General features: G+C 38.7%; 3 protein-coding genes across 3 annotated transcripts; 2 read left to right on the top strand and 1 right to left on the bottom strand.

Annotated features, from left to right (window-relative positions):
- Positions 1 to 35,254: 35,254 nt before the first annotated feature.
- Positions 35,255 to 37,122, top strand: PTF1A (pancreas associated transcription factor 1a). The gene is made up of 2 exons (XM_034402337.1): positions 35,255 to 35,924; positions 36,920 to 37,122. The coding sequence occupies exons 1-2, from the start codon at positions 35,255 to 35,257 to the stop codon at positions 37,120 to 37,122; spliced, it is 873 nt and encodes a 290-aa protein (XP_034258228.1).
- A 12,558-nt stretch (positions 37,123 to 49,680) lies between these two features.
- Positions 49,681 to 119,138, bottom strand: C4H10orf67 (chromosome 4 C10orf67 homolog). The gene is made up of 16 exons (XM_034402210.3): positions 118,897 to 119,138; positions 103,427 to 103,547; positions 102,831 to 102,974; positions 100,727 to 100,801; positions 98,301 to 98,447; positions 86,700 to 86,841; positions 85,425 to 85,483; positions 82,682 to 82,753; positions 81,369 to 81,434; positions 73,252 to 73,455; positions 67,763 to 67,848; positions 67,616 to 67,681; positions 63,695 to 63,779; positions 62,973 to 63,068; positions 60,871 to 60,970; positions 49,681 to 50,008 (listed from the first exon to the last, which is right to left on the bottom strand). The coding sequence occupies exons 1-16, from the start codon at positions 119,070 to 119,072 to the stop codon at positions 49,947 to 49,949; spliced, it is 1,701 nt and encodes a 566-aa protein (XP_034258101.1). The 5' UTR covers positions 119,073 to 119,138; the 3' UTR covers positions 49,681 to 49,946.
- A 13,339-nt stretch (positions 119,139 to 132,477) lies between these two features.
- Positions 132,478 to 135,487, top strand: OTUD1 (OTU deubiquitinase 1). The gene has a single exon (XM_034402674.3). It carries the CDS (start codon positions 133,340 to 133,342, stop codon positions 134,597 to 134,599), a length of 1,260 nt encoding a protein of 419 aa, XP_034258565.1. The 5' UTR covers positions 132,478 to 133,339; the 3' UTR covers positions 134,600 to 135,487.
- Positions 135,488 to 144,179: the final 8,692 nt, after the last annotated feature.

Raw genomic sequence — 144,179 nt, 5'->3', positions numbered from 1 at the left:
ATGAGTGATGATACCCCTGATGAGGATATAGAGATAGATGATGTAGATTCTTCTATTAAGGTTGAAGAAGAGGAGGTAGTTTTAGGGGAGGATGAAATTGAATCATCTGCAATGAGTCCTGTATTGCCTAGGAGATCCAGTAGGGAAAGACATCCACCTGATAGGTATAAAGCAACGGTAGTTTGTCAGGTTAACATAGAACCTTCAAGTTATGAGGATATTAGGATGTATCCTGAAAAAGAGCAAAATGCATGGAAGGAGGCAATGAGTAGGGAAATCAACTCATTAACTAAATTAGATGTTTATGAGGTTGTGAAATTACCCCCTGGAGAGAAATTGATTGGGTGTAGATGGGTGTATAAAGTAAAGAAAAGTATAGATGGGGCAATAACCCATAAAGCTCGCCTTGTAGCTCAAGGTTTCGCTCAAACGGAGAAAGATTTCGATGAGGTGTTTGCTCAGAGTTTAAGAGCTAGCACGTTAAGAACTATGCTAATGTGGGCGGCAAAGAATAAGTATATTATTAATCATACAGATGTGGAGACAGCATACTTGCATGCTCCATTAAGACATACCATTTATATGAGGAAGCTGTTAGGAGTTAAAACAAACGATCACACTGATTGTTGGAAATTAAATAAAAGCCTTTACGGTTTAAAACAATCAGGTTTTGAATGGAACCAGTGTATAGTGAAAGAACTGAATAATATTGGTTTTCAGGAAGATGTAGCAGACAAATGTCTCTTTAAAAGAGAGGATAATGGTGTAGTATCATTTTTGCTATTGTTCACGGACGATATAGCAATTGCAACTAAAACTGACAAGCAATGGATATTGTTAGACAGTTACAAGATAAATTCAAAATTAGAAATTTAGGACATATTAGACACTATTTAGGTCTTGATATTGTTCAAACAGCTAGAGGGTATAAACTGTCACAGGCTAGCAAAGTAAGTCAGATGTTGAAACGCTATAGCATGGAGCTATGTAAGCCAGCTAAAACGCCTATGGCACAGGATTTTCAACATGAAGAAATCCAAAGTCCTGGACTTAGTAAGGAGATCTATCAATCGCTGATAGGGAGTCTATCGTATTTTAGCAATTGGTCGAGACCTGATATTTCATATAGCATAAACCAATTAGCAAGGTATAATGCAGAGCCAACAGATAGGCATTGGCAGGCCGCAAAGCGGATATTGAGATATTTAAAGATGACAATGCATTATGCATTATATTTAGAACCTAACCGTTCTTACACTGAGTGCATATGCTGATGCTAGTTTCGCTACTGATTTGACTCCCAGAAAGCCTACATCAGGTATTGCGATAATGTTAGGTAATTGTTTAATAGGATGGAAGTCAATAAGACAGAAGCATATTAGTTTATCCACTATGGAAGCAGAATTCTTCTGCTTGTCACTAGTATGTACTGATTTAATTTATTATAAACAATTAAAGGTAGATTCTCCTATCGTAATTTATGAGGATAACCAAGCTGCTATAAAAATGGCAACAAATTTAGCAGTTAAGACAAGGTCAAAATATACTAATATTCGTTATTTGAACGTTCGTCAGAGTATTCAAAGTAATATGGTTAAATTGGAATATTGTATGTCTGAAAACAATATTGCTGATAATTTCACCAAAGCTCAGGGTGCAATTAAACATAAAATGTGTTGCGAAAGCTATGGCTTGAGAATTTGAACAGGGATATATTAGCCTGCCCAAAGGGGAAAATGTTAGGACATGGTATAAGTCTAACAAGTTGTCCAGGCAATATATGTGTTCTATAACTTTAAATGTATTCTGTAACTCTAAAATGTAATGCTGAGTAATTGTACTGCTGAGTCATTGTAATGACTAATGACTGCTGACTGACTGCAATTATCATAATTGTACTGTTGAGTCATTGCACTGCTGACTTCACTTATCTTAAGTGGATAATTATTAGTGTAAACTGTATATAAGAAGGAAGCCGAGCTATAGTCATTGTTGGACCTGCTCTCATCATTGCTTGACTTGCTGCTTGACTTGTTGGTTGCAACTGTTACTGTCGTGTGTGAAGACATGGATGGATATGCTACCATCATGATTTGTTACCAGCGTTGAATTGCTGTTTGTATGGTAAGAAGATATCTGTAACTTCAGACTGATGTGAATGGCTAAAGACTTGGATTGACTAAACGACTATGCAATTGTTTTTTCACTACAACGTAAAAGCTTTGTTAAACCAGTTTGTATGTATTGTATTCATTGCACTCAGTACTGTTTCTCTGTGCACTTACTCTGCTGGTTGCTAACACAACAATATCCTTAACACTCTGATCTCAATATTCGCTTTGTAGATATGAGTAACCATGACCAGAAACATGTTTATTATGAATATGCAAAAATTCAAAAGAAGTGCTTTATAACCTGTAAGAGTGCAAAGGAAACACCTTTTTTCACCCTGTTAAAGCAACAAGAGTCAAAACTTGCAGAGGCAATTAGAAGCAGTTTCTGAAACAGCTACATGAGCCTGCATAAGACAACAGTTGCTTTAATAGCACTATCAATAGCACTTAGAGACGGCTGTAAAGCACTGTAAGTGGTTTATAAGTCTAAATGCTAGTGCTATTACTAGACTTATATACCACTTCACAGTGATTTACTGCCCTCTCTAAGTGGTTTATAGAGTCAGCATATTGCCCCCAACAACCTGGGCCCTTGTTTTACCAACCTCGGAAGGATGGAAAGCTGAGTCAACCCTGAGCCTGGTGAGATTCGATCTGCCAAATTGCAGGCAGCTGGCAATCAGCAGAAGTAGCCTGCAGTACTGCATTCTAACCACTGCGCCACTACGACTCCTAAAATGATTCAAATAGGATGCTTCACTCACCTATCTTTCCATTGCAATGTAGTTCTTTTGAATGCTTTGTTCTGATGGGACTCTCTAACTAGAGTTTTCACAAACCATTCCATCAGTCCCTGAAGCTCTATATGCAATACAGATAGTCGACTTACAACAATTCATTTAGTGACCATTCAAAATTACGACACTGAAAGAAATGACTTATGACCATTTTGCACACTTTTGACCATTGCCACATCCCCATAGACACATGATTTACATTCAAATTCTTGACAACTGACTCACATTTATGATGGTTGCAGTGTCCCGGAGACATGTGATCACCTTTTGTGACCTTCTGACAACCAAAATCAATGAGGAAACCAGATTCACTTAACAACCATGTTACTAATTTAACAACTGCAGTGATTCACTTAACAAATGTGGCAAAAAAAGTTGTAAAAAAATAACTCAATTCAACCAATTTCTGACTTAGCAACATAAATTTTGGGCTCAATTGTGGTCATAAGTTGAGAACTACCTGTATTCTAAAGCATGTTCAAAATTAAATTGCAAAGACTTGTTCTTTGTAGTCTCTGTGCACTTTCTAAAGTATTTATCATTTTAATATTGAGGGTAATTAAACATTTTTCTCTTTTCCTGCTTAAGATGGTAGGAAAAGAGTTTTTTTCTAAAAGTAGAGTTTTGATTATCATCAATTCTACAGGCTTAAAGCTCTGGGAAGAAAGAGCAAAAAATAATTTAATCACTACTCCATCTTGAGCTCTTATCTCTCAAAATAAGAAAACATAGTACAGTAGAACCTCTGGTCATGACCATAATTTGTTCCGTAACTTTGGTCACAATCCATTTGGTCATGGCCCAACCAACAAACAAATAACAGGAAATTTGGCGCTTACAAAAAAAATGACATGGAAAGGAAAATCAACTGTGGCCATGTTTGATTGCCACCCGTGTACGTGTTTGTGACCAGATTCAAAAAAATTGCGAATTTATTGGTTGGAACCTGATTTGGTCATGGTCAGAAGCGTTCATGACCAGAGGTTCTACTATATGAGATCACATATACAAAGTGAATTCTGGAGTGGGGTGAAAACTTCAGGTAGATGTTCTCTAAGGGTATAGATAATTTATCAGTTAAAATTCCTGCAAGAATTCATCATCTGTACACTATTTTGATTTCCTCAAACTTGTTTCTATACCAATGGGCCATTAGTTGAAATCCAAAATCAACAGAAAAGTGGGACATAAATACACATACTCATATGTTGTGGTCCAGTCTTCCCTTATGTTTGATCGTCCAAAGCCATTTAAAATGAAATAGACTTAATTGAAAATCATTTAGATTTATACTACAGAAATTTTCTAGAAAGGAATTGCCAAATCTAATCTTAAAAGAGGTTAGAGGGATTCCTGTAGGAGATAACCAGGCTGAGCCGAGGGCAGGATCAAACGCATCATCTGGCCTACATCCCCAGAAAAGACTTACCTAAATCCTACCCTCCCCTCCCCCCCTTGAAGTCCATTAACTCTTATCTGGTGCAATTTGTTAGTTGATCAGATTATTGTATATAGGTTGCATGGAATTAACTCACAGTGCTTTGAATTCTATCCCGGCTCCTAATTTCATGTGTGTGACAATGCCCTGATTTCCATTAAACTGGGACATCTGTGTAATGATCTTCAATTTCTATCATTTTTCATCAATTAACCATGATGTCGGGACAATTCTATTGGAAACTTGCCAGATATACTTTATCTATTAATACTTACACTCCCAAGTACTGGAGTTTCCTTTGGAAACTGCCTTATTTGGTTCTGACTGATTAGTATTTAATATACATTCTTTGATAATGCACACAGAAATGCAAAAGAAGCAATGTATATGATAGGAAGATCTAACATATTTGAATATAGCATGAAATCAATGTATGCTCTCTAAAACTGTACTCTTTAGATTCATCAATGTTTCAAATAAAGAATTTTGGGAGAAAGAAGAGCAATGGGATTATGAATATATGAACCTGAATCAAGTCATGCTTAACAGCTATTACTGAATACCAGGAATTTATTTAATCAAATAATGTTACTTCAAAAAATTTGAAAGGCTTAACCCACTAATATTGCCCTTCCCTTTGTAGATAGTTTAAAAAAAAACACGCCCAAAGGAAAAAAAGCATTGCTCCAAGATTTGGACCTTTACTAATAAATTAGGAATAACATTAGAAAATATGCAGGACTTCAGACTACAATTACCATGTATGACATGAAAGCAGAGTATGGGAAAAATTCCAGGTCAATTTGTTGTCTGCAAGAAACTGGATCTTTTAACAAGGAAGTCAAGCTGTCATAGAAGTGAGTCATTTAGCTCTGATTAGTACATGAAACATGGCATAAGCCTGCCCTTAAATCATTTATATTTTACTCTTTTATGATGCTGTTGTGAATTACCTCTTTCTGCATCTGTAATTAGAGGACGTAACAGATGGCCTGGGCTTAGTTCAGGGTGATAAATCTATTCAAATAATCTACAAGAGAAGCTCCTGTGGACAAATAGTTCTCTGTTCATTGCGTGGTTTAAGGTTTGAGCTCAATTTTTTTGGAAAGGATAATTCCACAATAGCCTGGGGAAGTGTTTTTGGAACTCAAAAGAGGCTTAGTAGATTGTTTTTAAGAAAGTGAGGTTCTTTCCAGAATTAGTAAAACATCTTGAGGAAAACTGTTCTCTTATTGGAAATGTGCTGTTAACTATGTTTGTTTTCATCTTTTGTGGAATTGGCAATTTACTTATTTGTTTTAGGAGCAATTAAGCATCTAATCAACTTTCTAATGTGAAAAAAACAAAGTAGGAGTACTTGGATGAGAAGTCTAAAAAATTCCAGAGCTATGGGTTATATTGGGAAGGAATTAATAAAATTAATAAAATCCCAAGAACAAAGCTGTGGTATACTACTTCTTACTATTGCCAAGATAACTAGATGAACATATCCATGAAGTCATGAAGACTGAACTTGATACAAAGCAGATGTTTACCTTTTTAATATATACAGTATATTGGACCAAATCAAGGATTTCCAAACTTTTTCCACACAGCATCTTGAGGGTATTAGAGACCATTTTCCCATTGGCTACTTTTGAGATTTTTGAAATTTTAGGGATATTTCTTTTGAAAAATAAAAAAGGCATGGTTCTCAGGACACTCAGTTCTTTTTTTTTTTTTGAACAAGTTTTATTAGGTTTTTCTTTTACATGTCTATTTTATGAACAGCATATTGACCGGTCACATTTTATACAACATATAACACAGTTATATATTAATTTTTATAATCCATTCCAATCTTCTTTTTTTGTTTTTTCCAAATACAATTTACATATTTCAATTTCTGCCATTATATTCTTTTTCCCTACTTTTTTATCTTATCTTAATCTCTTCTTAATACATAATATATAAACAATATCACCATCCACCCTTCAAATCCTAATTTCTTAGTTTTACTTCAATTATCTTATTTCTCCATTTATAAAATATATTTCTCAAAATCCCCATCACATTTTTAACTATAAACAATGTACTTCATCTTATTCAATTTTTACATTGAAATCCTTTAACTTAATTGACCTCCCATATCTTATGTTAATCTCTTCTAAGTACATAATAAGCAATATCACTATCCGCCCTTAATTCCTAATTTATTATATCATCAATTATTTTATTTCATCATTTTCAACATATTATTTCAAATTCCCCATCACACTTTTTTACATTTCAATTTTATCTCTTAATTTCAGTTATTTTCATAATTCTAATGCACAATATCCTTTACGAACAGTTTTGTGATAAAAGTGATTATATTATTACTTTAATTAACAGTACATAACAGAATTTGGATAATAAATATTTTTTAAAAATTTGTATAAATTCTAATTCAAAAAGATTTTTAAAAATGAAGAGGGTGGAAATAAATGAATGTAACTATAGTCATTATTTTACCCCTTCCATGCTCTTAAAAATGAAAAGAAACATTAGTCTAATTGTGTCCACAATAGTAGGAAATTTGAGAAGCAGTACATTAAACTCCTACTTTCCCCTGACATCTTTTTTTATTAGTAAGATCCTAAAGTACAGTACTTGATGAGTTTTCAATAAAATAATTGCTGTATGTAGGTCCCTTTGTTAATCTGTTTATATTTTTAAGTAATTATATTGATCTAGATTATGACAATACCACTTTATCACAGTTAACACACTGATTTGAAAGATGCCTAAAAATGACTATCCATACATTCTTTGACTTTACATCTAATAATTCATACACATTTCCTGTTGTTTCATGTATTGCTAAACCAGTGTCTTTCTCCAGTAACTGTTGGAAACAATATCAGTTCACCTTTCTGCTATACTATATACTATTAAAATCAGTGCACTATCCATAAGTAACAGCATGTTTCCTCTGAATCCTGAAGCTAACGTATTTAATCATTAATCAAATTTAGTACAGAGCCTTTTCCGCTACATAGTTTCCATGAACTTTGACTCAAGAATAGACAGCAATTAATGACTCTTATAATTTGATCTCCAGAATGCCCTCAGCATCCCCTGAACTTAGCACCTATTCTCAGCACACAAATAATTTATGTCAAGTGCTAACTGACGTAGTTACACTAAATTTCCTTTTTTTAAAGATAGGTTAAAACATTAAATGTGGAAATGTCTGGATAGAAGCTATGCTCATAATTCACTTCTCATACAATGTACTTCTATGGTATAAGATATCGTTACTCATGCTTTTATTTTTTAAATATATTAGCACTGGTTCTCAATATACTTAATAATATTGAGCAATGTGAAATGTAGCTGAAAAGAAGGTAACTGATATGCAAATAGGATGTTACGATGCACTTACCTGCTGCAGAATCCTGTCTGAAATGATGGATCTGCCACGTGATTGGCCTACAAAATCACGAATTCCTCATTTGGGACAAAGCCTAGTTCTGAATATTTTCAAGAAAAAAAGCTTTAAAATGTCAATTCTGGTGATCTAGTTTATTTCAAAATACAAAGTGTTTGTGAATAAATAATACTGTATGGTTAAGTCAAAATATTTGTGGGTAATAGAAACATACAAACTGGCTCAATATTCGAAGAAATGCTTTGTGTGCCAAACGATTCAGATTGAACCCTGGCCTCCTGACACTAAGATTTTTAGGATCAAATTACCTAAAGCATCAGATCCTTATGACCAGCGGATTCTCAAATGAGTATTTCCCCCTCAAATGAGCATTCTCATTCCTCAAATGAGTATTTTTAGAGGTTATTTTAACAAAGGAAAGAATATTTACTCATTTTCCCTTGTAAGAGGTTGCAATCTTCTCCCAACTGCTACTTCAAACCAGGGAGCCCAGGGAACCCCTAATCATTATTTTCCTTCCTCTGCACAATAAGATTAGTAGTGTAATAAATTCCAGAGAGGGGCAGATTGCACTGGATAAAATAAATCCGTTTTGTTTTCAGAAGGCAGATAACCTGAAAAATCCAATGCAATTCCTGCAGAAAACACCAGCATGCGTTCTTTTCCACTAAAAAGAACAAAAAAAAAAAAAACCTCGGATAAAAACAGGCCTTTCCATTCTGCAGTTCTCCAAAGTGTAAATAAATTAATAACCTATCTATTCAGTCTAAAGTAAAGGATCAGGATTAACAGGGGAAGCAAGAGTGGGGTTCTGATTATCTATTTATAGGCTCGTGAACGTCTGAGAAGAAGGTCCACCCAACACGTGGCGGTCGGCGAGGGCTAGCGGTTGAACCATAAAGCATTTCTAAACTGGAAGTGGATGGCGGGGAGAAGCAGAGACCTTCTCGCCAATCACTCAAAATTTAGGAAGCCTTGGCGCCCAAGCGGTTGTTCGGCTGCTTGACCCCTGGATCCGCTCTTATCTCTCTTCCTGGGCACAAGAGATTAAGGAAAGCGAAGCGAAAGAGACCATGCAGGGCGCAGCCCGAGGGCGAGGGAGAGAATCTCCGGCGCCTCAGCTGCCTTTTGCTTGGGGATCTCAGAGACCTCGGCATCCGCGCAAGACTCCGCAGGCTTTCCTCTTCACCTTGACACCTGTCTGCCGGCGCTGAGGAATCTAGAATGGCTCATACCGACGCCCAGTGGAATTGACTGTGTTCGGCTACGTCCAGCCAAATGGGGCGGAACGACGGGACAAGTAAAACGACTTAGCAGCCGTGGCGCCTTGCTTGGCCTGAGATCAAGCAGACACGTCGGATTCCCCCCCCCCGCACGTTCTTGCCTGCTTCCGCGGCCAAGTTTTACGAAGACCGCAATAAACGCGACGGACTCTGACTTTTTGACTGGGCGTTCGCCTGTCGGAACTCGATTTCTTCAGCCCGAAAATTTGCTGGCAAATTGATCTCGTGGCAGATGCGCTGCAGCGTGATAAATAAGCACAGTAGAATGTATTGGCCTCTAGGTGGTAGCACAACCTTTAAGCAAAGTCAAAGATGGTCGCAGATAGTTTAATCCCAGGCGGATAGAGTAGTTTTTCCCCCTATCTCAGCAATTTAAAGATGCGTGGACTTCAATTCCCATAATTCCCTAGTCAGCCTAAAAATTCAACTCCAGTTCTAGAAGTAGAAGTACACACATTTTTAAGTTGCTAACAATAGAGAAAGACTACACAGGTAGACCTTGATTTATACCTCAGTTGGGACCAAAGCTTCCATCACTAAGTAAGGGATCATTAAATGAGCTGTGCCCAATTTTACAATCTTTTTTGTGTGACTGTTTAGCAAATCCAACTTCACCCATGACTTCGCTTGTTAGAAGCCAGCTGGAAGAATCACAAATGGCAATTGACAAAGATTGACTCAGTTTTCCAGCCTTCTGAGATAGGTATTGTTGGGGACAATATGATGATGTTATAAATCGCCCAGAGAGTCCTGCAACACACTATAGGGCAGGATGTAAGTCTAAGTGCTGTTGCTACTGTTGGAAGAAACATCCTTCTAGGTTCTGCTCCAAGTGGGGAAACAGACACTGGAAACATGGAGACTGCTTGGAAAGATGGTTTAATGGTGGACAGGCTCACATGGCTTGAGTTCCTGAACAGAAAAGGGGCAGATACAGCGAGTTTTTCAGGTTTTATGCTCTCTCTGGCTTTGAACTTCCTGGGGCCCAGAAAGAGTACTCTGATTGGTTGTCAGACTCCCAGGGGGTGGGGGCCTTGCTGGCTGATGGTCACATGTGCTTCCCAGGTCACATGTGGTGAGTTTCTGCTGCTATTGTGTAGAGGGCTAATCCTATCTTTGGCAATTCCTGCTATGGCTCTGCCTGAAGGAGGTAGATCTTTGTTATGTAGAATAGACTGGCCCAAGCCTTAATGGCCCATTGACAAAGGGTGGGGGGCAGGAAGGTGGGAGCTGCTTTGTCTGTAAAATATGCTTCTCATATTGGCAAGTATGGACAATCTTACAAATGTAAGAAGCTGCCTTCTTCTTCTGTGTTAATCTATAGTCAGATCCTACACTCAACACTAACACTGCAATCATAGCTAGACATACCAAGATTGAGCCCAAGACCTTTGGGTGCCACGTTGTTAAATTATGGCCTGGGACTTTCTGAGGTCAGTAAACCAATGCTGGTTTATACATTTATAAAACTGCTTCATACATTCATAGTTAGTTCTTCTTTAACTTCCACAGTTGGGACCAGCAAAGTTGAGGGATTTTTATGCCCTTTTATTCAGCCTTCTCCCCATCCAAAGCTTAAGGATAAGAGTGAAAATGGCAGAAACTCATGTTAGCTGCATCTTCTTTCAATTAGCCATGGATGTTCTCACATGTGAACTTGATGGGCATTTGGCTTTGCAAAATGTTTGCTAACATTCATGTTTGCAGCTTTTTAATGGAATCTTAACAAACATATTGGGATGTACCGCCATGTATGATACAATACGGTGCCCTTCAAATAGGAATCTAATTGTCACTTCAAATTTATGTATTACTTTGGCACTTCTATATTGGGATTTCACATCACCAGGTTGGATTCCCAAGACACATTCAATCAGATCAGATAAAAGCCAAACAATTACATTCACCCAGCACAGTAAGCTTATCTGTCTTTTATCCTGGCTAAATTTTATTTGATTTAACATGTTACACAATGTAACACAAATTGGGATCATGTGGTTAATTTATTATTCGTTTCATTATGCAAACATAGCAAATGGATTATTTTTGTGCAGGCAGTGTTTTTGACCTGTGAAATATGTTAGATTGAAAGATAGCATCAGAGCCACGAAAAGATGGATCGGTGCCCTTAGATATGGGGAAAGCTTTTTAAAATTTGATTTTAAAAATGCAGAAAGAGCCTGCATTAAAATGGAACTACATCAGTTTGCAAAGGTGATTTAACTTTTCTTTGTCTGGATTAATGAATTCATACTATGGTTGGTGCATAAAGATGGACAATCAATGTATACTATTTTTCTAGTACAGGGACTTTAATATTTGAAGGGAAAAACTAATATTATTTTCTTGTTTTGTCACTGATAGCCAATCTCTCTACAATCTCTCTAGACCTGATAGCATCCAAATAAGTTATTATACCTTGCTGTCTATAGTATAGACTTTAAAACAGATAAGTGTTTCTCAGCCTTGGCAACTGTGAACTTCAGCTTCCAGAATTTCCCAGTCAGCAAGATATCTGGCAAATTCTGAAGTCCACACCTTATAGTTGTCTAGGATGAGAAGCATTAAAGTACAGTACTCTTCCTCTTATCGCCACAACTGGGACCAGAGTTTCTATTGCTAAGCAAGTCAGTTATTAAATGAGTTATGCCTGATTTTACAACCTTTTTTGCCACAGTTGTTAAGTGAATCACAAGTTAAGTGAATTGTGCAATCTTTAAGGAATCAAACTTCACTAATTAACTTTGTCAAAACCCACTGGAAAAGATGCAAGTGGGGATCACATGACACCCCCCCCACTGCAACAGTTATAAAAACATGCTGGTTGCCAAGCACCCAAATTTTGACTATGTGACATTGTGGGTGTTGTCATAAGTGCAAGGACCAGTCATGAGTCAATTTTTCAGTGTCATTGTAACTGAATGGTTGTACATTGAGGAATATGATGGATTTAGGCTAGTCCTCCCGTGCATGGTATACACCCCAATCTATTGTGCTACAATTTCTGTTACTTCCAGCTGATACATATCATACTAGGTATAAGTGATTAAAATGATTGTCTAATATGTCTGGAAGAAGGAAAGCTGATTTAGACTTTAGGCAAATCCAAATTCTATCAAGATTAACTTACTAATGTGCTTCTAGACTGGAATCAAGTCCCTGACTCATAATAAGGACCCACATTCTTTTCGTCGCAATAAAGTTGATATACATCAGTGAACAATGGTTTTATTGCTAAACTAAATCAATGAAACACTTACTGAAATAACTGAAGTGGTCCCTATATCTGTAGTTTATTGCACATTACTGCAGTCATAACCGAGGATTATAGATGTATGAAATATGACCCTTATTTTTTACTGATAGCAAATCATATGTTTTTAATGGAATGTTCGTACTAAAACCATTTTTTTTTCAAATTGTCCCTGCTGTGTGTAAGATAACATACAAAAAGAGATCAAAGCAAATAACATATTGGAATGATGATAGGTATTAAAGCATTAACTAATGCAAATGCCAAACACTGTGAATATTCTGGTAAACTGTTTCAAAGAAAATAGAAATATGAACGATGCCATTTTGGTGGCAGTGAAGGTTTTCTTGTGAGAAAATCTAAACATTTTAACATAAATAATACAGACACTTTTGGTGTAGAATCAGGCAAAAATTGTCAAGGGATTTTAATTGTAAGTATAAAGGGGACACCATAAATTTGCAGATAATACCAAGCTGGGGAAATTTTTAACACATTGGAAGAGACTGAAGATTCAGAAAGATCTTGACAGACTTGAGTACTGGGCCATAGCTAACAAGGGTTATCTTGTGGTAAAATTGGCAGTTAATTGTTTAACAAATAAATAATCTAGATGTAGTTCAGAGAAAAGTAAGAACCTGTATTTAGGCAGGGAAATCCAAATGCATAGGTACAGCATAGATGGTACCTGGCTCAGCAGTAGCTGAGAGGCATCATGTCAGAGGCATCTAGGTACGCTAATGGGCCACCATTTAAATATGTGTCAGCAGGGTGCTGCAGCTGCCAAAAAGCAATGCACTTGTAGGCTGTATCATCTGAGAAATACCATTAAGATTATGAGAAATACCACCTTATACTGCACTCATGGGACTACTTTGGAATATTGCATCCAATTCTGATTACCAAGATAAAAAAAAGAATCCTGAGACAGTAGAAAGAGTGCAGAAAAAAGCAAAAAATTATAAAGGTCCTGAGGTAAATCGTATGATAAATGGTTAAGAGAACTAGGTATGTCTAGCCTAATGAAGAAATATAACAGCTGTTTACTGGTACCCAAGGGGCTGTCATAGAGAAGAGGTAATTGACTTATTCTCCAAAGCACTTGAGTGTAGGACAAGAAACAATGGGTGGAAGTTCATCAAAGAAATCCTATCTAAAAACTAAAGAGAAATTTCCTGACAAGAGAAAAATTATTACAAAGCTTGCCTTCCAGAGTAATGGGTGCTCCATCGCTGGGGGTTTTCAAAAAAAGATTGGACAACTATTTGTCTGGAATTGATATAAGAACTCCCGCCCAATGTAGTGACTGGACTAGAAAACCTCTGATCTCTTCCAGTTTTATGATTTGATTTGCCTCTATTCCAGGCAAAGTTGAAAACTTAGTGGATAAATGAAGTATTCACTCAAATCCACGGGTAAAATAAATGGAGGAAGAGAAGCTGGTTGTATTGTTTCTAACCCAACAATGCTTTTCACAGCAGCAGCAAGGAGTTTCCACTAACTCTATTTAAAAGATGATAATTTAAAAGATGAGGAAAATGTGTCTGCCCCATTCATAAATAAAAGCAATGAGGGATTTTATCCCTTTATTTACTTTAAATGCCCTTCGAGCTGTATTTCATTGCTCTGAATAGGTTTTTTTTATAATCACTCTCCCAATACTGGAATTGAAGTTGGCTTGGAGAGAATAGCCATGGAACAATATTTTGTTAACTTACACTTACTAAAAAAGAGTATGCTTCTCTTTGTGTTTAAATGAGAAACACATGTATCCGCTGCTGGCGGTGATTGTATTTTTATTTGTAGTTTGTTCTTTGACATAAGGGCACCAATTCAGCATGTAATCCAATCAAAGTTGCCATGGTACTGTGCTTATTCACCAGGACAAATCCAATTGATTTCTGCTGCAGTTTCTTCTGAATAATCAGAGGATTCTCTAAAGTTCTTTGGGCTCAGTGTGATATTGAGGAATAAACTAAATCTCTCCCTGTAAAGTCAATGGGACTTCCCAAAACTTTTTATTTTAAAATTTGGAAATAGAAATGGATTGTTAATTGATTGGAAAACATTTTCACAAATCTGTCTGTTTGGAAGAAAAGCCTTTTCCCCCCCCTTTCAGTGTAAGAATAAATTGGTCAGATTTTAACAGTGTAATCACAATTGTTACTTACCGCTAGATGACACTGTAGAGCAGTGATTCCACAATGCTTCCAAAAGAGCTGGACAAAATTCTTGTCTAAAATACATTAAAAGTATTTGTCCATTACACCACGATAATGATACATGTGAACAATCCAGAAATTTTTTTTTAATTTGCTACTTAACGTTATGAGAAAGGAATATTCTGTTTACTTAAATCTTTCATTTGAAGTAATCAGAAAACTACTGTTTATCTTTTAGTCTACCTGGTACAAGTAATTAAGTAAATATCTATTGATGAGTACCCTAAAGTACAGTCAGCTAAACTAATGTTTCCCAATGCCAGCAACTTTAAGATGTGTGGACTTCAACTCCCAAGAACCCACCATCCAGTTTTTCTTGACGTCTTGCTGAGGTTGAAAAATACTGAGCTAATGTAAGATTTAGAAACAAGTTAAATCCAATATTTATTGATTGGAAATAATATTTGCTGATTCATTGTGTGCTGGGATTGTGTTTATTTAGCCTTTTTATTAAAAAAAAAGTCTCTGAATGTTACCCGGCACAATAAACTGTCATGATGCCAAAGAAGCCCATACAGATCACTTGTTATAGGAGCTTTTATTTTTTTTTATTTATTAAATTTTTACTCTACCCTTATTATTTTTATATATAACTCAGGACAGGCGAACATACCTAATACCCCTTCCTCTTCCTATTTCCCCTACAACAAGAACCCTATCAGATGGATTGGAGAGACTGACTGGACCAAAGTCATCCAGCTAGTTTTTCATGCCTAAAATAGGATTAGAAACCACAATCTCCCGATCTTTGGCTAGCAGCTTAACCAAGCTGGCTCTTTTTTACCTTTTTATTTGTCTGTCTGTCTTGCTATCTATCATTTATCTATCTTACTTCGTGGACTGCAAAAGAAGTGGAAGTGAGTTCAATATCACACAAACCACTATGAGAGAGGAGGTTATGATTCTTTTCTGTGATTCATTTTACAAGCCTAATCAGCTCTTTCTAGCCTATTTTTTTCTAAAATAGGAGAGAATAGATTCAGTAGTCAAGTTCCTCCTTGATCTATAGTTACACCATTAATGTTTAGTTTTCTGTTCTAAATTAACTCAAAAATCAAGCATGATTCCAACACAGAATTGCAGCCCTTTTTTCCAGAAGTCTGGGATGCATGAAATTAAAAAAACAACTTTAGTATCTATTTATTAGGCTCAAGTAACACCAGAGTTATTTGTAAACAGGTACTTTTGCAGGTATTAAAAAAGTTGGAATGTTTAAATATAATTGATGCATTTCACCTAGCAACTATCCTTTTGGCTGCATCTCTTCATTTGCATAATTTTAATTCTTTGAAAGTGCTGTCACCTTATTTTGAAATGAATCCTTGTGTACAAACTTCTGAAATAAATCTTGGACTGCATAATAATAGTGAAAAAAGCCCTGAAGAAACAATGGAGCACCTGGTTCGCTGCTGCAAGAAGATTGCAAAGTCTGACTATAAACAACAGGATGACAAAGTAGCAACAATGGGGCATTGGGAGACCCACAAGAAATACCATTTGCTTGCCATAAAATAGAAAAATTAATAGAAAACTAAAAAGCTAAAATGCTCTGCATACTTAGGTAGCAATACCATAAATTCAGCGGAACTTAATCAAAGTTAATATGCCTATAGATTTAGATTTAGATTTATTGCACTTCTATACCGCCCTTCTCCCAAAGGACTTAGGGCGGTATACAGCCATATTAAAAACACATATAAACCACAAAATTTAAGAACAATTTAAAAAATAAATATATAAAATTGGCCCACGAAATTTAAAAACTAACAAACACCCAATTTAAAAATTCCTATTAGGCCAGCCCGTCTTGTTAAAATAAAAGAGTCTTCAGGGTGCGGCAAAAGGTACGCAGGTCGGGGATCATACAGACCTCTAGGGGCAGCTCATTCCAGAGGGCTAATGCCCCACAGAGAAGGCTCTCACCCCAGGTGTCGCCAGCCGACATTGTTTGGCCGACGGCACCCCGAGGAGCCCCCCTCTGTGGGAGCGTATTGGCCAGTGGGAGGCTATAGTCTAATTACTTAAAATTGGAAAGAGTAATATCATATTATAAAAATGAAAGGCAAATTTAATAATCTTCCCTATGGTTTTACCTAGAATCAGAGGAAGCATATTTCCAAATGTGCTTAATTTAACAATGAAATTCAAAGATGGAACATGATTTTCTTGTGGGCTTCATATTTGGAATTTATTATAAAGTGGTTTCCTTAAGCAAAAAAAATTTTTTTTTGCTAAAGGAAAGCTCCTTTTTTTCAACTAAAAATTGCTCCATAGAAGATAAGGAATATTCCTATTTCATTCCAAATATATTTAGAGGCTGAAAAATATTGAGGTTCTCATGGAGTTGATAGTGTTCATGGGAAATGCTATTAGTTATATGTCAATTGCTTGCTTAATTGGCCCCATTGGCTATGAAATCCGTTTGTATAATTTATGCAGATATGTTTTAGTTCAAGAAGCTAAAGCTGCAGTAAAATCTCTTCTTTTGCACTGTGATGCCCATCTGGGCCATGTGTTCAGCGATGGTCTCAAGCCATCTGGGCAGAAATTCTGCATCAAAAGTGTTTCATTAACATTTAAACCAATCTCCAGCCAGTTAGGATTATATCTTATGAATTGATAGTGCTCTAATGCTCAGTTCTCTTTTACTCCATAGGGCTACCTTGAAAATAAATTGAGAACCTGGTGCCAGCTTTTAATGTGTCTGCTTCTCACGCATATATTGCATCTAAATAATTAGCATGTATACAGCGAATGCCAAGCTATTGATGCAAATTATTGTACTTAATCCATGCTCAAATACAGTCCTTTGATGTAGCTGGTTTCCTGTAGATTGCTGGGAGTCCTCTTTATATGCACACACAGCTCTCCTTCACCTAGGCATGTGTCCATTGAATCCAATGGAAATGCAGGATATTATTTGCAAAAGAGTTCCTTTTGTTGATAATTACCTTCTCACCATTAGGTACAATAGTTCATTGCATGGAAATAAAATGCATAAATCCAAAACTCAAATGCAGGTGTCTTTTGTATGCATCTTAAATATGGTTCAAAAAGATGTAAATAGGATTTTGGAAGAATAACTCCTTGTTAGGAGAAATACCATTTTTTATAGTATAGTATACAAAAAGTGTTATGTTTGAGGTGTGAGGATACAGAATGCTTTCTTTTTAAGAACGACTGAGCCTCACAAACATGTAAATGATGTGAAATTTCACTTCTGAGACTCCAGCTGCTGTCACAAGCAGTGAATCACATTGTCTTTTGCTGCCTGTGATCATAAACCTGGTGCAAAATATTGGAGAATGCCACATAGGCTTTCAGATTTAAGTTCCAGTATATATTCAATTGCCTTTGATTGCTGATGGAAAACTCATTGAAGTTGGAATGGGAAATCTACAGTTCATATCCTTGGCTGGGTTTGTGTATGGACTTAAATTATAATATTGGAATTTGGTTTAGTGTGCTTCATGAATCTGGCAAATGTAGTTTATAATCTATGGGTGATAATTTAGGTTTTTGAATAAACCAGGAACTGCCACATATTTAACGAGCCATGGTTAGCACAGAATGAGCAATTGGCTATGACAGAGCTAGAGGCAAACCCTAAAATCATTTTTTTAATGCCTTGAAACTCTCTCTGGCTGTGCTGCCAAATTGGGTGAGAAAGAACACTTAAAAATGGGATTTGGGGCCTAAAACATGCTTGTTTAAAATATGCAAAAGGCTCTCCTGACTCAAATAAAAAATGTCAGTCACTCAGTGGGCACATTGCATGCTCCTCTACACACTTCTGGCTCAATGGAGTACACGAACCCAACCAATGTGATAAGCAGCAATTGTCAGCCTATCAAGAAAAAAAGATAGTATAAAAACATAAGAGTCTTTGCAGAGAATCACCAAATGTTTGGTTGAATACAATTTTGCAGGTTTGCTTTAATTTTATCTACATATTTGCTGTAATTTTACTTATAAGGTTCCTATAAGGATAAACTATTACAAGATATTTGAAAGAATTGAAAAGATATATATTGGTGTTATCAGGACTCCTTGTGCACGGTCACTCATGCCTTGTCATTTCCCGTCTGGACTACTGTAATACTCTCTACTTGGGGCTCCCCTTGAAGAGCACCCAGAGGCTCCAACTGGTCCAGAATGAGGCCGTGTGGGTGATTATGGGAGCGACACGGCATTCCCATGTAACACCTCTCCTGCGCAAGCTGCACTGGCTCCCAGTGGTCTTCCGGGTGCGATTCAAGGTGTTGGTTACCATCTTTAGAGCGCTCCACAGTTTAGGACCTGGGTACTTACGAGATCGCCTTCTGCTACTGATAGCCTCCCACCAGCCAGTACGCTCCCACAGAGAGGGACTCCTCAGGGTACCATCGATCAAACAATGTCGACTGGCACCCGCCCTCTGGAATGAATTGCCTCCGGAGATACAGATGATCCCTGACCTACGCACCTTTCGCCGTGCCCTCAAGACGTTATTGTTCCAACAAGCTGGGCTAGCCTAAACATTAATTTTAATGGGTTGCTTTTGCTTGTTAATGATGTTGGGGCCAAATTATTTAATATGTTTTTAAATTGTTTTTAAATTTTATATATGTGTTTGTTTTATTTTGGCTGTGCACCGCCCTGAGTCCTTCAGGAGAAGGGCGGTATAAAAATTAGATTAAATAAATAAATAAATAAAATAAAATAAATTGATTATATATATATATAGATGTTTATACCTTAGATATTCTCCAAAGTACAAATCAACCTTCCCAAAATACATCAAATGTAAATTACCAACATGGGAGCTTTACAGACAGGCTGGAACCAAACTAGGACATTTGTTAAAAATTTCTACCAGGTTCTCCAAGTTGTGTAGAAATTTACAGTGTTAACATAGGAAATCTGAAGTACAGCAGGGTAACTGAGGTTTCACATAAAGCTCGACAGGAAGAGTGTTGACACAAGATGGCACCAGAGAATAGGTTTAGCCTTAGACAACATTGTCACCTTTTTTGTAGTACAGTAATGGAGTACCTACAATAGGACTATACAAATAAATCACACTCCAAATTTATTTGGACAAATTTTAAATTACAAATCAATTTGATAAATCAAATCCACAGATAAATTTGATTGAGAAAATTGAATAATCCAGAGCAATTTGGTATGAATGTATGTACTTTAAATATGCAGATTGCCCCAGCTGCAATTGGTTCCTCCCAAAAATTTGATCTGAAGACTTTTTTAAATTGATACATTTAAGTCAAACAGAACTAATTTAAATAGCCTACAGTAAGTTGTTCCTAGCCATTTTGATTTTAGAAACTGGATAAAGATATTGTCTTGTACAAATTGCCCAACAGATAATCTGAGGAGAAAGGAATCAAGCCATCCAAGCTGCTTCAAAGAAGCAAAATAGAATTATATGCTTCTAGTTCTTGTCTCTTAAATCTCTGCATAAATTTCAATCCATGAAGTCAAACTCAGATGATGGTGGAACAGAAATTACAAAATATGTTTGATTTTCTCTGTTAGATTTTTATCTCATCTTTCCTCAACTTAAAAGTACTTTACATGTGACTCCTTCTTTATTTTATTTCTGTAGAGTGGGATGAGAGAGAGAGTGGTCCAAAGTCACTCAGTGAATCTCCATGGTTAAGGGTGAAATGATACCTCCCAGGGCTGAATTTTTTTTAAAAAAATTCCCCTCTGAAGCTGTAGAAATCTGTTGTCAGTCATTGGCTGAGTTGATATGCCAGGTTAAAACATTTTTTAAAAAGAAAGAATCATTATTTGCTCTTAAATAATCTGCTCCATAAATCATAATTTACAAGCCTTAATGACTGTGTCAATACATCATGCTAACCCAGGTCAAGCAAATCACATTTTAGCCTAGCATGTTGTGTGAATCTAGCTAGTATAAACAGTTCTGAGCAAGTAAAGAAAAGCATTCTTACCAGGGATTGCAAACAATAGTAGAACTCTTGTGCCCTAATAATGATAATTAAAATGCTGTAGATGTGTTAGTAAAGTTTCAGTGTATCATGGTAAATTAACAAAGATATAATTTTCTGTGGTGCAAAGGAAATTCGTGCATAATACCAACTGCTTAAAGGACATAAAAAAGAACCACATTTAGCAATGTGAGTAGCCAAATGACCTGTAAAAAATGTAAACATTTAAGAATTATCAAACTGCAAGACTGGCACCATATAAATTTAATAAATAAATAAATAAATACAGAAGTGCAATTGCTGAGTGGGATGCTGTTCTGATCATCAGCTTCAGAAAATTTTATTACCATTATCTTTTCATGGTTATAGGTTTCAGTGACTGATCAGTTCTCGGGAATAATTGCAGGAATAATCAATGACGTCAAACAGATTCTTCACTGCAGTTAAAAAGCTCTTGTATTTCTACTCTAAAATAGAAGACAGTTCTGCTGATTTATAATTTATATTTCACTTTCTACTATGAAATTTGGGGAGTCAAATGGAAAGTTTCTACAGGTACTCCTCATTTAATAAGTGTCTCGGATAGTGACTATTCACTGTTACAATGTGATAAAAAGGTAACTTTGCATCCAGTCTTCATATTTACAATCTTCCCTGGTCTGTAAAACAAAGGAAAGCAGATCACATAGCACAGTTGTAGTTTCATTTAGTGACAGTTTCACATAATGACCAAATTGCTGGATCCAATTGTAGTCACTAAAGGAGGATTACCCATGCTAACTTTTTTATCCTCATGATGTCTGGCATTAAATTGGGCCAAGAAATAGTGGCATATCCAAAGATTCTCTGCAACTGACTGAGAACCAACCTATCATTTAATCACTATAAATCTCACATTTAAAAAATCTTATGATTAGATTATTAGTCTAATGACCAGTCAATGTTCTTTGACTATAAGTACATCATCTGGGCTATAACTCAATTATAAATTTAATTGTCTTACTCTAATTCTTGCTTATAAATTTGTATCCTGGCATCAATTCCAATCTGAATCAAATTGTCTCCCTTGCCCATATCAAATAGTTTAAAAAATAAACCTGTCTGCTATTTCTTTAAATGCATATTCTTAAGCATATTCAATCTCTTAAACATTTCAACTATAAAATACGAAATACCAGTTTGAAAAGTGAAGAAGATTGTACTCTTGACTCAATCTTGGGTGGATGTAGTATACAACTTTTTCCAGTGGGAACCACTTACCCTTAAGATCATTTGATTGCATGATGCCAAACTACCATGGCAGCATTCCAAGAGGGAAGGGAGACTCAGTGTGAGAAATACACAGCAGAGGGATAATAAATTAGGACACAAGCTGTACAGCCCTGCGCAGCATCCACGGTGCACTAGCAGCATACAAAGAGGACTAGATTCACACCCCTTTCCTGCAGCTTCATATGCCAGCTCAGAAGGCTCACTCCAGTATCGGAGGCCTGTTGCTACATGAGCAGGTGCAGCCCCACCCAAACAACAGCATGAGAGGACAAAAGAGAACCAATCAGCATTAAATCCACCATAGTGCTACTCATCCTAGCAATCAGAGACAGGTGGCATTGGGTAATTCCTGCTCTCCTCAAAGCCCTTGGTAAGCATATTGATAGAGCCTGTGAGATGACTGTCAGTATGTTGTAGCAAGATGACGTGTATATCGAAGAGCAAATCACCTACCTGTGGCAAGGGAAATCCACTTCCCCTGGAAAATAGCTTATAAATCCACCCAGCCAAGACATAACCTCCATATCCTGCTCTCATACACTCACCCATATGCTGCGTTGAAGATTAGTTTTGGACTTGGAACAATTCCAGCTTTCAAGGCATTCTAACTAAATATGCTGTTTGTGAAAAGGAAGGGCCATATTATATGCAGTATAGCTGATTTGGAGATACAGTACATTCATTGCATTAATTCAATACCTTCCCTAGGCTACTCTAGGAAGTTAGTAGTGTAATGAACGACAGGCAAACTGTACATTCCTTTGTAGTCTGCCCTAAGTCTCATTGTAGAAAAGATAGCAGCCATTCTTCAGCATCCCTGTGCATGGTGATTCTGAACTATACAGCACTTTTAAATGTTCAAAGTAAGTGACATAATTCGCATAATTTGCATTTGTACTAGAGGCAAATTGCTGCAAAGGAGAGCAGTACGTATTTGGAGTTATTTTCTATATCCAATATTAGAGAGGTATTGTCTTAGAATAAAAACATTTGTGCGCTAACAGATCTCTCTCTCATATCTTTTATATGGCATTTGAATTAATTGCATTTCTCACAGAGCAGGTTTATCAATAATATAGTAGTCAATAACCTATAGCTGTGATGGCGAACCTATGGCATGTGTGCCACAGGTGGCATGCAGAGCCCTTTCTGCGGGCATGCCAGCCATCACCTCCGCCCAGCTTCACCGCACATGCACACATGCCTCCCGCTGGCCAGCTGGTCTTCAGGTCTCTGCCACGCATGCGTGGGGGACAGGGTGCATGTGAGGGGCGTGCATGCATAGGGGTGGGGTGCATGCATGGGGTGCTCCCATTGCGTGTGCACCCCTGGTGCCCCATTTTGGATCTGAAAGGCCTCCTGCACCAATCTAGAAACCAAAATGGGGCCCGGGGTGACGCGCGCGCATGTGCGGGAGGGGTGCATGCACAGGGGGCTCTCACATTGCATGTTGGGGTTTGGGCACATGCGTGTGCATTTGCGTGTGCACACGCGTGCTTTGGGCACTCGGCACCAAAAATGTTAACCATCACTGACCTATAGAGTTGCTACAAATTTTGCTTCATTTCTTATCCTGTTCCAGCAATCAAAAAGGGTAGTTTGATTCACAGCTCTGGCTAATTCATCATGTTATGTACATAATTGCTTAATGCAGTAGCTTACTTTAAAGTTTAGCACCACACACACACACACTGAGGTAAACTCAACCACTGTGGTTGCAAACAGTAATTTCCGGCCTTGCATAATCTATGAACCCTGGCAATTGTGGCTTGTTTAATAAACCATCATTCAGGGGATTGTAACGCAATGTTTCCTCAGCTACTCCGTCCCTTTTGCCAAATTGTATGTTGGTCATCAAAAGCAAGTGATACATTGTGTTTACTGGGAGCCCTCAATTTATATCCATTTCATTTAGCAACCATTCAAAGTGGCACTGAGAAAAAAAGTGACTTATGACTGCTCCTCACATTTATGACCATCAGAGCATCCCTACAGTCACACGATCAAAATTCAGGTGCTTGGCTTGCATTGTCCCAGGGTCCTGTGATTGCCATTTGCAGTCTTCCCAACCAGCTTCCAACAAGCAAAGTCTTGGGGAAAGCTGGGCTTACTTAATAAAACATAATTCACTTAACAACTCAAGTGATTCCCTTGACAACCATGACAGAAAAAGGAAAATCAGGCCAGGCTCACTTAACAACTACCTTGCTTAGCAATGAAAATTCTGATCCCAATTAGGATTGTAAGTCGAGGGCTACCTGCATATAATATACAACCTTTTCCTTGTTTACCAGTCTCCATCCAGTTAGCTCAACTCCACCCCAAATTAAGGGATTACAGAGTCATTAAAGGGAGTTTTTTTTAGTGATTTGATTGATTTTTGTTATCAACCTACATAGGCATTTATTATCTATTTATGTGTTTCTGCACAATGCAAAATGATGCCTTTGACAGTAGATCAGTCCTCTTTCTCCAGCATCTTCCTACTACAGGTAGTCAGTCCTCAACGTGAGAAATTTGTTAAGTGAGTTTTGTCCCATTTTACTACTTTTCTTGCCACATTTTTTTAAGTGAATAACTGCAGTTGTTAAATGAGTGACACAGTTGTTAAGTGAATCTGGTTTCCTCATTTTTGCTTTGCTTGTCAGAAGGCTGCAAAAGGGGATCCCATGACCTTGGGACACAGTAACGGTCCTAAATACCAGTCAGTTGCCAAGCATCTGAATTTTAATCATGTGACCATGGGGATGCTGCAATGGTCATTAGTGTGAAAAACAGTCATGTCACTTTTTTCAGTGTGCTTGTAATTTCAAATGGACACTAAGCGAACTGTTGTAAGTCGAGGACTACCTGAATATCCCTGCTGCCCAAAATAAGGGCTGTTGCTTTAGATGAGAATCTAGAATAACCCCATATACACTCTGGATATACATTCCCAATTCTCTTTTCTCAGTCCTCTCAGGATGGGGCAGCACAGAAAGACTTGGAGTAGTGCAGCTCGTTGGTTTAAAGGCAGTTATTTCTAATTAGGTGTGTAAAAATATAGATAAGGTGGTTCAAAAATAATGAGGCAGATCTTTATAACTGAGCTATTTAGAAGATCCTTGAGTCCCTCTTTTTACAAGTGTGCATATGGCTGCAATATAAACTTTTTATTTAGTCATATATAACATTTGACATCTAAGGATACACTTCTCCTGGCCACCTGTAGCAATGAGTCCCGTGGGTTGGTTTCCTGGGTGATGGTCCGATTTTAGTTTAAGGCCTCTAGCATTGGACTTCAAAGGGCAGCTGTCCTACTGCAGTTCTTGAAATCTGCATGCTTTCTCACCTGTTGGGGGGGGGATCTCCCCTTCTGCCCTACCACTCAAGGTCTCACACACCACCCTTTCTTTTTCTTTCTAATTTCAGAGATTTTTTGCTTTGGAGTTTGGACTTCACACTTCTTGTTCTTTGCTGCTGCTGCTGCTAGTCCTGCAGAATGATGGCGGAAAGAAAAACTTACCAACTAAAATCTGAAGCCGAGGCTGAGAAACAGCCCGCTCAGCTTTCCCACCGCCCGAGCCGCTGGGGTGAGTGTCCCTATGGTCTGTTGTGCCGGGAGCTTTGGCTCGGTTCTCCGAACGCAGGTTGTCTCTCAACCAAGCCTCACTCTCTTTACAAGTCTGCCTCTCCCCCCCCCGCCCCACCCCCAAAATACACTCACACAGGTTTTGTTTGGTTTTGTTGACTCGCCATTGATCTTCGACGCCTTTCTGGGTTCTTTTGAAACTGCCTCCTTTTTTGCAGCTCATTGTGCGCTCAAATTTAGCACCATCCCTCTTTATGGAAATCCAGGCGAGCCCTTTGGTCTTGGGGAGCAGGTGCCTACGGGTTTGCGAAGCCAACTCTTGGTCCAATTTACAAGACGACACTGTAAAAAGTGTCGCCTCTCCCCCCATTGCTCCCCTTTACCTCCCGGGCTCGTGTGAAATCCAGTAGCTAACAAAAGTGGGACTGAGCGGCGGGCGGCGGGGGGAGCGTCTGAATAGCTAAAGACCTGCTTTCAAGCCCTCTTGCCCGTCTGGGGTGACTTTGTCTTCTTTCTTAAAAGCCGGGTTTGGGTGGTGCGAAGCGCGGGGGGGGGGAGCGAGAGAAGATGGCGAAAAGGGCAAAAGTACAAAAAGATACCTGTTTGCCTTGTAAAGCGCCTGGAAATCACCCGTGAGCAACCATATATAATTTGATTTGCTAGGCAATCTGCAGAGCGATTGCCCATCATTTATAATGTTCATTGAGTATTTTGCTTAATTGTGTCTCTTTTTGTAAAGGAAGCGCAGCCCCCCTCCCGGCTGCAAAGCGCGCAAGTGGCCAGATTCCCATGGACAGGCCCGGTCTGCAGCTTTGCAGGCTTTTCCCAAGCGCTCTGGGCGGGAGGGAAGCCTTAATAGCCTTAGGCCGGCTGGAGGAAGCAGGCGGGGCGAGAAGAGGCGGGGCGGAGCAGTACGGGGGACGCAGCAAGCGAGCTAGGCGGAGGGGGAGAAAGAAGGTTCCCAAAGGCACGAGCGTTGCTCTCTCGCCTTTGCCTCTCCTGCCTCGCCACCCGCAGCTTTTGCAGGTGCTGCTTAATACCCTTTGAAGTTACAAGCCGCTTACAGGTCCTCTGAGCAGTGTGGTGGCCACTAGCGTTCCTACTGCACAGAGAAAGCGAGCGGAGGATTCATCTTTGCCGACGGAGAAGCCCCTTTTGGCGGAGGAGAGGCGGAGCTAAAGCGCTCGGGTCAGGGGCGAGCGGAATGTCCGCGTCTCGGCGCGCCCTCTTGTCCTGGCCTAGGTGAGACAGGTGGCGCGTGTGCCGGGATGATCAGTTGGATGAAAAACCCAGTTGCCTTGGCTCCGAATCCACCTGCGCACTCCGTCGCTGCAGGAGACAAATGTCGGTCTCGGAATTCACTCCCCCCCCGCCGCCACCCCCCAACAGAGACCACCTTTCCCCGATCACTCTCCAGGAAAAACTGGTTCTGCTTCTGGGGCAAGGGGAACCGAAGGGTGCTCCTCTGTTCCTCCGCTGTTTAATCTTTGCTGCTGGAGGCAAAGCAGGATCTCTCGGGACGATTGGTTACCTCTATCCGTTTATCGCCCTGCAAGAAGCTGTTATTTTGGGGAACAGAGGAGCTTCCACTCTTCCCCCCCCAACACTAAAAGGAGAAAAAGTACTGCGGTTGGGTTAAGCACCTGAGGGTTCACACCAGTTGTGCCATTGTGCCAGGTGCTAAGCGAGACTCAGCAGGTGGCTAATATCTACCGCCCAGACACAGGCTCGGGAGCTAAATAGATATTGATGCTGATTGGGATCTGGCTAAGAGTCCGAACTGGAAGAAAGGGCGAGCTTCTACTGTATTGCTGTCTTCTGTGGCCGAGCTTCATTGGAAACAGTCTTGACATTTTTATCCCACTCCGTGGGATGGTTACTGGCATAGGTAAAAAAATAAAATAAAGGAACATTCTAATGCAGTATTTTCCAATCTTGGCAATTTTAAGAAGTCTGGACTTCAACTCCCAGAATTCCCCAGGGACACATGCTAGATGGAGAATTCCGAGGGTTGAAATCTACACCTGTTAAAATTGCCAAGGTTTAAAAACAGCCCTTTATTAAACCCCAACTGTGGGGAAAGGAGCACCCGTAGGTTATTGCAAAAGAAAATCAATACGATGGAGGGCAGTGTGGTCTATGTTCCTGTTTTTCTCTGAGCTTCCACCATGCCTTCGTGACCGCCATATTGACTTTTTTGCCCACAACAAGCATCTGGGCGAAACTTGGTTCTCTTTCTCGGGTAATCCTGCTCCATTGGTTTCTCCACCGATTCAAGACCCTCCTTCGCCTTGAGCCTTTCTTACCCACATCCGCGCGCTGGAAGTGCCTCGTGGACCTTTGAGGGTGAGGGACGCCTCGGGCTCCCAACGAGCTCTCCCAGTTTCTTGGGTGTCCTGGAGACAGGCGGGAAGAGTGGCCGCATTGCAGCGCTTCCTCCGGGCAGGAAGAAAGAGTCAAAGGTGCACTGCCATCCTGAATATTCTTACTGAGGATATTTTCCTTGCTAAACCTGCTTCTCACCACGCGTTTACGTTTTCAGCAAAACCTCCCAAGCGCTGTTCGAGGGGCGACCGCAGAGAAGTGCCAGCGCCTCTGTAGCCGGAGGGAGAAGGTGGTCAGCTGAATGGTTGGTTTTGTTAATTATCACCCTAAACCCGTCTACCTCCTCTTCCTCTCTCCCTCCCCTTATTTGATTTGCCTCTGCGTCCTCGCCGGGAAATCGATGGCGATCCATTTGTTATAGTCTAACACCGGTTCTATGACGAGCGGGGGAGGCCCTCTGCCCTCGGGCTGCCTTCGCCTCCAAGCGCACAAGTGGCGGGATTCCCATGGATTCAGCCTGCTCTGCAGCTTGGTATAGGGGCGGGGCGGGAGCGGGGACAGGAGACACCCTGACCTCATCTTGAAAGACCTTGAAAGGAGGTGCGTTATGGCGCATTACCAGCCGAGCTTTGCTCAGGTACCAGCAACTCGCTGCGCCGGCTTGCAGGTGCGCCGTCGCGCTTTCGCATTCGCGACGGGCTTTTTTGTCCCTCAGAGACGAGGCCATTGGATTCGTGATTCTATTAGCGCCGCTTGCCTGGGGCACCGTTCTGCTCTGGAGAGGGAGAGAGGCTGAGGCAGAGGGGAAGCTGTTTAGTCAGGGTCCCTGTCCTCATCCCCCTCCGCTCACAAAGCTTCAGGGTTGTGCGCAAAGGATGCGCTTCCCCAGCTTCCGTCTCCAAACTCTTTCAGAAGGCATACAAGGCCGAGCACTAGGACCGAGAAGTCGTTTATTTGAGGAAGAATTCATCAAAATAAAAGCATGACAAGTTTTGTATTAATTGACTCCAATAAATGTCCCCGTTCATCAACAACATAAGTGTTTCTGTAACAGGAAGACGCAGGGCAGCCTTTCAGATTGTCTCACTCAGAGTCACTTCCAAAATCAGCCAGGATGATTTTACATAGAGAGTCTTTAGAAAAGGGAGGCAGAATGGAAACATCATATCAATGTGCCATTATGTCACATTTGCCCCGTGCCTGATTGCCCAGCACATCTACCCACAATAAAACACCACTTGGGATGATCTGAATGGTTTTTGCTTCTAAAAAATGTTTGTTTCTTTGCTTATAAGAAAAACAAAGAGGACAACATGTCCTCTCCTGTAGAAGGCCTTTGACGGGGACTGATGTTTGTAAGCAATATGCCCCTGAAAAAGTAACAAATGCATTATCACATAGGTTTACACAGATCACACTTCGTTGGATACTATTCCATTTCTTTTCAGCAGCGTAGTTGGGAACATTTTAGTATCATGGACAGGGAAATCCTTTTTAAATGTATATTATTCCATTGATTTTGGAAGGCAGCCTGCTTGTATCCGGAGGCCATTGTGCTCTTTTATATTGATCAGACTTTGTTGTGGATTTGTTGTGGAGCTCTCCCTGATAGCACCACTGCCTCCTCCTCATCTGTAAAAGCTTGGTTGGGATTATATAAAACTGAGATGCTTCTGAGAAGCAGCACTTAGCTGCAAAGCTGGTATTTTTTTTCCCTTGCAAAGGATTGTTCTCAAAGCTTAATGGATTTGACAGACTGACTATGAAGGTCCAACTTAGCTGTTATGGCTAATCACTGATTCTCTATGAATCTGTCCAATCTGCATGAATTTAAAATCCACCTAAAATGTCAATTTTGCAACTTATTTATTATGTTAAAACCTTTTTGCTCTAGCCATCCTAAAGTATACTGAATTGAAGTTTAGATATTTTGTTTTATGCATTTCATTACGGATTTTTTTATGTGTGCCCAAGTCATTGGTCTCAAAACCCATGAGAGCTAGTACAACCACAGAGATCCGTAGGCAACACACAAGCACTCAAAGGCTACTATTAACTTCGCCACTCCAGCTGTCCTACTTCTACTACTTCTCCTCCTACAGTTCCTCCAATTATTACCTTATGAATCCTACTGCTGGAAAACAGTATCTCTTCCTATCTGCTTTAATTTTCTTCACACATTTCCTTCCCTGACTCCCACACACATCAGCAGCACCACACTCTTATCCTCTCAGATGTGATGGCCAATAATTGCTGTGCTGACTAAGGAGAGAGCTTAAAGGGACAAGACAACAGCAGCACAGGTGCTGCCTATTTTTAAGCAGCCTATCCTCTCACAATTTCTTTACAAATACTTATTACTGATCTGCAGAGAGGAAGGAAAAAATAGTCATCTTCTGAATCAAAAGAATGTTTGGAAGTAAGGGATACTATATAAATCCTCTGTGCAGCAACCTAAAAGAAAGGGTCAAGGTATTCTCTTTAAGAGAGGAAGAGTGGAAGGGAGAGAAAAAGAGAAAGAGAAAGCAAGAAAGCCCAGTATTATTATTTTTTTGAGCAGTCAACAGTAAATTTGCAAAGGTCTGGACTGGACTGTACTAAGGATACTTGCAAGATCAGTACTTTTTATAAAGAAGTATTAGCTAGATGTCTCTGATTTGAGAGTATGCTAAGGCAAAATTATATGTTGATTTAATTCAATTTTTGATTATTTTCCTTATAAATTAGTAATAGTGGCCAACTCGATTCTTTGTCTAAGTGGACATTTCCAAATAGAATCCAACAGGTTTTTCCCCTCTAGATATTAAGTATTATGAAGCATTGCAGAAGCTATGCACACTGCAACATTATACCATTTTTACCTGAGAGTAAATCCCTAGAATGGGTAGGGATTTAGGTCTAGCATTTTAAGCAAGGATACCTTTAACTAACTTTAGAGAGAGTTAGTTTCACCACGGAGTTGCATCTTGAATACTTAAGTCACTTGTAGGAGTAGGGATTATTTGATTGCACCTATTATTCTAGATCAAATAAGCCACGAGCAATTCTGTTCTACAATTCTAAAAAAATGAAAGTGTCATTATACTTGGAAAAGAACAAAAGTAAAGAGAACAATTACAGTACTTCTAGCAAAATTTAAGATTAATTCTATGTGATGTAATAGGCAAGAATCAGCTGAAGACAGAAACTCAAATATTGAGATAAATGTGTGGCACTAATAGTTTTCTGTCGCTTAATATTGGCAACATTTATGGCACTTCTAAAATCATTCCAGCACTTCAGCCTATGCATGTTCAATAAACTGGAAATAAATTCTGCTGAGTTGAGCAGAACTTTCAGATTGTATGAATAGGATTCTGTGCAGACCAACTCTACCCATAGGAGTTAGGAGCATTTGGTTTAATATACTTTATTCTTAAGGTTATTTGTACCTTCAAATCAGTGTTCTCCTGGCAATTGCCTGGAGTGGTCCCTGTTATTCTGGGAAGAATCTTTTTAGCAATAACTCTATTTTCTTCCTGGGCTTAGAAAGACTGACTCACCCAGGTGATGGTTGGTTTTGTGCCTAAGGCAAGATTAGAACGCTTGGCCACCTAGGTTCTAGCCTGGTCTTATGAGAATCCCATCCCATGGGATGCATGCAGTCCTTCTCATTACTCTTTGTATGCTGACAGGAAACTGAAGCTGACCTCTAGAGTATACCCAGTGAAGCCACTATACAGTAATACTTACTTTGGTATAAATCACATTTACCTGGTCTTTTCTTTAGATCAGAGGATTTATATTGATGTTTCTACAACAGGCTGAAAGTTTATGAAGTATGTTGAAATCTACTCACATTTACTTCCAAGTCTCAATTAGAAACATCACTTTAATCCGTCTGTTCAGTTATCTAAATGAATAACCCTCACCAAATCTTGAAGTGCTGTAATGAACTATATAATTTAAAGATATATGGGGTTTGTCTTGGTTCATCTTATTGGAATATAATGAGAGTAAAAACCAAAGTATTCCATTCATCAGTGGAATAGAGCTATTTGTTTCATATGCTGTGGCTTACAGAATTTAAGTACAATGTGTGAATTCATTCAATCAACTTGTATTGACTTTAAAATTGTAGTAATGCTTGCAGCAGAGTAAGAAATGAGAAAAGTTTTTCTCCTCCATTTTTATGAAATGTGAATGGGCAACTCCAAGCAAAATCTTCATCAACCAACCTTTCTCCAATACTGATTCCTGCCAGTCCTATTTTCTATAATACCCTTTACTGTCCATTTAGTTTATTGAAAATCCCTAACTAACATCTTGCAGTTACAACTTATTGCTACAACTTACAATAGAAATCTTAATTCTACCAGCTTTATAAATGAAAAAACTGATTCTGAAAATGAGAATGTAGTAAGTCCAAAGTGGCAGTGGTGGTGGGCCATTCAGATCTCATCTGTACTCAAGTTCAAGATTGGTCTAGTAAGGTGATAAGATCGATGATATAAGATAGCCTTTATTGTCATTTTTTACTGAACACACTGGTCCACATTAAAAATGAAATTTCGTGGCCTACTCACAAAAGAAAGTATATATTTTACCCATACCCATACATAATACACATATAAAATTGGTCTAATTGAAAACACCTAGTGTTGTCTGCCTTCAGAAGAGTGAGCACAGTGCTGCTCTATCTTTACGCTAGGAAAAAAAACCGATATCAAAGTATGATGAATGACCAAGCTTCAAAGACCTCCGCAAGCTGAGATAACTGGAAAACAAAATCCAGAAAAGCAGCCTGGTGCTGAACAAAGGTTTAATTCTCAGAATGTCTCAGGGCTGGTCTCATTCCATTCCCAAAAGAGAGGAAATCAAAATCGTGGTGAAATGAAAGTGTTTTTGAATTGGTAGGCGGCAAAGATCCATTGATTGCTCTACAATTATTACCAGTGGACACTCTGAGGCTGCTTCTGGCGTTCAGTGTGCTTAAGGAAGACTTGAAGATCTGTTCATCCTTTGAGAGAGCTGATATGAGCACAATTTACAACATTGCATTACTTTTTGAGCATCTGTTATGTTATATACAATACACTTGCTCAGACTCCTGTTTTGCCTATGTCACCCTGGCTTGTATGAAACAGCTGTAATTAATTATATGTCATTAATTTGTGAAGGAATTGCACAATAGTCAAGCCAGCCTAGAAGCCTTCTATTTGCTCCATCGGTTATTTCAAATGCTACAGCACTCCATCCGTATGCCAAAAATGCTTGCTTGTTTTTGTAGTTAGACTAGGAAGGTGGGTGAAACTCTTCAATGTTTTAAAGCTAAAATCTGCTGGTTCAGGTATGGAATAGTATTATATGTTTCGAGACCGAAAAACTATATTTGCCTAAGTGAATTCCATATTGATGAGGAAGATTATGTTGAAGTAGCTAGTAGTGATGGTAGCCATAAGCTCTTGACATTTTCTAATCTAATTGGTCATCAATACTCTTCAACTCTCCCATCACATGCATATTGCATATGATTTGGTGAAACTGTATTTTTAATTGTAGTGATACAATTCAGAGTGAAGAGTATAGGCATACAGTAGAAAAGAGCCATGCTCCTGAGCAAATACATTTAGAAAGTAAACATATTTTGCCAGTAAAGAAAAGCAGACCCTTCATCCCTCCCTTCCATTTCTTTCATTCTTTGTTATATATATTTTTCTTCAAGAGAGTGGTCTCCTTTCATGAGAAGATCCTTTCATTTTATCCCCACAACAAGAATTTTTTGCCTCAAAGGATTGGGCTGAGAGAAGGTGACTTGCCAAAAGTTTTTGCAGGGAGTTTCTGTGGTGGGAGGATGGATTTGAATTGTGGTCTCCCAGAAGTTATCCCAACATCTGACTACTATAGACCTACCACTGGGCAGGCAAAATGAGGCACCCATCTTTGGCATGCTGGCTTTGCAAGGAAGTCATAACAATTTCAGGAAGTTGTCTTAGGCATCGCAGCAGCTCTTTACCAACACCAGTCTTGATCTTGGCCTCAGGTAGCAATGTCTTTTTGCACCATCATGAGAAGAAGAGAAAGGAAAGGTGAAAGACCTTCAAGTTAGAAAGATGAATTATGATTTGTTGCAAGTGCCATCAGTATGGGACATTTTAGTGGCCAGCAGGGCAGTTCTCTCATTTGAGAATCCCACAACATCCTAAATCAGAGATGTTGAATCATAGCTTGTTGTCAAAGACAAAATGGAAATATGGTGTACAGACAACAATATATTGAAATAATTGACTTTGGTTCATATAGCAAGGGACATTAGCTTAAATATGTTGGCTTAATGAGCTGTACAAACATACAAGGAATATATTTGAGTTTTACAATACTCGTAACTGGAAAACACTGAGTTCAGTTGATGTGTGCAGTGCACCCACTTGATTTTAGTGAGCAGATAATTTGCCTTTTCCACACACTTAGGGCTGAGTCTTCATATTCTGTTGTTGTGGCTCTTCAAGGCTGCTATCTGCTATCACTATCACAACAGGTGGCAAAACTCAAGGATATGGCCCTGACTCTGTTCAATGTGAAGGGAATAGCAAACTTTTGAAGCCAGTGAGATAGCAAGGACAGATGGTGGGAAGGAGACTTAAATGTTTCATCAAGAGAAAGTGATTTTGGAAAAGTATCACCTTCTACAAAACAGTGAAAATCTAGAATAAACTTTCAGATTAATCCTATGTGTTTCTTCCTTTTGACGATCTAATTACTTTTTTAATCAGTCTTAGCCTGACAATGGTTGAGCAGGAAAAAGCAAGATAAATAATACTAAAAACCTCATGAAGACGGGAATTTGGATAGGACATAATGTTAGACTGGAATGATTAAGTCTTCTCCCCTCCCCAGGCCGATTCTAGTTGCACTATCTTCCGCACCTATGGAGCGAGGATGGTGGATGTTTGCACAGGGCAGAACGAGACTGGGATAGTAGAAAAGTCTGAAGACAGGTTAGTTACACCAACTTCGGCGAGAGTTGCTTCGTGGCGCTCCAAGGGGCTTGGGTCCCTCCAGAGCAGGGCTCTCCAACCTTGGCAACTTTAAGCCTGGCAGACTTCAACGCCCAGAAAGCTGGCTGGGGGATTCTGGGAGTTGAAATCCGCCAGGCTTAAAGTTGCCAAGGTTGGAGAGCCCTGCTCCAGAGCACAGTGGAGGTAGCTGTACCAACGCGTTAATATGTCTGCTGACAAGTAGAAGGAAACCAGCGAATGCGGACACCAAAAGAGCGCATACTCGGCTCTCGCTCCCCTTCAGAAACAGCCTAGGTGTACACTCCCTCCTCCCACTGCCCCTTGACCATGGGAGGTCCTCCACTGAGCCCTGATTGGCTGGCGATGTTGGTTAATGGCACGCGCCTGCGGTTGTTCTTATAAGAATCCTCGCGTGCCGGCCCTCAGTTCCTATAAGCCTGCAGCTTCCGTCGGCGAGAGAGAACGCGCGCAAATACGCAGAAGGGAACTCTAGCAAATCGCAGCGCCGCAGGAGCCAAAGAACGGAGGCGGGGGGCAGAGAAAGAAAAAGCAGCGCCTGGCCCACAACTGGCTTCCCCTGACGCCTTTTCCGAGCCACATTCTTGCAGATCCGGCATGGAATCGGTACTTCTGGAACACTTTCCTGCTGGGCTGGACTCCTTCTCCTCAGAATCTTATTTCGACGATGAGGAATTTTTCACCGATCAGTCTTCCCGCGACCCTCTGGAAGGTGAGGAACTCCTGGAAGCCGAGGTGGGCTTCCTGAGCCCGCCGTTCCACGAGTGTTACCGCAATGATGGGGTTGGCGGTGGCACAGGATCCGAAAATGTGCCCGAAGGTTCTCTGTGTTGTGAAGCGGATCCAGGTAACCTCTCGATGTCCTTTTCCTCGCCGTCGCCGTCCAGTTTCACCTATGAATGTTGTGGACTGGCGGCATCGCCCAGAGGCAGCCTCAAGGCTTTGAGTGCAGCGGCGGCGGCGGCGGCGGCAGCGCGGAGACGGCGGCGGGTGCGCTCTGAGGCTGAGCTGCAGCAACTGAGGCAGGCGGCCAATGTGCGCGAGCGGCGGCGGATGCAGTCCATCAACGACGCCTTCGAAGGGCTGCGCTCTCATATCCCCACGCTGCCCTACGAGAAGCGCCTCTCCAAGGTGGACACGCTGCGCCTGGCCATCGGCTACATCAACTTTCTCAGCGAGCTGGTCCAGTCCGATTTACCTTTGCGTAGCGCGGGCAGCCAGAGCCCATGCCAGCCCAAGAAGGTTATCATCTGCCACCGGGGCACAAGTAAGTGCAGGATGAGCTTCCCGTCCCGGTCAGCCGCGCTCCAAATGAAAAAAGAGGGGGAGACTCCTTGGCTACAGTAGCTTCGGTGCAGCTGTAGAAACCTTGCAGATGACCGTCTTCAAGGTCAGGCGCCCCGCTTTCCCTAAATTCACTCCCGTCTCCCGGGCAGTGAGAGATCGTCGCAGCCAGAAACCTTGCTTTGAAACTCCCTAACTTGGCGCACAAAATGGGTATCCAAAAATGGGCACTCGGATTTTCTCACGGAGGTGTCTGTCCGCGGCTGCTACTGCTGCTATCCACAAGTGTGCGCACGAGCAGACACGGAAACTTTATCCTCTCCTTTGTTTGCTAACGATCCCACTATTTTGCATGGGTCTGTAGATTGTTTGCATCCAAATCGCTGCACCACTGATAGGCTACTATTCTTGAAACCCAGCAATACACGTAGTATTCTTAATGTCTGCATGCAGTCAAAAGGAGTCGAGATCCAAACTAGGGTGCTCCCTAGATAGCCTCTGCAGAAGCCCTCGCCCATTGGGAAAGGCTGAATGGTGTGCTACCTCTGTTTATCCACCTTAATGCCCTCCAGGTTTTGGTTTTCCAAATACCCAGCCATCATGGCTGTAATAGAGACTAGTCCAACATATCTGAAGGGCAGCCAGAAACCAACGCTATTCTTTAGCTATGGAGAGAAGCTGCTTTCTGCCAAATATCATGCTGGGTTAATGCAAGTGTTAACTTCCTTTTAAAAAATGGATAGACTATCCAATAGCTAGATTAAGTGATGAGTGAGTTTAAGACTATATTATATACTCAGCAAATGATGCTCCAGTTAGCTGAGTCCCTATCACAGGTGTAACAGAAAGTGAGAAGTTAGTTACTTATTTGGAAATTTTATATTGCCGCCCTACTCGTTCATGGTATGTTTATTTCAGTCTGTGTATGGTAAGAATACTCAGTCTAATGCTCTCCCTCTTCTTTTGTTTATCTTCCAGGATCACCTTCTCCAAGTGACCCAGATTATGGACTTCCTCCTCTTGCTGGGCATTCACTCTCCTGGACTGATGAAAAACAACTCAAGGAACAAAACATTATTAGAACTGCTAAAGTCTGGACTCCAGAAGACCCCAGAAAGTTAAACAGCAAATCATCTGTGAACAACATTGAAAATGAGCCCCCATTTGATTTCACATCATAACATGAGAACATTATTATATTAAAATATCAATATTTTTTTGCCAGCATATAGTTGTTTGAATTCTTGGTTCTGAGCTTGGCTGTTTGCTTGCAGACATTTCATTACCTTATTAGGTAACAATGTGAACGTAATGTTCATCTGCAAGTAAACAATTGCACTTAGCACAAAGAACTCCAATCCTGAGCTATTTATATGGCTACTTTATTGGAACAGTTTTGCTTAACAATACATATTTTCAAAAGTACTTTAAAAAGTATTCTAAGGCAATCACTTTTTTCCTATTTATTATTTACACCTGGGGGAATGGAGCTATCTTTTTTGAATGTATAATTTATATAACTTATCCTAATGTTAAAATATGCAATACTTGTAGATTCATTCACCAGCACCTTTGCAAAAAATTTTCGTTAGAAAGAAAAACGTTTCCCAAGAAATGTGAACATAATATATTACCACATTGAATATCTTAATTATATTAAAATATTAATAAACTTTGATTAAAATGAGTTTATTTGGAGAAGGATCTGTTCTCAGGTAGAACTTTAGATTAAATTGTTTATAAAATATTGGAAGTTTCTGCAGATCCAGGAGATGTCTTGATGCAGGATTCAGCAAATAAACAGTGTGCTAATAAATTTATTCACCTAATAAAATTGTTATTTAAAGACCATCCCTCTTATTGGTTTCTGTGCTTTAAAATCTTAATCCTATATTACTGTATGGAGAAACCCAGTGTCTTCCAGATGCATAAGGATTATAGATCCCAGAATCCCTAGTTAAGTTAACTGGCAACTAAGGAATTTTAAATTACATATCCTGACTTCTTTTCAACACTGTAGCTTTCTTAGGAAATCTTTATATCTGAAAAACTCTCGTGGTTACATTTGGTATTAAGATGTAGGAATGTGAAGTGTTTTAAAAACTGGTTTCTACATTGAAATGTTCCAATAAGCTTTTCACTTCAAAAATAAGTCATGGGTGGTATAAAGTTGGGTAACATCCAATGGATAAAGTTGTAATCCAGGTTTGTTGGTTCACTAAAGGATATTTCTCTGTGTAAGAAAGTTTCCTTATAACAGTAACCCGTCTTATCAATTTTATTAATGTTGCTTAGCTAACACTTCTAATGGGTTTGTAAAGTCACTGGAGGCTTAGGATGAGAAGTATTTCATTGGTTCACTTATCAATATCTAGCACTTGTCTGAGCTCAGAAACTAATCAGGTTCTGCCATGGTTAATAATACCTGAAAACCAGCATATCTGTAGTGTGGTAATGCAACAAGTTTATTAGAAGAGGAGTTTTGCTTCACTGGATGACTTCAAGAAGACTTTGTAAAGCTGTGTTTTGAGGCTCTCCAATTTATAGACTGCTAGAGGATAGCAAAAGGCTGAGCTACATGAGGTTCGTTATCTTTTAAGTTTTTTTGCAATTATCTCTTAGAAGCATGTAATATTGGTGTCTTAATCAAATCTGCAGAGGGGTGCCAGCAGTATTTTTCCTGTGACAAATTTGGTGAGAATGTGTCCTTTTCATTATTTATGTACTCCACTTGATTATTTTAGAGAAAGTGTTTTTAATATACTTCCTTTTAATCTTTACATTCTATGAATTTATTATTTTTAAAAGTTATTTTTGTTATTGTGATAATTCTGCATATCCACATACGTTCATGGGAAGGAAAAAGAAACGTTATGTCTTTCTAAGAATTTCACATGATTTTCTTCAAAGGTTTGTGTTCGTTAAGGTTTTATGAATCAGACAGTTAAAATAAGGCTACTCCTATTGCTAAAAATATAATTGCAAACAGCAGCAGCAACAGCAACACCTTCAACACTTTCAGAAGCAGGTGAAAAACTGGCCACTATACCACTGGGGACTTGAGTCCCTGTGGCCAGATTCAGCCTTATCCGAAAGTAAGTGTACCAGACAGCTGTTTATAGGATTCGCTGTAAGCTTCAGTTTATCAGTGTATAACTTAAGTTATAAAGGCAAACTACCTTACAACATTGTTAGTGAGATCTGCGGATGTCCTAAAGGCACAGGAAAACATAACAAGCAAAATATTTTTCAGCACATGTAACCCTAATTTATCTGCTATATTTCCTACCCCAAATTCCACCACTGTGTGTGTGTGTAGAGTGGTGTATGGGAAATTGTAGAGGGATAGCCCTTCTGAAAAGTAATCCTGGCATGGATTATATACCGTCCGAAAATTACCCACCCCCCACCGCCCCGCAAACAGGACATCCACATTTGAGTCCACGACCCTGCATTGAATGAAAACCTAGTTTGCGAAGTGGATCGATCTAGCGAGGAGGCTAAACTGAGCGCGGCCCAGTGGGGGTTCCCAGGGTCGGAGGTGTGTAGTTTAGAGGAAGTCCCACACCCCACGGCGAGGGCCGCGAAGGCGGCGGAGACTTCTGGCTGCCCTGAGGCTGCTTCAGCCGCTTCTGCTTCCGCGGCTGGCCAAGGCCGCAGGTGCGGATTTTCCCATGTTAGACGCCATGGATCGGCGGGAGAAGCCCAGCTGCCTAGCCCGGGTCTAGTATGACTGATCCAGCGCTGTTCTTGCTGCTCCTACCCGGGGGAGGGGAGAGGCAGGCGGATGGGAACCGTGGTCAGTCTTCGGAGCCCCAAAACAGCTAATGACCCCTCGCTATGCCGGCACTTTCGGAAAGCAACAGGAACGCATCACCCGCTCGGGTAGGCTAATTGCATTAACCTAGATAGGCTGGCAAACTGGCCCATGTCTCCCGTCTGGCACCATCCCTTCAAAGGGCAATTAGCCAGATTTCAGTTCCCTTGCCCTCCATTGGCAATCTCGGGCGGCGGGAAGAGGAGCAGGACCGCCCCCGCTCTCCCCCCCCCGCAGGAAAGGGAGCAGGAGAAATCCACCGGCAACATAATTAAACAGTCGAGAGCCGCGAAGAGAAAGCGGAGGGTTGAATAGCCCAGCTACAATTCGATGGTCCGGTATTAGGCTTTCATTAAACACAGAAAGGCTCCCTGGCACAAACGCTTCCAGGAGGCATGTAATTTCATTACGCTCATTAGAAAGTCAAATGGTCGCTAGATTCGAACGCCTTGAGACTAAAGCGGCGGAAGGGCCCGATGCTCTATGGCCGGGGGTGCGTTGTGCATGTGTGCTTTTTGCTGAGGCCGTGGCTTGTTTGCACCATCCTAACGTGGTTACGGGACGTCCTCTTTTCGAAGGCATCGGGTGCGAGGAGGTGGGCGCGCGTGAAGGCGTGCGTGCGATTTGTCATTCAGGGATGGTCAAACCGCACCCTTAAGTCTAGCGCGGATCAAGCAGAAGAGACGGACTACTCAGGGAAAAAACACAGAGTCCCTGTCACGTGACTCTGCTGGTTTGACTTGGCAAGTCCCTTTAATAAAAGAGCCTTGGTGGCGCACCGGACTAACGTGCTGTTAAAGTAGCACTTAGCTGCCAGCTGCCTGCAATTACTGCGAGTTCAATTCTCACCAGGCTCAAGGTTGACTCAGCCTTCCATCCTTTTGAGGTAGGTAAAATGAGGACCTGGTTTGTGGGGACAATCAGCTGACTTTGTATAAAATAGAACACCGCTTAGGGGGGCCCAAAAAGCCCTACTAAGCAGGTATATACAAAAGTATGAAGGCTATTGCTTAATGCATTGTAAGCCGCTCTGAGTCTCCGGAGAAAGGCGGCATATAAATCGAACTAATAAAATAAATAAATAAATAATAAAATAAACGATCTTCAAATCATCTCCTAAGTCTTTCGCCGCTTTTCCTCAGCCACTCACGATAGTTGCAGCGAATGTTTTAAAGGCCAGAAAAATAATTTAAAAGGTGTGTACCTGTGCTTCCACACACATATACATAAATGAAAGGACACACACGTGTAATCCACATGCTAAGTGAAATCAATCTTTCCCCCAAGATCCGAGTCAAAGTGCTATTTAAGGCAGACGCGGGAATTGCAAAAGAAAATTAAACACACACACACACACACACACACACTTCCCAACCCAATGAAGCAGCAATAGTCGCCCTCGCGCGCCCGCGCGTGTCTGTGCATAATATTGTTTGGCGCTGGAAGTAACCAGCGTGTGGGCTTCCATGACTGACAGCTATTCAAACCTTTGAAACCACCGTTTTCTCTACTCTCCTTCTCTCCCTCTCACCAAAAAAATTAATCAAGAGCGACAATAAAGAGATTCATAGATAAGCTCCTCCCCTTGGGGGGGGGGTTGTGCGTTTGCATTCAAATAAATAATGTTCTCCCACCTTCCCCAACAGTCTGATCGGAAGTCCACAGCATGCATTGTTGTGGTTGGGCTGAAAGATCAAACTAAATCATTTTCCCTACCTATAAAATATCCCAGAATTTGAAGATTTTAAAAGAACTTTACAGTGATCTGATGGAAAAATACGTAGTTCCTGAAGTTTTCTTCAGAACGTTTACTGCTAATATTGGAATTGGCCAATGAGCTTGAAAAGAGCAACATGCAATTTTGGATCCAAAGATCTAAACTATTCTTCAATTTTCAGGTTGAAAAAGATGTCCATCCATTCAGTAGACACTATAAGATGAAAGTTGGCTGCTCTATGCACAATTTCCCAATGGTCTAAGATGCCGCTCCTGAGATTTATGTCTATAAGACAGATCGAGGCTGCTGCTGCAGTACCAGCAGACGATGCAACAGTTACTAAGATTCTGATTTTCTTTCTACTTCTATTAATCAGACTATCCTTGCCTTTGAAATCAATAGCATTTGTGATACCCCTGCCAGCGAAGGAAGATGGACTCTTGGACTGGACAAAGCCAGAACCAGAAATCCCGTTAAAACCTCAAGGCATCAATCTCTTTCAGCTCCAAGTGCAGGAAAAGTATGAGAAAAGAAGCTGCTTTTTCTGAAAAGCAAAGGCAGGGTAGGGTGAAAAAGAAGCTGCCCCTAATGGAGACTGAGAACCTGCCCCTTTGGGATTCCCAGGCTTTCTAATCTGCCAATATTGGGATTAAAGCCTTGTAATATATGGGGTGTGAAACCTCGGCTAGGCATGAACTCATCCCATTTCCATTAAGGTCTCTTTTGCGGTGGCATCGGGGACCAGCTGCCAGGATGAACAAACACCAGTTGAGGGTCCCCGCTAAATCTCCTCTCACCCTCTCTCTCTCTCTTTTTTGTCTCCCTCTCTCTCCCCTCCCATGAAGCCTGTGGGAATGGACCCACACTCATTCCACAACAAATTGCATTTTCTAGATCTGGAAGCCTCGGCAGGCAATGATTCCCACGACGGGATGTGGGGTCTGGCCAACAGGTGCTCGGACTTGGCTGAGGAAGATAGGAGGACTCCGAGATGGGAAAAGGCTTTGCTGCCAGCAGAATAAGGCTTCCCGGGTGCCTCTTGCTTTTTACATGGCGTGGAAGCTGGAGACAATCAAAATGATATCTTTATTGCTAGGTTCATGTCCTGGGCTATAACATATCAATCCCTGTCGAGTTTCTCTCGGATGCACCTGGTATTTCAAACTTGTTCTTTTTGTGTTTCTGGGTGCTGGGCTGCAGCTGCCTAAAGCAAGCAAAGAGATTGAGAGAGGCCCTTACAATGTCTCCAAGACGTGTTGGCATGGTTTGCTTGTCTTTAATGTACCATTAAGCATTGTCTTGACACAATATGGGAACTGTAAAGCATGACATGTGTTATAATAAAACGCATTTTCAATGATACACTTGCAGTAAGAGCTGAGATGCAAGCAAACAAACAGGCCCGAGTCTCGGTTTTTTTGTTTGGGGTTTTGGTTTTTTTTTTGTTTTTTTGTCTCCTTTTGCTAAGCCTTCAACTGGCAATTAAACTTAAGACCACTACTTTCCCCTCTCCTATCAGCCAATTAAATTTTATGTCTTCTAATTTTTCACACAGAAAAAAAAAAGTCTCCATGCTGGCCTCTAAAGACATTGATTTTCTTGCTATCACCTGGCGTTCAGACCTTAGTTCCATTTATCAAGAAGGGGAACGTCAAGCGTTGCATAAAGTGACTCTGTTACCATAAGGCTCTCACAATCCTGGCCCATTGTTTTCCCTTGTTAATAACTCATTACCAGGATTTAACAAATCCACCATTACATATGTTTTGTGTCTCCATATTTTGATCCGTACGATTAAGCAGATGTTACGATTGAAAATTGAAAAGTCCAAGGCTACTCTAGGCTGAAAGAACGAGGGCAGCCTCAAACAACAAGCTAACAATGACATTCAGAAGATCTTCAGAAAAACATTTACGACCAATAAACAGACTCCAACCTGCTCCATTTCAACCATTGTGTGCTTGAGGGAATAATTAAGTTTAATAGGGAATAGGTCTGCGGGGTTTTCAATGCCAAGATCACAGGTGCGGGGTGGCACGCTGAATGATTCGCCTGATTTTGCCAAGCTCAAGGGCCCTTCTCTGGGACTTGCGAGCAGGGAGAAAACATTGTCATTTCTTTTAATTCGCAGCATTACTTTTAAGGCGAACAAAAGAAGCGGAGGGAGGGGGGGGAATGAGGGCTGGAGCGGTGAATGAGGCGCGCGCGGCTGCAGTAGAGAGAGCTGCCTTCTCAGCCGAGCGCGCAGCCAGTCTGGTGCGCAGGGGCCTTTCTGGGTCTCCTAAAAGCTTCGCTCCTCGCCTCCCCCACAGCTGCCCCCGGTCTCAGTTCGTCATTATCAGGAGCAGGACAACCCCCAAAGGCCTCAGTCAGATTGCTTAGTGCTTTGAGTCCAACTCTCGAGTGCTAGGCGCCTTTCTGAGCAGCCTGGCCAAACTTTCCTCACGCTCTGAGGCGAGCGGCTGGGACGGTCCCTGGCTGGAGACGCACATGCGTCCTGCTTCTCTCCCAAAAACTCGGGGTCCGGGGGAGCCAGCAAGAAGCCGCCCGCGAGGCCCCGGGAAGGGGAAGGTCTCCTCTGCCGGAACTTTAAGTCCCCTCTCCTTGCTGCTGAAGGTCTGGTCTGCTGGAAAGGGGCAGCCAAGAAACGGTATCCGCCTACTTGGCATCGTTGCGCATGGAGGTCTCCAAGAAGGGTCCCGTTATCACGGGCCTGCCTGAGGCCTGAACGAACGGGACAGAGGTGTACCGGTGGCTGCGGACAGCCCGAGGGGGCCGCAAAGGGGAGAATGCCACCTTCATGTCGAAACCACTTCTTAGGCGGTTGACACAGAGAGAAGAACTGGAACTTCCTGGCCATAAAAATTTAGGCGCTCGCCAACAATCCCTGGCAAGCTTGTTTCCCCGTAGTTTACGTTAGAGATATCCAGGAACATGGTGGTTCCCCTTTTTGAGATTCAGCCTAGTTTCCGGAGCCCAGGAAAGGTCTCCCAGCCTCGGGGCTTATTCGCCCTTCTGACCTTCCCCCAGATTCCAATTTCCTTCCCTCGTACCTGCTCTAAAGACAACTTGTTGCGCTTAGCGCCTGTCACGATGCCAGAGATCTGTATTCCTGTTCAGAGGCTTCCCAAAACAGGCCGAGCTTGCCACGCCGAGGCAAAGAAACAAATCAACCCACCTCTTCTGGGAAATGGCCTTCGACAGGCTTTCCTGTCTTAAGGCAAACGGGTGACTCTTGATATGTCCGGTCCCCCAGTGTCTGCGGGCCTTGGCCATTTCTTAAGACTTCTGTCCAACCCATTAGCGCGAGGAGCAGAGCATTAGCGGGAGCAGAGAAGCTCCTGTGGTTAGGCCGGGAAGGAGGGCAAGAGGAGCCGAAACTGCACCCCAATCCTGCCGCCCGAACACGCTCCTGCCCTTGCGCAAAGCCACCCACCCACCCTTCTGTCCTGTCCAGTCTTCTGTGCTGGTTAAGGCTGGCGCACACTGTAGGAATCAATCGGGGCTCCGGCAGATTATTAAATATTTCCCAATCGCCCTGATTCAGTCTGGAAGGCTTAGGCCATCCTCCATTTCCGCAGCGTATTTTCAAAGAGGGAAAGGTGAAAAGGGAGAAATGGTGCCCTTTGTCCTTCTCGGCGAGGACAACCACAGGTAAAGCGTTCAGACACCGGCGAAGAAATGGAGGACTAGCTTTCCCTGGGGAGCGAGCGTGTTTCCTTTGTACATCGAACCCTGGCCAAGGGGTACTTCAGTTAGCAACAGCCCGTTTCCACGTTGGTGCAAACTATTTGGGACTTTGTCAAAGTTTGTTTTGTGGAAGGCAGCTCCTTTAGCTAGAGGCTCAATGGGTACCCACTAGAATGCGTAGAAAGGGTCCCCCCCCCTCTTTCATAGTCCTTTTCAGGAAAAACGTGAATAGTTGTTGTCAAAGTGGACGAGGCTGAAAAAAAGGGGTCCAAAAAGAAAAGGGGGAAAAAGCCTTGAAAAGTCTTGGAAATGGGTAGGTTTTGCAGGTGTAGAATGAAGCTAATAACCATGCACAGTGTGCGCTCCCCCAGTGTGGAGAGTGTGACAGGGACAGCTGGCTCCGTTTTCCCTGTGAAAACCCCCCCTTGGTGGACCATACACAACGACAGTGACCTTTCGGCAGGGGAACCAGAGCCGACCCTTTGACTGAATTAGTCACAAAGACGTCTTGCTATGACTTTTGTTCCTCGCCACAGCCAAGAAATATTGCGTTAAATATGAGAAGGATTGTCTCCAGCTTTCTTGTGCTCCTTCAGGAAATATGGCCAGACTGATTTAAGGGGGCTCGTTTCTCTTCGCCACGGCCTTTCATTCCTCTCCCCGCTACCTCCCCCCCCCCCGACCTGGGGATGAGGAGGTGCGCTTTTTACAGCGTGTCTCCTTCCAAAGAAGAACGCTGACTCTGGGTGTAACAGCGGCGAATTTATCAATCTTTTCAGGATCTGACAATACTTGGAAATACATCATTGTCACTGAGGTGGTTTGATAGATTAGCTGGAGGCGCCGAGCCTTTCCAAGGTCAAGTTGAAGATTCTCATTTGGTGTTTAACTGAAGTTTTTTGAAGGGCTAGACAATGGCTGCCTGTTAACTTGCCCCTTATTCTGGAGAGGAATCCCTTTAAATTCACTTTTTTACTGATATCACTTGGGGACAAACAGAAATGTGATTTTCCTATTCTTAGGAGGGGATTTTTTGGGGGGTCTTTTATGCTTTTCCATAAGAGCAGATGATAATTAATTACACAAAATCTATAAAGAGCCGAGAAAGGTCCGTGGGGACGAGAATGCACTTTTGTCGTTCTGCAAGCTGCTCGCTTTATCTTCTTTCGTTTCGCAATGAACATTTAGTGGTTTTCTCTCATTCGTGTTTTAATGCTTTCGCTTTTTCCACGAGTTGGAAACCCCAAAGAGTTTATTTGTGGCAGGCTTCCTTTAAAAAAAAAAAAAAAAAAAAAAACTAGCCTTGAACCTGTTGTCAAAGTCCCTTTGAACTTCCCTTCGCTGGGCTAAATATTTTCTTTCGCCTCTTTACAGATGTCTGCGCTAGTCTGGGTTGCACCCGCCGTTTCCTCTCCCTTTCGCTCTGAGATGATTGATATTTGTTATTCAATCCAACTTTTATTTACCTTGCAAAAAAAAAATGTTGGAGGGTTCCGATGTGATAAATTGCAGATATGCAAATCACATTGAATAGTCTTGTAAGTGTGTCTCGCTAGAGCTGAATGAGGCCTTGCAAGCCGGTCTGTGCGCGCTCAGGACCCCAGGGAGCTGATCAAAGCACCCATTCTCTTTCATCCCCGTTATTCTCTTCCAAACTATTTCGATACAATATGTTTCCATGATGCCCTTAATGGGCTTGGGACACAGAACTCATTACAACCTAGCTAGTTTTGCGGACCTCTTTGTTCAGAGGCAGAAAGTTAGAGAGAGGGAGGGAGGGAGGGAGGGAGGGAGAGAGAGGTGGGGGGGGAGAAGGGAAGGGGGAGAGAAAGACGCTCTGCTAGCTGCCAGCTTTCTAAAATGCTAAAGCATGTGTCATTTTTCACTGGATCTCTTCTTCATATCTTCAAAAGAAAAACTATGAAATCAGCCTGCCTTTTCTAGCATAAATTTTACTGCTGTCCAGACATTTCTCTGCAAGATAAATTTTCTCTTTTTGCAAGACAACTTATTTTTTTTAACCTTGAATGCATTTTTGTCAATATGGAGGAAATGAAAATGAATTATGCTATTTTTATTATTCACTTTAACTATTGAGATCATAGAAATCTGTAAATTGGTATAATATTGCAGACATATTATACCAAAATTATTCCTGAAACTAGTTTCACATAGATTAAAGTTTATTTCAGAAGCAGAATTTGGATGAAAATGAAAAACTTGATTAAAAATTCTCAGCAATTCCAAATCACCCTTCCCCAAATTTGTTGCAGTGCTCAAATTTCCACCATCAGATTACAATAGCGATTTCAGGAAGGAAGTTTTGGTCCATAAATGGCAATTTTATTCTTGAATTAGTGGTAAAGCAACACATAATTTGCAAATATGAGGCCAATATGGTAAAACTCAAATTTTCAATTCAACTGACACCTATTCAACCATAATCTTTTCAATGGGTGAATTCAGCATAAAAGTCTTGCAGAGGTCCCATCAGCTACTAGCCGACAAGAATGAAGTAGAAAATTCTAGCTCTGTCGCCATCTAGTGGTTGCTTGGATTTCTGCAAAGGTGATTCACACAAATGTGAGTAGGACTTTCCAAGAGTATAAACTGATCTTAAGTAGATTTAAAAGAAAGCCTGAAAAGCAGGAAGCTAATCTAGACCGGAGTTTTTGCAGCTTGATGTTGCAGGGTCTCATGACTGGCAATTCATATTAAATTTGAGAAACGAAAAAGAGAAGAGGCTGCAGAAGAGAGAAAGAAGGGAAGGCTTGGATTTCCTCCTCTCTCTCACTTGGATTGCCCATCTTTTGGGCAAGGACTTTGAAAGTTTGGATTTAATGCTGAGCAAAGTCAGAATCTGGGTGTCCTTTGATGGCCCTGCAGCGGAATAACCACATGTTTGGGCAGGTTTGCTGCTGGTGGCTCTCAAAGGAAGCTCATCATCTCTATTTCTCTGATAGGAACTGTGAGGAGCTAGTGCATTTGTTTCTGAGTTGATTTGTTGATGGAAAATGGCTGGCAGCCAGTTCTGGGAACGATTCCAGCCCTGACTCCGATTAACCCTCTCTGGTGAAACTCTGCTGGAAACCAACTCACCAGCCATTGCCATTAATCTACTTACTAATTAAGCCAATTCATTTCTAAAGGAGGAAAAATGCCTTTCTTTGGCCCAAGTAATGGGAGGAAATTTGAAAGAAGCGCCAAACTGTGTAACTGTAATTCAGGCAGGGGAATTGCTAAAACAAGCTTGTTGATATATAGCAGGAGGTTGAAACCAAGTTTCTAGGGCAACAATCCTTTGGAAATGCCTCTGGCACACAGAGTAAAAGGAGCTGAGCTGAAGCCTGAAGAACGGTAGGGGCTTGCAAAGGGCCATTGTATGAAAAGGGTGTGGGGGAAACACTGTCACCCCCCAACCGAGTTTCTGCTCATTTCACTCTTGCATCCTGTCTGGTTGCCATCAGCTTCATTCTAATTGGGTAATCACAAAGAATTTGGAGCTTCAAGCCCAAACAAGACAAACATTTTGTGATCTTGGTGCAACTAGGCTAGGAGTACAAAATCAATGGCTAATTAGTGCCCAAGAGGCAGTCACTTACCCAAGTACCTTTGTTTTGTTCAGCGACTTTTATCCCCTCATCTTTCACTTGTATTTGTAAGCATGTAGTTATAGCTCAAAATCATAAGGCATCCTTGAACTTCATTGTCATTTTGCAAGTTTAAGAGTATAGTATAAGAAATCTTTAGGTTAGAAAGAAGTGCCCAACCAAATTATGGCACGCTTTGGGTGGAAGTTAAATACTAAAACCAGTTTTCTCCAAGCTGTTATCCTTGGGATGTGCTGAGAAGAGAATATCACCTGCAAAATAATCAATCATTACCAGAATCTCCAGCTGGAAATTCTGGAAGCTTAACTCCTAACGAATCTAAAGATCAACAGGTTGAGTAAATCTGACCTACAAGCCTAAAATCAGTTAGAAAGTCTGTATCAGTTGTTCTTTCCAAGGTTCGCTAAAGCAACACAAAAGGCAGCAGAAAAACAAACCCTGAATGAGTTCACCTGACACATTAATCAAAATGAAGCCCTATTATGCTTTAGCATATTGCCTGAATCTGCTGTAGATTACACAGCACAATGTGGATTAATACGGTCTGTGAATCTAAACCCCACATTGTAAAAATAAATATGCCAGGAGCAATATTGTGTTCTGCATGCTGAATCTTGGACCCCCTCAACATCATGTTTTAAACTAATATATCTTGAAAGGGGTATTTAAAACAGATTGGACAAAACTATTTTATCTTCAAAGTTCTCCTGTTTTCCATATTTAAAATGACAGCTATTTAAATAAAAAGTCATTTTATTTTGATGGATTGACAGAGCAGATTTGATTTTACATTCCACAAAGTAGGCATTCTTAGAAATCAAGCTCAGTTTAACAACTAATTTTTTATTGCATTTTAATGGTAAGTCTTTTGCAGAATAATAATTGAGAGAGATATGGCCCTAAATTTCTTTATTTAAAGCTTTTATTTATTTTTGAAGCAGGAAAAACACTCCAGTGGTCCTTAACAGTTAGAAGGAGTGCCCCAGAAATATCTTGATTCATTTCTACCATTGTGACATTTGGGCAGAAAATGCTCAAGCACTTTCTGGAGCAATGGCTTCTCATCTGGCCAATTTGTTTTGGGTTCCTTCTAAGCTTTAGAAAAACAAAGCATTCAACCTTTTTGGTGCAGACAATTGTTCCAGATAAGACAGAGGACTCCAACCCACATCAGTGTTCAGTAGACACAAGAGGTGAAGGCAGTAACTTTGATTGCTCAACCCCTTCCTCATCTGCAGAAAAAGAAAGAAAGATGAGAATCATTTGAATGTGTAATCTAACCCAGGTCTGTTTGATAGGAACAAGGTAAAATGGTATCTTGCTTGGCTGATGGATTACAGAAAGGTACGTGTATGGCTGTAGCATATAATGAAAATCCAGCCTGTGTAATGAAGTTATTTTTCAGTGTATCGTGTGGGCCAGAAAATTGGGGTATGTCTTCAAAGTATAGACTATGCTTGCATGCTTTCTTTGATTTGGGTTTAATGTATTTGTGAATCCAGCTAATAAAGTTTTAAACCATGCTTCATGGCTTGCCTTTGATTATCATTAATTATAAACAGTGGCTAGCTAAATCATGGCTTTGTGTTACAATATAAGGAATCATACTTTGGTTGTTGGGGCCACATCATCCACTATCACTAAAAATTATCTTGTCCTGATTAAAATCTAACTGCCGCATTAAATTTATTGTCGGTCAATGTAGGAAAAAGAGACTATTAAATTCCCAAAGAGGCTAACTATGGTAAAGTACATTTAGACTACAAAGCATTTGCCACCATAGTAGCATTTGGATTGCAAAATAGTCTCTTATGGTTTTGAAAAGTCAGCATCATATATTATGGGAACTAATTTCACTTTTATGCAATATGTCTGGTCTGTAAGCTAAGACTGTGAAGATTTCTGGGATGAAAAAAGTCTCCCTCATCAGTATACTCAATAGTCTGTCAGTGGCAGAGATCTCCAACCTTGGCAACTTTAAGCCTGGAGGACTTCAACTCCCAGAATTCCCCAGCCAGCAAAGCAAAGCTGGCTGGGGAATTCTGGGAGTTGAAGTCCTCCAGGCTTAAAGTTGCCAAGGTTGGAGACCCCTGGTCTATGGTTTTCTCTAGTATAACCATCGTACAATCAGTCCCATTTCTAAACATTCAAGAACTGTATCAGTTTGGTTTGAGTTTTATGCGACTTCATTAAAAACAGGCCAAAATTCTACCCACACACTTTTAGGAGAAAGCTTGCTGGATATTGTTAAAAATTGGTTGTGCATCTATGGAACATTTGCTTTTGTTTGCATGACACATGGAAATAAAAATGACTCCATAACATTTTAACCTAATGTGTGGGATAGACCAGACCTATGTGGTTACATCATGGCTCTCTGTGTTGTATAAACTCAGAATCTTGGCTCAACTGAATATAACTAGGATTTGCAAACAAAAAACCAACAATCCACATAAAATACACAACCTGTCAAATTTATTACTACAAAAGGTTTTTCTGAGTGCCATTTTTGGACCAATGAATGCAAATGCTTTTGAGTAGTTTAGAAAGAAGGAGAAATGATTTCATTGAATAACTAGTTATAAACAATGGGTTTGGATTTATGTAAATTTTAAAATTAATTGAACTCTAAAGCATAACTCTAAAACACACACACAAATTCACTACTCAGTCCTGCATTGGCTCCCTGTAAATATGTCATAGTTATCTACTATATTTTTTTCCACTTTGAAACCCATTAGTAGTCTATCCATTTCTTGTACTGACTTGTCTACTGGCAGACTGGCAAACAAAACTTGAATCTTTGGTTAGCATTTTAGAATAGAATAACAGAGTTGGAAGGGACCTTGGAGGTCTTCTAGTCCAACCCCCTGCTTGGGCAGGAAACCCTACATCACTTCAGACAAATGGTTAGCCAACATCTTCTTAAAAACTTCCACTGTTGAATAGAATAATAACAGAGTTGGAAGGGACCTTGGAGGTCTTCTAGTCCAACCCCCTGCTTAGGCAGGAAACCCTACATCACTTCAGACAAATGGTTATCCAACAACATCTTAAAAACTTCCACTGTTGGAGCATTCACAACTTCTGGAGGCAAGTTGTTCCACTGATTAATTGTTCTAACTGTCAGGAAATTTCTCCTTTGTTCTAAGTTGCTTCTCTCCTCGATTAGCTATGATTAGCATTATTTTTCTAATGCAAAGTTTACGGTTTTAATAGCTTTAAAGCATGCAATACTAAAACTAATACAATTTTAATAGTGTAGCTCTATCCTGCTGTGTTAATTTATCCTAAAGGGAAGTGGGAAGAGAGAAAGGCAGACAACCTGTCCCAAATTCAGCCAATGAAATTTTTGTTAAGTATAATTTTGAACCAAGGGATTTCTACAAAATCCAGCACTTTCATTCATTATAGCCTACTACTTCTTACCCTGAAATACAGTTTCCTGAATTGGACAACCTTTAAGAGATGGACAATCCATAAGACATTGTGGCTAAAAAACTTTGGTTGCAATCTTATATCCAATTTTCTGACAGTAAATCTATTTGAGTTCAGTGGGGCTTATTTTGGAATAGATATGTATAAGATTGTATCCAATGTTTTTCCTCTTTTATACATCCTTCTGGAAGTTTCACTGGGTTTTAGAACATCTGAGTAGATGCACATAAGATCATGGTATAATTCTGAAAAAGGTTCACATGTAAGAAAAGGAATTGGGTCCATTTTTGGGTGAAATCCCTTAATTTAGTGGGTCTTTCCATACCTGCCATGTGATCAGATGTGCTACAACATCTATACATAGTATAGGGAATGTAAGGTTTTTTGTTTTTTTAAAAAAAGCAGTCCTTGAAAGGAGGTGAAGTGGTTTTCAACAACAGACTACTTGTCTGTAGAACACAGTGAAATTAGGGAGTCTGTCTTTTACTAACAAGCTTCCTGTACTGCTAAGAGTTTTGTGAAAGACAGAAGTTCAGCAGGTGCAGCCTCCCCCCACCCCATGCCCCTCCTGGCTGGGAAAAATTACACTTGTTGAACTTCTGCCAGATGCAGCTGTTCCAGGCACAGAAACTTCTGTCAGGACAAAACGGTGGCATCTCCATTGTGGATCCCTATTAGCTGAGAATTCTCAGGCAGAGGCGAATGCCACCGAAAAGGCTCGGATGCTCTCCTTTCATAGGCAGCATTCATTTACATGTGAGCTTCTATTCCAGCTGCTGTGCAAACGTCTTATTGTTCACACACAGGTTGCTCTTGTGTGGAAAGTGACGTCTTCAAGCTTAGCAGTTAATCAGGTGACGTCACCAATGCAGCTTTTAGTGAAATACTGCTGTCCTGTTCAAAACCTTCCGAAGTTTGGGAAGCAGGTGCGCAGACATCTGTGAGAGAGTTTCTATAAATAACTACTCTTCATTTTCACTGCAAGTAGTGACAGCAAATCTCTAATTCTTTGGCAGGAAAAGCAGACAGGAAAAGTCAGCCAAGTGTCCAGTTCAAAGAGTCATAATGCACTTCTAATTAAATATTGCTTGTCCCTTTCTATCTGGAACATCAGTCCTCTGTTCTGGAAATTTTAGAATATACATCCACTTGAAAATTAGGTTTTACAGAGAGATGGAGGGAGAGAGGGAGGGAGGGAGGGAGGGAGAGAGAGGGGGAGAGAGAAAGCGCTAAGTATAAAGCTTCAATGCATTTCAACTGAAATTTACAAATGTAAAATTATTCATATAAGGACCTCCAATGGAAATGATTAATTTTATATTGTCTGAATATTTTAAAAAGCTTTTATGCAAAAAAAAAAATATCTGGGAAAAAATAGAGAGGAGATGGTAATTGGAAAAATAAAATAAAAAATCCATCTAATTGTAACCAATTATCATTTGCAAATACTACGAAATTAAACAGAAATGCATTTAAATATCTATTTATAAACTATCTCTAGCTAAGAAAATATGAGTTTTCTGTTGATCTGGAGCACTAGCTAGCACAGAGGCAATTATCATTAAAAGAAAAGTTCAAACAAGGGTTTTGCAAAACCAGCATTAAAAATTGATATCCCAGATGTTTGGATGTCAACATGAAATTGAGTGTGACAACAAGAGGATAAGAGTTAACACAAAGAAGAAAAGTTAGCTTCTTTCTTTTCTTCAAGCTTATCTCAGGTTTCATAGTAAAAATTGGATGCAAATATCCTAAAAAAGACTAATGACATTTCACAGGTAATGCAATTTAGAAAGAAACACTTCCATGTTTTCTTTTCCAACAATGTGCATTTTTGTAAACTGCTATAAATTGCAATTCAAAAGCCCTGATCTTCCCATCCCCAATCATTTTTTATACTGATCAAATGAATGCAGATACTCTCATTTGGGAGGGGCAACATGACATTTCACTTGGCAGTTCTAAACGGGTCACGGACCTTTCACAGACCCTAAGGCAGTGGGAGGGAGCGCTTTACGAAACCGTGTAACCAAATCAAACCAATGGTTACCCCCTTTCAATTCCACTGGAATGGCTTGCACAATGCTTATTCACATAGCAGCAGAGGAACTGAAAGGATGGTCATCCAATGGAAATGTCTTTTCCTTTGTTTGATCTTAACAGAGCTTCAAAATAGTAGAAAACCATTACATCTAGCAACAACAAAACCGCACACAAACCCAGTACACATCTTTGAGAAGGTGGATACATTAGCGAGGGTAGGGAGCTTCAGTGCTTAAAAACAGCTATGCAGGCTATATGGAATTGAATATGGACATTTATGGGAGATGTTGCTTTGTTTGAAGCCATGAACACAAAGACACAACATGGCTGCCCTGGAGATGACCTATTGCTTTCAAGTTGCTTGAGCACATCAGAATTTTCATTGTTAAGGTTGATTAATTGAAACTGATAAGTTACCATGAATAAAGATTGTTTTTCTGTTTAATGTGGTGGGCCTGATTTGGTAAATGCTTCATTCATGTAGCCTTGCAGTGCAGCATATGGGCAAGATTCATTCAGTATCACAAACATACAGAATTTATTATGCTTGTATGGTCACAGCGAAAAGGCCTTTCTAGTTTAATGTCAAAGTCTGAATGAAAAATTCCATTTAAAGTGTCACTAGTAATGTTGCATCTGAGTTTTGTCCTTCAGACTGGCTCTTTAGTTTCAAATTCAAAAATCGTACATTAAAAAGTTAAATTCAACAACAAAGTAGATGAGAGAGGTAAGGAGACATTGGCTTTCTTTCAAAACAGACAAGCAATTTATCTGAAATGTTTGTAGACACCTATGACAAAGGCACATGTTATGGTCTGGTGCCGCCCTATGTCACACACTGCTGATAAAGTTATCACCATAATGTTTCAATAAGATACTGTCACCCCAGTTCTAAGGATCTGACATTCCTGTGTCTTTTTGCTGGAAGAAAAAGTCAAGTTTACATAATAAATGTGTTCTTTTAGAAAGAGAAAATCAGAAACCAAAGGTCTATAAATTATTTTACTGCAACAGTACTGTCATGACCGGGCAAATATTGTATATTCTTTGAAGTTCAGCTGGTTTAATTAATTCCTTTAACAATTAAAAGGTGTTTGACTTAAAAAATAAACTAGCCAGTCAGTGATACAAAATAATAAAATTAAATTAAAATTGGTTTAGGCTCAAATTAACTTTAGTTGTTTTGGGATTTGGCAGCATCTACATTTGTAACAACAAGAAACACAATTGTTGTTCTTATCATCTTAGAAAAGCTGCTGTCAATGTTTATGGACTCATTGCTGGAAGTACTGTATTTTCTTAGCAGATGTTGAACTGATATGGTTAACAATGCAGAAAACAGGCTTGTGGCTCTGTGTTGACTTGCAGCCTTTTGTGACCTCAAACGAGTGAAGCCAAAAATGAGCATTTTTTTCTATTGCATTTTCAGGTTTGAGATGTTTCTCACACTGGCCAACCAGATAGTTCTGAGATGTTCACAAGCAGGAAATAGAGCCATACTCTTCACTGGCTATTGTTCTTTTTATAATTTGAATTTGGAACCATTCCCCCCCCCAACCCTGAGATATCATTCAATCTTCAAAACTACAGGACCCCTGAGTGATCTGTCCTCCCTAAAAAGCTTTAAAAATTTTCCAGGTTAATGGAGATCACTCAGTTCACCGGTAATAATTTCCACAGATTAATTATGCACTGTGTGATGGTGAATTTTCTTTTGTCTGTTCTAAATGTCTTTCCCAATAGGTGACTTCTGGTTCTTAGGCTTGAGAGAAGGAGGAAAACTTGGTTGCATCTATTTTTTACATGGCCTGATGACACCGGGATGACCATGGCAGATCTGAAGAAGGTGGTGAGAGACAGAGGGGCTTGGAGAGTTGATCCATAGAATGGCCAAGAATCGGACACGACTGAATGGCTGATGACGATGACAGCATGGTTTGATATATCTTGACCATTTTCCTCTTGCCCCTCTTTTTTCTAAACCGGGGGTCTGCAACCTTAAACTCTCAAAGAGCCATTTAGACCCATTTCCTACAGAAAAGAAAACACCGGGAGCCACAAAACCCTTCCCGTGCCTGACTATTTCTTGAGCGGCCACAAAACTAGCATATCTAGTTGAAATAAATGTTCTGTTTTCTTCTGAAACTGTTTTTTTCTTGGATTTATCCATGGTTAGCCTACCAGGGGGGATGAAAAGCTCAATAAATCTCATGCCGGTGGGTGTCATTGGCAGTCATGACACATATTTTGAGTGACAGGGAGCCACAACAGAGGGGTGAAAGAGCCACATGCGGCTCCAGAGCTGCAGGTTGCTGATCCCTGTTCTACACTAAAAAAGTCCTGTATGTTCTAGTCACTTCTTCTATAGAAGGTATTTAACATCTTTAGATGTTTTGTTTGTCTTTTTCTGCACTTTTTCAACTCTACTATGCCTTTTTTCAAGCATGCCGATCAGACATATATATGGTATTCCAGATGCAGTAAATGTTATATATTTGTAGGAAAGCATTATAATATTGGCAATATTATTTTCAATTCCTTTCCTAATGATCCTTACCATGAAATTTTCATCAATGCTGCCCTCTGATTCAATATCTTCATTAAGCTATCTTCTTTGACCCAAGATAATTTCCCTTTAGCTACAGTTTAGGTTTCATAACTTTCAAGGTTAAATTATGGGAATTATTTTGCACCTATGTAACTGAACTACATTTTAATTTATAAAGAAGTAGAAAAGCACGAGATGCAGATCCCTATTTCCCTTCATTGAAATAAAAGTTTATTTCTGCATTTTGTTTTCTCTTTTTGAAACAACAGTCCAGCTCATTATCAAATTTTAAAGAAAAAGTATCAAAACCTTATAGCCTGCTTGATGAGACCATCTGCCTATTAAATCCAGCATCCTTTTTCAGAAAATTGGAACTTCTTTATCCAGGCAGAAAAGGTAGAAAATAATATTCCTTTCTCACTGTGGCTTTAAAGCAACACCAAGGTCATGCTCTTTTCTTTGATCAAAGGAGCAGTACAGAAAGTCCTTGATTTACGACCACAAAAATTTCCATTGCTAAGCAAGACAGATGTTAAATTAATCATGCCCCATTTTATGACTTTTTTGAATGGTTGATAAGCATGAAGTTGTTAAGTGAATCATATGGTTGTTAAGTGAATCTGGCTTTCCCCCATTGACTTTGCTTGTCAGAAGCTCCTTAAGAAGTTTCTTAGGGAGAAGAAATGACAGTCTCAGGACCTAGGATCCTACAATCATCATACATACATGCTGAGTGACAAACACCCAAAGTTTGATCGCATGACTCTGGGAATGCCAAAAGGTCATAACTGTGAAAACTGGTCCTAAGTCATTTTTTTGTGCCACTGTAACTTTGAACAGTCATTAAACGAATAGTTGTTACGTCAAGGATTACCTGTATATACCTGACGAATGGTTTGTAGGTCCATAGTTTCATCTCTCTTATTTTATTTATTTATATTTATCTATTTGTATCCCGCCTTATTTCTACAAATAACTCAAGGCAGTGAACATAACCAATTCATCTTCCTCCTCCTATTTTCCCCACAACAGCAATCCTGTGAGCGAGTCGGATTGAGAGAGAGAGTGACTGGTTCAAAGTCACCCAGCCAATTTTTCAGTGCTAAGGTACATCTGGAAGTCACCATCTCCTCATTTCTAGCCTGGTAAAATAAACCATTCTTCCCTTCTGGCTATTTTAGCAGGGGATTATGGATCTGAAATTCAACAATCTGAAGGCAGTGGTGAAATCTAATTTTTTTTACTACCGGTTCTGTGGGCGTGGCTTGGTGGACATGGTGTGGCTTGGTGGGCGTGGCTTGGTGGGCATGGCAGGGAAAGGATACTGCAAAATCTCCATTCCCACCCCACTCCAGGGGAAACATACTGCAAAATCTCCATTCCCATCCCACTCTGGGGCCAGCCAGAGGTGGTATTTGCCAGTTCTCCAAACTACTCAAAATTTCTGCTACTGGTTCTCCAGAACCTGTCAGAACCTGCTGGATTTCACCCCTGTTTGAAGGGTACCTTAATTGAGAAGATTAATCTAAACAATATTAATTGGTAATTCATATTTATTGTAGTTCATTAATCAAGTCAACTTGTTCTCTTGGTTGCAATGGGAAAGTGTTATAACTAATGATGAACTTTTCATAGGTAATCCCAACTCTTAAAAGTATTTAATTATGACAGGATCATAGGTAATTTATCCCATTCCATAATTTTGAAATTTTTATTCTGATGAAATTCTCCACTTTGAACAGAAGATCTAATATTACATAACAACAGATCTAAATGTTGTGTTTCGAAGAGTTTTCATTAATAAATGAGATACAGATTTTAAATTTATTTTATAAAAAGTCCTGACTTCCCCTAGCTTTTAAATCTGATCTTTTTGACTTGTTTGGGCTGAAAAAGAAGAAGAAACAAACAATGCAATCTATCAAACTAACCTGAGCTGCTTCTGTGCATCAGATAGTTTTGTTTAAGCTTTCTCTTTTTGACAAACTATGCAAAGAGTTGGTATTCCTTGGCAGTTTTATCTTAGGGGTTCGTGTCTTTCTTACTCATTAAGACTGTTTCTAAAGATAACAAAGAGCAAATACTGCCTGGCTACCAGACTGTGAGAAAAGTCTTCTTCAGTCCGGAAAAGTAAACATGGGATTTTCTTTTCACAGGGTGAAAAGCTTGGATGTTGCCACTATCTATTTTATCACTGATTGAGAAGAGATAATAAAGTTCTCCAAAGCAAAGCAGAAAATGATGATGAGGCAATTGATCTTCCCTGAGTTGCTACTACAGTTTACATAGTTGTCTAGGACTAATCATATTGATCAAAATGATAGTTGTCACCTGTTAGGTTAAACCATTATTTTAAAACCATGATTTATTCAATAAATCACAGTTGGATGGATTCACATCACTTTAAATTGTAACAATGATTTGTAAGTCACAATAGCTACATTCACACAACACATTAAATCAAAACCAATAGATTCATATTATGATTTAGCTTATTACTATATGAACTTACATATGGCTTACCTCTAAATAAGTAAGAAGAGGGGATGGATCATTTAGCTTTTGGATCAAGCATATGCTTGGCATTCAGAAGTTATCAGAGGAATCTCCTGATTTCTTTCTAGTTCAGTGTTTCTCAATGTGAAGATGTGTGGCTCTCAAATCCCAGAATTCCTGAAACAACATACTGGCTGGGGAATTCTGGGAGTTGAAGGCTATTTCAAGTTGCCAAATCTGAAAAACATTGCTCTAGTTAAATGAATCAGATGATGTAAAAGATGTCCTATTGCTAGACAGACCAGATAATACTTGGTCAGGTGGATAAAAGTTTTTAATCTAATAACTGCTGCTCATATTCCTAATGGGACTTCAGTAAATATTCATGTGATTTGTCTACATGTTTATTTGTTACAATTAAGCCTATTTGAACCAAATAGAATAGAATAACAGAGTTGGAAGGGACCTTGGAGGTCTTCTAGTCCAACCCCCTGCACAGGCAGGAAACCCTACACCACTTCAGACAAATAGTTATCCAACATCTTCTTAAAAATTTCCAGTGTTGGGGCATTCACAACTTCTGGAGGCAAGTTGTTCCACTTATTAATTGTTCTAACTGTCAGGGAATTTCTCCTTACTTCTAAGTTGCTTCTCTCCTTGGTTAGTTTCCACCCATTTCTTCTTGTTCTACCCTCAGGTGCTTTGGAGAATAGTTTGACTCCCTCTTCTTTGTGTCAACCCCTGAGATATTGGAACACTGCTATCATGTTTCCCCTAGTCCTTTATTCTTTATTCTGGTTGATTTTTCCTGGGCTAGGAAACCAAGTGGGACCAGATTTGATTAGTAGTCAGATGGTAGACGATGGTTTATAAGCCAAGACTAAGAACATATCGTCTGGTGTAGAGACTGTGGTATTTCTAGTAATACCAAGGTAGATGAATTTCATCTATAAGATTTTCTTCAAACAGCAAAATAACTTTGCTTGGATTGAATATTTTACACTTAGAGCAGGGAAGAATATATTGATTGGTGTTCTGCCTTAGAGAATGTCTATTTTGAATCTGAATTGTTGCTCAGTCCTACTAACAAAGACACTGGGTTTATTAAAGTTTTGGAAGTTTACAAATATGATTAGCCAGCATCACACACTATCTGTGCAGAATATTAACTGTTGGAAGCCCTTGTGATAGTGTCTATTGCAATAAGCTAATATGTCTGTAGTGAAACTCCCCTCCCTCAACCTAGGGAGGATTGCAACCTTAATTGGTTATTTTATATACACTCACCCCACACAAAGACTGAGTATTTCTAGCTCTTGCAGCCAGTTCTGTGTAGTATAAAGAGCAATACAGAAGAATGTCTTGAAAAATAAAGTTTAACTGCTTTTGATGGTATATGAAATAAACAACAGAATTATGGGAATTGTTTTTAAATTGAGGAATCTGTTTACATTATAATCATCAAGAAAATAAATAGAAATCTGTAAGATTTAAAAGTAACCAAGATAATTGATGCCACATGAAATGAGAAGGAGGACACTTGCCATATGTTAAAGAAGAATTACTTGCCTTGTGTTAAAGTGTTGGGTACTTCAGTTGTAACTGGACTGTTATCATCATTTTGTTCTTCATCACCTGACTCAACATCTATCTCAGCAGTTATCTCCGGCTGAAATTAAATATTTTGTTATTAAAAAGTCTTATACAATTAAATTACAAGAAACTTTAAAGAGAATCAGTGCATATATTATGGTTGATTGATATGGTAATGTTAATACATATTATAACATTTGAGGATTGATAAATTGTAGAAATGTTGAGCAAAATAAATATATAAGTGGAACAGAGAAAATATAGTTCTTGACATTGCAACTTTAATATGTATTTTAAACATTCTGATTGAGTTAATTTATCTTGAAGAAAGCATGGCTTGTTCTGTTTTGGTTTAGTGTGTTGGGTGAATCCAGCCACTAAGATTTGCAAAGCATGATTTATTACCATTGCAGTTTGTTTAATGGACCACAATTAAACAACCCGTGCCTTAGGACAATAGGTGAATCCAGTCGTTCGAAAAAAAGTGATGCTAACACAAAGCAAGATTAATCAGACTTTCAGAGTTCTTGGGCCAAAATGGAATTTTGAGTCCATGTTGCAGGTACTTTCCCAAGCTGGAGGCTGAAGACATGTCTGCTAATTCATAAAATGGATGTCAAAAAGGGCATGAAATTTTACAAAGCACTGATTTAATGGAAGCTACCTATTTTCCTTTCTAGTACTTGTTTCAAAGAAAATTCCCACCCTGGAGCCTTAAACTATATATATAAAAGCCTGAGTGGCACAGCAGACTAATGCTACTGTTAAAGGTAGTATTTAGCTTTCAGCTGACTGCAATTACTGCGAGTTCAATTCTCACCAGGCTCAAGGTTGACTCAGCCTTCCATCCTTTCTAAGGTAGGTAAAATGAGGACCCAGTTTGTAGGGGCAATAAACTGACTTTGTATAAAATATACAAAAGTATGAAGGCTATTGCTTAATGCATTGTAAGACGCCCTGAGTCTCTGGAGAAGGGCGGCATATAAATCAAAATTTAAAAAAAACCTGTATAAAATGCTTGATTTCCCATTTTATGGGGAGGTTCTTCATTATTGTAAATTTGGGACCCAATGATTATTGAATGAGCAGACGGCCATTTCATCTTAGTATTGTGCTATCGTCTGAATTTTCCACAACACTGTTATGATTCTTTCAATCCTTGTAAACCACCCAGTGGCATTGCAGTGAGATGGATAGCTCTATAAATTGTTAACGCAAATAAACAAATAAAAAGCACGAGCTTCAGAATGCATGTGGACCAATGATTTTCACTTTCAGCATCTCATATGAGTAATTTTCCACCTACAGCCATTTGTTTAGCAATTATTCAAAATTATGACACTAAAAAAAATTGACTTATGACTAGTTGTCACAATCATTGTGGCATCTCCATAATCATATGATAAAATTTAGGTGCTTGGCCTGAATTTACAGTTGTATTTAGAATAGCTGCAGCATCCTGGGGTCACGAGTCAACCATCTGTGACCTTCCCGTCCGGTTTCCAACAAGCAAGGTCAATGGGGGAAGCTGGATTTGTTTAACAACTTTAGTGAATCATTTAACAACTGTAGCAAAAACAGTTGTAAAATCGAATGCAACTCATTTAACAACAATCCTACTTAACAGTGGACATTCTGGTCCCAATAATGCTTATAAGTTAAGGACTACCTCTATATATATTAAAAACCAAATAGCAAGATTATTCTGAAGATAAGTTCAGAATTGATTGTATCTCTAACTTGGAGAACTGTATGGCAAATAGGGATTGTGACAGCGTCCTGGGGGGGGGGCAAGGAGGGGCAGCTTTGTGACATCATGGCAGGCTCTGCCCATTTTCTATATTCATTGTGATACCACATGCGTGTACAAAAGGGGAAGAGCTTACATCGTAATGCCATGGGGTTGTTTTCTTAATTCTGACAAAAGCTACAAGTAATTGTGGGCAGCCTGGATTGTGAATTTACAATACTTTACCATCACTTTTGAGCATGCTAGTAATATTTCAGGCTTTGACTGAGTGGCAAGAAAGTTAGCCGCACTAGCAACAAAATTATTAGCCATATGTTAAATTACACACCAGAGGTGAATACTGCATATACAAAGTACTTGAGATCCAACGGCGTTTATGTGGAGGATTCTGAACTCGATTCTGGATGTGTATAGGCAAAGCTTTCTGAAAAGTAAAACATAATTCAAACGATTCAGAGGCCAATGAAAACTCATGCCCTAATTCATGCACTATCCTAGCATTTTCAAAATCATTATTAAAAATGAAATTATAGAAAAGTTTGAAATGTGGATTTATGAAGGAATCATTGTTGGCACTGGTGTTCATATTAAGAACAAGTGCCACTAAAAGACAAATGAAAGATAATGTTCATTCTCCAAATCAGAAGGACAAGATTAAACAAATTAACAGAGTTGGAAGGGATCTTATAGGTCATCCAGTCCAACCCCCTCCCCCCCGCTCAAGCAGGAGACCCTACACCCGTGATGGCGAACCTATGACATTGTGTGATCTAGAGCTCCTAATTCACCAAATAGGTCACAACTTGCAAGAGATAGTATTACATCCATGCAGGAGATGATATACAGAAGCATGCCACAAAACAAAGAACACCTCAAACGAAAGGTCAAATTTGCTGTCTCTCCCCCACCAAACTAGGCTTCATGCTAATATCAGAAGAGCCACGTAAATCAGAAAGCAGGTCCCTTCTGTACTCTGAATTACAAAAATATCATGTGCTTTTAGATTTAAAGAAAAAAAAATTATGGAACAGGGGTATCTATTATACCTACCCTTTCGCTCAGTAATGGGCGTCGGAATTTCACTGATTGCTGCAGTGATTGTCTAAGATACATCTCATTCTTAATAGCATGCAGGCTAGAAATAAATGGAAAGAATCAAAATTTTAAATTAATTAAATGACTGCCTCTTTGCAGCTTCATTTTTATCAGAGTAGGGTTGAAACTGAAAGTTTTATAGAAGTTCCCCAAGACATTGCACCCCTCCACTCAGTGTCCCATTGCAAATTATTTCTTCAAGTCCCCATAGATTCAAAAACAGTCAACTTTACTGCTTAACAAGCAAAAAACTTTGAATTCCAGCCTTCCTCATAGCAAATTGGACAAATGCTATCACAAGCTATTTTTAAATATTATAACAAAATATCCTTTGCCTTTACAGTCTGGAATGTTGAAATTCTCCCTCTCCCACCCCATATTTGGAGGTAGCAATATTTGCCTCCTCTTAAGCTTTTGCACTTCAACAGTTCTCGGGGATTTCTCAAGAACAGAAGGATTTAACTGGAGTATCAGCTAGTTGTTTCAGGACCTAGGATATATTTCACCTGGTCCTGAAAATTTAAATTTAGTGTGAAAAATATTTCCAGTTTATATCAATTTCAAACTTCAATCCTACGCTTTGCCATTTCCTGGTTGAATACATAGAGTTTCTTTGTTAGAAAAGTCAGAAACAAAATGGGAATTAAATAGTTTTCTTTGTTAGCTGTTAGCGTTTTGCCTTTTCTATTAGGCAGTTTGTGTGACTATTTTAACTTTTATTTTAAATATATTTAACAAAGACCTTTTGACTGGTCTTAGCATTCTTAGCCAACATCAGCTCATTCTGAACTTTCGTTTTTCTGACACCAGATTTACAATTCTGGGCTACCTGTCTGTATTTTGCTTTGTGATCTGGCAATCTTTCCATTTCCTGTATGTGTCCTGCTTTGTTTTCATGTCTTTAGCAAGTTTTTTGCATAGCCATATTGGCTTTCTTTCATATTTTTTCTCCTCACTGAAATTTCTTTCAATTTTGCTTTTCATGTTTCCTTCTTTAGGAGTTCCCATGGATACTGAGCATCTTTTCCTATTGGTTTCTCCTGTCATAAGATCTGGCTTTCAATTTTTAAAGTTGAGTAAAATCTACTGTCTTAATAATAATAATAACTTTATTGTCATTGTATATGTATACACAGTATACCCATACAACGAAATTCACTTAACACTCAAAGACCAGGTCCAACACACATAACAATCCCCAAACACACTCCCACCCACCACAATTCCCCACCCCTAAACCACCCAAACATCCACACAACAGACCAAGTAATGCTGTCCAGCAGCTCACTGATGGTGGCCCTTTCGTTCATTGTTGAGTGCAATTATAGCCCTGGGATAAAAACTATTCAGAAAATGTGTGGGCCGAGTTTTAATTGTTCTGTATCTTCTGCCAGAAGGCAACACTCCAAAAAGATTGTAAGCAGGATGGGAAAAATCTCTGAGAATGTTATGCAACTTTCTCAAACAGTGAGATTCGAAAATGTCGTCCAGGGCTGGTAGCTGGAGTCCGATGATATTCTGGGCAGTTTTAATGATTCTCTATAGAGCTTTTTTATCTGCTACAAAGCTGCTCCCATACCATGCAAGAATGCTGTATGTCAGGACAATCTCAATGGTGCTGCGATAGTAGGACAGAAGTAGATGCTGAGATAGAGTTATCTTCCTGAGCATTCTCAGTTAGTATAGCTTATTCTGTGCCTTCTTCACAAGCATGTTAACATTCATGGTCCATGAGAGATCCTTATAAATGCTCAGAAATTTAAAACTATCAACCCTCTCCACCTCCTCACCATTTATGTACAATGGTAAATATACATCTCTCTTCCTCCTGAAGTCAATTATAAGTTCTTTAGTTTTTTTTGATGTTAGTGTAAGATTATTTTCTTTACACCACAATGTCAGCCCTTGTACTTCCTTTCTATAAACAGACTCATTGTTCTTATTAATGAGCCCCACCACTGTCGTGTAATCCGCACATTTAATAATTGCATTGGTGTTATACAATGGAGTGCAGTTATGTGTGTACAAGGAATAAAAGAAAGGGCTTAGCACACAACCCTGGGGGGCTCCCGTGCTTACTATCAGAGTAGAGGAATGGTGAGATCCCATCCTAACTGTGGCCTATCTGTCCGAAAATCCTTTATCCACAAACAAATTTAGTCTTCAAGACTAAATTGCATATTTTGACCATGGAGTTCTTGGTGCTCTCTGAGCTTGATTGTTTGCTTGCAGATGTTTCATTACCATCAGTCATTATGATTGCATCTCTTCATGCATTGTACAAACACCTAAAAGAGGGGAAATTTGCACATACATTCCCCAACCACCAACATCCTCAGGTAAATTCCTGATTGCTCATTCATTTAACTCCTCCTTGGAACTAGGCTGCCAGATATTGCTCTTTCAGTCTCTGCTTACTTAATAAGGAGTCATCCACCTAGACAGACAGCAGCTCCCAAGATACAGTTCTTGTAATTATCCACTATTTAGGAAATGGGGGAAAAATGAGTTTTTCATACTTCACTCTCAACACACAATTCCTCAGAGTTTCTCTGACTTCTCAGAGAAGAACACTCTATTTTTTATGAGTCTGACTCTATTTTTCTCCTCAGGCAAATTCCTTTTATTTTTTTTATTTTTTATATATATATATATTTGTCTTACAACCAATTATTTTATTTTAATTCTTTTTTAATGTTTTATGCTGTAAACTGTAACCCGTAGTCATTTTAAGGCAGGACAAATGGCAACTAACTTTCATAATGAATAAATAAAATGAATAAAAACTATTTTCCTTAAAATCCCCAATTTTGATAGACCAGTTTTTCAACAAATCGTTTAGTCCTTCACAGACTTAGAAGTTAACACGTTGTAACAAATGCCAGTGACAAGGAAGAAGAGGGGGTGGGGGGAGGGTTGCCCCTTGCTTAAAAACAACTCACAATGCCATTTATTTAGAAAATAACCTTTTTACAAAAATAATGAACTCTGCAAAAAAGAGCAAACGTATAAAGCCAAGCCGGGCGTTCCTAGAACTGAGGTGTATCCAGGAGTAAACACGGCAAACCAGGTTTAAGATGCGCTTGAAACAAGCCGGGAACGAAAATGCAGGTTGGTTACGGAGAAGGTCGCAAAGGCATCCAGTAACTTGACACTAAGAAAAAGCATCTTCCTTGGGGGGTCCGGTGGAACAAAGCTGTGAAACAGAAGGCTCCAAATTTAAGATTTCCAGACTTTAACTTCCCAGAATTCCCCAGCCAAAATTTTACCAGAATTCAGCATGGATAAGAAACAAATGTGGCTACTAAACTACCTTTATTGTGTGTTTTTTAAAAAAATGGGATAATTTTCTTAATAGATAGCAGGTACGCGGTCGATGTAATATATCTTGATTTCAGCAAAGTGTGTGTGGGGGGGGGAAGAGCTGGCTGATGGAATTCTGTGAGTTGAAGTCCACAAGTCTTAAGCAGCTGTGTTGGAGACTTCTGCTGTAGGAGAAGCAGCCGGGCTGGACTTCTGCAAATTCTGCAAATTCCTTTTAGTTTTCTTTCTTCAGTATTTCAATGAAGGATAAAGTGCATTTTGAAATCATAGTGTTTTCTCGGCCTACTAATTTTAACTGTGGTTTAGGTAATGCACAAAAAGGTTTATGTAATTTGCTTATAGGATTCTGGACTAATTCTAGTTGCGTATGTATTTTACCAACAATTTCAAATGTCCAAAGAGGTTTTGTTGTTACTATGTGTGAGTGTTGTACTTTGCAGGCTAAGGGTTATGGGTGAAATAGGCCACAATGATGGGTTCAACAAAGCAAACACACAAAGCTTAGTATGATGTGTTAATACCATCAAATAGATATTATTAGTAACATAATACCTTCTCCTTAGAATATCAAACTTTAATTCCCAAGATTGATTCAACTCACTTAATTCCTTCTGAAGTCTGAAAAAAAGAAAAGAGGGACATTTATAAATTTTTTAAATATGGCATGATTGTCTTATACATACATCCTTGTGCACTTACCTTTGTACCTGCAATCTTGCTTGCTCTTCAGCTTTCTTAAGCCTTTTTATTTCATTATATAGTGCTTTTCTGTCAGCCGCCGTTACCTTTTCAAATATAATTTGCAACACATACACACAGACACAGACACAGACACACACACAAACTATGCATTAATTATGGATGTATGGAAAATGCGTAACACACACAGTTATAACAGTTGGGCAGAGAGATAAATATTTATTCATTCAAGATTATATTAACATATAATAAGTATATATTAACATATATATGTATATGTGTGTGTGTATAAATATATATGTGTGTGTGTGTGTGTGTGTGTGTGTGTATACACACACATGTACACAATATATCTCTATGGTCAAATTCTCTTAGAATTGGGGCCACTACATGTAGTCCTCGATTTACATCAATTCATTTAGTGACTATTCGAAGTTACAACAGCGTTGAAAAAAGTGCCTTATGATCATTTTTCACACTTACGACCATTGCAGCATCCCCATGGTCACATGATCAAAATTCAGACTCATATTTATGATGTTTGCAGTGTCCTGAGCTCCTGTGATCACCTTGTTTGAACTTCTGACAAGCAAAATCAATGGGGAAGTCAGATTCACTTACCAATCATGTTACTAACTTAGCAACTGCAGTGATTCACTTAACAACCACGGCAAGAAAAGTCATAAAATGGGGCAAAATTCACTCTGCAAATGTCTCTCCCAAAACAGAAATTTTGGGCTTAATTTTGGTTGTAAGTCGAGGACTACCTGTAGTAAAAAGTTTACCTACCATACACCACATTAAAACTACTGAATGTAATTATTAACCAAAAATAAGCAGCAGCTGAGAAGGCTATACAAAAGCCTTGGAAAGCAATATGTACTTACAGTATGTACAGCAGGTTTATTCAGAAGCCTACATCTTGTTTAAAAATCTAAAACTGTTATTGTTATTTCTAGATAAGAAAGATGACATGTAAAAACAGATTAGTTCAAATGCTATTGAAAAAGGTAGTGATTTGTGAAGATCAGGAGTATGATGTCCATTGTCTACAAATGGCAGTAACTAAGGACATCTGCCAGATCTTATTATCTTCATCAAAACTGCCGTCTCCTGGACTTCCTGTTTGCTGCTGGCCGCCGCCAGACGTTCCTTAGGGATCGTCAGCTTCCACTGCCTGTCAGAGCCGCCTTCACAACGGAACGGCGGCTCGAAAAAACTCCGTTCCCATGAGGAAACGGAGATAGAGCCGGCAGGGGTGGGTAGAACTCTCTGCAGAGTCCCAAAAGTTTTTCTTTTACTTTTGGGATGGAGCGGATGAGATGCCCCATATCCCCAGCCGTTGCTCCGGGCTTTGGGAGACCTCTGCTAATGCAGAGCCAGGCGTCAAAAGCAAGCTTGCGAATTTGACAGATTACTCAAAGAAAATGTGAGCTGGACCTGTAATACTGAAGCGCAAGTATTTTACTTATCTTTTAAAAATTACTTAAGAGAATAGAGGAAGAGAAAGAGGAAAAAAGTTTCTTTTTAAAATGGCGTCTGCCGCGGCTGGAGAAGAGTTTGAGAGGGAAAGTTCTTCCGTTTTTTATTATTACAATGTAGCGGAATAAATACCACTGGCTACATTTGTAGACAAAACTCCGCTCCTGTTTTTGTTTTTCTCTTTTTTCCCTGGAGGCTTGAGTGTTGCTGGCTGGAAGTCTTTTGTCTTGTTTTTTTTTTTTTCTTCTTCTAACAAAGCCTGCTTAGGCGGAAACATGGCACTGAGGCTTGTGAAGTCAGACAAACAAATAGGTGGGGGGGATTCCCCCACCAGGAATTTAAAGCAATATGTTTTAACTCTTCAGTCCCAGAAACCTGATTTTAATATAATAGAATTTCTCTTAGAGGAGATTGAAAGAAGGGATGAGATTGTGAATCAGCAACTTGAAAAATTTAAGCAGGAAACTAAGGAATTGGTGAAATCCAAGTTTGACTTTTTGCAGCAAAAAATTTTAAAATTGCCAGAATTCATGATTCGGTTGGATACAAATACTAATTTACTAGAGTCAAAAATGGATGAAATTCAAGATAAATTGGACAATAGAATTCAAAAAATTGAAAATGATTTGTTAAATATTCAGGATTATAGTTCAGAAGAAAAATTTAAAATGGATGCTGACCAAAAGTCTGGTAATGTAGAATATCTGGAACAGAGGATTCAAAAAGAGGTTCTAAAGATACAATATAATTTCACAGAATATGCAATAAGACTTAGAGGTTTGCAGGAAAATAACAGAGATGACTTAAGGAAAATATCTTCTGAATTTCTAGCTGGGATTTTAAAGATTCAACCTGAGGAAGTGTTTTGTAGGATTGACAGAGCTTATCGAATAAACTCTTGGACTGCCAAGCAAAGGCAATTGCCTAGAGATGTGGTAATCTATTTTTCAGATAAAGAAATTAGGAATAAAATTGTGCAAAATTCCTTCAATTCTAATTTGCAATTGTATGGAAGAAAGATTTGGATTTACAAGGAACTCCCACCTAAGATATTAATGGAAAGGAAGAAATTTGGCTTTCTGGTGTCTGAGTTAAAAAGGAGAAATATTCAATTCCGGTGGGACGTCCCAGTTGGTATTATATTGAGATATCAAGGAGAAAGATACCAGTTAAATACTGTTGAAAGGGCGGAAGAATTTTATCAAAATAGGTTGAAAATGAATTTAACGTCTTCAGATATAATACAGGATAAGCAGAAGGAGCTGGAACTAAAGACAGAGACTGTACCAGATAAATTGCCTTTGGATTTATCGGATACCCCAGCTGGATTATCTACAAATTTGAGAGAAGTGCCATCTGATTTTAATGTGATGACTTATCAAGGCAAGGACAAGCATGGAAACCAATTAGAGGATATACAAGGGATAAAAAAGAAATGCGAGACACAAAAAATTAGGATGGAGGTCAAACCCACAAAAAGAAAACAAAAAAAGAAATAGGTTGTACAAAAATAGAAATTTCTAACCCAAGCAACAGTGAAGCCAGTGATTTTAAAATATGAATGATTATGTGAAAACATAGAGGAGGCGACATATTGGTCAATATCATCCTGAGGATAGTGGCAGATCTCTGCATTGCCGTAATTTTGGGACATGGAAAGAGCCTCAAATTGATGGTTTTGAATTATCTATTTTGAAACTTCTTTTTGTGTTGATAAATATATTATAATTATCTTGAATTATAAGGCAAGAGAATCACATTGGGACATGCAGAAGATCGGGTTGTTACCCAATACGATGATGGAAATTAATAATCCTGATGAAACCCACAATTATTATTATATGGAATACAATTATAATGTCACTCGGGTGGTTGTTTTTACTTTTATATATATAAGAAGATGTTTACTACTGATGGGGGCAGATATGATTGGAGATCTTGAATAAACTGTTGCATCCGCAAGCTATGTCACCCTATTATGGATGTTGGTTTTAACAATCCAGTGGAAAGACTTCAAGAAGATATTATATGGACTATAAATTTAAAGTTATTGTCTTTTCTTTTTTTTATTTAGATATAATGGAATATATATATATATATATATTTAAGTAGTGTGGGCAGTGAATTAAAGATATCAAGAATTGTTGTGTATGGTAAATTTGTAAGACAGTGGGTGAATAAGCTAGCTACAGACTGATTAGTTTAAGAAAAGGGATTTTTAAGTGATACATTTAGGGGAGTGGAGGAAATGGATAGAGTGGAATAAATGTTAAATTAGATTTTATGGGGAGCCCGCTTTGAAATGTTATTAAAGTAGGACTTATTGTATAGTTTTAAAGTGGAAGGTGGTTTTGAATTGTTGCAATAATGCATAGATATAAAACACTATTATGCTAAATTAGAGTTATTTTATAATAGTTATAGTATAATGTGTTTGTTTTTTTTTGTTTTGTTTTTTTTTCTCTTCTTCTTTTCTGAAATGTATGGATAAAGGGGGATTTATAATACTTTTAGTAAGTAAAGGTCAGTATTTTGAGGAGGGAGTAAGTAATCTGTTATGAATTAGGGTTTTTTTTTTGTTACGAAGAAGTCACAGGGGGGGAAGGGTGGGGAGGGGGGGTTAGGGAGGGGGGGGAGGGGGGGGAAAAAGGGGGAAAAATTTGTATTTGAAAACCTTTTCAATAAAAAAAAAAAAAAAAAAAAAAAACTGCCGTCTCCTAAATTTCTGAAGTGTCATTGACAAACAAGATGGGACTTAGAGACGCAATGCTGCTTTTGTTATTAGGCCCTGCTTCCCTAGTGGAGGGGGGATACGGTGGCTCAGTGGCTAAGACATTGAGCTTGTCGATCGAAAGATTGACAGTTCAGCGGTTCGAATCCCTGGTGCACGTAATGGGGTGAGCTCCCATTACTTGTCCCAGCTTCTGCCAACCTAGCAGTTCAAAAGCACGTAAAAAATGCAAGTAGAAAAATAGGGACTACCTTTGGTGGGAAGGTAACAGTGTTCCGTGCACCTTTGGCATTTAGCATGCTGGCCACATGACCACAGAGACATCTTTGGACAGCGCTGGCTCTTCAGCTTTGAAACAGAGATGAGCACTGCCCCCTAGAGTGAGGAACGACTAGCACATATGTGCGAGGGGTACCTTACCCTAGTGGAGAACATTGCTTCCAACTTCCACAGTCTCTGGCCATGCTAACTGGTCTTGTTAAAGCTTTAGAAAGTCTAGAGGTCATTAGCTGCTCCACTCATAATCTACTGGTAAAGTGTCCAGTAATTTGAATTCTAACTAAAAAGAGTTTATATTTTTGTTCATTTGCTGGCCTGGTTTGAAGAGAGAGAAAGAGGGCTTAGCATAATTGACTGAGTTAAATATATTCTCCATTGTTATTCTGTTCATTTCTTCTTTTGTTCTCAGTAATTATCCAACAAAACTTCAGTTATGTCCAAGCAGGACATTACAGTTGACTAAAACAATTTCTATTTCTGGCTTATTTCAGTACTGAAAAGCAGTTTGGTAGTTGATATTATGGGAAACTGTGATTAATTGAAAACTGTGACAAGGAAGGAAAAATTATTGAAAAGACAGAGCATGAGGTAAAATGGGCGGCCCATAAATGAAATAAACAAACAAACAAACAAAATAAACAAACAAACATGATTACAGAGTTTCTGCATGTTGTTGCTTATTAAACTGATTAATACATCCTTACGAAACCAATAAATCTTAGCCTAATCTCACTTTTTGGTTTTTTATCCAGAGAAAAGATGAATCTTCTCTAGAGTAGTTTTCTCAATTTGAACACCTAATGAGAAATGCTAGTGTGAAACACACCACCTGTCAGGATAAACCCAAGGAAAACTCGAAAATTCCTTGCTCCCTCTTCATCTTGCCCTTTTGTTACAAAGGTCTTTGAGAAAAGTTATGAGGGCAATCCTGCATCTGAGGATGAAAATGTGATTTGGGGAATCAGGGTTGTCTTAGCTTAGAAAAACAGCTCAATACCTCATCCGAAATTTCACCTGTCCCATCTCCTTTGGTGGCTGCTTCTTTGGCGGTTGCTTCTTTGGCGCCTGCTTCTTTGGTTGTTGTGTCTTTGGTGGTTACTACTTTAAGAACTGCCTCTTTACTAGCTGTCTCTTTGACAGTTTTCCCTTTCAAGCTTTTTTTCCGGCCCTTTTTCACTGCTCCATCCAGATCTGAGACTTTCTATAAAATACAATTAATAATCCTTCCATTTAAGACATGGAAGCTTTTTGTAAGATAGCTATCAGGCATTAAGCCCTGATAGAAATCTCATTTCAAAGCTTGGCTAGTTGTGTGTGTGTGTGTGTGTGTGTGTGTGCGTGTGTGTGTGTGTGTGTGTGTGTGTGGTGGATCTTGTCTAGCATCTCAAATATTCTCCCAAGGGAAACTCACCTGCTCTCACCTTTGTTCATCCTTTGATGGCTGTTTCAGAGAACTTCTTTCAGATTCCTGCTTCTTAGGGTTTAGGGGTATAAATATTAGAAATGAATAAAACATAATAATAACAAGCTTTGGAAGGCTGAATGGCAATTTATAAGGTAATGGAGCTGTCTAGTCCAGTCACAGCATTGTCAAAGTAACAAAATCAGATTTAAAAACAGCAATAAATAGCTGATGCACAGCTAGGATGAAAAAGGCAAGTCAGATAAGGAAACTAATGTGGGCGGAGGAACACAATGGGCTAAAACTATTTTTAATCTTCACTCCACAGGACAAATCTGATCTGTTAAGTGCCTATGATATCCCTCTGTTGCAGATGAAATGCATTTGAGATGAGATGAGCTTTATACACAGGATGCTCACTGCAGACTTTGGAAAACAAAGCAACAATAGAAATGAATATGGCCCTTTAGTAGGAGAAAAGTTAGTTATTTCTGCCTTAAACTATTAAATATGTCAACAGAATTTTATTGCTGTTGTATATTATTTTCAGTCTTATGTATATATTAACTTTAAATCAGAGAAATGGTCTTCAACAGATTCTAAAGTTGAATTTTTAAAACCAAGGTTTGTTAAAGAAAGTATTCTGAGTTTCTAAAAATTACTCTAAGTTTCTACCCTGGTGTCTTTGATTCTCAGTATACCTGCAAGGTACAGTATCTCGTCTGGTGCCAATCAGAGCTATGTAATAGTTTTAAAATACACAAACAATTAGGAAGTTAAATGTGGTCAAATGAGATGCTAACCTCTAGAATAAAATGAAATATAGCAATAACAATAGCACTTAGACTTATATACTGCTTCACAGTGCTTTACAGTCCTCTCTAAGTGGTTTACAGAGTCAACATATTGCCGCCAACACTCTGGGTCCTCATTTTACAACCTCGGAAGGATAGAAGGCTGAATCAACCTTGAGCCTGGTGAGATTTGAACTACAAATTGAAGGCAGCCTGCAGTCAGCAGGAGTAGCCTCCAGTACTGCATTCTAACCATTGTGCCACTGCGGCTCTTAAAAATGGCTCTATAAAAACACGGCTCTATAAAAATGCTTCTGCATCCTAGGTAATCTGAGAGGCATTCTCAGCAAATAGAAATGATGGGTTGCCTGTATTATATTGTGATTGCTGCCAAAGAATGGGATAGTAAGTGGTTCAAAGAATATGAAACAAAGATGGATGGAATATACAGGAAGTCCTTGATTTACAACCATAATTGAGTCCAAAATTTCCATTGCTAAGCAAGGCAGTGGTTAAGTGAGTTTTGCCCCATTCTACAACTTTTCTTGTCACAGTTGTTAAGTCAGCCACTGCAGTTGTTAAGTGAATCACATGGTTATGAAGTGAACCTGTCTTCCCCCATTAACTTTGCTTGTCAGAAGGTTGCAAAAGGTGATCATATGATCCCAGGACAGTGCAGCCATTGAAAACTTGCGAGTTGCCAAGGATCTGAATTTTAATTATGTGACCATGCCATGCTGCAACTGTTGTTAAGTATGAAAAAATACATAAGTCACTTTTTTCAAGGCTGTTGTAATTTTACAACTAAATGAATGGTTGTAAATTGAGAACTACCTGTACTAAAATTCTGTACAGTAGAGATATCAGCATTCAAGATAACTTAAAAAAATACTTGCTGATCATATGAGCCTCCAGTACTAGAAGGTGATGTTGAATCAGCATTCTGGTCATTACCAAGTTGGAAGTTTACAAAATTGACGGAAAAAACTACACAAATACACTACACAAATATGGAAGCAACAGAAGAAGATCCAGAAAGATTCTAACAAAATTATACAGGAAATTTGGAGAATACAGTGGCCAACAAAATGGAAAAGGTAAGTCTATGTACCAATATCAAGAAAGGAGAGCTACAGAGTATTCAATCAATTAGATCGAATTGTAATTTTCACATGTTAGCAAAATAATGATTATGCAGGTTAGAGAGCTACATAGAAAGAGAGAGATGCCAAATGTTGATATTTGCTTTAGAAATGTTCAGCGAACAAGAAACATTATAGCTGATCTGTGCTGAATAATTGAGAAAGCCAAAGAACACTAAAAAGAAGTTTGTATGTCCTTCATTGATTATAGAAAAGACTTCAACTGCCTCAACTGCGTCAACCTGTGGAAAGTGCTTAAGAAAATGGCAATCCCAGAACATCATATTTCCTTGTGTGAAACCTAAAGACTAGACAGGAAATCGCCGCCTGGATTCCTGCCTTTCACAATATGGCAAAATAGGCTGCTCCAGGTTGGCAAACAGCGAGACAAGGCTGTATATTCTCTCTTAATTTTTTTTTCAATCTATATGATGAATATATAGGAAGGAAGCTGAACTGGAAAATCAGTGTGGTTTTAAAACTGCAAGATGAAACACCAAAAATGCTCTATGAAATGTCTTTGTATATTAGTAGTTTGGGTTGGTAGCTATGTTGCTGATTTGAGCTCTGAGCTTGGTGATTTGGTTATGAACGTTTCATCCCCATTTGAGGAGACATCTTCAGTGCGCTTTGGATTGTGCTTGTCTGGGGGAGCACTGGCCTTTAAATACCTTTCTGAGTCCTGGTCTTATTTTTGGTAATGCTATCATCTCATTCCTACTCCTTCTCTCATTAGACTTGACATTCTCAGTTCCTGTAACTCTTCATTATATGGTTTAGCCACCAGTCCTCTAATCAGCTTTATCGCTCTTCTCTGCACTCTTTCTAGGGTCTTAACATCTTTTTTGTGTCGTGCTGACCAAAACTAGATAAAGTATTCCAAGTGTGATATCTCACCAGTGAAATATAAAGTGGAAGTAACACTTCATATAGTCTTGATATCATTCTTCTGTTAATGCAGCCTAGCATTGCATTGGCTTTTTTGGCAGCTGCAGCACACTGCTGGCTCATATTTGTTCACTAGAACCCCTACATCCCTCTCAAAATTATTGCTGTTGAACCAGGTACCATCTGTTCTATACCTGTGACTTTGGTTTTTCTTGAATAAATGTAAAATTTTGCCTTTTAGTGTTGACTATCAACAGCAACATTCCAATATACGTCACAGAGTAGCACTTGGTAGGATGGCAACCAAGAAAATATATTTAGATGTCACAATGTGCCTATACCTGCAGAGATCAAAACCGAATAGTCAGTGGTTTTCTCTATAATTCTATATGGAGAAAAGTTGGACTTTGAAGAAATAGGATATTGATGCTTTTGAACTTTGATGTTGGAGAAACCCCTGAGAAGAGATGGATAGCTAAGAAATAAACAAATATAGAACAAATCAGTCTGGAGTTTTCATTTAAGGTCCAAATGACCAGGCTCAAGGATCATACTTTGGGTATAACTATAGTCTATAATGAGAGTCAATTTGGTCTAATGGCTAAGCATCAGGCTAGAAAAGGTAACCTTGGGCCAGTCACTCTCTCTCAGCCCAATTTACATCATAGGATTGCTGCTGTGGGGAAAATGGGAGGAGAAATGTGCATTGGTTATGTTTGCCACCTTGGATTTTTTTTTATAAAAATAATAAAGGTGGGATACATATAAACAAACAAACAAAGCTGGGAAATATAAGTAGTAGGAAAGAGAAGGGGATGACCAGCATCAAGGTGGATAGATTTGATTGCAGGAGCAATGGGTGCACTGTTAGAAGATCAGAAGGGCCTAATCTGAGGACAAATCATCCTGGAATAGGTCTATCTATGTAGTCATTGAGAGTCAATACCAATCTGATTGCACATAATAAATCACTTAATAAAACAGTTTTCCTTTGTGAAGAACTGTTTAACAACTATGTTTCCTGATTGACCTATATTGTTTGACAGCTAAACAAATGTATTACACAACTGTAGTAATATATATGCAAGCATCAGGCAACTCAAGAACTTGTGCTGATTAAAACATATTAAACTTACTTTGCTTTTTATTTTTTAATACAAAATATTTTTTCTTGTACAAATACTGCTTAGATATATACAAATATAAGGTGTAAGGAACCTTTTGAAATCCTGACAGGTGCCCACTACTGTATCTACCCATAATTCCAGCTACTTCACTAAATCTGTGTTAGAAGACAAATATTGAACAAAGCGTACATATGTTTAACCACAATTATATTCTATTTTTTCTTATGCTGCTTCATGAACTTCATTGCACAGTTTCCAGTATGCCTCTGAATAACAGCCCAAAGTATCCAGATAATTCTGTTTACTAACCTTCTCACATAAAAAGCTGTACTGCAAAAATCAGGGCAGCTAATAGAAGACAGCAAAGAGTTAGTTTTCTGTATGTTTTGTTTTTTTTTGCGTCATTTATTGGCTGTTTGGATTTTTGCATCCCAGAGCTGGTAGTCTAGGCAGTGTTTAATTATACATATTAAGTGAATTAGGAATAGATACTTGGTGTGGGCTATGATGGGACAGTGGGTTTTGGGATTATTGTTTTGTTAAAGAGAACACTTTATTTATTTGCTGGTTTAAAGCATTTATCTAGCTCAGAGGTCTTCAAACTTGTCAGCTTTAAGACTTGTGGACCTCAACTCCTAGCATAGCTGGCTGGAAATTTTTGGGAGTTGAAGTCCATAAGTCCTAAAGCTGCCAAGTTTGAAGACTTCTGAGCTAGCTGCCCATTTTAAATCAAACTCTGGGTTACTCCGAAAAAACAACATCATTATAACATTAATCTATTAAAAATGTATATATAAAAAAACCAACCTTATAACCTGGCACCAAGTGCACTTTCACATTCAGCCCATCAGACTCACCCTATCTTTGCATTTAATGTATTTTGCATTTGGGGGAAAAAATCAGGTTTTAAGTACTTTTCAGCAGACTGTGACGGAAGGATGGCAATATTTAAGAGAAGGGAGTAGAAGTGTCCCCATCCTATTTGACTTTGTAGGATAGATAAGTGACCTTAAGGAGAGGCAGTACCTCACATAACTGACCCTGTGCCATATAAGGCTTTCAAAATAATAATCAGCAACTTGAATTACGCCTGTGAGGAAAATGGGAGCCAGTGGAGCTCACACAACAGAGGCGTTACATGGTGAAATCTAGGAGCACCCATCACTGTGCACACTGTCACATTCTGAACCAGTTGTAGCTTCTAGATGATCTTCTAATGAAGCCCTGAGCGTTACAGCAATCCAAGTGAGAAGTGACTAAGGTATAAATGTTTATGAACAAGGCCTCCCATCCAGGAGAGGCGCAATTGGCACATCAGACAAAACTATGCAAAGGTCCTCCTTGAGGTATAAGATGTAGCATCTCTGACTTCATCTCACCAACTCATGCTTTGTTTCCTAATATGAATGTTTGTCTTTCTGTAATAATGGTGACTCAGAAAATCCTGGGTTCAGACTTTTCAGCTTTACATTTGTTAAATAGGGTGAATCATTATTCGCTTCATCTCTGCCCATAGCTCCTTATTATCTTTGATTTTTTTAAATGTATTTTTCTGGAAACTGCTGTCATTTCCTGGGACTGGAAACATGCTGTCATTTCCTGGGATTCAAAACGATCTTTGAAGAGCTGACTTCCAAATATATAAATACAGGAGTGTCGTACGATGAATTAAAATGAAGTAAATGAGGAAGGTGGACTGGAAGAAAGTATTATTCCTACCTTTAAAATATATGTCTTTCAAAGAAAAATGATTTTTATATAGAAAGAAATTCACTTGACTATCTGATTCTTTCTAGGTTTGCTGTATTAATAACAAATTTTTTCCAAATTTAAAATACATCTTTCAGTCCCAGTTCAAGGCATTCCCTTCCCATGCTTAAGTCCAAAAAGTCCACTCATAATGGTTTTAAACCACATCAAACTCAAAGCAAAGTGTACCTTCTCATAAGTCGGAGCCTAGAGCTGTAACTCTTAGTTGATGCTACAAAATGATTTATTAGAAATGCATGTTTAACGGAATAATGACACTGATATATTAGTTACTGAGTTACCCTCTTAAAAGTAGCAAACACAAACATCTTGATAACACATTACTTTTTTTATCTGAAAACAAATCACAGATATTTCAAAACTATTTACCACATTATAATTAATTGATCATATTTCTCTCCTTTCTTTCAGGGACTGCTTTCCAGTCCAGATAATCTCAGCATGTGTGACTTTCCCACTACATGTCACACTTTTACAAATATAGGTTTGATTAATAAAGGAAAGCAAATTCCTCTTGCAGCCAATGCAGCATCAAAGGAGCAGGTGAGTTATACATGGATTTAGATATTAACTTCTGAGCACTTGCTTGCTGTGTGCCTTTATTTGAAGTTTGAGAAAGGTGTAGGATAACAGTAGCCTTTAGTCAAACACAGTTTTATCAAACCCCATATTAAGAATATCTTTAGGAAGGAATACAAAAACAATCCTTTATTATTTAAAGCACATACTGACTCATCCATATATTGGAACATGCTGCATGAAAAAATGTTAAAGAACCATAAAGAAGATTTTATAATAAAATGATCAGTTGCAAATATTTGGCCTTTTAAAACTTGCTTAAGATATGGCCATTGCACAAAGTGTTTTATGAAGTCTTGCTAGACTTTCAGGTGCAAAACCATATAATCTGAACTTTTAAATATACTCATAATTTTTTGAGAAGCAACCGAAAACAAATATGGAGCAAGGCATGTTTTGTGAAACTTTGTTTCCTATCATCTTCAATCATCATGTTCAATCCTCAGTGAACAGCTTCCATGCTCTGCTTTTGGGTTTTTTTTTCTATAGTTATTTTTAAACAAATTATAAAGAATGTGGTTCCTTTGATCTCATTGTTTTTCTCCTCTATGTAGTTAGGATTAGTTTATTATTTACATCTAACATATATCTTCCATGTAAGAATATATATTTATATATTAATATTTATGTATCCTTATGCAATTATTTCTAAAATCTTGGATGTAGCTATTAGCTAAATGGATTTTAATGTTCTTAATCAGACTTGTGAATAGCAAACAAAGGCAGTCTGTTAGCTTCATGTCTTATCAGTGGAAATGTTTGACTGGCCACAGCTGGAAACAGCACTGGGCTAGACAAAACTTTTGGCCTCCTTTGGTAAGATCCCTCATCTATTGTTAACACAGAATATTGTATAAAGTTTTCTTCAGGTAACCTATGCAATCACTTCTATGTTCCATTAAATTTGACTAAGGAGCTGAAATGTGTTTAATTCAAAAACAGCAAAATAAAATGTTAAATATGGAAAGTGGTCTTTGACTTACAACCATTTGCTTAATGGCTGTTTAAAGTCATAAAGCCCTTCAGAAAAAAGGGCTTCCAACCTGTCCTTGCACTTACAACCAATGTACCACTCCCATGGTCATGTGATCACAATTTGGGTACTTGACAATTGGCTTCTACTTAAGAATAGTGTCCTAAAATTACTTGGTCATGATTCGTGACCTTTTTTTTTTACTGATTTCTGGTAAAAAAAACCCTTTGAGGAAATTGAATTTGCTTAACAACAGCATGACTCAATGACCAGGTGATTTGCTTAACAATCATTCTAAAAATTGTTGTAACATTGGATCTAACATTGACTTACAGCTGCAATTACTTACAATGGAAATTTTGATCTCACTTGTGGTCATAAGTTAAGGACTACCATTACAATAAAATAAAATCCATTCACAGTCAATAGACTAAATTACCTTTGCTAGTGGTTGAGCTCCAGTTTCTTTTAACTTTGGGTGAACATCTTGAGCTTCTTTTATTTCCTTAAAAATAAAGATAAAATAGAATTGAACATAATTGCAGTAACAAATGTGGTGATGAAATCTCTAGTACTAGAAGGGAAATGTTTATTTTCTTTGATTTACAATCAAACTAATGTATAGAACCAAGTTCCAATATAATCAATGATGTTCTCACATGTGACTTTTCTTGCACTTATAAAGAATTAAGGACAAAAGTATTTTACAAAAATATTTAACCAACGGATGTTATAAGACATACATTTCAGTATCTTCTTAAAAACTACAAATTAATTCATCTTGTGTTAATAATTCTAGCAAATATTGCTAAATTAGCAATATCAATACAACAAAACTAATATTTATTATTTTTAATCAACATGTTTTTAATCAACATGATCTTTTTTTAACCATGAAGGATTTTAGTTTATCATTACATTTCTGAGGATTCTGTTGTAGTAAGATGTTATTGATTGAGCTCTTTTAAATTTGCTAGCTGAAAGAATTGCAAACATATCAGATTGCAGGAAATTAAAATGAATATTTAAAATCAAGGGCAGATAAAATGATTCCTTCTCCTCCTCCTCTTCCTTCCTATAAAAATAATCCCCAATCCTTCAAACTTCCATAAAATAGTTTTTACTATAATTCTATTCCCTGTAGTGATTACTATCCACAAGGCAATGTTGGGGAAATGGCTTCATAGTTATTTTCTTTTTGTAGAGTATTACATGGCAATTAGACATCTCATTTTGAGCAAATAAATAATTTTTGAATTTGGGGTTTTCATGAGCTGTAAGCCATAATCATCAAAATTATGACAAATCAAGGCTTGAACTATCTCGCTTTGCATGTAATAAGTCTATCTCATATATTAGTTTCACCTTTTAAGTTGCATTACTGAAATAAATGAACTTTTGCATGATATTCTAATTTTTCGAGTTTCACCTGTACTCTTCACAATAGACACTACACCAAGCTGTTTTGAAAGTTCCAGTTTTCAAAGGCAATACACATCTCTCCCAAATATACAGTAATATTATTATTTAATTTGATGATGGGAGCCTGCTGGCATTAAATTAGTCAAGTTAATATGCAAATTGAAGCATGATTTTTGAATTAATAAATGTTAATGAGGAAATCTGAAGAGTGAAATATTGGGCATAACATTTGTACAGATATTGTAGCAACAGTCTGTTTTCCAGGCTTAGGAGAGGCAGACTGAAAACAAAAAAGATTTAAAAGTTTAATTGTTTTGAAGAGAATCTTACCTGAGCCTTTCCTTGCATTTTTTCCTTCTCTCTGTCAAGTTCTGCCTTCAGTAAGTCGTGAGCATTTATTAACTAATTAAAAAAAAACAATTATGGAGCTTTAGAGGAAAGCTTTTTTTAAAAATAGATGTTTTGGAAGTTGTCTGGAAATATGTGCATTGAAAAATTATATTAAACTTAACAAATTAAAGGAAACTTAAAGGAATTTAATTTTTTTAATTCTCCAGCTCTTCAGTTCAGAAGTATTGGCAGGGAGTAGAACAGTATTTGCTATTAGTCAGAACTAGTCCATCAAGAGCCCTGGTGGTGCAGCAGACTAAAGCACTGTTATTAACATCAGCTGCCTGCAATTACTGCAAGTTCAAATCTCACCAGGCTCAAGGTTGACTCAGCCTTCCATCCTTTCTAAGGTAGGTAAAATGAGGACCCAGTTTGTGGGGGCAATAAGCTGACTTTGTATAAAATATACAAAAGTATGAAGGCTATTGCTTAACGCATTGTAAGCCGCCCTGAGTCTCCGGAGAAGGGCGGGATATAGATCAAATAAAAAAACAAAACAAAAAACACCAGATAAAATTCTCTACTGCAGGGCTGTCAAACTTGCGGCCCACAGGCCAGATACATCACACTTTGGCCAAGCCCATGCCCACTTTAGTGAAGGGGGGGAAAAATCCCAATATGTCACGTGACATCACTGTGACCCACAAATTTGACACCCCTGCTCTACTGCCATCAGATTACTTGGATCCAATAGAAAATGAAAAAGATGAAAAAGATTCTTGTTGAATCTTCCAAGCTTTTTGGCTGCTTGAATTTATCTAACTCTATATTATACATGCATTGATCTGAATGATAACAATCTGAATGACACAATCTCTCTCTCTCTGAACATTTTCGGAGAAGCCACATTATAGTGGTAATATATCTCCTTTTTTACAAAGGGACACATTTTTGTCCAGGACATTTACAGTCAACCAAGCTTCTGGAAGACATTAATGTGAACAAATTCTTATCTGAGACATTAAAGAACATAAATATCAATTTCCTTGTCCATATTCCTTCCTTGTCCTCATACATAATTCTAAACCTGAATTGTTCTTAAGTACTGGTTTTAAAGATGAGGCTTAAAATATCTCTGATTTTTTTTATTCCTTCAGCAGTGAAATTATAAAAATAAACTTTAAGGAGGAAATCAAAGCCACCTTCAACAGAATGACTGTTAGACTCCACAAACCCAACAGGTATGACTTTCCTTCCCCCACTTTTTTTATCATTGAAACATTTTCCTGCAATTTAATTCAATCCCACTTTCAGAAATACTACTCTGTCCAAAGTGAAAAGCATGGGCGTCCAGCCTTTTGGCTTGCCTGGGTTGCATTGAATGAAGTGGAATTGTCTTGGGCTATATATAATATAGTTCATGTATATAATGTATAGTTAATGTATATATAATCCAGTGTTGGGTTTCAATTTTTTTTACTACCGGTTCTGTGGGCGTGGCTTGTTGGGTGTGGTGTGCCTTGGTGGGTGTGGAAGGGGAAGGATACTGTAAAATCTCCATTCCCAACCCACTCCAGGGGAAGGTTACTGCAAAATCCCCATTTCCAGCTGGTCAGCTGGGATTTGAGAGGCAGAGAATAGATGGGGGTGGGGCCAGTCAGAATTTTTATTACCAGTTCTCCAAACTTCTCAAAATTCCCACTAAATTCTGGTTCTCCAGAACTGGTCAGAACCTGATGAAACCTACCTCTGATATAATCTCATAATCATGTTAAAGTTTATGATCTTGCGGGGCTGCACTACTAGCTGTCCAAGGCTGCATGTGGCCCATAGGCCATGGTTTAGACACACCTGATCTAAAGCTAACAAAGAAAAGTCCTTTACATCGGGGTGGGTTTCAAAACCCGTCGCTACTGGTTCGCTCATAGGCGCTTGCGCATGTGACGCTTCTGTACATGCGCAGAAGCATCCGGGTGGGTGGGTGGAACCTCCTTAGTCTGCCGCTATCGGTTCGCCCAATCCAGGGCGAACCGGTAGCAACCCACCACTGCTTTACATCCTTTCACCCATTACCAACTTGGAAGTTTTAAAAAGCGTATGTTTAATTTTATTTACTAACTTCTTTTCTCTTGACTACTTAGAAAATTCCTCTAATGCAGCGATCCCCAACCTTTCCAGCTCTGCAGATTGGCAGCAGTAGCAGGGAAGGGGATGGTTTCGCATGCACACCTGCCACTTATGCAAATGGAGCTTTCCCGCACTCGTCTATCACTTGTGCGGCCCAGTTCTCAATGGGCTGCAGACCAGTACCACGTCACAGACCGGGCGTTGCGGACCCCTGCTCTAATGTATATAAATCATATTTATGATTATGAATAATGAATTATTATTGTTATTTTTATCAATTATTCCATTCTGTTTCCAAAAATTCAATCAGATGAAATTCCTATTATATGGAATAGCACCAAAGTTGGCAAATCAGGAGCATTGTATTACTTTTCATTTATATTATTTGGTATTTCATTCTGCTTTTCCATCCTGCATCTAATCCAGATTAACTTCAGGACACAAGATTTCCACAGAAATCCTATATTTTGAAAACAATTTATAAAAGGTAACAAGCTTGGAACAGTAGAATGGTAGTGATCATCTTTTAAATATTTTTTTTAGTGAATTCCTAGACTCCTGCATCTATTGTACAAGTTAATCAATTACAGACATAAATAAGTAAAGGATATAGTACCTTTTCCATTGTCTTCATATCTTTTTCCATTTTGTTCTGCAAAAGTTTTATTTCGTTCTCTGAAAGAAGCAAAGGTAAGGCAGGGATAAAGCACACCATGAAATTACATGGCTATTTGAATAGATTCATATTGTGCACTGCAGGTCAGTCGGGTGCATGGTAGATGAAGGCAGTGGGCAGACTGGTGACCTTCACAACTGCCCTTGACCTTCACAGAATTCTGCCTGCTGTTCAGCTGGCTAGTCAGAGAGAGAGGGAGATTAAGAAATAAGTTCAAGAGCCAAGTGTGTCTAAGCACCCTTTGCTTTTCATTAATATTCATTCGTGCTGTTAGTCACAGCTGATACAAAATGCTTTAGCAGGTGGTTCTAAATATTGCGAGAGATATGGTCAAGTCATCAGAGATGATAAAACTGCAAAAATGTTGGCTTTGTGCTCATTTATATTCCCATCCAATAGTATCATATTTCTGTATTTTGTTTTTGCTACATGTTCGTCATTGCTCTTTGTTATCATTCATATGTCTTTAAATCTGGTTTTGATATGGACTTAATTGTTCTAAAACTTTTTAATTTCCAGGAAGCAGAAATGACACATGATTGCGAATTTCTAATTTTGCACTTTCCAATGTGCTTCAAGGAGAAGAAAACCTATGCTATATACACATATGTATATATCACATTAATAGACATTTTCCAAAATTTGTTCATTTATTATTTAGTAGGAGTTTTTTTTAAAAAAATTGATTTATATGCCACCCTTCTTTGGACACTCAGGGCATCTTACAATGCATTAAGCAATAGCCTTCATACTTTTGTATATTTATACAAAGTTAGCTTATTGTTCCCACAAACTGGGTCCTCATTTAACCTACCTTAGAAGGATGGAAGGCTGAGTCAACCTTGAGCCTGGTGAGATTCAAACTAACAGTAATTGCAGACAGCTGGTGTTAATCACAATGCTTTTAGTCTGCTGAGCCACTCAGAGTTGTCTTATTAGAAGTAGAAATAATTATTAATCTATAAATAGTCAATTTTGATATTCATAGATAACATACCTTCTTTTTACCAGAATAAAAACCAGAAAATAAGCACATATTCAATATCAATTAACTCCACTAAGTCTATCAAAGTTCAAGACCAACTCAAATTACAGGGCAAATTGGAAAAAAAATGAACAATTGCTGATTAGACACTATTCTGCCATTTAATTTTCTCACTACTTCTCTTTCTCTTTTCCTGCATATACTTTATTTGATTTACAAGTAAAATTTACCTAAGTTAGTCTGTTCTTTCACTCCCAGTTTCACAGTTTCTTGAAGCTGTGTGTTTTTTTCAGTCAGGCTAATTATTTGCTCTCTCAACTCTCGCATCTGTTGCCGATGCCATTCCACATCAACGTACCCTTCACGTTGAAGCTGAAAGATTAAGAAGCCATCTATTTCTAAAGCAAGAGGCATAAAAGAACAACAAAATGTAAATCTGATGCTGGGATGGGTGGGGGACGGACACACAATGGTTATACAATGCCGCTATCATAAAAATTTCTGAATCCTGTCATGTAAGTTATAATATGAATGGAAGGAAAATCTAGGAGACGAAGTAGAACTTGCCGAAGAAAAGCTTTGGTCCCGCTCATACAAAGACGGAAACATGTGGGGATGTATTATTGACAGGCATAATACATATCATACTGTTTGTTTGCCCTCATCATTCAGGCCAATTTATTGTGGAAGCTGCATCCCAAAGGCAGCTGGGGCCTATCCAGTCCACCCACCCTTATCTCTCGGTTTAGAAGGGCCGTCTGTAACTAGGCAGGCCAGGGAAACCATGGGCAGACAGCTCCAGGGGGCTGCAATGTGCAGGGCTAAGGAGAGGGAGGGGGTGCCTTGTTGTCTTTTGTGCCATTTCTCAGTGACAGGGCTGCCATTGCAGTGACGAGTACATCACATGTCAAAATTGGAGAAATTTCCAGGCTGGGAGCCACATGGAGTCCGTCAGGCAGTCTTATGGCAATATAGTTGGCTTTTTGCTTCGTGCTGAAGCCACCCAGAGCCAATTCATATTCTCAGCTTTAGAGCAGTTTTGCATGCACATCACACATAGGCTATTGGGTTTGGAGGTTTTTTTTTTTTTTTTAAATGCCATTGAAGGTTTTGGGTAAATCTCCATGCAAGCAGTGATAACCTCGTAGAAAAGTTTCGGGACAGCATACAACAAAAGACTTTAAAGTTATACTTTTAGTAAAGCAAACTCATTTACATTTTTATTATGCATGGTCTTTGTTAAAATCTGGCCACATTCATTATGGAAAAGACTTTGTATGCATCCAAGCTTATTGGGAGAACTACTCTTTCTTCTTGTCTGCTTCAAAGCTATTTAGAACATTTGCATATATTGTTAAATGGCTGTTGAGATTTTACTGCTGCATATTTCTTTTAATGAAAGGGGAAGAGGAGGGGGAGGGAGATGTTGAAACAAGTTTTAAAAAATCACCCTGAAACCTAACAGTAAATAGCTCAATTACTTAAAGATATGATATTATTAATTTTTAAAGATAATTATTAAATAATTATTTTCTAGATCATCTGAAGATAGAAAGAAAAATGAGTACAATGATACTGACAATTTAGTAAACTGAAATGCTAAATAGAATATATTTATGGTGAAATACACCCTAGAAACATAATTTATACATGTTCAAATATCAACTTATATATATTATTCTATGTTGACTTATTCCTTCCAGTTAGGCATCTGAGAAAGATAAAGAGTTCATAAGGCTCATGTTTTTGCATAGTATCTTTCAGATCCACAATGTTTTAATGTCACCCTCTTCCTTTTCTTGATGAAAAGTTTCACAGTTTATTGGGCACTGTAACATTTTGGCTTGTTTGGCTTTGTCTACCAAATCTAGGCATTCTCCAAGATCCATACTTATGTTCAGAGTCATACGAACTAGCACATGCTTTTGATACAGTAATAGATAGAGCTTCAGATATCTGGTTTTCTTCCATGTTCACATCGTTAAGCAATGTCTGCAGGATGGCAAATTGGTTTGCTAACTATGTTTGGAATTGATTTTTATGTCCCGGTTCAGCCTCTTATGACTACTATAGCTTTGCTGATGGTACCATCGGTCATTTTATGCATTGGAGTTTAAGCTGAATCATTGGTCAGATTAAGTATTTATTTTTATTTTATTTTATTAAAATTTATATGCCGCCCTTCTCCTGAAGGACTTGGGGTGGCTCACAACAATAAAATCACAATAAAACAGCAATAAATAAGATTAACAATAAATAAGATTAAAAGATTAAAAGATTCAATTAAAATCCCACAATTAATTAAAACTCCCAAAACAGAATTAGACAATTTGCTTAAAAAGCCAGGTCTTCAAGTCTTTGCGGAAGGAACGGCGATCAGGGGCCGTCCAGAGCCTGGTGGGTAACTCATTCCAGAGGGTCGGTGCAGCCACAGAGAACATCTTCATCCTGGGCGCCGTCAGCCGACATTATCTGGCCGATGGCACCCGGAGGAGGGCAGCCCTATGTGAGTGCACTGGGCAGTGGGAGGCCGGTAGGAGGTGATCCTGCAAGTACCCCGGGCCCATTCCATGAAGGGCCTTGTAGTTGAGAACCAGCACCTTGAAGCGGATCTGAAGGACCACCAGCAACCAGTACCATAATGATTGGACCTTCAATCAACACCTTGCATGACATGAACATCTTTGAGGGATGATGAAGCTTAAAATAATAAAATATGTCAAACTTCAGAGGAGGGAATTGTAGGAGATTTTGTGGTGCCAAGTTAAAGCCTCTAATACATCTTCCCAGAGAGAGAGAAAAAAATATAGCTATATTGTGCCAAATTAGACAACTACCCAACTACAAAAAATTTGTAGTAACATTGTCAGTTTAGCCATACAACATTCAGAAGCCAAAGAGTGCAGATAAGCTGGGAAAAGTTACTTGGGGGCAAGATGAGTTTTAGGGAAGAAAAAGAAAGTAATTCTTAGAAACAAACAATACCCTGTTATTTTTGTAGTTCTGTCCCATGATTCACAGTTATACCCTAATGGCCTCTTTGGCTTCACTAGGCATGTAATGTGTTACATCCTATTAAGTAACTGATTTCTCTATCCAATCACATGTATATTCTAATTTGCATAAATCTCAAGAGAAAAATGTCACCCACTTCTCTTTAGGCCTGTCTTTGTCTCTGCCAATAAATAAATGCTGCTGCTGTTGCTGCTGCTATTACTACTACTACTACTACTACTACTACTACTACTACTACTACTACTAGAGAAAATAGAGAAAGTAATAGAAAACAAAGAGGCCAAAGTGCTCTGAGACTTTAGAATTTAAACAGGCAGGCACCTGCCACGTAAAAAGTTGTCAAAAAGAAAGACAAAAAAGACCGGATAGTGGATGTGACAGTACTGGAGACAGCAGAATAGAAGAGTAAGAACTAGAGAAGATAAAAAAAAAAAAATACAAAGACCTGCAAATAGGACGAGTGTGGCCAAAGAAAGCAAACCTACCAATAGTCATAGATGCCTTGGGTGCAATTCCAAAACAATTGGAACACTACTTGACCACTGTTGGTATTGATAAATTCACCATCAATCAATTGCAAAAGGCAGCATTAATTGGAATGTAATGTAACTTGAAATTTCTCTCTGTACCAATGACTGCATCTCAAAGGATCCCTCTGTTAAAGAACTGAAGTTTGCAGATGATAGAACAGTCATTGGTCTCATTTGAGATGGTGATGAATCTGCATACAGACAGAGATTGAACCCTGTGCTGCAGCTGGAACAATCTGGAACTGAACACACTTAAAACTGTAGATATGATAGTGGATTTTAGGAAGAGTCCTCCTATTCTATTATCTCTTACAATATTAGACAACACAGTATCAACAGTAGAAACCTTCCAACTCTGTTACTGTTACTGTTATAATCTGCCAGAAAGCTCAGACTACACAAGGAGCTGTTGGAATAGTACTATAGAGGAATTATTGAGTCCGTCATTTATACCTCTATAATTAACTTAAACAGATAGCTAGGACTGTAGAAAAAATAATTGCAACTAGCCTGCCTTCCGTTGAGGACCTGTATATTGCATGGGTCAGAAGGAGGGCTGAGAAAATATCTATAGACCCCTCACATCCTGGACATAAACTGTTTCAACTCCTCCTTTCAGGTTACTGCTGTAGCGCATTGCATGCCGAAACAACTGGACACGGGGACATTTTTTCCCCTCATGCCATCACTCTCCTGAACACCTACTTACCCCAGCACTGTCTTATGCCCAAGAATATTTACACATGTAGTAGGCTATAATACTATTATCCTTCTCATCTTTTCTACTATCTTCTCCTGTTAGTATCTTATGAATAGATTAGTTGTTGTTTGTATGTAAACTGAGAGTTTATGCATCGGACTCAACTTCCTTGTGTGTCCAATCACATTTGGACAATAAAGTACATTCTATTCTATATTCTATTCTAATAGTTTACATCCTGTGATGACACCTCTAACACTCTATTTGTCCTATTTATGTTTGCTATCATAAAAGGCAGAAAGAGCAAAAAAGCCCTCTTTTAATGGAAATCTACATTAATAAACACTTCAGTACAAGTAGTCCTAGACTTACAACCACAATTAAATCTAAAATTTCTGTTGCTAAGTGAGACAGTTGTTAAGTGAATTTTGCCCCACTTTATGACCTTTCTTGCCACAGTTGTTAAATGAATCACTGCAGTTGTTAAGTTAGTAACATGGTTGTTAAGTGAATCTGGCTTCTTCATTGGCTTTGCTTGTTAGAAGGTCATAAAAGGAGACCCTGTGGTCCCAGAACACTGCAACTGTCATAAATATGAATCAGTTGCAAAGCATCTGAATTTTGATCATGTGACTGTGGAGATGCTGCAATGTGAAAAAAGGTCATATGTCATGTTTTCAATGCAGTTGTAATTTTAAACAGTCATTAAATGAATGGTTATAAATTGAGGAATATCTGTTAACCTTATTACGGATAATCCTTTTACAAACCATTATTAATGAATAGTTCCATACTGAGCTCTTAAATAGATGAAATAAATACAACATTTTTGTTACCAAGAGAATTATCAAAATACTAAAAAATTCTCAAGGGCAGGGGTGGCCAATCTGTTGCCCTGACTTGATTGTTGTCCCGGGATCCCATTCATGTCCACCTATATATTACTAAAATTCTCACTGATATTTTTTAATGGGGTGAAATGATAAATCACCTGGCAACAATTTTTGAACTAAGACACCAAGGTGAGCTAACTCACAAAAGGGCTAAAATCTGGTACCCAAGCCTCCTGAAGAAGTAAAATTTAGGAAAGCTGTGACTGCTCAGTGCTATTTGCTTCTAGGCTGAGACTATGGTCATGTGATTTTCATTTTCAGTGTTCCATGACAGTTTCCCAGGCAGTCTCACAATCCTTTGCTCCCTTTCCCACCCAGCAGCAGTTATTTATCTACCAGCTGGGCGGGGAAGGGTAGGGTAAGGTAGGGTAGGGTAGGGAAAGGAGAAGGAAGGGAGGGAGATTTCCAATGCTCCCTGCCAGATTCCCACAAGGAAATTCAATGGGGAAGTCAGCAGGAAGTTGAAGTGGCTCCTATTTTCACTGCTTTTTTTGCCCACTTTGGTCATTCTATTTCTCTGCTTAGGTAAAGAAATATCTCTGAAATGATGACACAACAAGGTAAGGTTGCCTAGCTTTGAATAATGATGCCAAAATGGTGAAATGTGAGTCATAATATCACAGTGCAAGCTCTTTTGTTTTATTCTCCAATTGATTAATATCACTTAATTATGTTTGGGGAAGAGCTTATATTGTGTTGGTGCAATATACTTTGCTTCATTTGTTTCCTTTCCTCTCAGCAGATGCTTATAATTCCATTTGCAGCCCCCAGCACACCACAAGTTGGTTCAGGCAAATTAGTAGCAAAATAGCATTTCTGCTCAACATTAAAAAAAAAAAAGAAAAGAAAGAAAAACCCATAAGAGCCTCAATAGTCTCCAGTAAAGATCTGCCTCTAGATATTCATAAATATAAAGCAGTGATTAGTCTGCATTCCCTCTGATGTTCTTCCACCATATGTGGTTACATAGGAAACCCCCAGTTTCAAATCAACAGTATCATGACTTAATACAAGGGCTCCCAACCTCTGGGCCATGGCTCACTACCGGGTGGGGGCCTATTCAGAACTGGGGCATATGAGAAGTGGACCAGTGCACATCATATGAGCAGTGGCCCACCGCTCATGAGTGTAGTTGCACATGCATGTGGGTTCCGGTCCACTGCTTACACAGTTCATTTCCCCTCTCACTCTCCCAGCCGGGCTGCCAAACCACAAAGATTTGGGACCACCAATTTTAATAGGCTTAATAGTTAGCATCTTAGCTGAGACACCAGGAACCACCTTTAGTTGAAAAAAAATACGTAGGTTGCATCATAATAACAACACAAAATTTACAAGAGTGATTTTTCAACTGAATGGAAATAAATTACTTTAAAATTTAAGCAAGCCTATTTGAATGCAGACATTTAACCCAATTAAGCTGCATTGCAGCTTTATATTTTAATCCATGGATAGGCTGTGATTTTTTGCATCATTGAGTTTAACACTAGCTCCCCCACCCATTAAACATAAGAACTGCTAAGAAAACAAATTGTGTCTTATGATAAATATCCTTTCCAAATCCAAATCTGGGAGCCGACGGCCACCAGCAAGCAGTTCCAGGAAAGGGTTCTAGCTTACCAAAAGCAGGTAGTAAATCAGACAATTTGAAAGTTGAAAGCGCAATCACCTTTTGCATTTATTAAAGCATAGATTTCATTTTGCAATGTACCATTGTAAAACAGTTGGCTTGGTTTGGTGTATTTCACTCCCCGTGTTTTTACAGGATGAGCGGTAGAATTGCCTTGATGAAATTTAATTAATTATTAAAAACTATTTAATAAATTAATAATAATTGTATAATATGATTATAATTTTATTTTTATTATTATTTAATGTATGCTCTTGCTTTCCATCAAAACCGATGAGTAATAATGCCTACTAATAATAAAAGCAAAAAACTATTAATACTCTTAATTTAAACAATGAAGTTATTTTAACCTCAATTAACCAAAATAGAGAAAGTCAACATTTACCCTAATAGCTTCACAATTGTTAGGTGAATCACTGCAGTTGTTAAGTTAGTAACACAGTTGTTAAGGGAATCTGGCTTTCCCATTGACTTTGCTTGTCAGAAGGACATAAAAGGCAATCACATGACTCTGGGATACTGCATCCATCACAAATATGAGTCAGTTGCCAAGCAGATAAATTTTATGTGAATGTGGGGATACTGCTTTAGTCATAAATTTATTTATTTATTATTTATTTATTATATTTCTATACCGCCTTTCTCCCGTAGGACTTATTTTCACTCAATAAATGTGAAAAATGGTCATTAAGTCACATTTTTCAATGCCATTGTAACTTTGAACTGTCACTAAATGAATTGTTATAAATCAAGGACTATCTGTATTAATGCCTTTAGATTCAGATCCAATCCCACTCTTAATTGTTTTATATCACTACAACTCCTTCCCTTAGGAATTCAGTGTAACGTTATATGGGAAATGTTATTCATTTTATTTCAATAACAATCCTATGAGGTATCTTAGGCTGAAGGGAAGTGACTGGCTTAAAGTCACTGAATCGATGTCCGTATGGCTGAGTGTGAACTTAAATGTTGATCTAACCCCTACTTCCTGTTGACTAGCTCCCACTAGTGGCTCTAAAATAAAATGTAATGTTGTATCTGGAAAGCTATCTCCAATTTTTTCTGTGTATTGTAGCACAAATCTGTAAATTATTCTCAAGAAACATGATTTTCGACTGCAAAGCTCCTTTGCAGAATCAGCACATTTATGGCCTTTTAGCATCAAAATAAGAACTGGGACTCTTAAAAAAAAAGTTAAATCCTGCGTGGCCTTTCTCAGACAAGTGGGAACTGTAGGCAGAGGGGAGCTTTCTCTGATGTCTTACCTTGTTAAGATTTCCCATATATTGCTAATTCACAAAATCAGGAGAGGCACACATGGATAAAGATAAGAGTTGGGTCCTAAAACCTATGCATACATTAATAATATTTGGGCCAGTTCAGGCCAGTGATCTGCCATTTTGAATATAGCAAGTTAAAAGCTGTTCAACTTTAGGAAAGAAAAGTGCTGGAATTGTTTCCCATCACTGCCTCTAGTCTCCAAGTTGCCCTTTAGAAAGTGAATCCAAACATTTACCGTACATCTTTCACTCTCTTATATTCATATACCAATACGTGCCACACTGCTGATTTTATCCCAATGTTTTCTGCCTCAGAAAAATCTATACAGAAATTAAAATGGATGAGGGTAAATTGGATTGCAAAATCAAACTAGATTTTGCACAAAAATCCCATTAAGAGGAACGACAGCTTCTGTAGCCTTTTGTAATATTTTTGTTTTTTCTTTCTAAGGAAAAATCTGCATATAAGCATGTTAGTATGATTAGATCCACAAGAGGGGGCTGTTGTACAGGTTTATTATTCAAGGAACAGCAATAAGGATGCAGCATTTTACTTGATTTAATTTAATTTAAATAAGTAAACATAATTTCTTAACACGAACACACAATATACAGAACTATACAGGTAGTCCTTGACTTGTGACTATTTCCCTAATGAGTATCTGACATTAGAACATAAAAAAAAAAAGTAACTTATGACCTGTTACAACTGCTGCATCACCTCTGCAAGTCATTTTGAGTGCTTGGCAATTGGTTACCATTTGCAACTGGTTGCAGTCTCCTACAATAATATGATCCCATTTTGCAAAGTTTGTTGCCATTTTCTGGAAAAAACGCCTGTTGGATAAGCTGAATTCAGGCTTACAATGTGATTAACAACCACATGATTTGCTTAACGACCATTCATTATTATCAAAATTCTGGGCTCAGTTGTGATCATAAATTGAGGATTCTCTGTAATGTTAGAAAGGGTCGTTTCAGCCACTAAACCCAATTCCTTAACCAATGTTCTTTTGCTAAGTTTTGGAGTCTGGAATAGTTTGGAGCTTTTACAATGACTTTGGCTACTGACCATGGTTTGCTTGTTTTAAAGTGGCAATTTATATTTTATATGCTAGTAATTAATTTTAAACTTGTTTTATTGGATTTTGTATAAACTGTTAAAAATTATAATTTAGAGTTACAATTCTCAATACTATTTTTTCTTCTATAATTTGTAGGCTAGGATCCTACTCTAGTTCAGTGGTGAGATTCAAATTTTTTTACTACTTGTTAAGTGGGCGTGGCTTGGTGGGCATGGTGTTGCTTGGTGGGTGTGGCAGTGGAAGGATACTGCAAAATCTCCATTCCCTCCCTACTCCTGGGGGAAGGATATTGCAAAATCTCCATTCTCTCCCCACTCCTGTGGGAAGGATATTGCAAAATCTCCATTCCCTTCCCACTCCTGGGGAAAGAATATTGCAAAATCTCCATTCCCATCCCACTCTGGGGCCAGCCAGAGGTGGTATTTGCTGGTTCTCCAAACTACTCAAAATTTCCACTACTGGTTCTCCAGAACCTGTCAGAAGCTGCTGAATTTCATCCCTGCTCTAGTTATAGAAGTTAAGACACAGTCTCAGTGTCTAAGCTCAGGAACCTCTAATTCTTCCTTCCACTCATCTCTTACCATCTGCATATCAAATTGACTTATTGAAATTAACATAGGTAGTCCTCAACATATGACCACAATTGATCCCAAATTCTGTTGCTAAGTGAAACATTTGTTAAAATGGAGTTTTGTTTCATTTTACAATCTTTCTTGTCATAGTTGTTAAATGAATCACTGCAGTTTTAAGTTAGTAACATGGTTTTTAAGGGAATCTGGATTTTCTATTGATTTTGCTTGTCAGAAGATTGTAAAAAGTGATTACATGGCTCTGAGACACTGCAACCAGGGGTGAAATCCAGCAGGTTCTGACAGGTTCTGGAGAATCGGTAGCGGAAATTTTGAGTAGTTCAGAGAACTGGCAAATACTACCTCTGGCTGGCCCCAGAGTGGGGTGGGAATGGAGATTTTGCAATATCCTTCCCCTGCCACACTCACCAAGCCACACCATGCCAACCAAGCCATGCCCACAGAACCGGTAGTAAAAAAAAATTGGATTTCACCACTGACTGCAACTGTCATAAGTATGAGTCAGTTGCCAAATGTCTGAATTTTGGTGATGGGGTCATGGGATGCCGCAGTGGTCATAAGTGTGAAAAATGATCAAAAACCACTTTTTACAGTGCTGTTGCAACTTTGAACAGTCATTAAATAAACTGTTGTAACTCAAGATCTACCTGTACTAGGGTGTTATTTAGTTTTAAAAGGTTTAATCAACTGTTTTGTATTTTGGATATCTGAGAAGCTGAAACTGATCCAAACAATGTTGTTAATAGAGGTTTCTAGTTGTAAATATTGCCATTGGGTTACATCTGGTAGAGCTGCAGAAGCTTCTTGGATGAGAAGCGAAAAGTCTTCAAAACCAGAAAGTCCAGTTGCCTCTTGAAAAAAGCACCTGTGGGACAACCTTGAGTCTTTGGAGAAAGGCGGCATACAAGTTGAACAAATAAAATAAACCATGTCCTGGATGACTGAGAATCTCCATAGACATCTGGTAGATGGTAATTGTCTCTTAACAAATATATTGTCTCTTATCATCATCTATCAAATGATCCAAAGTCAATATCTGAGGTTTCATCCATTTTCTTCATATCACCATCTTTTTTCCAATTTTTAATGTTGGATTTCCCCATAATGTCAATATGGCATGGGAAAAAGAAGCAAGCTTTTTCAAAATATTACATTCCATAGCTTTCTAATTGACATAATTGTTTCCAAAAATACTGTACTAGAGTTCTATTTTATTTAGATCCTGTCTATTTAGAACATTGTCTATTAAACCAAAGGTGCTATCTATGTGCATACCAAGGTTGTCCATGTCTCAAAATTAATATCAGTTATTAGCTTCCAGCATTTAATACTTGACAATAGATAAGTTTGAAGACAAATCTTCTGTTTCAGAAAACCAAACCTTCCCTAATTGATGGTTGCATTTCCTATCAAAGGTATTCTCAGAATTAAAGAACCTCATACAAAATTTCAAAACTAAGATTTTATCTTCTGAAAATATTTTCCAGATGTTTGAATTTGAACAGAAATTTTTCTTGGAGTATAAATTAATTTGGGAAAAATCTTGGCCTTTTAATCAAGATCAAGGGTAGTATTGCTTTCTTTTTTTAAAAAAATACAAAATTTACATTGACTGCTATTTCATTTATCTCTTCAATTTTTTAACTTTCAAGATTATTTTAATGCTATCTCTGTGTTTTTAAGGTTTTTGCTATTTCATCCAGTTTGCTGTCACTTCTATTTATTCTGTGCTCCCAGTTATTTATTAAAAAATGACATAGATGACCTTATTTCATTCTGTACCTCCAAAATAGGTAAGTTAATGGTTATTTGAAGATACACAAAAGATCCAGGCTAAGCCAAGGTGAGCTAAATCTAATGACCTAGTGTAGGAGAGAGAGGGGGGAGGGAGGGAGGGTGGAGAGAGAGAGAAAGAGAGAGGGTGGGAGTGAGTGAGTGAGAGTGAGTGAGTGAGAGAGAGAGAGGAAACTCCTGCAACAAAATTGGAAAAAAGATTTTATTCGAAGGCAGATTTATTGTTGATGGATTGCATCAGACCTGCTCGGCCACAAACTTCAATGAAGCAGCTGGCCTAATTTATTTAATGGCTGTGAAAAACAACATACCTTTTCATCTCTCATGTCTTTCTCTTCCTCTAACAGCGCTGTTAAATATTCAATTTTATCTGCTTGCTCATCAATGATTCTCCTTAACTTATCTATTTTTGCAGCTTGTAAATCCACTCTACATTGTTCATCCACTTGTGCATATTTCTGTCAAAACAAAAGGAGGAATAGTAAGAGATCCCATTGCAGTTAGTTGTCCAGATAACAACAACATGAGTAGCTTCACGAGGCATATAGTTTATGAATGTGTTTTACCATTCTTTTTGGTCTGATCTAAACAAAAAGATGTGGTGGCTCAGTGGCTAAGATGCTGAGCTTGTCAAACAAAAGGCCGGCCATTCAGCACTTTGAATCCCTAGTGCCGTGTAACGGGGTAAGCTCTCATTACAGCTTCTGCCAACTTAGCAAGTTCGAAAAGACATTAAAAAAAAAAATGTAAGTAGAAAAATAGGGACCAATTTGGTGGGAAGGTAACAATGGTCCGTGTGCCTTTGCCGTTTAGTCATGCCGGCCATATGACCACGGAGACATCTTTGGCTTTGAAATGGAGATGAGCACTGCCCCGTAGAGTCCGGAACAACTAGCACATATGTGCAAGGGGAACCTTTACCTTTACCTTAAAGAAAAAGAATAAGAGCTTTTGTATTTATTTTAATTATGAAGTGGCCAAGGAAGGCAGGGAAAGGTCTGATATTTTATGACACAGCAGTTTGTGTCCCACCAACTTCCCAAACTTTAATTAACCCACAAGATAAAACATGAAGAAATTATTTCCCTGCGGTGGAGGTGTTCAGATTAGAAAACAGTGGCAACCACTGCAGAAGAGAGGAAAAATATTTATTTATTTAATAAATTTATCTAGTGCCCATCAAACTGAACATGACTCTAGGCCATGTACTACTAACAATTAAAAGAATGTCTCAGCAGTTAAAAAAACCCTGTAAAATATAAATAAAAACAATAATGCAGGAGCTGAACATACATCTAAACCAGTGGTGGGATTCAGCCAGTTCGCACCACTTCGGGAGAACTGGTTGTTAACTTTGCAGTTTGGCAAACTGGTTGTTGGAAGAAATCATTAGGGCAGAGGACTGGTTGTTAAATTACTTGAATCCCACCACTGATCTAAACCCAATATGACCATTGCGTGGATTCCCCCATGGGATCCACAGCTGCCGGTAAAGCCACATTTTCAGGGCCTTCCAAAAGGCTAATGGAGATAGAGCTAACTCCCCCTCCTGAGGGGGCATAATGTTTTAGAGTGCAGAAGCCACAACAGAAAAAAACACACTGTTTTGGTCCCATCAGATAACTCTTTAAAAACAGGACATACAATATACCCCTCCTGCTGGCTTTGATGGGATAGGCAGATGGTGTTCCCTCATATAGCCTGACCCCATAGCCTGATCCCAAGCCATGTAGGGCTTCAAAAGTCAAAACCAGCACCTTGAATTGCACCTGGAAGCAAACTAACAGCCAATACAGCTCACGGAACAGAATATAATGAGTGCCATCCTAGAGGCACACCTAACTTAACATAAAAGGGGGAAAATGCAGTGGCTGTACTTCCACCTTGCAACAGTTAAACCCCAAATCATCACCAATTTAACAGCTACATTTGGGATAAATAGGATTGGGCCAGCACTGAATGTCACAGTGGCCTGCTGGATGAGTCAGTGAAACTGTCAAATATAAATTAAAGTATGATAACACCTTTCACTTTTAGCCGTCAGTGTGGAAAGCTTGCAGATTACAATTCAGCATGTAATGTACAACTACCAGTATTTATAGCCACTGACAGTATTAGCTTCCATAAACTAATACAATCATCTTTGAAACTATTTAGAGTTTCTATCATTACTATGCATATCTAATCTCTTTGAGTGTATTTCAGTAGATAGAGTGGCAAAGTTTAGATGGGATTCAGGAAGCCAATGTATTCCAGTAGTCCTGTTACTCTTATATAAAAATTGCTTTACATAATGATTGGGCAGAATCACATCTACACAAGAGAACTTCACATATTTCCACATTGGTCCTTTAGAATAGATTTTCAGATTGTTTCACTTGTGTGTTGTTTTATCAATTCAGGTTCTTGGTCAGAAAGTTAAAACATTTGAATAATTTGCTTCAAATACCAAATTTAATGCAGTAAATAGAAGTAACCTATATCCCTCTACTTTTTTTAATTTAAATTTTATATGGCCTGACTCTAAGTGACTCTGGCCAATTCACAAACACAGAAATATAGCAATAAAAGAATAGTACAATAAAGGCAAAGAATGAAAAAGATGGTAAAACCAGGTAATAATGAGAAACATACTATTTATAAAAACTTTCAACCACTCTAATAAAAAGTCAGAGCAAAGAACATAGATTGTATTAGATGCCTCAAGTAAATACAATAGCAAGAATCAAAAACTCACGGAATAGTTCATTTTAAGAATAGCAAGTGCATCACTTAATTGTTGTTGGTAGCTATATCGTGTTTTTATTTCTTTCTGTAATTAAAAAAGAAAGGATTCATATTTGTATGAATTATTAAATTAATAGTAATAACAAACTGAAAAAGTAGGTTACAATGCAAACAAGTAATCCCCATTGTAGAAAAAAGTTCTTATCAAATTTCTCTTTTTAAATATATTTTTTTAATATTAAAGTATGGAGCTACTGTACAGTGTGATCCATAAGTCAGTTTGTCTGGCGCTGTCTGCTTCAAAATTGTTATCAAACCCTTGGAGTGCACACCATAAGAATTTTAATCTAGCATAACTGAATGTCTCCTGATTAAGGAAGGCATTACTGAATTTGATGGATCTGACTGACTCCTAATATTGTTGAGATTTATAATTGCTATACCTGCTGGCTGCCAGTCTTGGAAAGCCTGAGTTATGAGATCTTGTACAGAATAATCAACGAAAGAAAATTATGAAATATGAACATTCTTTTTCCACATTCAGTATGAAGGGAACACAGGAATTTGTCTGTCTTCTCTGCTGTGTGGCAAGTTAGTGGGCTCGGTAGTCTTCAACTTATCATCACAACTGAACAACAAATTTTTTGTTGCTAAGGTGATAGTTATTAAGTGATTTTTGCCCCATTTTACGATCTTTCTTGTCACAATTGTTAAGAGAATGACTCAATTGCTAAGTTAGTAACATGGTTTCCCCATTAACTTGCTCATCAGAAGGTCACAAAAGATGATCACATGACCCTGGGACACGGCAACTCTTATAAATATCAACCAGTTGTTAAGTATCTCAATTTTGATCATGTGACCATGGTGCAATGGTTGTTAAGTGTGAAAAATGCTCATGTCACCTTTTTCAGTGCTGTTGTAACTTCGAACGGTCATTTAAACAAAATATTGTAAGTTGAGGACTATCTGTATGGTCCATCGTGAGACAAGGAATTAGTTTTGAAAACACAAAGGACCTTAATGCAGCTCCAATGCCACTTAAGGTCATCCCGCTGCCTGAATTTTAGGAATTTTACAGCACTAAATCTTCAGTTTTGGTCACCATGATGTAAAAAAGATGTTGAGACTCTAGAAAGAGTGCAGAGAAGAACAACAAAGATGATTAAGGGACTGGAGGCTAAAACAAATGAAGAATGGTTGTTGGAATTGGGTATGCCTAGTTTAATAAAAAGAAGGACTAGGAGTGACATGATAGCAGTGTTCTGATATCTCAGGGGTTGCCACAAAGAAGAGGTTAAGCTATTCTCAAAAGCACCTGAAGGCAGGACAAGAAGCAATGGATGGAAACTAATCAAGGAGAGAAGCAATCTAGAACTAAGAAGAACTTTCCTGACAGTTAGAACAATTAACCAGTGGAACAACTTGCCTCCAGAAGTAGTGAATTCTCCAACACTGGACATTTTGAAGAAGAGATTGGACAACCATTTATCTGAAATGATATATGGTTTCCTGTCTGAGCAGGGGATTGGACTAGGAGCCTGAGTGGCGTAAGAGGCTAATGCCTCCTACTAAGGCATCATTTAACATCCAGCTGCCTGCAATTACGGCGAGTTCAATTCTCACCAGGCTCAAGGTCGACTCAGCCTTCCATCCTTTCTAAGGTGGGTAAAATGAGGACCCAGTTTGTGGGGACAATAAGCTGACTTTGTATAAAATATACAAAAGTATGAAGGCTATTGCTTAATGCATTGTAAGCCGCCCTGAGTCTCCGGAGAAGGGCAGCATATAAAAATAAATAAATAAATAAAAAATTAGAAGACCTTCAAGGTCCCTTCCAACTCCTATTCTATTCTATTCTATTCTATTCTATTCTATTCTATTCTATTCTATTCTATTCTATTCTATTCTATTCTATTCTTCTGCTTTATCGTCTTCATCTTCTCCTTCTCTTCTTCCTCCTCCTTAAAGAAAAGTTCTGAAGAATTTAAATACTTGCACTCACTTTTATATTAATTGGATTGGTTTTTTGTAATTATGTGGTTATTCTTTTATGAGCTATTTACAGACAGCACAGATGGTGCAAAATGAAGATGAAGGAGGTTAACTTGTACCTGCTTATAAAGTTTCTCAATGTCTTCCAGTCGGTCACTTATCTCTAGCCAGAGTTTGGATGAATATTCCTGTATTTTTTCCTCATACTGCATTTTCAGAATATTTTTATACATTGCAAAGTCATCACAGAGGGAGTATGTAAACTAAAAATTCAAAAAAAGATAAATGTTATATAAATTCAAAATTTCTTTTGGAACTGTTATGATTACAAAAGGTGGTTACTGACTATGGTGGATTTTTTAAAGTTTGGTTTCACTTTCTGTCTCAATGTTTTGTGGGTAGTTGAAAGTAAAGAAGAAATAATAAGAAAGCTGATCAGAAATGCAATGTAAATATCAGGGAAGCAAAGATCTTTGCAAATATTGAAGCATAATGATGACTATAGACATACAGTATGAATTCCATACAGATTTTATAGGAGAATTAGCCTTCATATAAACAAGGGCAATTAATCACATAGACTGCAACAATTCAACTCAATGCAATTCAATGAACTCTCTAACTTCAAACTGGAGGCTGATAATAAAACAAAGCAAGGTAAAAAAGCACAATAAAGATAAAAAGAGAATATCTGAAAAATGGTAATTAAAGTTACCTCTAGTAAAATTCTTGTCATTGCTGTAGACTGTTTCAGATCTCCTACTTCACTTATCTCAGTTTGAGTGGCATGATCAGAGATGACAAAACCTATTTTTAGGTCCTCTGAAATACAAGGCCTGAAGATTTTTAAAATAAAAAAAAAAGTAGTTATTTTAAACAGCAGAGAAGCTTTGCCTAATAGAAATTAGCATTTCAATTTACAAAACGATCCATTTCTGGTTTAGTTATATATCTTCAGTGTTATAAACATAACTGGGATGGAATTAATGCCCATATTTTTTGAAGCAAGCCTATTTATAGTTCCTTGGTTTTCAACTTGAATACAGTGCTTTTGGGTGATTGATTTTGTACTTAGTTTTTATTATTCTGCAGTGGAATGTTATAATTATCTCATTTAGAAGATGGTATAGCTAGGAACTACGAAATGTAAAGAGCTCTTTACACAATCAGAACTTTTATTCTTAATAGTGTAAGTAAGTAAGCTTTTTATTGCGGTCAGAGACCAAATTAAAATACACATAGAAGGGGAGTATATTTTACAAATATAGATAGATCATGAGTCAGTACACCATCTACTGCCTCAGATTTAATAGTGATATGAAGTGACTTGCCATTTCATTTTCTTCCTAAGGTTTTTTTTTTTTTAAGTTTCCCAGTCTAGCTTCTGGGATTTCTTAAGCATTTTGGCCAAATGTTAACCAAGTCTAATTATCTTTTGGCTGTGTGCTGCCATCTGATGGGCATTATATAGAGAAACAGATATGAAGATGTCTAAAGGAAATTCCAGATTTAATTCAGGGCATTTCTTAAAACAGCAGATGATATGGAAAATCTGCACTTGAAATCTAGATAACTGTATCCAGTACAGTTTGCCCATCTGACCTATGAATGTGTAACTGTCTGACCAGGTAATTTGCATAATGCTCTGTTCCAATACAAACCCATTTCAAATTAACAAACAGAGCAGTAGTGGGTTTCAAAATTTTTTACTAACAGTTCTGTGGATGTGGCTTGGTGGGCATGGCTTGGTGGGCGTGACAGGGGAAGCATACTGCAAAATCCTCATTCCCTCCCCACTCCTGGGGAAGGTTACTTCAAAATCCTCATTCCCTCCCCACTCCACTAACCTACTCTGGGAAGGAATCAAACTCCCCCCTCTTCATTTCCCCAAATAAAATATTACTCATAAGAAAAGACTCCCAGAAAAGCATGGAAAAATCAAGCTGCTAACAAAGGAACCTGCCTGAGGCTCATTCCACATTCCTTCCAGCTGCATAAAGGAAATTTTGTAAGAAGAAAACAGCTACCAGTGCTTAGAGATAATAGAAAGTGGAAGCTGGAAGTTTGGCTCCATTTACAAGCAGGTAGAAAACTCATTCAAGACAGGATATTTCACAAGGGAAATCACCCAAACCTTTTTAGAAATACAAAGCCCATGTTGCACAAACCCCAAAACTTCAAAAACATAGAACTATATAAGAATCCCTCCTCTTATCCAGTTTGTTGTTCAGCTGACCCAGAAACGAACTGCTGAATGTCACTTCGTTTCTGTAAGTAAAAATCTCCTTCCAGCAGGTGCTTGGCTTGTCAATTTAAAGCAACTTAAAGTTGTCTTGGTTTTTGTTTTTTCTTCTTCTTCTTCTTTGCCAAGCGATCTCCCAGCTGAAAAGCGAGGCCTGATTTTTTCCTTCTAGCCGATCAGATCGGAGAGTGGGAGGCAGCGAATAGATTGGGGGCGGGCCAGGCAGAGGTGGTATTTACCAGTTCTCTGAACTACTCAAAATTTCCACTACTGTTTCGCAAGAACCGGTCAGAACTGACTGAAACCCACCTCTGAAACAGAGATAAATGATGTAACAAATAATTCAACAAAGAACAGCAACAAAAAACAAGGATGCAGGATAAACCCCAAAACTTAAATTTAATTCCTTTCAATCAGGCTCAGCCCATAGCTCTTCCCCAATTGTATAAGACCCATGTACTCAACATACCTATCTCACAATACCCAAGAGAAACTCTTTCCTCTTATAAACTAGAGTCCCATTGTTCATGCATCTCTAGCCTATTCTACGTAATGTTCTCTGAACCCCATCCCTTAGCCTTTCTCTTTCTGGTTGTGTCCATACAACATGTTTTTCTAGGTGTAATTACTACAATTTATTCATTTCAGTTTTCTGGGTTCCCAGTGAATGAATGAATCTAAACCGAGGAGCTAGGATTGGCCAACGTAATAGACCAAAATGTGGTTGACTAATTCATAGTTGTGGGATTTGTAAACATAGATTCTATGTACGTAGCCAACCAGCCCACTTAGATATGTCAATGTGTCATCTTCAGCACTCCAATAGTTTCTATCTGATGTCATATCTATCCATTGCCTGGTTTTGCAAAAGCAGATCATACAACCAAGCCAATACATAATAAATATTCTAATTCCAGCATATCTAGTATTAGGTCTACTTAGACATAATAATCCCATATCAAAGAAGAACACTAAATACTTATCTAAGCCTCTGTGTAAGACAATATGTATATTATACATACAGGTTTTAAAATACAATATAACCATGACAAGTTTTCTTTCTTTCTGTCTATGATATGAGAGCCATATCATATACTGTAGTTAAAATTCTTACAATTTGAGTGAAATAGTTGACTGCTATCCAATGAGGTGATCCACAGATCTGCAGCTTTTTAAGGAAGAAACCTAAATCTGGAGAGACTCTATCTATTGTGGCGAGGTAAAAACCAGGAGGAAAACTGTCCTTTTCAACTATTTGTGAGAGTTAGAATCTCTACTGTGTTTTACATGATTGGTGTTGCTCTGAATCCTGATTCTTAGCTAAATGATTAATTAATCTTGGTTTACAATTCTTGTCTCTTTCCACTCAGAGTTTGTGGCTCAGTCATAAAAATAAGTAATTTCTGCATATTAAAGATTCATGATTTGTGTGTGTGTGTGTGTGTGTGTGTGTGTGTGTGTGAGAGAGAGAGAGAGAGAGAGAGAGAGAGAGAGAGAGAGAGAGAGAGAGAGAGAGAGAGAGAGAGAGAGGGAGAGAAACTATAGCGTGTAGAGTAGGGGTGTCAAACTCGCAGTGTCACATTGTCATAACATGACATATCTCAACTTTTTTCCCTTCGCTAAACCGGGGGGTGGGGGTGGCCAGTGCATGATGCATCGGACCCATCCCACAGATTGCAAGTTTGACACCTCTGATGTAGAGAATAAGCAGTAAACTTTTTGGTAGCCTTAGCATAGGCGGCTTTTAGATCAAAATATGCCTTATTTTGTAGCCATAGAGTCACACTACAAAATGTGGGGAAAGCTAGGATAATACCTAAAATTAAATTTAGTTCAGATTGATTGAATGCGGTTTATATTGGCTTCTTATGTACTTAGTAGCTTCCATCTTCAGTTATATTAGACTTTTCAAGTTGATAGATTTAGAGAGACTTTTGGGGGCCATATGTTGGCTGACACTGGATTAAATAATTTAACTATCTTGTGCCTTCAAGTAGTTCTCTAAAGAGTCTGCACTCTAAGCTAACTGCGTATACATGATTCATCATATTGACATTTTCAGCCTATAACAGCATAAAACACTCTTCAGACGTATTTAGGAAAGGTTTGTTGCTTCCTTAATGCCCATTGTCAATTTATTTGACAAGCCAGTTATTTTCTTTAGCAAGGTCTTGTGGGGACAGCTTGTAATGTCTAGATATCTTGAAGGTGGAAACTATCCAAAGATTTCCTGGCTTTGGCAGTTTTGACAAACAGATGCACACAGTGATTGCTTAGTCTTCTGACCATCAAATCAGACTGAGTCAACATGTACGTCACCCAGGCTAAACTTAGCTCATTCAGAAAGGGAACTCTTAATGCAAAACTATATTAAGAAACATGATAATGCCATTCTTAAAATGTCTTAAAATGACTCCTTGCCATAATCGCTCCTAGTTTGCGTTATACAAGTGACTCCCTGTGAGTGAATTTGTGCCATATTTCAAACTCTTCCAATGGGAACATGAAAATATTCACTTGCAGGACAGTGGTGGGTTTCAAAATATTTTACTACCAGTTCTGTGGGCGTGGCTTGGTGGGCGTGGCATGGCTTGGTGGGTGTGGCTTGGTGGACATGGCACGGGAAAGATACTGTAAAATCTCCATTCCCTCCCGATCAGCTGGGACTTGGGAGGCAGAGAATAGATGGGGGCGGGGCCAGTCAGAGGTGGTATTTACCGGTTCTTCGAACTACACAAAATTTCCACTACCGGTTCTCCACAACTGGTCAGAAGCTGCTGAAACTCACCTCCGTTGCAGGAGCAGGGAGGATAAAAACCTTTCCTGGTTCTGAATGTGACCCCAGAGATACAACTGAATTTTAAGAGTCCATATGGACAGGGTGGCCTATGAATGTTGTATTGCCAATAAATAAATAAGCTAACCATCAACCATCTGTGAGAGTTATTTCTCACACTAGTGGGAATAATATAATAGTCAAACTATTCTTCAAAGCATCTGAGGGTAGAACAAGAAGCAATGGGTGGAAACTAATCAAGGAGAGAAGCAACCTAGAACTAAGGAGAAATTTCCTGACAGTTAGAACAATTAATAAGTGGAACAACTTGGCTGAAGAAGTTGTGAATGCTCCAACACTGGAATTTTTTAAGAAGATGTTGGATAACTATTTGTCTGAAGTGGTGTAGGGTTTCCTGCCTGGGCAGGGGGTTGGACTAGAAGATCTCCAAGGTCCCTTCCAACTCTGTTATTCTATTCTATTCTATTCTATTCTATTCTATTCTATTCTATTCTATTCTATTCTATTCTATTCTATTCTATTAACAGTAAACAGATGCAGACAGCCCTCATTCCTAAAGAGGCAAGCTTCCAGTCCTCTACAAATCTCTAAAAACTGAAAGAGGTGAAAAAGAGTTGCATATACTGTACATCGGTATCTCATTCAGAAATAAAATATTAATGGAAATTCTCATGTTGCAACCATAATCTTCCTTCTAATAAATGCTACTAAAGAAAGTTTTTAGAGACTTGTTCCATAAATTAACTATTAACTGTAGGCAGGCTGGCATCATCCTCAACTGGATACAATACACAACTGGACAAGCTAACTGTAGTATATTTCCATCTACATTTTCAGCATTGATGGGCAAAGCTAATGACCCAATGTCACAATTTGTTTGCTTGTTCACCGAAGTTTTTAGTATCAGATTTGCTGGGTACAGATAATGTAGCTAAGCATTCTATTCTCACAAGAACCAAGTAAAATCCCTTTGGGAAGCTCCAAAGCAGGACATGAATATAAGAATTCTGTCCTCCTTTCTAGCAATTGATACTCAATGATGTGTAGCTTTTCTAGCATCTTTTAATCAACGTTTCAGTGAAGTAACAAGTTTCATATTATTTTAGTGACATCTGGTCTAGGGATTTAGGAATATATCATAGGACAGAGGATGTTCAATGATATATTTGCTTTGATTTTGGGAGTTTTTAAGCCATCAGGACTAGCAGGGATCTGATCTAAACCTATTTTAACATAATCCACATTGGTCCTAACACTGTGATAGTTTATTTCACAGATCAGGAGTCCCCAATCTTTTGTAAGTGGGGAGGGGGGCTTGCCCTTCACAATGTCCTACCTGTCAATGACTACTTCAATTTCAACCACAACAATACACAAGCAAATAATAGATACAAACTCAAGGTAAACTGCTCCAAACTCGATTGCAGAAAATATGACTTCAGTAACAGAGTGGTCAATGCCTGGAATGCACTATCTGACTCTGTGGTTTCTTCCCCAAACCCCCAAAATTTTAACCTTAGACTGTCTACTGTTGACCTCACCCCATTCCTGAGAGGTCAGTAAGGGGCGTGCATAAGTGCACCAGTGTGCCTACCGTCCCTGTCCTAATATTCCTTTTTACTCTTAATCTTTTCATTTATTCAAATTATGTTTATACTTTTACCTGTTATCTTATATATGCTTGACAAATAAATAAATAAAATAATATGCCCATACGGGACATAAAGTGTTACAAAGCACTGATTTACCAGAATATTACCTGCCTCTTCCTATAGTATCCCCAGTGTAGGGTATTGTCTATTACCCTTACTTGACTTTGTTCTCTTTTTGGCTCAGGGGCAAAATTCCCGACCAAACATTTTTGTTTATTTTCCCCCCAAGAATATTCTAAGGGGGGCAAAGTTATCTTTAATTCTAAGGCTCGTGTAAAATAAAACTACAGGAAAATAAAAAGCTGTTTCAAGAAAAATCAAAGTATTTTTCAACTAATCCTGTTCTTTTTAATTTGAAAGGCCTTCCTTGTATCCCAACCCTTATTAATTCATCTTTTAATAGGTAAATGCAAAAATTTCAATTCAGGGAGCTTACATATCCCAGGATGTGGCTTTCAATTACATGTATAACACTGCCTCCTGGTCATCTAAGAGAATAATCTTTCCTCTCTTGGAAGTGAACTATTTTAAAATAATAGCATTTAAAAACAAAACAATATCTAAAAGCATCTATGACAGTAGTGAAATCCAAATTTTTTACTACCGGTTCTGTGGGTGTGGCTTGGTGGGTGTGGTGTGGTGTGGCTTGGTGGGCCTGGCTTGGTGGGCATGGCAGGGGAAGGATACTGCAAAATCTCCATTCCCACCCCACTCCAGGGGAAGGATACTGCAAAATCCCCATTCCCTCCCCACTCCTGGGGGAAGGATCCTACAAAATCTCCATTCTCACCCACTCTGGGGCCAGCCAGAAATGGTATTTGCCGGTTCTCCGAACTGCTCAAAATTTCCGCTACCGGTTCTCCAGAACCTGTCAGAACCTGCTGGATTTCACCCCTGATCTATGGATATTCTAGTCATCCAGGTCATCTCAAAAGTGCTTTTTCAAGAGGCAACTGAACTTTGTTTTTTCTTGAAGATTCTTATCCGGTCATCAGTCCTGACTAGATGGTGGTAGGGATGAAAGGATCACCCCAGGGTGAGAAATCTTTCTGACAGAGCTTCCTCAAACAGAAAAGAATGTTTTATCCAAAGGACTGGATTTTGCAGACTAGAACACTAGAACAGCTACCAATCATAGATCTAATCATAACCACAGAATCAGCCATCAGGAACAATAAACTTGCAGAACCAGAACCAGAACAACTAAGGGTGAATTAAAGATATCTTCAGCCAGGTGTGGGTTTCACATATTGTTGCCACTGTTTTGCTGCATGCGCGCACATGCGCCCAGCCTTCAGCATGCTCGCTGTGCATGTGCCTTCCGCGCATTCACCCGGCCTTCCGTATATACTCTTTGCTCGCACACATGCACACCTTCTGCGCATGCACCCTCCCTTGTAAACGTGGCTAAATAGGACGGCATTACATCTGGGTGGGAGGGCAGACCCACCTGCAGTCGCTGCTACCGGTTCACCCAAACCAGTGCGAACCGGCTGAATACCACCTTTTTCTGCAACCCTCACCAATGTCAAAACACCTCCCTCCAAACTCACAATTCAAGAAAGGACAGCAGTGATATCCCTAGGAAGATCACCAAACATCATCATATTGTCAGTTGATAAAGGAAGATGCACATCTTCCTTTATCAACTGTATTATTCTGTGTTATTCTGAACACAGATGATTATAATGCCAAGGTAAACAGTTTTCTGAAGGATTCTGCTATATATGAAACTTTGAAGAGAAATACTACCAGCAGTTATAAGAAATAGGTCATCGATTTCCTGCAACCACTACTGAAAAACAATGCTATTGACAAACTACAATACTATTGTACTGAGGCTATCCTGGGGAAGCCGCTCCATACATATATAGATCCCCCAAAATCCATAAAGAGGGAACATTCACCATAAAGAGGGAACATTCAACTCCATCACCGACAACATCTAGCCACCTCATTGGCTCCTTTGGTCAGCACTATCACTTGTCAGCAAAGTTTGGAAACTAAAGCTAGATCCAGATGAGACTATGGCTTCTTATGATGTGACTTCACTGCTTACTTGCAATCCAAAAACTGAAACTGTCACAGTAGGGAAGAAATGATTGCTACAAGACAGGACATTAGGCAATAGAACCAACCTAAGCCCAGATCACATATGTGCCATGTTGGACCTCTGCTTGACCACTACCCATTTTAAATACAATGAAAGTTTCTACAGACAAAAACATACCTGAGCCATCGGTTCACCTGTGTCCCCCACTGGGGCCAATTTCTAGAGAAGCCCTAAGCTCCTTCCACCCATTCACTGGTATACAGTAGGTACCGTGTTTCCCAAAAAATAAGACCGGGTCTTATATATATTTTTTTACTAAAAGACCCATTAGTTTTGGGGAAAGTCTTATTTTGCAGCCACCTGCCCACTTCCTCCCACCATTTGCTTGCCCACAGCCGCAACGGCTTGCAGGATTTCCCAGGGCAGACACACTTTTTGCCCAGATGAAGAAATGATGGAGACTTGAAGCTTCAGAGAAATAATAGAGATTCAAAGCTTTGTCTGCTTGCACATGTGATGCTTTGAAACAGAGCTAATCCGTTTAAAAGTGCCCAACTTGCAAGCCAACGAAGCTTCACCTCCCTTTGGGTAAAAAGTGTTTGGGAGTCTATGGAGTGCTTGGGTCTGTTCCCAAGCACCCCATAAAGCATTTTTCACCTGGACAGAGAAATGACAGAGACTTGAAGCTAATCGCTCCATTTCAAAGTGCCCCATTGCAAACAGACAAAGCTTTGTCTCCCCTCTGGAGCAGGGGTGGGTTCTACTTACCTTTACTACCAGTTTGCAATGGGAGCGTGTGTGCTTCTGCGCGTGCACATATTGTCCATTGTAACATCCAAGCAGTTGGGTAGAGCCTCCCACCACTTTTTCTACCGGTTTGCAAGAACTGGACAGAACCGGGAGCAACCCACTACTGGAATGGAGCAATCTGGATGATTTGAAAGAGAGCAAATCACTCCGCTCCCAAGCATCCCATAGGCACCCAAACAGTTTTTGCCCAGATGGAGAAATGACAGAGACTTGAGGCTTTGTTTGCATGTAAATGGGACACTTTGAAACAAAGCTAATCACTCCATTTCAAAGTGCCTCATTTGCAAGCAGACGAAGCTTCATCTCCCTCTGGGCGAAAAATATCCGGTACCTATTGGGCACTTGGGAATGGAGCAATTTGCACCCATTGGCACAGAAACACTTCACCTGGATAGAGAAATGACAGAGACTTGAAGCTTTGTCTGCCTGCAAATGGGACACTTTGAAATGGAATGATTAGCTCCATTTCAAAGTGCCCCTTTTGCAGGCAGACAAAGCTTTGTCTCTCTCTGGGCAAAAAGTGTGCAGCAAGCCAGGTGGAGGCAAAGGTACGGGGGGAGGCCGGCAATGCCAATACACCGCCACTCCATCCCACCATCTCTTGGCTTGCCTGCAGCCACACTGAGCAGGCACTCATGTGGGGCATCAGGATTGTCTGCCTCCCCCGATATCTCTGCCTGCTGCCAGTGCCACCACACAAGACTCCTGTGAGCTTCCTGTGATCCAGGCAGCTGCACAGCAGGTCCAGATCCTCTGCCTCCTCCTGCCTCTGCCTCCACACAAAGGGCTGGTGAGCTGCGGCTGCTGTCGTCACCGTTGGTCTCTATGCACTCATTGCCTCTTATGCTAGCCATGCCCATCCCTCTGGGCTTAAAAATCCAGACTAGGTCTTATTTTCAGGGCTGGTCTTATTTTCAGGGCTGGTCTTATTTTCAGGAAAACATGGTATGTGGATGACACCTGGGTCAAGATTAAAACATAGGAAGTGAATCCTTCCGGTTGGCGCTGCGGCGAGCGGACAGGAAAATAACGGGGCTCCTTGGAGCCCCATGATAACCCTGTCTATTAAGCCACCACCGGCAGGTCTGCGGACCTACCCTGTCCTGGAGGGACAAGGGATTAGACAGGGACCCCTCGGACGGCCGAGAGGCACAGGCAGGTTCCTCGGGGCCGGAGGATTGCCCTCTGCATCGTCGTCGTCGAGAGCGGCTGCCATGGTGGCTGCCCCAAGGCTGTGGCAACCAGGACAAGCAAAGTGCAGGAAGAGATGCAGGAGCAAGGTGTTTGAATGCCGGGGAGTAGGATTAGCCCAGGTGGGAACAGCCTTCAAATAATTGATTACTAACAATGCCCTGGCCCTAATAGCAGCTAAGAACTACTTGGGCAAAGAATTCAAAGCAACTAACAAAGAGAAGACCCATTAAAGGACAATAGTACTTATTGACTGCTTTTGGAATCAATGTTCCTTTGGATGGATTAAACTTGATATTTTCCTGGTCTTTAATAAGAATGGATTATCTTTGAAGAGGAAGAAGGAGAAGAGGAAATAAGTAGAATGTCTTTTTAAAGCTATCAGAAATAACAAGCGGAGGAAGTTAAAATGGTTGCCTGCTGAGAAGTGAAAGTGCAAACTGCAAACTGTGGATTGCTTGCTATTTAAAGAAGAAATTTTGTATCTTGTTTCCCAAATTGGATTACTTTGAAGAAAAACTAAGAAGACTTGATTTTAGATGTACTTAATCTGTTTTTGGACTACTTATGGACAGTTGGAAAGAAGAAATTAATTGGAACAACTGCTGATTAATGGCGCTGTAACAAAAGGGAAGGGCGGAGCGACAGAAGAAGACATGATGGTACCATATGTGGAATACAAAAGAACTAAACCCTTTAGTCTTTATAACCTTATTGATATTGGAACTGAAAAGAAAAAAAAAGTATGGACAGATTGGAGAAAGGGAAAAATTGGAATAGATTGGACAGCAAGATGAGAAAAGTACTACAGTTTGATTAATATGGATGTAAATGTTTTCTATGTAATTGAGGTCTAAACAATGTAAGGAGGAGACTTCCTATTTCTTCTTTCTCTCTCTCTCTTATTTTCTCTTTCCTTTCTTTATTACTCTTACTTTATTCCTCTCTTTTTTTTCTCTTTCTTTTTTTGAATTTTTCTTTTTGATTTCTTTTGTTATATTTTTATTCCTTTTTTCTTCTCCCTTTCTCTTTCCTTTTTTGACTTTTCATTATTATTATTGAGAGAAGTGATTTTTAAGGTGGGGAAAATGTGATAATAGAAAAATTATAAGAAATATGAAGATTATAAATGAATTTTTGATTACTAATAAGAATTGCTGATGGATTTAATGAATATAGAAAATTGTTTCTCTAAAATGGTTTAAAATATTGTCCTTTATAGAAAATAAGAAAACATGAATGAAGCTTTGAATATTAGCAGGAATTGTTTATAGACTTTATGATTATTTTTAAAGCAGGAAATGTCATTATAGAAAAATTATAAAAATGTGAAGACTTTGAAAGAAAATTTTTAAATATTAATAAGAGTTCTAATGGTTACAGAAAATTGATTTGAAAGTGGTTTAAAATGTCATTTTTTCATAGTAAATAAGAGAATGGAAATGAATTTTTGAATATTAATAAGACTTGTTTTTAGATTTTATAACTTTGGTAAATTAGTGTTTCAAAATGGTTCAAAATGTTGCTTTACATAGAAAAACAAGAAACAAATAGGAAATGGGAGAAATTTAAATAAAATTAATAGTTTAAGAGAGAGTAGGAGAGAAGATATATATTACAATGCATTATTATTTTAAATTGGTAAGGAAGTATGATTTTGGTGATCAGATGATTAAAGCTAAATTGTGAATTAGTCAAATATAAGGTTAGGAGTGGAAGAAAGCATCCCTGGAGAACAGCTGATTAGTCTGTGAACCAGCCAAAAATAAACTTAGGAAGAGTGGAGGAGATAATGCTGGAGAGCAGTTAGAGCCAAACTGTGAACCAGTTAAATATAAGGTAAGGAGCAGAGGAAAGCATCCCTGGAAAACAGCTAACTATGCTGTGAACCAGCCAAAAATAAATTTAGCAGGAGAGGAGGAGACAACGCTGAGGAGCAGTTAAAGCCAAACTGTGAACCAGCTAAATGTAGGTTAGGAGTGGAAGGAAGCATCCCTGGAAAACAGCTGATTAAGCCGTTATCCAGCTAAAAATAAACCTAGGAGGAGTGGAGGACAAAATGTTGGAGAGCAGTTAAAACCAAATTGTGATCTAGCTAACAAATAAGGCTAGGAGTGGAGGAAAGCATCCCTGGAAACCAGCTAACCAAGCTGCAATCCAGCCAAAAATAAACCTAGGAGGAGTGAAGGAGATATTTCTGAAAACAGTTACAGCCAAATTGATAGAAGTGGAGGAAAATATTGATGGGGAATAGCTATATAAGTTATGAACCATTTAAACATCAGAATTAGCTGTAATGGAGAAAAAACTTGTAATTAGCAAAAACAAAATATTTTGGGTATAATAAATTATAGGTGGAAATGTGGAATAAATTTTAAAGTGAATTGCTTTTGTCAGGTTTGCCTGATTCGCCAGTTGCGACCCTTTCTTGATCAGGATTCCATGTGCACAGTCACTCATGCCCTCGTCACCTCTCGCCTGGACTACTGCAACACTCTCTACATGGGGCTCCCCTTGAAGAGCACCCGGAGGCTCCAACTGGTCCAGAATGCAACCACGCAGGTAATTACGGGAGCTGCATGGCGCTCCCACATAACACCGCTCCTGCGCGAGCTGCACTGGCTCTCAGTGGTCTTCCAGGTGCGCTTCAAAGTATTGGTTACCACCTTTAAAGCACTCCATGGCATAGGACCTAGTTATCTTCGAGACCGCCTGTTGCTACCGACAACCTCCCATCGACCCGTGTGCTCCCACAGAGAGGGCCTCCTCGGGGTGCCATCAGCCAAACAATGTAGGCTGGTGACCCCCATGGGGAGGGCCTTCTCTGTGGGGGCACCTACCCTATGGAACCAGCTGCCCCCTGAAATAAGGAGAATTCAAGACCTCGGTGCCTTCCGCCGTGCTCTTAAAACTTTCTTTTTTCATCAAGCCGGGCTGGCTTAGCATATTTTTAAATTTTTAATTTTTAATTGGTTTGTCATTTTAAACTGGGCCCAAATTAATATATATTCTTTTAATTGTTCTTAATGTTTGTATTGTATGTTTTTATCTGGCTGTACACCGCCCTGAGTCCCTTGGGAGAAGGTGCGGTATATAAATTTGAAATAAAATAAAATAAAAATAAATAAATGTTTTTAAGAGAGGAGTAAAAATATAAGATTAAAACACAGGAAGTGGAAGCCTCCGCCAAATACGTCAACTCTGTGGACCATGTAGATTAAATTCACACGAGAAGATGCTCAGGAAAACTGTCTGGCTTTTCTGGACTGTGAAGTGCACATTAAGGAAGAAAGAAACCTTAACACTGAAGTTTACAGAAACCTCCCCACACACATAGATCAGTATTTACATTTTGATTCTCATCACCCACTGAGATACAAAATGGGAGTGATCAGAACCTTGCACCACTGGGCTGACAGTTTGCCAGCCAATAAAGAGGGAAAAGAAAAAACACGTCACGGAAACTGTCCAAATGTGTGGCTATCCCAACTGCACTTTTATCAAACCCAGAAAGAGATCCAGCAGAAGCTCCTCCATAGCAGTCAAAGAAGAGAACAAAAATGAAGCAATGTTGTCATTCCATACTTTGCAGGAATATCGGAAAAGATTAGGAGGATTTTCAACCAACACTACATACATACTCATTTCAAACTCAAGAATACACTAAGGCAGAAGCTTGTTCACCCCAAGGATAAAACACCCAGACAGAAATTGAGTAATGTAGTATATGCAAGATGGTGCAGTGAGACATGTGCAGATCTGTACATTGAAGAAACAACCACCTCACAAATCCATGGCATAACGTAGGAGAACAAATCTATCAGGACAAGATTCAGCAATTCATCTGTATTTGAAAGGCAAAGGTCACTTTTTTGAAGATAACAAAGTCCACGGATAGTCTGGATAGAAAGAACTATTGGTTTGAAAGAGGGGTGAAAGAGGCCATCTATGTTAGAATTGAAGAGCCCACCCTCAATAGAGAGGAGGGAATATGACACCACCTATCTTCTGTCTTCAACACAGTCCTTTCAGCAGTTCCAAGAAGATTCCACACACCATTGGCACTCTGATTCAGATGACCCTGAGGGCACAGATAAACCCCCATGTAGCCTCAACGGCTCTCAGAGAGAGTGCTAACAACCAGATGATTGCAAAGAAATATAATCTTTTCATCTTCCCTACCAGTGGTGGGTTGCCCCCACTTCGGACCAGTTCGCATGAACTGTAGTAAAACCGGTGGGAGGCTCTGCCCATCACCCCGGATGTCATAGGTGATCTGTGCATATGCAGAAGCTTGGCGTGTGCGCTCACTTTGTTCACGCATGCGTGCGATCCCATTGCAAACCGGTAGTAAAAGTAAGTAGAACCCACCCCTGTTCCCTACCATCCAATCAGAACTGATGAAACTTCTTGGATGAGAAGCAAAACATCTTCAAGAAAAAATAAAGTGTAGCTTCCTTTTGAAAAAAGCATCTCTGAGACAATATATAAAAAATGAAAAAATAGTCTTATCTCCCCTAGGACATGTACTTCCTAGTTTCATTTTGTGGAATCTAATGCAACTGGGCTGCCTTTTCCAAACCCAATTCTATCTGCCTCTGGGTTGGTTGCGTAGCAGTAATATTCATCTCCATTATTTAATAGCAGAAATTTGATTTACTTCATAAGTTGTTACACAGGGCCCAGCTACACAATGTATATAACTGTTTTAATATGGACTATGATGTAATAGCATACAGTAACTGTATACTTTCAGTAAAGTATTAAATATTTCTGTATATATAGGGCATATACTGTATGATTACCCATGATAACTAAAGGCATGTGAGTTGGCTCTATTTAAAAATGACTACTATCCTCTGGGAGGGTGATGATATGAAAGTTAAGAATGACCTCATTCAATGAGGTCATGTTCTGATGACTCCATTACACACATGTAATTTGTAGGTGCATTGTTTCTAAATGAATTGTCACTATCACATAACCTAAGTTATCTCATCAGATTTTTACCCAGATAATTTGAATACATTAGAGCTATATTATTTCTGACGACAGTTTCAGTTAATTATTCTAGGTAATTAATGAAGATTTTTCACCAAGTTTGACCTTGGGCTTTATTCTGCTTTAGCTTTGCCGTTTCCTCTATCACTCCTGCTTTTTTGGTTTCATGCTTTGGGCTTTTATAGTGTCATTATATGATGATTGTTTAAAGCCATTGTGGGCATATACCCACATCAGGAGATTGGAGTGGCAGAATATTTTATTTTAAAAAAGGTAAACTTGTTTGAAATGAAGTGTGTCTATATACTTCCCATCTGAAGAAGTCTTGAGTATCTAACCCATACCTCATACCTCCACCAGATGTTCTCCCTCCCTTTTATTCTTGTACTTTATTATGAATCCTCCCAAAATGCTCCCTGTAGCTGGTACAGCATTTTACCGGTAGTCATGTTCCAGTTCGTCTATACCACAAGGCAGAGTTAAAAGCTCTAGGATGTTTGGTGAGATGGTCAGCTTCTGGGTTGAGAACAGGGTAGAAGTCTGCTCAATGGTATTAAGATCTTTAAATTCTTTGGAGTGGTAGGCAGAAATAGGAAGTGTATGAGCTTTGGCCATCTTTCTTCCTCTTCTTGAGTCTTGGAAAGAACATTAGCAAGGAACCAATCATGGGTTACCATGGCAGCAATGTGGACATTCTGTATTTACTACTGTATTTCTTCTATTCCTTCTCGAACAAAAAAAGTAATTCTAGCTGGAGAAGACAATAAATATTGGAGGTATAAAGGGAGACAGGAAGAACACTGATGAAAGAACACAAAAGCCATTAACTGGTAAAAGAGACTGTAAATGAAATCTCAGCCCTGAAATAGTAAGCATAAGAAAAAGGTTTAGAATAACTTCACCTTTATTATGCACAGTATATGTAGACTTCAACTTAAACAACCACAGTTGGGACCAGACTTTTCACTGCTAAGCAAAGCAGTTGTTAAGTGAATTGCATCTGATTTTTCAACCTTTTTTTGTCACAGTTGTTAAATGAATAATTGCAGTTGTTAAGTGAATCATTGGCCATTAAGTGAATCCAGTTTTTCCCATTGACTTTGCTGATTGGAAATTTGCAGTGGCCAGGCTGCAAATGGAATTCACATGCCTCAGGACACTGTAGCCATTATAAATACATGCCAGTTGCCAGACATCCAAATTTTGATTGTGGCTATGGGAACAGGCTGCAACGGTTGTAAGTGTGAGGACTGGTCCTAAATATTTTTTTCAGTGCTGCTTTAATTTTGAACAGTCTCTGAATGAATGGCTATAAGTCAAGGGCTACCTATATAGCTGAGAGCAGAGAGGAAAATGGCAAGCTTTGAAAATTCTATTATTAACCCTACAAAAATAGAGTTCCAAATATGCTTCAGGAGTTTCTTTTCTGAATCCCTGACGGGCAGACAGAAAGAAGGGGATTATTGTACAGTGTGCTGAACAAAATACTCTTGATTCTACCCCATAGATTGTACCACTGTAAGGTCCTATAACCAAGGAGTTCTGGTAATGTTGTTTAGTCCCGGAATTTGCTGGTCATATTCTATTTTCATAATCATTTATGAATAGAGCAATCTGGAAAATTCTTCTTAAGTGAAAATAGCTTACTCAGTAATATGCTATTCTAATTCTTGATTGTAATGACCAGGTTATGGTGAAATAGTATACTATTGATTGATATTAATGATTGAAATGAACATTTAGGAATACATATTAGCCTGAAATGAACCATTTTCCTGTACGATCAAGACTGTCATTCACGATGGACATGCTTTTTTAAAAAAGCATAAGATAAAACTATATTAAGTTGCTATTTATGAATATAAATATGTTAGACTTGTTTGTAAATATATTACTTCATTGTTAAAAGCTCTGTTTGCTGACTCTGAAAATAGAATGTATACAGAGTTCTTGGTGAAGCACACCCAAAATATTATTTATTATAGGAATATTTTTATAGTATGCAACTGGACACATTTTTACTAAAAGTCTTATTGTACTGTTCCAGTATAGACACTTATCTGCCTAGGCAATTGAGAAATTGTATAATAAGGAAGATAATTTTACATTTGACCTTTGTTTATTCTGAAGGAGTTTCAACTATATTCAGTTCAGTTTATGCTCAAGTAAGTGTTTTAGGACTGTTAGAATTGCAGCCTATCAAATTATATGTATGTTTTCTCCTAAATAATTTGACAGTTGTACTCTATGCCTACAATCTTAAACACATATTTAAATAAACCATACTGAATACCAGGAGGCTTTTCATCTCACTAAATCTGTGGGAATTTCATTCCAAGACTTTCTAATAATTTGGCTTTTGTTATAATTTTGTTTAGGATTATAATTTATGTTTACAGTTTACTAAATCAAACACTATCAATGAATATGAGTGTAGAATTTCATTTTTTCTAAAAGAAATCATGGACTAGAAATAATATGGATTAAGAAATAAAACATCTATCACCTGTCTGTCTGTCTGTCTATCTATCTATCTATCTATCTATCTATCTATCTATCTATCTATCATCTATTTATCCATCCTCCATGCATCTCTTTCTAATCATCTCTCCCTCTCATATCTTGAAAAAGAGATAAAGAGATATGCTTCTGTATTGTTTATATTTAGAAACCATACATTTTATTTGTATACATATTTATAGAATGATCGTATTTCTTACTTCTACTTATCACCATTCACCAACCTTTATACAAAGGCTACTAGGTGCTATCTTGGTGAGGCTTTCTTATGTGATGATTAATGGGTGCATTGTCAGCACGGCTCCTTCAATATGTTATCTGACAAGTGTGAAATGATAGCACAGAACTAAAAGCTATTATTTTTAGTGGGCAGAGAAGTTACAGCAGCAGAGTTCCAGTAAATTCCAAAAGTTTAACTAAGAGCTAAAGTAGGCAGTGACGTAAAATATCTGTTATCAGATTTCAGTTTAAATGCTTTAAAAAGAACTATGGGTAGTTTCACCTTTAAAGCATCATCATCATGTGAAAAGGAGTTTACTCTTTCTCTCTGAGCTATTCCCTGGTAAAACACCCTCTCCCTGAAATTACTATGTCTCCTCTCCATTAAATTACTGCGTCTCCTATGTTTTTAGTACTAATAGTTAATAAATTGGCAAAATTTATAAACTCACAAAATACTTATCTTTTCCTCCTAGCTAAACTAGTAATATTTTTGGAGGAGAGAAATGATTACAAAGAAGGGACTTAATATGTACCTTATCATAGTAAGTATTTGAAAACAACATTCAAATGGCCCATTCTTTAATTTGAGCTGTATGTTGTTTGGCCCTTAACCTTTCCTAATAAAAGCAAGTGTTTATGATGTATCATCCACATTAATTATTATTAATGTACTTTTAATTTCAATGGTCCAAAAGACAATATTTATTTCAGTTCAATTTCTCCTGCTCTCACATTACAGAAGGACAAGCTAACACACTAGCTAAAATGGCTTTTTCCCAATAATTAAAGCATTTCTTCTTCCATTGTAACCCAGCACCTTGTTTTTAGTGCTAATAGTTAATAAATTCTCTGCTAGCTCTGCAATAGTTAGCCAACAGGACACACAGAAAAGAGAAATTTGCTTATATAGATAATTCTTGGATTATGATCAGTCGTTTAGTGACCATTCAAAGTTGACAATACCGAATGAGTCATACTTATGACTGTATCGCTTAGTGACAGAAATTCTGGTCCCAATTGCCATTGTAACTAAAAACTGTATATAAATACTCTGTTTCATCCATGCAACTCACTTCCAATTTTTTTTTACATGGGTCAGACAAATATTGAAATGGAACTCTATGCTGCACACTAGTGGCCACTTGAATGTTTTCAGGCACAATGTCCTTAGCCTTAATAACATTGGTTACTTGTGCCTATATTAAAAACAAAACAAAACATTCAGGTGGCCACTAGACTGCAGCACAACTAGAGTTCCATTTCTCACTACTAATCTGGAGATTTTTGAAAGCCAGCATTAACAGTTTGGGTTCTATCGATCTAAATAAAATCTTTTGCTGTTATTGAAATTAATAAGACTGAGGTATATTATAAACTCAGGATTTTACTAAGGAAGTCAGCATGTTATTTTTTAAAATTAAATTTCCACAAGTAATAAAATATAGAAAATGACTAGATAAAAGGAATATGATGTGTTTGTAAACTCAGTGAAGTAATAATTTACTTAAGCTTACAGTAATTATGTGTTTGACTTGTGTTGTTCTTGTTACTTAGTACCAGCAAGTATTCTTGATTTAAATATCCTTTGTGATGTAGACCAGTATTTTTAAATCTTAGTAAATGTGGACTACAATTCCCAGAATTCCCCAGCCCAGCATGGGTGTCACAAGATTTCCTGGAAAAAAAAAAAGAATAGCTTGTTGCTAAAAAAAAAAAAAAAAAAAGCATTGCCCTTTAGGCTAGGACACTTTGTTGTATGTCATTTTGTTGCCATAGTACTTGTCTCATAATCTCTTCATCTATCCTTTAATATCACCCTTTCCCAGTCTGAGAAGCCGTTTATGCAGGAATTGACCTTGATGGCAACTCGAATATTACACATGTCCAACCTGCTAAACTGAAGATAAATGTCAAGTTCACAATAAAGAGATTAATCTTGGCAGAGGTGATTAATGTCTAACTCTTTTTTTGTGGGAATAGGAAATACATGTTTGGAGCTTTCTTTTCTTCCACTTAGTAATAAATTAAATATTGTAATGATACAAAACACCCCTACAGTTTAACCGCACTTCTTGTAAAAGAGCTTTTTCTACAAAAACCTACTCCTATTATTTTCTAATTCTTGGAGAAAGAGATGATAAAATTAAGATTATGCCTTACAAAGCCATAAAGTAGTTTCTTTGGATTTGGCTCAGTATGTTTGTGAATTTGGTAATTGTGGGTTTGCAGATATTTTATCTTTTTTGATGGGGGGAACTCATTTTGATAGTATATTGCAGGCACTATGGCTACCAGAAGTATGTTTATGGTTTGCCTGCTCACAGAATGGCTGCCATTGTGGTGTGCTGGTGGAAATTAGCAAGTCAATTAGATAGGCACCCCAAGGCCACCAGGTGAGGCCCACGCAGGTCACTCCTCCAAGAGGACCACACTGAAAACCTCGGGTCTGAAGATTTAGTGATAAGTGAAAGTAACATATTATTATGTCTTCAAATCATAGTTAAAACAAATATTGACTTCAATCAACCCAGCCATTAATTTGTAATATGAGATACTATTGCTTCTACTGTGACTACTACTTATTACAGAGTTGATATGTACAAGGTATTTACAAAATACAATGAAACCTCCACTAACAAGGTTTGTTAATAGATAACAGATGTAAAAACTGAGATAGGAACATGAAAGTGAGAAAAAACAGTTTTTTAAACAGGAAAGCAAATAAAGCATATTTTTCTTGTCTAGCTGCAGATTCAATTTGTTACATTTGTAGAATTTGTTAGTGACATAAAAGCAATCTTAATGCAGGCTGACATCACTGGATATGAATGTTTTGCCACTGGCTTTGTACACAGTGCTGGTTTAATTCCCATATAATCTATGCAGCTCTCTAAATTCTACCCATAAATCAGTTCTTACTATGCCTATAGTGGAAACATAATTTTAGGATACATGTTTTCTTGATTAGCAAGATTAAACTATGCTTAAGTATGTAGTAATGTTTTCTTTTGTAATTCCAACAGAAGAGTAATTTTTTTTTTTGCATAAATTGTAGAGTGGGAGAAAAAAACTGACACACACAAAGATAGCAGTTTTCATACAAAGACTTTAATTTTGCACTTTCTGCTAAATATAATGGCTACTAATCAACCTATAGTATGATATTTTACTGGAATAGATGGGACTCATTGCATTCCTTTTGACTGCCATTTTGCAAGGACAGTCCTTTCTAGTCACTGTTTTAACTCTAGAACCAAAAAATGAAATTAATTTACAGTTCAATAAATGCAAATACAATATATGAAGTAAAGTATAGTTTTTCACATTCCTGTAATCATATTTAATGTTCTATCTTTTTAAAACCTGCCGATTGCTTCATATAAGAGGAAACTTTTGTAAAGTATCTTTTCTGATAGTAGCCTGTTTATCAGTTTGGCATATTCTTTCACCTATTTTTCAATTGCATTAGTTTACAACAAATATAGGTGTTATAGAGACTCTGCAATCCACCTGGAGTCTGCCAAAAGCAAAATATTTGATATTTTACTACTACTTGGCAAACATACTGAAAAATTGTAAGCCTGTTTCTTTAAACAACAAGTTTGTTTCTACTTTGCTGATGTGCTGTGATGTCACTGTCGCTCATTCTGAAAGTATTGCTTTCCTAGAGATGCCAAGCCTGCCAGGCTAGTTGCTAGGATACAAGGGAATGTTACGGATTACTTTTACACTGAATCATTCAGACGGATTACTTGGGAGAGAACATAATGTCATAGCACATTGTCAGTGAAGTCACATCAAGAATTACTTCACATTCTTTAAATATGTTGTTTTCTAATTGTGAAAATTTTATAGAAAAAAAGTAGTGCTTTATTTCGTGCTACAAATACTAATAATTTTCAAGAAAGTTATGAACTTTGAAATAGTACCAAAAATTGGGAGGAAGGCACAATGTAAGTATTACAGAGTATTGAGAAACACTGATTGTTAGCATTCCAAAGCATAGATTTCAAAGCCATCAGCTGGTCATGAAAAAATGATTACAGAGATTATGTGGTATTTATGATCACATGAAGCTAACTGGAATTGTTACATTGCTATGCCTAAATCAACTAATATTTAAATGAAGAATGAAGTATTTGCTCTTAACTTGTGATTTAACATTTTAATGCGGTGGTTTTTCAACCTTGGCAACTTTAAGATGGGCAGATTTCAGCTTCCAGCAAGCCTGGCTAGGAAATTCTGGGAGTTGAAGTCCTGCCATCTTAAAGTTGCCAAGATTGAGAAACAGAGTGGAATAAAAAATAGTCATATGATTCAGTCCCATGTCATCTCGCAAAATAGGAGAAGGAAGGGAAAGGGAAAGGACAGAGTTAGTTCTTCATTTCTGTAGGCTCTAGTACTTTACTTTCATTTTGCCACAGCAAAAGATGGCATGTACTAGGAATGAAGGGCAAGTACTATGTGGTGACCAAGAATATAGTTACAGTGCATCTGATGCCCCTCAACATTCTTTCTGTTTGCATGCTTCCTGTTGCATTCTTTCCTTATGTCACTGCCTTAGAGCATTAAAAGGCCAGATGCCTGAGAAAAGAGCTATGGTCAGCCATGTTCCCACTTGCACTTAACTATGGTACCGTTGGAAGGAAAATCTATCTAGTTCAGTACCAAGCTGGGAGAAAGGCACTGGAAACAACATGGAGGCTGATTGGAAAGAAAATGTAATGATGAAGAAGAGCCAACAGCAATTGTTGTTAGCTTATCCCCTATTTGACACTATCCAAAGGCAGCCTCAAAATCTTTAAAGTCCATTAGGGTTGGTCATCCTTGAAGAAACTCTGGAACAGACAGCAACTGGGAAAAGAGGGAGAGGTGTCAAAATAGTGATCTGCAATGAGGACATGAACCTTTATGCCTGTAGTTTTGTTCCAACTTGAGAATGGACGGAGAACATTGTAACCCACTTGTAGAAAAAGGCCAAAGATTATTACAATAAATTGACAGAAAAAATATACATGCAACTATTTAAACAATAATTGATATTATTAAAATTAATAATCATGATAAAGGAAGAAGAAAAGCCTGGAAAATTATAAATTTTGCTTTGTGTACATGTGGCTGCTCTGAAGATATGGCTTAGGAACATTAATTTCTATGATCTTGATGTGTCCTTTGAAATCAACAGGATTATTCACATGGATTGACTGTGATACTTTAAAGATGCATTTGTTCTTCTTAGCTGTGTTCCTAGTATTTAAAATTTCAGGACATTAATATCTATAGATTTTTGGGACAAGAGAGGGAACAAAATTATTCTACAACATGGCAATTTCAAAAAGAAATTGTTATACATTCAGATTTAGATTAGTTGAGACAAGAACAAGGCTTTTGAAGAATGGTTAGCCAGTTTGGAATGAAGTTGAACATGCTATCTTTATATCTCTTTGCAGTATTGGTTCTTCACCCCGCCAAAGCAAGATGGCAGCACCTAGTGAACAGAGCTGATGCCTCCAAATCAAGCAGAGTAATCTAGATAGTACTTTTTTTAAAAATTTGATTTATATGCCGCCCTTCTCCGGAGACTCAGGGCGGCTTACAATGCGTTAAGCAATAGCCTTCATACTTTTGTATATTTATACAAAGTCAGCTTATTGCCCCCACAAACTGGGTTCCTCAATTGACCTACCTTAGAAAGGATGGAAGGCTGAGTCAACCTTGAGCCTGGTGAGATTCGAACTTACAGTAATTGCAGACAGCTGGTGTTAATCACAATGCTACCAGTCTGCTGAGCCACCAGTACTTGAATCAAAAATCATTAAAAGAAGGACCGAGGATTTCCCCCAAGATGGCTGCTGAACGGTATGAATGTTTTCCTTTCCTGCCGACAATTTGCTGATTTTGCTGCCAGAGCTGGTTCTCTAGAAGTGCAGCTCCCTGGATTGGGAGCATTTAGGAATAACCCAGATGACTTTTGGATGGCAGTGGACCCATCTAGGAAGGGAGCCCTGAAGATTCCAATTCTCTTTGGGAGCGGTTGAAAAATAGGGTATCCATCTTCCTTTCAGCATTTCATTTTCTAATGGTGCCTGGATAACTTTCACTTTTTGAATTTACTGCTTTATTTTGCTTTTTGTCTCTAAAAGTTGACCGGCTGGTTAAATGCTGACCTACTTTAACCCCTTGCTGGATTTTATGTTTTTTTTTTCTGTTCCTTTTGATTTAGGTTATTTTGAATAATTTTTGCTTTCCCGTATGGAAATGCTAAGCATCCTTTGATGGTGAAGTGTTTTTATTTGATTTACATCATATTAGACTTTCACAATAGGGTTTTTTGTACTTTATTAACTTGCAAAATATTTGGAGTTTATTTTTTTAATTTTTCTTTTAACTTTGGATCGATATATCTGGAAAATATCTTCCCTATTCCTTTGATTTATTTCTTCACTTTACATTAATGTTTTTTGTTGCCTGCCTAACTTACACAGAACAACAACAGATTGAATTAAAACGAACAGACTGGCTGAAAAAAAAAACCATTTGGTAACGTGCAATTGAATACTTCTTTTAAAAAAAATGATGAAATGATAATGGCAGTGGAAAATATACAGAGGCATGTTGTTCTGAAATTAGATTCACAAAAGGAATGTGATTTGGAACCAGTTAATTTGTTGAAAAGAAATTGGGATTCTACAATCTTAAAATTAACTGAGTTGATGGCATACATTTTTTTGAAGTTCAAACCCGCAGTCTCTTACAACAGAAATTATACTGAGTGGAGAAGTAAATTAGCTTTACCCAGGAGGATTGAAGGAGATGAGGGAATGGATTTATCACACTGAATTGATAATCAATTTTCTCTGGACTTTTTTGGGAAGACCAATTTTGAATTTATTATATTTAATCAGACAGCAATTGATAAGAAATTGCATGAAGAAACAAACATGGATATTTGATCCAGGACAAATTACTGTTAATCTTTGGGATGACTTGGGATAGATAAGATGTCGTGGAAAATTTTCTATGTTATTACAATAACAGTTTGCTAACATAGGAGTATATCTTGTTATTATTATTGTTCTTGCTATTAACTATTTTGTCATCAATATTGTATATAGATGACAGGTTAGCAATTTGCAAATGGACTTGATAGTTTAAAAAAATTTGGGCTTGTTTTGCAAAGGGTGAGAAATTAATTTTGTGATAATGTATTAATCAGTATGGAAGATAATATGTTTATAGGTGTTAGGTTTTTTTCTTTCTCAATGCACTTTTTTGATGTCTTGCTTGTTTTGTGTTGGAAGTTAAATCCAATCTGTGTCTTATTCTAAGCTGGGAGAGAAATGTAGGATGAGGAAAAATTTGAGGCAGGCTCCAGTTGGAAAGGAAGTTTATTGGCCCAGTAACAGCAGTGATAGCAGCAAGTGTTTCTGGGGTTGCCAGATGTCTATGGCCCCCATGAACTGAAAATTCTTGGTGTTTCAATCCTAACACATAAAAATATCTTCAGGTTGCAGCAAAATATGCAAATCATTAGTATATGAAAGCCATACTTGGTATTTGAATGAGATATTAGATATGCACATTTCAGAAAATGGGTGGGGCTAGACTTAAAATAGAATTTGCTTTGGTTCAAAATTAAAATGCTTTCAGTGTAATTTTAAAATTAGAAATATTATTACAAGGTATTTAGCTGCAATTTGGGATCATATTCAATTTGTTGAAAAATCACTAATTGTGCTTTTTTGCTGAAATTGCTTAGAAGGGGCAGCTTTGTAATATATTTTAATGCCTTAAGTAAAATCTGATTAATTCTTATTGAAGAATTCCAGTGAACTTTGGGATTTTTCAATAACATAATGACAGTGTTATTTTATTAAAAAAATAAATATCGATTTGGATATCTGATCAATTTGAACAACCTCCTGGAATTTAATTAGGGCATCTGTTGGAACCCTGACATGTTAAAGGTTTGGAAGTAAATATTGGAGAGCCATTTATATGAATGATATCAGGATTTATATTTGGGATTGGACTAGAATTCCAAGATCCTTTCCAATTCTTGGATTTTATGATAAGAGGTATAAGATAATGTTAGATTTCACATTTTGAACTAAAAGTTCACAAATTGCATGTTAATACTGTATATACCAATATACTTGCACCAATATCTAGTTCTAATTGACAATTAGGAGGTATAAATATGCAATAAGTAAAGAAAATAACTGGTCTTTTGGTTTATATTACAACAGAATCAGAACGTATGGCAGTATTTTTGACTATTATTAGATAAATATCCATTTACATATCACTATATTAAAAACTGTAAACTTGATTCATGAAGAAAGAAACAGTTAATCCTGCTATGAATAATTAACAATGGAACCTAAATTTTTTACTTTCACTCCCATATAATCACAGGAGCAGTTCTTTCTAAAAGATAAGAAAGCAGGTAGCAATTTGTAGTCAATTTGTAATCAAAATGTTTGTGCATAGCAATTTATAGATATATATTTTTTTAAAGATAAAAAGTGTCCTTCAAGCAGAATCAGGGACTTCTAGATGTTTTGTTTTTTTCAAAAAGGAAGATAAAAAGTGACCTTCAAGTGGAGATGAACTACTGGTGACCTTGTGGCCAAGGATAGGCATTTTCATTGACAAAAATGTTTAAAGGATTTGGTGTGCAGCTGTGGTTTCTTCTGAGTTGTTTTTCAGTTTCTTAGCTAGATAACATTAATACCTTCTCATAGCTTCCCATCCAAGTATTTATTATGACTCAGCTTTTAAACTCTAACAAGATCAATCAATTTCGGTGTAATTCCATCTGATCAGGCACAGCACCACAGATATATTAAGCAGCTATACTGAGCTAAAATTTTCACCTTCCAGGGAATTATAGGGATACCGTATTTTTCAGACTATAAAATGCTCTGGACTATAAGACGCAACTAGCTTTTGGGGAGGAAAACAAAAAAAAAATCTGCCTCTATCTCTGCCTCCCAGCAATTTGCCTCCTTGCAGCAAACAGCAAACAGCCTGGTCAGCTTCAGCACAGCCTGATTTAGCACGAGCAGCTGATTGGCAGTTGGATCTGCCTCCTGGAATACTGTCTATCAGCTGTTCCAGGCTGCAGGGATCATAGCCGCCTATCACCACCTCCGCATGCCCCATTTTCGTTCTCTGCGTGTCCCATTTTCGGCCTCTGCATGCCCCATCGTTGACACCTTTTCCCGCTGCTTGGAATGGGGCAGCAGCGGCGATGGACGGCAGTGGTGATGGGTGATAGGCTGCACCGGCGATGGGCGGTGGCAATCCTCACAGCCTAGAACAGCTGATAGGCGGTATTCCGGGAGGCAGATCCAACCACCAATCAGTCTCCCTTGCTAAATCAGGCTGTGCTGAAGCTGACCAGGCTGTTTGCTGCAAGGAAGCAAATTGCTGGGAGGCAGAAGCCGAAGGGTGGGGGCCAATGGGTAGGTGGGGCTTCGGCAACATTTGCTCTATAAGACGCAGTCATTTCCACCCACTTTTTTGGGGGGGGGAGTGCATTTTATACACCAAAAAATATGGTATATATTTCTGTTAGGGATACATTTACACCTAAAATATATTTAAAACACATTACCATTTCCTCCATACTTTTGTGTGGGAGATAGAAATGTCTCTATATTGTTGGGAAAATATGGATTAAATTGACAAACGTAAACTACTTCCTTAGTTTTGCTTCTCGACCAAGAGCATACATTGCAGTCAAAGGAAAGCAGCACTTGTTGAAATTCACCATCAACATATCCCTAGTTTATTACATATAACCTATTTGAATTTTCTAGAATCTTGGGTGCTGTTTGTTTGCAGATGTTTCATTCCAGACTTCTATAGCTAACATCTTCAGTGCTAATAAGGAGTGGGGTTTGCTCCTGTTTTTATATATTTGTTGGTCCAGTCCATGTTGGTGGAGAGCTTGTTTTCACCTTGATAGTTCCTCTGTTAGGCTACTTGATTGCTTGTCTGAGTTGGTAGTTCTTTGATTAGGGTATTGTTTATTGCTTATGTTAATTCTTGTATTCCCTGTTTATCTAAGTATCTAATCAATTGCAGGGAAGGTGTTCTGGAATTTTTGTTTCCTTTTTAACTTTTTTAATTGTCTCTTTTGAATCCCTGTGTAAATGTGCTTTATCTGGATGTACCTATTAATGGCTGATGGGTCTTTTGGTTTACTTAAGATGTTTTGAAATTGTGGGTTTCAGCGATGTATAATTGCTTATGTTGCCTATATTGTATAGGTAGTTTATCTCTTTTATCTGGTATTCTGCAGTGTGTTTGTGCTCTTCTGAATAATGTTCTTACACAGCTCCTTTTGGGGGAAAATGGGTTGTTACTTTGGAAATGAAACACTTGGTTGGTTTTCAATAGACTTATTTCAAAGATGCCATTTCCTTTGCTGATGTGGATAGCTAGGTAGGTTAAGGTTGCTTTCTTCTTCCTTGTGAATGGTATTCCTTTGAAGATGTCATTATCATGTTCTTTTTTTATTATTATGACAAAGGTGTTGTCTACATACCAGATTCATACTTTTGGTTGTATGTATGTGTAGTTTCTAGACATTGCATTACAGTCTCTGCTATGATTCCTGAAGGTAGTGATCGCATGGGTGTTCCTCTAATTTGTTAGTATATTTGTTTATCGACTTGAAAGTAGGTAGTAAAGCAGAGGTTGATGAAATCTGTGATACTGGGCATTTTGATCTTAGTATATGTGGTTAGATCTGGTATGTTGTCCAGTACTACTGCCATGAACCGCAACATTTCATTAGTTCTCGGTCTACAGAGAAAAAAGTGTTGGGATGTTGAATGAAACCAAAGGAAATATCTGAATTTGCTAAAAACAACAACAACCCCCCCCAAGATTAATCTATAAAGCAATACTCCCCCCCCCCAATGCTGTAAAAGACTGGGTAGCTATCCATCTTAAATATATATAGATACAACAGAGTTTCAGCCAAACAGCAATGTTAAAGAGCAAATAATACACAAAGATGAAAACATGCACTCGTGGGAGCTTTAAATCTAAGCAACTGGGGAGAAAAATTATTTGGTATTCTGCAATTCCCTCCAATGGATACCCAATACCATTTGCTTCTCTCTCTCTCTCACACACACACACACTTCTTTTAAATAGCAACTGCGTTAAAAAAAAGTAAAACACAATAGCACATGACGCGACCGAAGGGCAGTAGAATTTCTTTCTGCATTCCTTCGGCATTATATACATGCTCAGAGGCATTTTCTCACTGTATTTATGACAGCCTCCTAGCTCTGTGGCGGTCGCCACCTGACTCTTCGTGCCTGACTATTACCCACCGGTGGACTCTCCTCTTTCCTTCGCTCCTTGTTGTTATTGCAACTTCCTCGTGGCGTTGTAAGTGAATCCCTGGGACTTCAAAGCGAGTATTTTCTATTGCCGCCCCCCACCCGCCCTCCTGAGGCGGCAGAGACAGCGAACTGAGTGTATGTGTGCGCGCGCTCGCTTGTGCGTTTTTGCGGCTAACGTCCTTGGCCAACCGGCTGTGGCAGGAGGGGGAACTCGGCCAACCTCTGCCGGAAGCCTTGTCAAACGCCCCAGCAGGGACGTGGCCGGGGAGCGACCGCTCAGCTCAGCTCCTCGCCAAGCCCCTCCCATCTTGGCGACGTGTGTCTCGCAACGTGCTGAAGGGCGGGAAGTAAACAAGGCCCGGCCTTCCCTGGCCGCTCCCCCTCTGCCGGGCCTCCAGTACCTTCCAGGAGGGCCTAGGCCTGCGAAAGGGAGGAGGGAGCCGCCCAGAGCTGTGGCGCAGCAGGAATTCCCGCTTCGGCGCGGCCCGAGGAAAACGGGAGGGCGAAGGGAGGGGGCGCTGTTTCTGCGGACCCACCTCCCCGCCTGCGTGAGGAACTGAGGAGGGGGCGGAAGCGGTCTCAGGACGCCGACGCCGGGGGGGCGGGGATGCCCGAGGCTATTTTTACTCGCTCGCCTCATCCTTTCTGGCTACTTGCACGGAGGGGCGGCGGCAAAGCGGCGGCCGCAGCGGTTGCTCCCTAGCCCGGCCCCTGCAGCCTTCCTGGGTTGCTGTGAGCGCCGCCACCGCAACAGCCTATAAAGAGCCGAGGATGCAGCTCTACAGCACTATCGTCACTCATTATCCGGCCGCGGCGGCAGCAGCAGCAGCAGCGGCGGCGGCGGCGGGAAGCGGCGCATCCAGCGGGCCGGGAGTCGTGTTCAAAGTCTCGCCGGAGCCCGCGGGACAAAGCCCGGTTGGAATTGAGAGCGACGTCGGAGGTGGCGGAGGAGGGACCGCGAGTGCCGTCACAGCCGGAGCAGCCAACACCATGCCCGCCTTCTCTTGCCTGGAACTGCTGCCTTCGGCGGGGCCCGTCCAGAGGAAGCCGCCGACGCCGCAGCAGCAGCCGCCGCAACCGCAAGTCTTTGGCTCCGTGGCTCAAATGACCCGCCGCCGGCAGCTTGAGAGAGTCGTACCCATCCAACTGGTGCCGCACTCGGAGTCCGTCGGAGCGGTGGGGGAGCTGGACCCGCAGGCGTCTCCCAATGCCCACCCGTGGCTGCTGCTGGAGAGCAGTGGGGGCGAAGTTGCGGCCGCCGCCCAGCCAACCTTGCAGCCGGAGCCCAGCAATCACGGGCTCCGCTTCAACGAGCATTGCCAGGCCTTGCAAGCGGCGGCAGCAGCCGGCTCCTACTCGGGAATTGCAGCTGAGTCTCAGCCCGCCACCACATTGAAAGTTGCCGAGGAGGCGAGCCCAAGCCAGTTGCGTCAGACGGAGCGGAGCGAGAAGCTGGCGTTGTACCTGGCCGAGGTGGAAAAGCAAGATAAGTACCTGCGGCACAAAGGCCGCTTCCGCTTCCATATCATTCCCGACGGCAACTGTTTGTACCGGGCCGTCTGCAAAGCCATCAATGGGGACCAGCGGCTGCATGGGGATCTTCGCGAGCAGACCGTGCACTACATCGCCGACCACCTGGAGCACTTTGCACCCATCATCGAAGGCGACGTGGGGGAGTTCCTGATCAACGCGGCCCAGGACGGCGCCTGGGCCGGCTACCCTGAGCTTCTGGCCATGGGGCAAATGCTGAATGTCAATATCCACCTCACCACCGGAGGCAGATCCGAGAGCCCGACCGTCTCCACCATGACCCACTACCTGGGCCCCGAGGATCCGAGCCGAGCCAGCATTTGGTTGAGCTGGCTTAGCAACGGCCACTATGATGCTGTGCTGGATCGTCAGTGTCCCAATCCAGAATATGAAGAGTGGTGCAGGAAGACTCAGGTGCAGCGCAGGAGGGATGAGGAGCTGGCCAAAACCATGGCAGTGTCCTTGTCCAAGATGTACATTGAGCAGAATGCCTGTTCCTGAGATAGGCGTTGCATCCCTTACCTGCTGTTCTGGTGCCTTAATTGTTCTCCATTTCTTTCTCTAGCAGTTGTAATTCTTACATGGAGCAAAAACCTGAAGAGAAGGAAGGGAGAGAGAGATTTATAATGAATGCTTATCTATAGATTATCAGATACTAGTTATTTTCCTATCTTTCATTTTGTGTATATAATGTTTCTTTTATTTCCATACACTCTGTTCTTTAAGAGAGGATTTTCTTTTTTTCTTTTTGCACTTTTTCTAGTCTTTGTTCACCGCCAAAATAAAATTTAATTTCATTCTTTCTTTGCCTATAGATTTTTTTTCTGGCCTACATGGCTGATAGCATAACAGTTATTTTATGTTAATATCTGACACATTAACAGTATCATTCTTTCAATGAAAAATTGTATTGCTTTCTAGCAAAGGTGGAGAGCAATTGGGCTTCTATGTTCAGTTAGCTGGAGTAAGCTGGGTTTTCAGTTTATTTGATTGATCTTTTTTGTTTGTTAATCACACATAAACAATGTGGTTTAAAAAAACTTGCAGACACAGAAAGATACTTTAAAAGTAGTCTTGCTCTTTTTAGGAGTATAAATGCCTCCTGTCTGCCCCTTGGTAGTCCATCAGCAGGTTTATCACATTCTTTTGTTTCTAATTGGCTTAAGATAGTATTATGTACAAATATATTTATACTAAGTTTGTATGGTTTGCTGGGTCAAACAACCAAGGTAGAAGCCACCCTCTTCAATTTTGAATGAACTGAAATGGTTAGATATATTTATTAAATGGAGTTTGTACTTTTTTATCTTGTGACTTTGGAATTTATACTGTATTTGTATAATAGCAATATTCTTAGCATTCTGGAATAAATGTATAGTTTTGCTTGGATCTCTTGACACATATCTATGTGGGTGAAAACATCTGTCTTAAACTTGGGGTTTCTGGCTAGGCTGCAGAAAGAAAGTGAAAGCTCTTCGCAAATCCTGATTTTTTCTTTGGTACTTTGGCACTAGACTTGCTACTGGATCCACATCAGGAATAGTGAATAGGAAAGGGCACCTGCGAATCAAGTGTAATGAATGTAGATGTTGGAGTATCTCCATGATTTTTGTCCTGTTGTTTCTGCTTTTTGAATAGTGGGGAAGGATTGAGAAGTCAAGACTTTATATGGACCATTTAATATATAACCTAGATCCAAGGTCATAAACTGGTTAGAAGATAACATTACTCTTACAAATGTTCATGGAAAGTGAGGAACCATATTTTTGGTGAAGGCAGTGATGCAAAATCAGCAGAGCTGGGATTTTTTACTTCTGGGAGAAAAGTATTCACACAATTAAACAGAATTCAATTTATTTGAATCTTAATTTTAGTGTGTTTTCCATTTCAAAGTAATGTATTAATGATTATAATTGCAGGACCTGTGGGGAAAGGGAGGGAAACAGAATAGACTGCATATTGGGGCTAAGTTAGTTACCTAATAATATAGTTGGAAGAGAAATTGGGACCACAAAGTGGTAAAGATGTAATTTTTTCACTACAGGCTGGAAGACTTCCTACCATTCAGCCCCAAAGGCAACAGTTTACATATTTAATAGAATTTTTCATGATGCTTAGAATTACAATATGCTGTAATATTATGCTGACAGCATACATAGAAATCAGCTTTATTAAAATCAATCAAACATATTGAATAAGCATGGACAGGTAAGAACATGTTATAGACTAATCAAGAATTCCAGTTACAACAAATCCTGTTGTGTGCTAATCAAATTGCAGAAACCACATTTTACAGGAAGTGTCATATTTGTAGAATTAACTTGACATCAGGCTGTTCTGAATCAAATCCTATAAACTGATGTCCTAAAAATGAGCAGAATTTGCCTAAGAATATGGAAGTGGAGTCTGCTTTTTCTTCTAGCAGTAGAAAGGGGTTCCTCTGTGAAGCCAATCATAAAATAGAAGGGTTTTGCCACAAAAGAGATTTTCAAGCTTGCTTCTTTGCAATATTAATGAAAGCTGCCCCAAGTACAATATGTCCAGGGTTGCAAGATTGTGGAAGAATAACAAAGCTCTTACTTTATATTGGATGAAGCATACAGAATTTTGCTCCCGAGTTCATTCTCATTAACATCAATTTATAAACCAGACTAGTCCTGTTTGGAACTGGGAATCACCAGCGGAAACCATGATTTGGATAATGAAGTGTCATTTTGTAACTATCCACCCACAAAATAGGTGTGTGCTCTGTCCCTGTACTTGGCATAGGCATATTTATTACTTTTATAAACATGAATCCATTTATAAAAAGCTGCAGATATAAACATAACTTTTGAAGAAGAATTTGTGGTGGGAGGCTGTAATCTTTAGGAAAAGGCAGAAGAAGAAAAAAATTCGAAGAGATATGAGTGTCAAGGTTAAATGTCGTTGGAGTCAAGTTTTCTGATAAAACTCATTTACTATAAAGCCTGGATAAGAGCTGGTTTGGCCATTGGACACAAAGTAAAGCTGAAAATTTCAGGGATCATGCGTTGCATTTTTTCATAGCACTGAAACCCAACAATTTCTTTCAATGCTACATTTAAGAAAAAGGGGGTGGTGTCATGTGAATTTTCCATCAAAGTGTCTTGAGCTATGCTTTGAATTTCTCTCACCTTAGATTCTGTTTGATGCTGACTTCATTTCCTGAGCTTCTCTTAATATCCTCCAGATGCAACTCAATTGCATTTTTCATCATTCCTATGGTCATTGTGACTGCAAATTCTGGGAATTCCCAACACATCTGTAGGACACCAAATTAAGGAGTACTGATCTAGGCCATCAAATGAGTTAACAGAAAACTTTAAAGCATACATTCAAAGGTCTGATTTTCCACACTGACTAGTTGCTGTGGGAAATGATGTATTCTCTATTGGAGTGATGAATCCATGGAACATAAAAGATCTGGCTGAAGCTGAAAGCTGGGCAAGCCTGACATTCTGTCACATGGTAGCCCACCAGAAGCACTAACTGTCAATATTTTATTCAATACATGTTCATTATATAGTACGTATTCGCTGACCAACAGTCAATAATGAAGAAAATGCTTCCCTATCCTCCAAAGTTCCCCACAAGAGGTTTAGGACTAGTAAAGAAGTGCTTTTCCCCACATGCATACCTGCACTTTGAAATTCTCATATCCTCAGTATATACATACACAAGGATGTGTGTATATTGTCTACACAATGACTGACCTAGGATGTCTTAAATTATGTCAATCATTTCAAGGAATGAGTAACATTAAACACTTATTTCCTGTATCCTTTTTTTGGGGGGGGGCGGTGTCTTCTTTTCATAAATTGCAAGGTATTATAAAAATCCACCATGCAAAAACATGTTAAGGTAGTTCTCGACTTACAACAGTTAGTAACAATTCAAAGCTACAACATCAGTGAAAAAAGTGATGACCTTTTTCACACTTAACAACTGTTACAACTTTGCCATGATCACATGATCAAAATTCAGAGGCTTGGCAACTGACTCATATTTATGACGGTTGTCGTGTCCCAGGTCATGTGATCACCTTTAATGACCTGACAAGCAAAGTCAATGGAGAAGCCGATTTAGTTAATGACTGTATTACTAATTTAACAAGTGTAATGATTCACTTAACAACTATGTCAAGAAAGCTGTAAAATGGGCCCAAACTCTGCAATAATTCTTTGTCCTAATTGGACTGGTTTGTACTTTCTCTTTTTAAAAAGTTTTTATTTATTTATTTTTGAATGTGCTGGTTACTACCTTTTTGTGTAGGACTGCTATTTCAACTGTATCAGAGTCTACAATTAAAATGCATTTACAGTTCCTGAATAAATGTCAAAGTTCTGTTTTATCAAAAAAAAAAAAAAACACTATAATTTGAGCACAAGTGAGAATAAGCTATTATTCTCTTTAATAACCTGGATGTACAGTGTCTATGGTTTTGAATTCATAATGATGTAGTTTGAATGGGATAACAAGATACTGTGAATGTACTCTGAGCTTACCATTATAAAAACACCAGAAGCTGGTGAAAAAAAAGAACAATTCCCCAGTCAGCAAAAAGGAGAAAAAGATTGTTGGCTGCATAATTTTATCAACACTAACCCACTGAAATCTTGTGAGCAATTTTCAAGCCCTCTTGTTAAAAAGTCTAGGGCTAAGGCACGAGGCTAGAAAGCAGGAGACTGAGTTCTAATGCACTTCAGCCATGAAAGAAAGCTTGGGTACTTGAGCTAGTCACTCTCGCTCTACTCAACTCACTTCACGGGTTTGTTGTTGTGGTTACGATAGGAGGAAGGTGTATTAGATATGTTTGCTGCCTTGAGTTATTTGTAAAAGTAATAAAAGTGGGATACAAATAAAAAACCTCTCATTTAAACTGGTATCTTCCTTTATTTAACTAAATATTGTGGGAGCAGTGATCCAATAGATGAAGAAATGAAACTTCTTTTTAACCATAAAAATGCTGTTACCTGTTCATTTCAGCAAAATGAGTGGCTATAACAATATTTCACTTAGTGAATGTTCAAAGTTACAAAAAAGCAATTTATGACCATTTTTCACACGTACAACCGTAGCCACATCCCCATGATCACGTGATCAAATTTAAAAAGCTTGGCAAGTGACTCATATTTCTGGCAGTTGCAGTGTCCAGGATCACGTGATCAACTTTTGTGATCTTCTGACAAACAAAGTCAATGAGGGAACTAGATTCACTTAACAGTCGTGTTACTAATTTAACAACTGCAGAGATTAATTTAACAACTATGGCAAGAAAAGTTGTAAAATGGGGCAAAACTCACTTAACAAATATCTCACTTTAAATCCTGAGCTCAATTGTGGTTGTAAATTGAGGACTTCCTGTTATCTTAATAATTCATTTAAAAGTTATTAACAAGTCTTGAGGAAATGCCAGGTAATGGGAAAAACAGATGTCAATTTGGAAGGAAGATTGGCAGAGCACTTCCAAAACTGGATACCAAATTTCAATTTTTAACGTAACACTAAAATGATGCTAGAATGTTAAAAAAAACCAACAAACAGAAGAAGGTATTTTAATGACAAACAGTTTCCATAACTTTGGCAAACAAACTTCATGGATGTAATTATATGGAGTCAACTCAAGGACAGTTTTGTATGTTAGGCAAAATTATTAAATGCTAACAACTGATTTTCTATTAATCAATTTGATTTAAAATTAACTATAAAATTAAATCCAACTATGGTACTTTTTTTTGTGGATGTGAAGAGTTGGACATGACTTAGTGACTGAAGAAGAGCAACTATTTTTTGTTTTTGCCCAGCTTAGTATGGGCCCTATCTCTGGCAGGCTACCCCAAGATCAAAGATCCTTGTACCTCCTGTGTTCAGGGTTTCTTCAGAGAAATGTTTTGGAACAATTAGCTCCAGCTCAGGCAAGGATATCTAAAGAATTTCAAGAAAAGCAAAAGCAGCTGTAGGGCAGCCTTTCTGATGTTTGTGTTTTCTCCTCCTCTCCCGTTCTTTTCCTTTTAAGCTAATACTAGTGCAACTTGCTTCATTGAATCTGGTTGTTTTCTAATGCTATGTTCACGTTCTTTAAGTTTTCAATCCATTCAGGAGAATGTGTCTGAAATTTTCTTTTTAATCTCCTTTTGCTTATGCAACATAAGAGATTGCATACTGTTTTTTTGTCCAGCATGGCAGGTAGAACTTAAATGGAAAGCAAAAGCACATTTAAATACCTGAAGCATTTTCTTCCAGAACGATGGCATGGCATAACAATTATATTCCTGACATGGTTGCTACCTGTTTTTGTAACTGACTCATCCGCACCCTGGACTTCAGCAGATAGTTTTTATTTACAGTTCTAACAGGCTTTGCTTCATCAAATACTTAGCATGCCTTTCTTGGGCAAGTAATATCATTTATGTAAGAACCGGTCCTAATGCTTGAGCAAATAATGTAGTGATTTTTTATTTATTATCCTCTGTTCCTGTTAAAATGATTTTCTTTCTCCAGGAGTCTTCTTTTAACTAGAGAATCTGGCAAAAATTTAAATCCCTTTTACCCAGTGTTGCATTAATAAATTCTACAGTCTGTCTCTCTCTCTCTCTCATCATTATTTATTTATTTTTTATTTATTTACTTAATTTATATGGCTGCAGATTTCATACAATGACTCTAGGTGCCAAAACATCCTCATCACTCACCCCTTCATGCTAGCTCAATGCTTAGGGGAAAAGTCAGGTCTTCATAATCTTCTGGAAGGCTAAAAGGCAGAGGTCCCATTGGTCTCTGGTGGGAGGCTGTTCCAAAGGACTCGGGGAGCCACTGAGAAGACATGACTTCAAGATCCCATCAAATGGCAACATTTAAGGAAGGGGACCTGGAGCATATCCATCCTATGTAACCTAGTGGGATGGAAGATATCCTCAACCAGAGATGGTCTTGTGACATATAGGGATTTAAAGATGATAACGAGCACCTTGAATTACACCCAGAAAGCCCAGTGCAGCTCTCGCAGCAGGTGTTATTGAGTAAACTGTGGGGCACCCAAAACTCTGTGTTCACTATATTCTATCTAGACCAATTGCAGTTTCCAGATGGCCTTCAAGGGCAGCCCCATGTAGATCACCTTACAATAATTCAAACAGGAGGTGACTGTGAGTAAGGCTTCCCAGTTCAGGAATGGATGCAATTGGTACATCAGAGAGATTATTTTAACCAGTTACCTTGATCAGCAAGTTTGGCCTAGTGGTTAAGGCACCAGGTTAGAAAGCAGGCCATTGTGACTTCAAGCCCTGCCTTAGCCATGAAAGCCAGTTGGATGACTTTGGTCCAGTCATTTTTCTCAGCCCAACCCCCTTGACAATGTTGTGGTAAAGAAAATTGGATGTATTTATTAGTTAGTTTGTTTATATTACCTGTTTCATAACCACCCAGAGAGGGGTTCTGGTGCTTTACAATGTAATCATTATATAAACAACATAGAATTAATATTAAAATATTAAAATAAATGTAAGATTTTTTAAAAATTATAAAACATAACATAAAATTTCAAAAAGGTAAAAGTTTCTGAGATGAACATTTAGGTAAAGGTAAAGGTTCTCCTCGCAAATGCATGCTAGTCGTTCCCAACTCTAGGGGGCGGTGCTCATCTCCGTTTCAAAGCCGAAGAGCCAGTGCTGCCTGAAGATGTCTCCATGGTCATGTGGCCAGCGTGACTAAACGCCAAAGGTGCACGGAACGCTGTTACCTTCCCACCAAAGGTGGTCCCCATTTTTCTACTTGCATTTTTTGTGTGCTTTTGAACTACTAGGTTGGCAGAAGGGGGAACAAGTAATGGGAGTTCACCCCATTATGCGGCACTAGGGATTCAAACTGCTGAACTACTGACCTTTCGATCGGCAAGCTCAGCGTCTTAGCCACTGAGCCACCACATCCCTTGATAAGCATTTGTTTTAATTGTTGTTAGCCGCCCTGAGTCCATTGGAGATAGGGCGGCATACAAGTTCCAATAATAATAATAATAATAATAATAATAATAATAATAATAATAATAATAATAATAATAATAGGCAAGAAGGGGAAGCCTAAGTGGAAAATTCGGTTAGAATTGAAGATAAAAAAAGTACGTGGAGATTTGAGCAACTTGAAGAACCTAAGGCAAGGTCAGCTAAAGAACAAGCAGGTCAAAAGCAGCCTGGAAGCAAGATACGATCTAAGGAATAAGGAGATTGCAATAGTAATTGAAGAGCTGAAGCAGAGGGTTGTTGCCATCGCTGAAAAGATTAAAAGGTATGAAAACCGAGTAACTCAGTTCAAGGAAAACTCACAGTTCAGAGCAAATCAGCACCAGTTTTATAAGAGTTTAGAAAATGGAAACGGAGTAACAACAAATGAAAAGCCTGATAAAGAGAAAGCTCTGAAATTCTGGAAGAATTTGTGGGAAAACAACAAGAAGCACAACAGAAATGCAAAATGGATCAAACAGGTTGAGGACTCTATTAAAATGCATAAAATGGAAGACGTGAAAATAACAAAAGCAATGGTGCAAAGACAGTCAAGAAAAGTGAAGAACTGGAGTGCACCTGGACCGGATGAGCTGCATGGCTTCTGGTTAAAGGCACTTACAAGTCTGCACAAAAGATTGGCAACCCAGATGAACCAGATCCTAAAAACACCTGAAAATGATGAATGGATGACAACTGGAAGGACATTTTTGATCCAAAAAGATAAAGAAAAAGGAAAGGACCCTGGAAACTATAGACCAATCACCTGCTTGCCAACAACATACAAGCTTCTTACTGGTATCATTGCAAACCAAATCTATGGATACCTGGAAAGAAAAAACTTGCTTCCTGTAGAACAGAAAGGATGCTGCAAAAACTCAACAGGAACAAAGGATCAATTGCTGATCGACAAGTTAATCCTAAAGAACTCAAAGAAAAGACGAACCAACCTGTTCATGGCTTGGATAGACTATAAGAAAGCATTTGCTTCAGTTCCCCATAGCTGGATCAAGAAATGCCTGGAAATATTAGGCATCAGCAGCAACATACAAAAATTCATGGAATCTTCAATGAACCTCTGGAAAACGAAATTTATGGCTAATGAAGAAGAACTGGGTGAAGTTGAAATTAAACGAGGCATTTTCCAGGGCGATTCCTTTTTACCCCTACTTTTTATACTCTCAATGCTACCACTGACAATCATTTTGAAGAAGATGAACTGTGGATACGAACTTGCAAAGAAAGGACTGAAAATCTCGCGCTTGATGTACATGGATGATTTGAAGCTGTTTGGTAAAACAAAAGCTGAACTGAATTTATTAATTGAAAACACAAAAGAATTCAGCCAAGACATTGGTATGCAGTTTGGAATTGACAAATGTGCAACAATAGCAACCAAAGTAGGCAAAATCATAGAAGAGGATGGAATAGAACTAGAGAATGAAGAAATGATAAAGGCAGTAAAATCAGAAGAAGGCTACAAGTACTTGGGGATTTTAGAAGCCTCTGACTTAATGCATAATAAAGTCAAGGAATTAACTTCAGCCAAGTACATTCGGCGAATTTGTAAGATATTAATGTCCAAATTGAGTGGAGGAAACATCATAAAAGCCATAAATACCTGGGCTATACCTGTGATTAGATACTCTGCAGGAATAATTGACTGGACCCAGATGGAGTTAGACAATTTGGACAGAAAAACAAGGAAGCTTATGACAATGAATCATGCCTTGCACCCTAAAAGTGATGTTGACCGGTTATATTTACCAAGAGCAGAGGGTGGTTGAGGACTCCTACAAGTAAAGCAGACTGTGGAAGAAGAAAAACGCAGCTTGAATGATTACATCCAGAAAAGTGAAGAACCAATGATTAAGGAAGTAAATAAAGGAGGCCTTTTAAAGACAACTAAAACAAAAGCAGAATATAAGAAAGAAGTAACTGAGCAGCGAGCTGAAAATTGGAAACACAAAGCTCTGCATGGCCAATACTTGAAAAGTATTGAAGGCAAAGCTGACCAGAAACTAACTTGGAACTGGTTAAGATCAGGAGTACTGAAAAAAGAAACA

Source organism: Pantherophis guttatus, chromosome 4, assembly GCF_059756535.1.
Source record: "Pantherophis guttatus breed Tessera chromosome 4, ASM5975653v1, whole genome shotgun sequence".
NCBI lineage: Eukaryota > Metazoa > Chordata > Lepidosauria > Squamata > Colubridae > Pantherophis > Pantherophis guttatus.
This window is presented reverse-complemented; position numbering and strand designations above follow the sequence as displayed.

What these genes read in the sequence shown, in the direction of transcription:
- PTF1A (XM_034402337.1), top strand. Translation starts at nt 35,255, where the DNA reads ATGGAATCGGTACTTCTGGAACACTTTCCTGCTGGGCTGGACTCCTTC. An exon ending in CATCTGCCACCGGGGCACAA is followed by an intron (nt 35,925 to 36,919) that starts GTAAGTGCAGGA and finishes TTTATCTTCCAG; the next exon opens with GATCACCTTCTCCAAGTGAC.
- C4H10orf67 (XM_034402210.3), bottom strand. Translation starts at nt 119,072, where the DNA reads ATGGCCAAAGCTCATACACTTCCTATTTCTGCCTACCACTCCAAAGAA. An exon ending in AAATGCAAGGAAAGGCTCAG is followed by an intron (nt 81,435 to 82,681) that starts GTAAGATTCTCT and finishes TTTATTTTTAAG; the next exon opens with GAAATAAAAGAAGCTCAAGA. An exon ending in GAGCTCAACCACTAGCAAAG is followed by an intron (nt 73,456 to 81,368) that starts GTAATTTAGTCT and finishes TGTATTTTATAG; the next exon opens with AAAGTCTCAGATCTGGATGG.
- OTUD1 (XM_034402674.3), top strand. Translation starts at nt 133,340, where the DNA reads ATGCAGCTCTACAGCACTATCGTCACTCATTATCCGGCCGCGGCGGCA.